Raw genomic sequence first — 140,083 nt, forward strand, 5'->3', positions numbered from 1 at the left:
TAAGGAGCTTGTACATTCTCCCTGCGTCTGCGCGGGCTTCCTCCGGGTGCTCCGGTTTCCTCCCACATTCCAATGACGTACAGGTTAGGAAGTTGTGGGCATGCTATTTTGGCGCTGAAAGCGTGGCGACACTTGTGGGCTGCCCCCAGAACACACCATGCAAAAGATGCATTTCACTATGTGTTTCGATGTACAAAGATATCATATCTAAATCCGACTTGACTTGACTTCAACAATAAAGGTTCAGGCTCTTCAGCCCATGATGTCTGTGCCAAACATCATGCCAATTTAAACAGCACATCTGCCTGGACGTGGTCCATATCCCTCCACTCTCTGCCTGTTCATGTGTCTGTCTAAATGCCTCCTAAATATTGCTATTGTGTCCACCTCCACCACCACCCCTGGCAGCCCATTCCAGGCACCCACCACTCTCTGTGTAAAAAACATGCCTTGTAAATCTCCTTTAAACTTTCCCCCTCTCACCTTAAAGCTATACCCTCCAGTATTTGATCTTTCATGCTGGGAAAAATATTCTGACTATACCCTACACCTTTCATAATTTTATGAACCCCTCAGCCTCCGATGCTCCAGAGAAAACAATCAAAATTAGTGCAAACTTTCCTTATAGCTAATATCCTATGCTCCAGGCAGCATCTTGGTGAACCTCTTCTGCACCGTCTCCAAAGCCTTCACGTCCCTCCTAAGATAAGATATCTTTATTAGTCACATGTACATCGAAACACACAGTGAAATGCATCTTTTGTGTAGGGTGTTCTGGGGGCAGCCCGCAAGTGTCGCCACGCTTCCGTCCCAACAGAGCATGCCCACAACTCCCTAACCCGTACGTCTTTGGAACGTGGGAGGAAACCGGAGCACCCGGAGGAAACCCACGCAGACACAGGGAGAACGTACAAACTCCTTACAGACAGCGGCCAGAATTGAACCCGGGTCGCTGGCGCTGTAATAGCGTTACACTAAATGCTACACTACCGTGTCTGACCTGAGGGGCAACTTCTTCACACAGAGGGTGGTCTGTATATGGAACGAGCTGCCAGAGCAAACAGTTCAGGCAGGTACATTAACAACATTTAAAGTCAGGGGTCACAGTCTCAATCAACACAATCTGTCATCCATTCAAGATGGATGGGAGAAATTGTTTCACCGAATCTTTGGAATTCGCCATCCTGGAGGACTGGGAGGTTTGAATCACTTGGTAAGCAGGTCCTTCCCACGTTACTGGGGGGGTTCTGTTCCTGTCAACTGTTTGTAACCCGGACAGTCCTCAAGTCAGAAGTGTGGCCAGATTAATGTTCCCACATGGCAGAAGATGCCTGCAGCCCCGTTGCAGCCAGCAGATCCATCCCACTGGTCTCCCAGACGTTTGTTCGGATGTACAGGCTGGACGTAACTCGGGTGTTTGTAAGCTGGGGAGGACCTGTATTCAAGATAAGATAAGATATCTTTATTAGTCACACGTACATCGAAACACACAGTGAAATGCATCTTTTGCGTAGAGTGTTCTGGGGGCAGCCCACAAGTGTTGCCACGCTTCCAGTGCCAACGTAGCGTGCCCACAACTTCCTAATCTGTACGTTTTTGGAATGTGGGAGGAAACCGGAGCACCCGGAGGAAACCCACGCAGACACGGGGAGAATGTACAGATTCCTTACAGACAGCGGTGGGAATTGAACCCGGGTCACTGGCGCTGACAGGAACTGACAGATTTTTTTATATATTAAGGGGGAAGATGGAGGTACATAGGAGATATAGAGGGATACGGGGATGCAGGAAAGTGGTGCTGAGGTAAATATCATATTGGAATTGGAATTGGTTTATTATTGTCACTTGTACCCAGGTACAGTGAAAGAGAGATACAGATTGAAAATAGGACCTTCAGGTCTGTGTTGACCATCAATCACCCATTTACACTAATCCCAGTTTATTCTCCTCACAGTCCCATCAACTCCCCCCAGAGGGGTGACTTTATGGAAATGAGAGGCATAGATAAAGGTGGATGGTGAAAAACACGACGATGCTGGAGGAACTCAGCAGGCCGGGCAGCATCTGTGGAGAAAAGCAGACAGTCAACGTTTCGGGTCAGGACCCTTCTTCAGGACTGCGAGGTGGACGGTAACAGTCTCTTCCCCAGGGTAGGGGAGTCCAAAACTAGGGGGCATAGGTTTAGGGTGAGAGGGGATAGATTTAAAAGGGACCTGAGGGGCAACTTTTTCATGCGGAGGGTGGTGAGTATATGGAACGAGCTGCCAGAGGAAGTGGTTGAGGCAGGTACAATGGTATCATTTAAGAAGCACTTGGATAGGTAGATGGAGGGGAGGGGCTTGGAGGGATATGGGCCGAATGCAGGAAATTGGGACTAGCTGGTTGGGCACTGTGGTCAGCATGGACTGGTTGGGCCAAAGGGCCTGTATCTGTGCTGGATTGCTCTATGACTCTGCCATTCACCTACACATTTAGAGTAATTGACAATGGCTAATTAGCCTACAAACACACACATCTTTGGGATGTTGGAGGAAACTGGAGCACTCAGGGGAAACCCACACAGTCACAGGGAGAATGTGCAAACTCCACGCAGACAGCACCAGAGGTCAGGATTGAACTGGGGTCACTGGAGCTGTGAGGCAGCAGCTCTGCCAACCGCGCCACTGTGTTGCCCTGATCACCTTATTGACCGGGGAGAAGGGATGGGTGTGGGGAAGCTGTATGGCCCACTTCTTGTATATTCTGTATTCTGTTATTGCTTTTCCCTTGTACTACCTCGATGTACTGATGTTTTGAAATGATCTGTATGGATGACATGCAAAACAAAGTTTACCGGTACATGTGAGAATAATAAACCAATTACCAATTAGTAGGCTACCATTTCCCTTCCCCTTTATAAGCTTTCATCTCCATTCAAGTCAAGGGACCTGAGGTCTATTGGCCACCATAGCTCCTCACCACACTTTAAAAAAAATAAACTCAAGACCAACTGTGGGTGATACTTCAATTGGATTCTGAAGCTTATGGACATTGGGAAGAAGGGCAGTGAGAGATTTCGTTGCTGTGATCATTGGGTTAAAGGGGTCTGAGGAAGACTGATAGAGGATTAATCTTGAATCAATGCAGTGCCTCAATGCCATGGGTCATTCCAAAGGAGCTGACTGTGAAACCTTTCATTTGAAGTGGTGTACTTTGTCTTCATGTCGGTTCTGTCACATGAGCCCCCTGTGTGTTGCCCGTCTCCCCAAGTGACCATCTCCCATGTACCAGTCCAGGCAATAATTGAGTGGAATGGAGATTAAAGTAGATAAAGGGCTTTGTAATGATCGGTCTACCCTGCCCATCACATCACATGCCCAAAATTGAAATAAACCCAATGAAGACTCAGCTCTATTGCATTTAGTATCAGAATCAGGTTTACTATCACTGATATATGTTGTGAAATTTGTTGTTCTGCGGCAGCAGTACAGTGCAGGACATAAGGACATAAAAATTACCATAAGTTACAAAAACAATTAAATAGTACAAAAGAGGAATAACGAGGTAGTGTTCATGGGTTCATGGACCGTTCAGAAATCTGATGGTGGAGGGGAAGAAGCTGTTCCTGAAACACTGAGTGTGGGTCTTCAGGTTCCTGTACCTCCTCCCCAATGGCAGTAACGAGAGGGGGGCATGTCCCAGGTGGTGAGGGTCCTTAATGATGGATGCTGCCTTCTTGAGGTACCGCCTCTTGAAGATGTCCTGGATGGTGGGGAGGGTTGTGCCCATGATGGAGCTGGCTGAGTCTACAACCCTCTGCAGCCTCTTGCGATCCTGCACATTGGAGCCTCCAAACCAGGCTGTGATGCAACCAGTCAGAACGCTCTCCACTGTACAGCTGTAGAAATTTGCAAGAGTCTTTGGTGACATACCAAATCTCCACAAACCCCTAATGAAGTGGAGCTGCTGGCGTGCCCTCTTCATGATTTCATCAATGTGTTGGGTCCTGCACAGAAGTTACAGGTTTTTGCTCATTCTCCCTCAAGGTTCCAACACGGATATTATTGCTGGTCCTAGATGTCTCCCCACAGCCATCACAGGAGACCAACTGACACATCAGACAACAAGGAAACAAAACCAGAACCTGTTGGAAGTCCTCAATCAATTGATAATTTGGGTGGTTAAATTGACCATTGGAACTGAAGGTTAAAATAGATCAAAAGTTTGGTTAAAAATAAAGGGAGGAGGAAATGGTCCATCTAGATTTTGTGGTCAGATCTCTGGAATGATAGGATCATAGACTAGTACAGCACAGAAAGAGGCCATTTGGCCCATTATTTCTGTGCTATCTCTTTCAAAGGGTAACTGAGGTAGTCCCACTTCCCAAATCTTTACTCATAGTCAGGCAATTTGATATCCAAAATTTGAAGGAGAGGGTAACATTATTACAGAGATGTGGTTAATGATTTGGAGACAAGGGGTTGAATTTCACCATTAGAACAGAGAACAGTACAGCACAGGAACAGGCCCTTCGGCCCATGATGTCTGTGCCGATCATGATGCCGAATTAAACTAATCCTACCTGCCTGCACATGATCCACATCCCTCCATTCCCTACATGTTCATGTGCCTGTCTAAATGCCTCTGCAAACACCACTATTGTGTCTGCTTCCACCAACACCATGGCAGTGGCATTCCAGGCATCTACCGCTCCCTGTGTAAAAAATTTACCACACGCATCACCATTAAACTCTCCCCCTCTCACCTTAAAGCTATGTCCTCTAATATTTGCCATTAAGCGTAACACTATTACAGCGCCAGAGACCCAGGTTCAATTCCGGCCGCTGTCTGTAAGGAGTTTGTACGTTCTCCCCGTGTCTGCGTGGGTTTCCTCCGGGTGCTCCGGTTTCCTCCCACATTCCAAAGGTGTACGGGTTAGGAAGTTGTGGGCATGTTATGTTGGTGCCGGAAGCGTAGCGACACTTGTGGGATATCCCCAGAACACCCTATGCAAAAGATGCATTTCACTGTGTGTTTCGATGTACATGTGACTAATAAAGATACCTTATCTTATCTTCTACCTTGAGAAAACCCTCTGACTGTCTACACTATCTTTGCCTCTTATAATTTTATAAACCTCTATCCCTCAGCCTCTGATGCTCCGGAGAAAACAGTCCAAGTCTGTCCAGCCTGTAATCAAGGCACCATCCTAATGAACCTCTTCTGCACCCTCTCCAAAGTCTCCACATCCTTCCTGTACTGGGGTGACCTAAGCTGCACACAATACTCCAGATGTGGTGTTTGAAGAGGCATTTATACAGCTGCAGTGTGACTTTCTGACCCCTATACTGAATGCCCCAACCAACACACACCATGTGCCTTCTTTATGATCTATTTATGTTGCCTTTCTCAGGGAGCTGCGGATGCACTCCAAGATCCCTTTGTGCATCAGTGCTCCTTAGGGTCCTGCTATTTACTGTTACATTTGACCTCCCAAAGTGCAACACCTCACAATTGCCCAGATTAAACTACATCTGCCATTTCTCCACCCATTGTAGATGGGAATTTAAATTCAGCTAATTGGTAAGTTAGTAAATTGATTTATTATTGTTGCAGGTACAGTGAAAAACGTTGTTTTGCATGCCATCCTTTCATTACATCAATGCATTGAGGTTGTACAAGGGAAAACAATAACAGAATGCAAAGTATTGATATTGGTATTGGTTTATTATTGTCACTTGTACTGAGGTACAGTGAAAAACTTGTCTTACGAACCGATCGTACAGGTCAATTCATTACACAGTGCAGTTACATTGAGTTAGTACAGAGTGCATTGATGTAGTACAGGTAAAAACAGTAACGGTACAAAGTAAAGTGTCACAGCTACAGAGAAAGTGCAGTGCAATAAGGTGCAAGGTCACAACAAGGTAGATCGTGAGGTCATAGTCCATCTCATTGTATAAGGGAACCGTTCAATAATCTTATCACAGTGGGGTAGAAGCTGTCCTTGTCTGGTGGTACGTGCCCTCAGGCTCCTGTATCTTCTACCTGATGGAAGAGGAGAGAAGAGAGAATGTCTCAGGTGGGTGGGGTCTTTGATTATGCTGGCTGCTACACCAAGACAACGAGAGGTAAAGACAGAGTCTAAGGAGGGGAGGCTGGTGTCCGTGATGCGCTGGGCAGTGTCCACAACTCTCTGCAGTTTCTTGAGGTCCTGGGCAGAGCAGTTGCCGTACCAAGCCATGATACATCCAGATAGGATGCTTTCTATGGTGCATCGTTAAAAGTTGGTGAGAGTCAAAGGGGACAAACCAAAGTGTTACAGTTACAGAGAAAGTACACTGCAGGCAGACAATAAGGTGCAAGGCCATAACAAGGTAGATTGTGAGGTCAAGAGTCCAACCTTATCATACTAGGGGATTGTTCAATAGTCTTATAACAGCAATAATAGTTTTATAATTGTAGAGAGCTAGTCTCAGTAATGGTGACCATGAAATTACTGGATTGTTGTCAAATCTCATTTACTTAACTAAGGTCCTTAGGGAAAAGAAATCTGCCACCTTGGCCCAGTCTGGCCTATACATAACTCCACTCCCATGGCAGTGTACTTGACTCTTAATGACCCTCTCAGCTGGCTGAGATCAATCGTACCCATTTGAATTGCGCACGGTCTGCAGCTGTCCATGAAGGAGTCTCCACCAACATTGGGTGGATGAAAACATGAGCCTTGCCCAAGAATGAATAATAAAGATTCATGAATAACAACCCCTTTTGACTACTGTAATTTGATCCGGAAACTATAAATGGATGGGACTTGAGTCCATTTTTCCTGTGACACCTCCTACCTTCACAGACAGGTCGTATCCTTTGCTTTGGAAAATTCTTAAAGTAATATCATGAATGCAATTTTCTCAGACTTCCCCCCAGCTCTGGGACACTTTTCCTCTCTATCCTTTAAGATCTTCCTTAAAACCCACCTCTTTGACTAAGCTTTTGGTCACCTGCCATAATAGAACATAGAACAGTACAGCACAGGAACAGGCCCCTCTACCCACGATATCTGTGCCAAGAATGATGCCAAATTAAACTAATCCCTTCGGCCTGCACACGATCCATGTTCCTCCATTCGCTGCATGTTCATGCACCCGTCTAAATGCCTCTTGAATACCTTTGTTATTATTTATACGGGATCTTGGCCCCATTGAAAAGGCCGGCAATTAACACCCATTCACAACTGTCAATGAGTAGGTAACAGTGAGTTCAGACGAAAAAGATCCAACTGAAATGTTGCTTTGGTTTCTCCCTCCACAGATGCTGCCTGACCCACTGAGAGTTTCCAGGATTTTTGTCAGATTTCCAGCATCTGCAGTTTTCTTTTTGAGATATCTCATTGGACCACCGTCCTGCTGGTGAAGGTGTCCTCACTGTACTAATGAGTGGACAGTGCCACGATTTGAACTCAGATGTAAGCATGTGGCTGGACAGCAACTTTATTTTTGATAATCCTCCCGTAAAACATCTTGGCGCACGTTTCCTTCATAGTGTTGTCGTTGTTCCCTGTTGAGTAAATTGTTGCTGTTATTAGAATATAAAATCATCAGATAGGAATAGGGAGAGGTTGGGCAGGCTAGGACTTTATTCCTTGGAGCATAGGAGACTGAGGTGTGGCCTTATAGAGGTGTATAAAATCTTGAGGGGCATAGATAGGGTGAATGCACTCAGTCTTTTTCCCAGTGTTCTGGAATCAAAAACTAGAGGACATAGGTTGAAGGTGAGAGGGGAAAGATTTAAAAGGGACCTGAGGGGCAACTCAGAGGGTGGTGTCAGAGCAAGTGGTTGAGGCAGGTACAATAACAACATTTAAAAGACACTTGGTCAGGTACATGGATAGGAAAGGTTTAAAGGGATATGGGCCGAATGGGACTAGATAGACATCTTGGTCGGCATGGACAAGGTGGGCCAAAGGGCCTGTTTCCATGCTGTATTATTCTATGATTCTATATTCTATAACTGAGCTGCCACAGTCCTCTGATGTAGAAAATTCCAAAGAGTCACCACCCTCTGGAACACAGAACATTACAGCACAATACAGGCCCTTCGGCCCACGGTGCTGTGCTGACATTTTATCCTGCTCCGAGATCTACCCAACCCTTCCCTCCCATATAGCTCCCCATTTCTCCATCATTTCTATTTTCTATCATTTTATCTCTTTCTCTCTGGATAGAGAAACTTCTCATTTTTGTCCAGAATGGATTTAGTTTGAGACTGTGATCCTCCAAGACAAGAGGAACATCAGCCCCATGTCTCTCTCATCAAGTCTCTTCCTCCTTTGTTAGAAGACATGATCTGTTGTGTGCAAGTTTTTCCTGCGACGATGGGTGGCAGTGTAGGGAGTGAATGCTACCGGTCTCTTAGAGACGGAGACGCCATCAATGGAATGGGCTCACCCCCACCCGTCAGCCAGCGAGGGACCCCTTTAAGTCCTCTTTAACCTGTCAATTACCATTCAATTTCGTCCAAGGAACTACCAGCCCGCCCCGTTCTTCAACAGGCGACGGCTTTGCAGAAATAAGTCCGATTCTTAAGGATTTGCCTTAATTTATTTAAATCTGTTTTAATGCCGAATTAAGTGAGCCTTTTTTAGGAGTGGCTGCAGGTGTTGCAAACTCGCTTTATTGCTCTTCTCTGCGTGAATTAATGCTCCCGGTCTGACTGAAAGGATTGGGGGGAATTTGGACGTTTGTCGTAGCGATTTGGTGAGTTTTTAATGTTTTATTTGGTCGGATGTAGGGGAATTCGACGTGTAATTGTTGAACAGAGCAATTTAACAGCGCTGTCCAATTAAGCAGCCAGCTGTAATTTGCTTATTCCGCTTTAAGAGGTTTTGCCCCACCAGATTTTGTAATTGTTACGCTGACATGTTGCATTCGGTGCTAGGATCTGGCTTAGAAATCGTGTGGAGTTTATCGATACCGTCTCATCAATGTATCTTGGAAGAACGCCGGGTTATTTCCTTTATTTCCCTTCAGCACGGTCGGCGCCTGTTGCTCGGTGTGTCGGTGCTAACCCCCACTTTGCACAGTCAAAATCTGGTCGATTCGAGTGGAAGGTTTTCTTCCACTCTGTACCTTGGCAAATATCCACACCTAAAGCAGCTTCTTGTCTGTTGTTGGTGGGATCTTGCTGTGCAGTTTCCTGCATTTGTGGTATTGACGGCATGCTGCCACTTTTAGTAAGATGTAAATTTAAAAATTAGGTTATCCTAGGTAATATATCAGGCTGGTTTATCAATTAGTCCATGTTACCATAATAAACTAGCAACAAATAATCTGCTGGAGGAACTCAGCAGGTCAGGCAGCTTCTGTGGAGGGAAATGAACGTTTGCCATTTTAGGTTGACACCCTTCATCTGGACAGGAGGCTGAGATGTTCCGTCCAGATGGAGGGTCTTGACCTGAAATGTCGACTGTCCATTTGCCTCCATAGATCCTGACTGACTGAGATGCTTCTTTCCCAAAGAGGGACGGAAGGAGTTTGTATTTTCTCCCCGTGTCTGCATGGGTTTCCTCCCACATTCCAAAGACGTACGGGTTAGGAAGTTGTGGGCGTGCTATGTTGGCGCCGGAAGTGTGGCGACACTTGCGGGCTGCCCCCAGAACACTCTACACAAAAGATGCATGTGACTAATAAAGATATCTTGTGTGGATTTGGAATTCTTGCTAGAGAACTCAATTATGTTCAGTTCAGTTATCACACAGTCGTACCAGAGATCAATAGAAATTGTACAATGAGACACAACAGTGCAAGGAGATGTTAGAAGATCAATCGTGATGGTAGCAAATAGTACAACGTGTGCAAGAGGTCATGTGGCTGATACTTAGCCAAATGATGAAGAGCCTGGACTCGACAATTCCTATTCCCCCCACAGACGCTGCTCGACCTGCTGAGTTCCTCCAGCAGGTTGTCTGTTGTTCCAGATTTCAGTGTCTGTAGTCTCTTGAGTGAGAGGAAAAGTGGATGTAGAATCTTGGTTGGGCTACAAAGTTGAATCAAGCACAGCACTCAACCAAATGGAATAACTGGTACCAAATACCAATGAGATGGTTGAGGTTCATTTACATCAGCCATTGATTATTGTCAGAGTTGAAATGGAGTAAGGGTAGCTGCCTGTATTGCACTGAGTGAAATGGGGAACTCACCAAATACACAATCTTCTGTTCTACGTTATGTCAAACTACAATAACCCATAATCAGTGGTTTCCTTGCCTTTTCAGCTGTTTGTATTAAATAGTTTGCTTCAATTACTGCTGTGTGTAGCCAAGCAATTGTCAATGTTGCCTGTAATTTATCAGCAATCAGACTGGATTATTATGGCTAACAACTGGTATTCATTTGATTATATAGTTTGCACTTTCGAAAGCCCACTTGCTTTTACTGTTGTTCAGTTTTTTTCCTAAGTGAAGAACCAGTACTTGTCTGGATTCATTTTTATTTTCAGGGGTAGTCATAGAGCAATACAGCACGGACACAAGCCCTTCGGCCCAACCAGTCCATGCTAACCACAGTGCCCACCCAGCTAGTGCCAATTTTCTGTGTTCGGCCCATATCACGCCCCTCCATGTACCTATCCAAGTGCTTCTTGGATGATACTATTGTACCTGCCTCACCCACTTCCTCTGGCAGCTTGTTCCGCATACCCACCACCCTCTGCGTGGGAAGAGTTGCCCCTCAGGTCCCTCTTTTAAATCTTTTCCCTCTCACTCTAAACCTATGCCCCCTAGTTTTGGACTCCCCTACGCTGGGGAAAAGACTGTTACCGCCCACCTTATCTATGCCTCTCATAATTTTAAACACTTCTATAAGGTCGTCCTACATTCCAAGGAATAAAGACCCAGCCTAGCCAACCTCTCCCTGTAACTCAGGCCCTCGAGCCCTGGCAATATCCTCGTAAATCTTCTCTGCGCTCTGTCCAGTTTAACCACGTCTTTCCTATAACAGGAAACCAAAACTGTACACTGCACTCCAAGTGCAGCCTCACCAATGACTCGTCATTGACTAGTATTTTATTTGAGCTTGCCTTTTTAATTGCTTTGGGGCTGAAGTATATCGCAGCCAAATAGTTGCACTGCCGCCTTATCCTTGGTGCTGACAATTGCCCCCCCCCCCCCCCCCCCAAATGCCATCCCTCCTACTCTAATGTCCTTCGCTGGTATTCCTAAGATACCAACCTCCATCTCCTTGGGCATTCCCTCTTTGTCTCCCAGCTTCCTAAACTCAACAACGTTGCTACGTGATAAATCTTCCTTTTCAGCCTTTGTTTCACAAAGATACCATTTTTGTATTGCAGTTGGTAAGGCAAATTACTTGAGTGCTGTGCAGGTGGACTGTGATTAATGTAATTGAACGTAATCCAGAGGTCTAGACCAACGATTTACAATGATGTGTTCAAATCCCACCGAAAGTTGCAGTTAGTACCAAACCTGGAATTAAACAGCCAGATTGGTACTGACTATTACACTGGATTGTTCAGTGACGTTGAGGTGAAGAAGATCTGCTGTCTTTGCCTGGTCTAAATTTGTCTGTGACTCCAGACTAGCTGTACTATGGCTGACTTCTGAATTATGTTCTAAAACTCGTCGATATAGTTTCTTGACTCTCAAGTTGTTGATAGTGAAGAGGATTATCGTAGATTACAGGGGGATCTTGATCAGTTGGGGAAGTGGGCCGAGGAGCGGCAAATGGATTTCGATACAGGTAAGTGTGAGATGATGCATTTTGGAAAGTCAAATCAGCGTAGGACTTGTACTGTGACTGGTAGGGCACTAGGGAGTGTAATGGAACAGGAACCTAGCAGTACAAGTGCATAGTTTGTTGAAAGTGGCGTCACAAGGTAGACAGGGTGGTGAAAAAGGTGTTTAGCGCACTGGCCTTCATCAGTCAGGGCACTGAGTATAGGAGTTGGGACATTATGTTGCAGTTGTACAAGTCGTTGGTGAGGCCCCACTTGGAGCATTGTGTACAGTTTTGGTCACCCTGTTATAGGAAAGATGCGGTTAAACTGGAAGGAGTGCAGAAAATATTTCTGAAGATGTTGCCAGGACTAGAGGGCCTGAGTTATAGGGAGAGGTTGGCCAGTCTAGCTTTCTCCTTGGAATGTAGGAGAATGAGGGGCGACCTTGTAGAATTGTTTAAAATTATGAGAGGCAGGGATAAGGTGGATGGTAACAGTCTCTTCCCCAGAGTAGGAAGTCCAAAACTAGGGGGCATTGGTTTGGGGTGAGAGGGGAAAGATTTAAAAGGGTCCTGAGGGGCAACATTTTCACGCAGAGGGTGGTGAGTATATGGAACAAGCTGCCAGAGGAAGTGGGTGAGGCAGGTACAATAGTGTTATTTAGAAACACCTGGATAAGTAGATGGAGGGGTGAGGCTTAGAGGGATATGGGCTGAACGCAGGAAATTAGGACTAGCTGAGTGAGCACCGTGGTTGGCATGGACTAGTTGGGCTGAAGGGCCTGTATCTGTGCTGTATTGCTCTATGACTATAACAAGCAACAACTTAACTGCTAAGCAATATGACAGCATCTTCGCCATGTGGACTTCGGTCATTCAAGAAGACAGATCACCATTGCTGCCTTGGGCACCTAGGAATGGGAAATGAATTCTGACCTTGCTGTTCCTTGCTGAGATCTTGCATACTGGGTGACCAGATTTTTCTGGTGATCTATCCAGAGTTCAAGGACTTTGCAAAGGAAAACAGATGCTCTGAGAATGAAAGTGTCTCCAAGGTGGGAATAACATCTGGAGTTCCAGCTTTGCAGAGTGTTGTTGAAAGGCCCCCTCACTTGCTCCCTATCCATTCACAACTGTGTGGCCGGATCCTACTCTAATTCCATCTGCAAGTTTGCAGATGACACCACCATTAGTGGGCAAAATCTCAAATAATGATGAGTTGGAGTACAGGAAGGAGATGGAGACTAGTGACACGGTGTCATTCACAACAGCCTTTCTCTCAATGTCAGCAAAACAAGAGCTGGTCATTTCCTTCAGGAAGGGGCACAATGCACATGTCCCTGTTTGCATCAATGGTGCTGAGGTTGAGAGTTTCAAGTTCCTAGGAGTGAACATCACCAATAGCCTGTCCTGGTCCAACCACGTAGACACTGCAGCCAAGAAAGCTCACCAGCATCTCTAATTTCTCAGGAGACTAAAGGAATTTGGCACATTCACTTTGACCTTTACCAATTTTTATCGATGCACCATAGAAAGCATCCTATCTGGATGCATCACGGCTTGGTATGGCAACTGCTCTGCCCATGACTGCAAGAAACTACAGAGAGTGTGGACACAGCTCAGCACATCACAGAAACCAGCCTCCCCTCCATGGACTCTGTCTACACTTCTCGCTGCCTCGGTAAAGCAGCCAGCATAATCAAAGACCCCACCCACCCCGGACATTCTCTCTTCTCCCCCCTCCCATTGGGCAGAAGATACAAAAACCTGAAAGCACGTAGCACCAGGCCCAAGGACAGCTTCTATCTTGCTGTTATAAGACTATTGAACAATTTCCTTGTGTGATAAGATGTACTCTTGACCTCGCAATCTATTTTGTTATGACCTTGCACCTTATTGTCTGCCTGCACTGCTCTTTCTCTGTAACTGTAACACTATATTCTGTATTCTGTTGCTTTTCCCTTGTACTACTTCAATGTGCTACTGCGATGAAATGATCTGTATGGATGGCATGCAAAACAAAGTTTTTTTTTTCAGTGTACCTCTGTACATGTGACAATAATAAACCAATTACCAATTGTTGGAGTGATGGGGATGAATCTTGAGGTGCTGGAGTGTGTAGGTAAGGAGGATCTATTTTTCCATTGCAAAGGGGTGAAATGAATGTAACTGGTAGAATATTGAAGCAGAGATAAGGATTTGGAGAAGGAGGTCTGGAACTCGCTGCCTAAAAGGGTGGTGAAGGCAGAAACCCTCATCCATTTTAAAGAGATGTAGATTGGAAGAACCATGACTACAGGGCCACAGACCCAGCACTGGAAGGTTGCATTAGGTTTGGTAACTCTCTCTGACTGCCACAAATACAATTGTGTTTTAGTCACCCTGTTATTAGGAAAGACATCATTAAGCTGGAAAGTGCAAAGAGGATTTACAAGAATGTTGCCAGCACTCGAGGGCCAGAGTGAAAGGGAGAGGTTAGGCAGGCTAAGACTTTATTCCTTGGTGTATAGGAGACTGAGGGGTGACTTTGTAGAGGTTTATAAAATTGTGAGGGGCATAGATAGTGAAAGCACAGTCTTTTTCCAAGGGAGAGATAACAAAAAAAACTGGAGGGCATAGGTTTAAGGTGAGAGGGGAAAGACTTAAAAGGGAGCTGAGGGGCAACTTCTTCACACAGAGGGTGGTGGGGATATGGAACGAGCTGGCAGAGGAAGTGGTTGAGGCAGGTTAAAACATGTTTGGACAAGCACATGGATAGAACAGGTTTAGAGGGATATGGGACTAACTTAGATGAGCATCTTTGGCATGGATGAGGTGGGCCGAAGGGCCTGTTTCCGTGCTGTATTACTGACTGTATGATAGGAAGGGTTTTGGGAAAGGGATATGGGCCAAATGAGGATACATGGGACTATCTCTGGGTGGGCACCTTGGTCAGCATGGATGAGGTGGGTCGAAGGGCCTGTTTCTGTGCCGTGTCAGTCTGACTCTAACTGGTCTCCCTTCCGAGTCGCAAATATGGTGTGTTGAGTAGGATCGCCTTTGGGTATTGAGGGGTAGCCGGAGGGAAAAGATGCTGGGTTCTGAAATATCAGCAGGGTTATTTAAGTACTGTGCTTGGAGTTCGATTTGCCTCAAATTAACATCAAAGTGATGATTTAAAAGCAAGTTTTCATTGTTCTGCAGTCACAGGGCCTTGACTGTCGACAGCTCAACATGCTGACTGAGTCTCATGATTGTGGCCTTTAGGATGGATGTGGTGAACTGCCTGACCTCGGCTGATGGTGTTTTTTTGAAATGGTGGCTACTGCAGAGCTCTGCAGTACTGAGGCAGTAATGGGCTCGTTTATCATCCCATGGCATTGAACTGCGGAGGAAAAGCTGGTTCGGGAAATGAGCCGTTCTTTCTTCCCTGCCCACAGACCCTCCACTGCACACGTTAGATTTTTGCTGTAATATTGTTGCATCAGAAGAGAAGGCCATTTGGCCCATAGCATTTGTGATTTCCCTTTTGAAAGGAAATAGAACAGCAGAGGAACACAAATGACCTTGCACCTTATTGTCTACTTGCACTGCACTTCCTCTGTAGCTGTGACACTTTACTCTGTACTGTTATTGTTTTTACCCTGTACTACATCAATGCACTCTGTGCTAACCCAATGTAACTACTGTGAATTGACCTGTATGAACAGTATGCAAGAAGTTTTTCACTGTAACTCGGTACAAGTGACAATAATAAACCACTGTCAACAGGCCCTTCGGCCTACAATGTTGTGCTGAACTAATCCCATCTGCCCATGCAGTGCCCCAATCCCTCCATTCTCTGCGCATTCATGTGCCTATCTAAGAGCCTCCATCATATCTGCCTCCACCGCCACCCCTGTCAGCACATTCCAGGCACCCGCCACTCCGTGCTTTTTATTTAAAAATAAAAACTTGCCCTGCACATCTCCTTTTAAAACATGGCTTGGAGCTGGTGAGTGTGCTGATTATGGTTTTTAAGACTTGATATTCTTTCTCTTTTGGAATGTCTCTGGCAAACCTGCCCTTACAGGCGGTGTATTCTAGATTGCAACAACCCTGCGTCTTTCCATCTTCAGCCTTTTGTCACTTCCACCTATCACCTCCCAGCTTCAGCACCATTCCTGCTCTCCCCCCCCCCACCCCCTCACCTGAATCTACCCATCACCCGCCAGCTCCTGTTCCGCCCCTTCCCCCTACCTTCTTGTACCAACTATCTCCCCCCTTCCTTTCCAGTCGTGATGAAGGGTCTCAACCTGAAACATGGACTGTCCATTTCCTTCCACAGATGCTGCCTGACCCAGAATTGGCTGTATTATCATCGTTTTGTATGATGTGAAATTTGTTTTGTGGCAGCAGTACAGTGCAAAGGTATAAAATTACTCTAAATTTCTTTTTTTTTGCATTATTTATTTTGTAATGAGGTAGTGTTCATGGACCATTCAGAATGGAGTTCTGTGTGTTGCTCCAGATTTCCAGCATCTGCAGTCTTCCTTGTGTGAGCTCTCGCGCTCTCTCTCGCGCTCTCTCTCGCGCTCTCTCTCGCGCTCTCTCTCGCGCTCTCTCTCGCGCTCTCTCTCGCGCTCTCTCTCGCGCTCTCTCTCGCGCTCTCTCTCGCGCTCTCTCTCGCGCTCTCTCTCGCGCTCTCTCTCGCGCTCTCTCTCGCGCTCTCTCTCGCGCTCTCTCTCGCGCTCTCTCTCGCGCTCTCTCTCGCGCTCTCTCTCGCGCTCTCTCTCGCGCTCTCTCTCGCGCTCTCTCTCGCGCTCTCTCTCGCGCTCTCTCTCGCGCTCTCTCTCTCGCGCTCTCTCTCTCGCGCTCTCTCTCTCGCGCTCTCTCTCTCGCGCTCTCTCTCTCGCGCTCTCTCTCTCGCGCTCTCTCTCTCGCGCTCTCTCTCTCGCGCTCTCTCTCTCGCGCTCTCTCTCTCGCGCTCTCTCTCGCGCGCTCTCTCTCGCGCGCTCTCTCTCGCGCGCTCTCTCTCGCGCTCTCTCTCGCGCTCTCTTCACCAACAATCTCTTGGGACAACATGCTACCAGTCACAGGGAAACCAGGTGTGGGTGCCTGCATTTCAGTGGGGGGGGGGGGCGCAGTGGAGAACAAAATTGCAACCATTAAGTATGTGAAAATAGGAGCAGGAATCGACCATTCAACCCTTTTGAATCTGCTCCACCATCCATCAAGATCATGGCTGATCTACCTCAACGCCATTTTACCTGCCCCATCACTGATTCCATTGAGAGCTATTCGTCAAGCCTAATAAGTGTACATCCATGCAAGGCATTTCCTTCTGAAGTTCGCGCTTACTTGAATATCTGTTGGATTTCACTGATGGAAGGGTCTTCTAGTTCTTCAGCCAAGTAACTAGAGCCTCAGTAGGCTGTGGGTGGAGAACAAGATTGGAGGCAGGGGCCAGCAAGGTGCAGTGTTCACTAGAGTTCAGAGATTCTAGTTTGAGTCTTTTGTCAGTGTGCCTCTACATTGCTCTCTTGGTGCTGGTTTCAAGGTTGCAGTGGTTTGCGGGTATTGGACAACAGAACAGAAAAGATAGCAGTTCATCTTTGGAAGGAAAAGAATTTTATCGATGCACCATAGAAAGCATCCTATCTGGATGCATCACGGCTTGGTATGGCAACTGCTCTGTCAGACTGCAAGAAACTACAGAGAATTGTGGACACAGCCCAGCACATCACTGAAACCAGCCTCCCCTCCATGGACTCTGTCTATACCTGTCGCTGTCTTGGTGTAGCAGCCAGTATAATCAAAGACCCCACCCACCTGGGACATTCTCTCTTCTCTCCTCTCCCATCAGGCAGAAGATACAGGACCCTGAGGGCACATACCACCAGGCTCAAGGACAGCTTCTATCCCATGGTGATAAGACTATTTAATGGTTCCCTTGTATGATGAGATGGGCTCTTGACCTCGCAATCCACCTTCTATTTAAGATATAAAGATATTTATTAGTCGCATGTACATCGAAACACACAGTGACATGTCTTTTGTCGTTACTGAGTGTGTGCTGGGGGCAGCCCACAAGTGTCGCCACTCTTCTGGTGCCAACGTAACACGCCCACAGCTCCTAACCTGTACATCTTTGGAATGTGGGAGGAAACCCACGCAGACACGGGGAGAATGTACAAACTCCTTACAGGCAGTGGCGGGAATTGAACCTGGGTTGCTGGCGCTGTAATGGCGTTACGCTAACTGCTACACCACCGTGCCAGCACCTTGTTGTCTACCTGCAATGCACTTTCCTGTAGCTGTGACACTCTACTCTGTTATTGATTTTACCCTGTACTACCTCAATGCACTGTGTAATGCATTGATCTGTACAAATGGTATGCAAGACATGTTTTTCACTGTACCTCAGTGCAAGTGACAATAATATACCAATACCAAACAGAGTTTGGGATTATGGCCTGATTTTTTGGGTCCATTTCTGGACAAAAGCAATCTTGAAGTGCTGATCCACTCCTGAGGTGTAGTGAAAAGACGGGATATTCTTGTTAAAATTTGCAAAGGAGCTGGAAACAAAACTGTACACGAAATCTTTCCGTTCCAAGCCTCTGCAATTGATTAAGCTGTAATAATGTTAAGAATGTGATGACTTTTTTTTAACAAGAACAACTTCCTTTTGAGGTGAGTGACAGTGTCAGTTTGATACAATGCCAGCAGACGACTATAGGTGTGGAGGTTACTGTAGCCACTGGCTACCTACCCTTGAGACTTGCTCTTACCCGGAGCCAGCTCCCAGTTGCTTGGTGAGGATCAGTTCGGGATCTTTGTGCTTGAGACTTGTAAACCCTGTCCCTCCCCTTACCCCATATCCCCACTCCTGGCCGCCACCCCCCGCCCCCACCCCAGTCTTTGAGAACTAGTTAACCCAGACTTGGTAGATGTCAATGGGAATGAAATGAAAAACATTTAAACAAAATTAAATATTCAATTAAGTTACTTTTTTTTTATTAGGAGAGTATAGGATCAGAGGGCGCAGCCTCAGATCAAAGGGAGTCCCATTTTAAGACTGAGATGAGGAGGGTGGTGAACCAGTGGAATTCATTGCCACAGAGGGCTGTGGAGGTCAAGTCATTAGGTGTATTTTGGGCAGAGATTGATAGGTTCTTGATTGGTAAGGGAGTTAAGGGTTACAGGGAGAATGAGATTGGGGGAAAAAATCTGCCATGATTGGCTGGCAGAGCAGACTTGATGGGCTGAATGGCCTAATTCTGCTCCTATATTGTTATGGTCTTGTGGTATTTTGTTTTAATTGGAAATGAGTAAATGCATGAAAACCAGCTTCATTAAATTTGGGGGTGGGAAACAAAATTAGCTCACTTTGCTGATCACCTGCTTGAAATAACCCTCTGCCTACTGAACACGAGGTGTGCAGATATTTCAAACTTTACTGCCGTGGGCACTGCCAGAATGTATTGCCCATTCCTCCCTTTCCCCTTGAAGGTGGTGTTGAGCTGCTGTCTCGACCGACTGCAGCCCTTCTGGGGAAGGTGCTCCCACGCTGCCGTTGGGGAGGTGTTCCCAGGATTTGTATTGCTGGTCCTTCACTGAATCCATTTCCAAGTTGAGATGCTTGTGGCTTGCAGTGGACGGCATTCCCATCTGCTCGTTGTCTTCCTTGATGGAGCTGTGCCCACAGGCTAGAATGTAGAACAGTACAGCAGAAGAACAGGCCCTTTGGCCCACAATGTCTGTGCCGGACACAATGCCGAATTGAACTAAACCTCCTCTGCCTGCACATGATCCATATCCCTTCATGCCTAACAGCCTCCTAAACACCACCATCATACCTGCTTCCAGCACCACCCCTGGTAGCCTGTTCTAGGCACCTACCACTCTGTGTAATTATAAAAAAAAACTTGCCTCGTACATCTCCATTCAATGTTTTCCCCCTTGCTTTAAATGTATGTCCTCCAGTATTTGACACTTCTACCCTGGGGGACAAAGGTTCTGACTGTCTACCCTATCCATGTCTCTCGTAATATTCTAAACTTCTATCAGGTCTCCCCTGAGCCTCTGCCACTCCAGAGAAAACAACCCAAGTCTGTTCAACTTCTCCTTATAGCTCATGCCCTCTAATCCAGGCAGCATCCTGGTGAACCTCTTCTGCACCCTCTCCAAAGCCTCCACATCCTTCCTGTAATGGGATGACCAGAACTGCACACAATAAGAGGCTTGTAGATGGTGGAAAGGCTGAGGTGAAACTCTCGTGGCTGGATACACTGCTTCTAACATGCTTTTGTTTGACAGGTGCATCCAGGCATGAACCCTATGAGCCAGGTTAAGCCGAGAAGCTCGTCAGTAAATTTGAGAATCTTCCTTTAATCCAGAATGTGGATCTCTGTATTTACCTGGGTGAATGGCCCAGTGAAGCCGGCTAAATGAGAGACAAATGAATAGATGGTACAGTAATAAGGTGTGTGTGGAGCACGTGCACTTTCGTGGATCAGCTGGGTTAGTGGCCTTCTACTGTTCCTATGAAAACGAGTTGCTGGAGGAACTCAGCAGGTCAGGCAGCATCTGTGGAGGGAAATGGACAGCTGATGATTTGGACTGAGACCCTTCATCTGAAGGGTATCCAGTATAAAGGGGTGGAGCAAGAGCTGGCAGGTGATAGGTGGGTCCAGGTGAGGAGGGGCGATGGGCAGATGGAGGAGGGGGGAGTGGGAGTAGCGGCAGAGGCTGGGAGGTGAGAAGTGGAGGTGACGACGAGATGGTGCAGTCTGGTAGGAGAGGAAGGTGGAGCATGGAACCAAATAAGCGAGGTGGGGAGGGCAGATGGGAGCATTGGAGGAGGGAAGGGCAAGTGGGAGGAGTGTGTGGCTGATGGGCAGATGGAGAGGATGGGGGATGAAACAGGGCGATAGGGGTCCGGGGTGGGTGTAGGAGGAACTGGGAGGAGAGAGAGGCTATACCTCTTGCTGCCTTGGTAAAGCAGCCAGCATAATCAAAGACCCCACCCACTCTAGACATTCTTCTTTTCCCGCCACCCCACCCCCCCCCCCCCCCCCCCCCCCCCCCCCCCCCCCCCCCCCCAACATTGGGCAGAAGATACAAAAGCCTGAAAGCACGTACCACCAGGCTCAAGGACAGCTTCTATCCTACTGATAGATAAGGCGATTGAATGGTTCCTAGTAGATAAGATGGACTCTTGCCCTCAGTCTACCTCATTATGACCTTGTGCCTTATTGTCTACCTGCACTGCACTTTCTCTGTAGCTGTTACACTTTATTCTGCATTCTGTTATTGTTTTCCCTTGCACTATCTCAATGCCCTGTGTAACAAATTAATCTGTATGAACGGCATGCAAGATAAAGTTTTTCACCTCAGTACATGTGACAATATTAATCCAATTCTAAAAGGACAGGAGGGGGAGAAGGTTACCTGAAACCTCTATCCATTTCCCTCCACAGATGCTGCCTGACCTGCTGAGATCCTCCAGCAGCTTGTTTTAATTGCTCCAGTATCTGCTGTCTTGTGTCTCCACTGTCTTGTACAGCTATACTGGAAGAAAGGGTCCACTGGAAATCTTGTACCAGAGAGCACATTGCTACTGGGTTGCAAAGAGCAATGACTGAGGCTTCCAACAACACAAAACTGCAGTAATAAATTGGTGGGCGTCAGGAAGCCGAGTATCTCTGAAGTCGCGACCAGCTGGGACTGACAGGGCGCTTGGGAAGAGGATAATAGAAATCATTGGGTGGGAGGGGATGGATACTGAAGCATAACCTCGGGCTCAGGGACACAGTTAAGAACAGCAGCTGAAGCCACAGAGCTGGTTTAGAATGAGAACCGGAGAATCTAATTGCATGTGAAGTCCTGGTGTTGACAGGAGGACGCAGTCGACTGAAGGGGGCTACTGACAGACGTGCATGCGAGTACATCGGAAAGAGCAGGTGTTCCCTGGCGTGGGCTGAGAAGGAAGGAGGTGAAGTTAATTGAGCAGGACTGAGGTAATTGAAAGAGGTATTATTATCTAAATGGTGAGAGATTGCAGAGGGATCTGATGTCACGTTTTAAGTCTAGTTTATTGTTATGTGCACAAGCATGGTGAGGTACAGGTATAATGAAAACCTTACAGCAGCAGCACAGGCACCTAGATGCAGACTGCACACAGAATATTAGATTATACGAGATGGTAAAGCAAAAGACGATCAGAGACAAGTCCATGATAATGCAAGAGGTGGTCCGTAGTGTTCTGTTGCTGAGGCAGGATTACAGTTGTGCAAGTTGGTTCAAGAAAGTCATTTGAGTTTATGGTCATATGCACAGGTGCAATGAAAAACTTACTTGCAGCAGCATCACAGGCATATAGCATCATTTAAGCAGCATTCAAAAGAAAAACAAACATACTTTTTTTTACAAGAGAGCACAATTGGATCAAAAATAACAAAGTCCATTTTAGTGCAGAGTGGTCAAAGTGTTGCTAAGCTGCAGTGATTAGGGTTGTACTGGTTGGTTCAAGAACTGAAGCTGTTCCTGAACCTGGTGGTGTGGAACTTTAGGCTTCTATACCTCCTGTCTGACCGTAGCAGCGAGAAGAGGGCTTGACCTGGATGGTGGGGATCCTTGATGACAGATGTTGCCTTCTTGAGGCAGCGCCTCCTGTAGATGCTGTCAACGGTGGGGATGGCTGTGGCTGTGATGGACAGGGCTGTGTCCACGACTCTCTGCAGTCTCTTACCTTCCTATGTGTTGGAATTGCCATACCAGGCTGTGGTGCAACCAGTAGGGATACTTTCAACAGTGCATCTGTGAAAGTTTGAGTATTTGGTGGCTGCTAAATCTCCTTGACTTTCTAAGAAAGGCCTGGTGCATGACTAGTGAAAGGCTAGTATGTAGGAACTGCCATTAATTAGGAAGACATTAATTAGAGAATTGAAAACTCTGGTGGGTTATATATAAGCACTGGTGAAATTATTGCATAGAGCATTCTTTTCCTTATTTAAGGAAAGATGTTAATCTGTTGTAAGCAGTTCAGAGGTTTGCTTAAACTAATGCCTGGAATCAGTGAGTTGTCTCATGAAGAAATGTTGACCAGGCTGGTCTTGTATCTGCTGAAGTATAAAGTGAAAGGGGGAGGTGTGATCTGAAATTAGAAGATGCTGAGGGGTCTGAAGGAGTTCGTGGGAGAACCTCTAACTTTGAGGAAGAGTCTTTAAATACTTCTAAAGCAGGGGTGAGAAGAATCAGATTTATTATCACTGACTTGTATGATGTGAAATTTGTTGTTTTGCGACAGCATTAGTGTGCAAAGACCTAAAAATTATAATAAATTGCAAAAGAGAGTGCAAAAATAATGAGGTTGGGTTCATGGACTGTTCGGAAAGCTGATGGTGGAGGGGAAGAAGCTGTTCCTGAATCATTGTGGGTCTTCAGGATTATCCTTGATAAGGGGGTGAAAGGTTATTGGTATCTATTATCATCACATTTACTGAGATACAGTGAAAAACTTGTGTCTGTGTGCCATCCAGACAGATTATGCCATTCATAAGTACATCGAGGTGGTAAAAAGAAAACAGAATGAAAAATAATGTTACAGCTACAGAGTGCAGTGCAGGTAGACAAACTGCAAGGGTCACAACAAGGTGGATTGGGAGATCGAGAGTTACTGCAAGTGTGCTGTGGGATATGGACTTCAGGTTGAAGTAAGATCGTGGCTATCTTTTTAAATGGGAGAACTGGCTCGGGGCTGAGTGGCCTACTTCTCATTCCTTTGTTCATAAGCTCTTTGGGGAAAGTGTTTTGGGTGTCCTGGGTACTTCACACTCTGATCCATGAAAACAACCAGGGTGTGTACACAGTTCAGTCATGGGTCTGTCTGTGTAGGGTAATACAGCATAGAAACAGGCCCTTCGATACGACTTGTCCATGCTGACTATGTTGCCCACCTGAGCTAGTCCCACTTCCCTGCATTTGACCCATATCCCTCCTATCCATGTACCTGTCCAATTTGTCTATTAAATGTTACAATTGTACCCACCTCCACCACTTCCTCTGGCAGCTCGTTCTGTATACCCATCACCCTCTGAAACCACTTGACCCTCCAATCCCCTTCTAAATTTTCCCCTTCTCACCTTAAACCAATGCCCTCTAGTTTTAGACTTCCCTACCCTGGGATAAAGACTGCCTATCTATGCCCCTCATGATTTTTATAAACCTCTATAAGGTCACCGCTCTGCCTTTTGCTCCAGGGAAAATGGTTCCAGCCTATCCTGTCTCTCCTCGTAACTCGAGCTCTCCAGTCCCGGCAACATCCTTGTGAACCTTTTCTGCACCCTCACGAGCTTAATCATATTCTTCATATGTATATGTGCCACGCCTTCCTTTCAACATAGCCTTCTACTTCTCTGCCCCCTCCCTTGTACTAAACCAATTTCCCCTAAATGCCACTTGCCTTGATTCCCACATTTACTCATTGACAGGATGTGCTGTGTCCTGTGTAGCTGGGATTTATTGCCCTTCCCTACCTTCCTCTTGAGAAGGTGGTGATTTACTTGCACCTTGAGCTGCTGTAGTTGATGTGGTCAAGGTCTGAAGTAGATGGGTCAGTATTTTGACCATGCTACATGTTTGAAGTCCCCAATCTCCTACTACACAGAAATGGACCCTTCAGCCCACTCTACCCATGCTTGCCGTCAAGTACCCATCTACACTAATCCTATTTACCAGCACTTGGTCCATAACCTTGGTGATTCAAGTGCTCATCCAGATACTTTTTGAAATGCTGTGGGAATACTTGCCTTCGCCATTTTCTTGGGCAGTGTGTTCCAGATTCCAACCACCCTCCCTGGATTCCCTTCTAAACCTCTTCCTCCTGGTATTGGTTTACTCTTTTCACTTGTACCGTGGTACAGTGAAAAACATGTCTTGCATACCAATCGTACAGGTCAATTCATTACACAGTGCAGTTACATTGAGTTAGTACAGAGTGCATTGATGTAGTACAGGTAAAAACAATAACAGTACAGAGTAACGTGTCACAGCTACAGAGAAAGTGCAGTGCAATAAGGTGCAAGGTCACAACAAGGTAGATCGTGAGGTCAGAGTCCATCTCCTTGTATAAGGGAACAATTCAATAGTCTTATCACAGTGGGATAGAAGCTGTCCTTGAGCCTGGTGGTATGTGCCCTCAGGCTTCTGCATCCTTGCCCTAAGTCTATGGCCTCAAGTTTTAGTTGCCTTTTGCTAAGGGAAATATTTCCTACCATCTACCCTATCTATACCCCTCACTTTTTCTGTATACCTTAATTGAACCCTCCTTTCAACACCTCATGCCTCCTGGCTCCCAAGGGAAACAAACCCAGCCTACCAGTCTCTCCTGAAATATTCCTACCAGCCAACATCTCCCTTCTCTCTGGGAGAAGTTGCTCCTGAATTCCTTGTCTTGCAAATGGAGGTATCTTCCCTAGGTTTGCAAGTCTTGAGGTAGTCAGGGTTTTCTTCTAAGCCCACCCCTTGATCTGTGTTGTCTCTACTAACTGGTTTTGATACTGGCCTTTACTGATTTGCTGTTGTAAGAGTGACCCTTTACCAATCTGCCATACCTATAAAGTAAAAGCATCAATAAGCCTGTAATCAAAACCAGAAATGGGGCCAAGTTGCCTTTTTATCTGTAGGGGAGAATGTCCTTGACTTTGGATCTCAGTTTAAATGTCTGATCTCTGAATCCCAGTGCTGGTAGGTAATTGGGGAGAAGGAGGTTGGTTTTAACTTGGCTACATGGAACTAAGAATTGATTAGTTGAAATTCTCTTCTACTTTCTTGCATTCCTATTTTAAACCACTTCAAACCAGGCCAACGTTTATCCCCCAAAAGCAGATTATGGTCATATTTGCTGTTTGTGGGAGCTTGCTATGCAAGTATTGGCTGCTTTATTTTCCGCTTTGCAATGGTGATGACATTTGGGAAGTGCCTCCTAGCTCAAATCACTTGGACCTCCCCAGCTTACAAGAGAAATTCTCTTTATTTACAAGTAACAAAACGTGGGTGCTGGATTGACAGTCATCTGGCTTTAATGTCTTTGATGGTGGACGCCCCAATATCATCATCTTGGCCAGTCCCTTGAGCACGGATGACTTGCATCCACCTTGGCTCTGAGGTGGCTGATGTGGGAAGTCCCCCACAGCTGGGGTAGGAGGTGGGCAATGCACCAGGAGGGCAGGTGGATAATTTGCAAGGGGGGGGGTGAACCTTCTGCTTGCAGGGCTTATGAGCACTCCTGACATAACTGCCTTGGTTCCCAGTGATGTGCTGAAAGCACCATCTCCGCTTTGGTCATGGGTCAGCAATTCCAGGAGTCGGTGAAGGTTGCTTTTCTTCAGTGAGGCTTTGAGCGCATCCTTGAACCTTTTTCCTGGCTGGTAATCTCCTTCCACAATGGAATAGTGTCTGTTCCAGGAGTCTAGTGTCACACAGGGGAATAACCTGGTCTAAGTTGCTAGTTGGTGCTGTGGATGTTCGCTGTGAGGAGAACACAGACGATGCTTCACTTGCCATTTTCAGTGAATTTGGAGGATTTTCCAGAGGGGGTGGTATCTCTGCAGTGGCTGTTCATAGGTAATCCAGGTCTTGGAAGCATAAAGGAGAATGGGGACTACTGCCCTGTAGACTGAGTTTTTACCACTGGGGTCCAACCCAGTGGTATAACTTCCAGCTGAAGACTTGTGTTTGGAGTATGATCTGGGGCTGGGAAAAGGGATTGAAGTCTGAGATTGGGCTATGGATGTCATGGAATGTTTTCATTTGTATAGCACCTTTTTCATGTTCTCTTCTGCCCCAGGGGGTCCAGCTTAGTTCTTAGTGGAGCGTAAACTTGCAATCCTTTGACGTTAGCCTCTGTGCCTTGTCTAGTTCCTAAGGTGAACCCCTTCACTAAGTCAAACTAAGGGTAGGTGGGTGGTGGGGGAGAAACTCTTCCAGACAATTAAACATGGGGCAAATACTTTAGTAGTGACGACAGGCACCTCTGACATTGGAAGGGGGTGGTAAAGAGGATTCATGTTCCAAAAGTGCACACTATATGTGGTCAGAAGTTTTAAGTTCACATTTCTGTGGCATCTTTTTGAAGCCTCAGGACATCCCAAATTGTCACAGCCAATGAAAAGCAATCACTCTTGTAGTGCAGGGGAATGCATCACACCATCTTGTGCAAAGCAAGCTCCCACAAACAGCACTGTAATAATGACCAGTTAATCTATCTGAAGGTTTGCGGAGTTCTCTGCAAGCACTGATATGTCTGAACTGATGAAATTCTACCAGGGTGCATTGTCGAATCCAGCTATTAAATTTTTTAGTTGCATGAACATCCAGAGAGACCAAGAACAAAACAAAAATGCTCTCTACCTAACTCCCCTTTTATGTTGAGGCCATCTTAATGTCATGGCTGTGGGCTCAGATATCCTTTTTAATACAGTGTGATTACCCCTACAATTATCTGGGTGTGGAGAAGGTGAGACGTTGCTGCTTTTTTGTTTTGCAGTTGACATGACATCAGTCATCTGTACTGTACATGAAATCCGTCCCATTTTTATTAATGCAGTGGCTTTGGGGATCGCATTGTGTGTCACTGTGTGACAATAACTTGTTGTGCTGGGCTAGTCCTTCGCAGGATTGCTTCTGCTAAGTCCCGAAATGAAAGCACTTCAGTATTAATAATTGACCTCCTTTCCCTTTTTTAAAAAAAAAGCTGGGAAAGTCGAGTTTATTGTCATATGCACAAGTGCAGTTCAAAAACTAACCATCTCAGGCACATAACATCATACAAGCAGCATTTACAAGAAAAATATAAACAAATGGTACACAATTTACAAGAAAGAACAATCAGAACAAACAAAAACATTCCATTTTAGTACAAAGTGGTCATAGTGTTGCTATACTATAGCGATTAGGGTTGTGCTGGTTGGTTCAAGAACTGAATGGTTGAAGGGAAGTAGCTGTTCTTGAACTTGGTGGTGTGGGACTTCAGGCTTCTATATCCCCTGCCTGATGGTAGCTGTGAGAAGATGGCATGGCCCGGATGGTGGGGATCTTTGGATGTGCTGCCTTGAGGCAGCACCTCCTGTAGATACAACTGATGGGGAGGGATGTGCCCGTGATGTATTGGGCAGAGTCCACTACTTTCTGCAGCTTCTTACATCCCTGTACATTTGAATTGCCATACCAGACCATGATGCAACCAGTCAGGATACTTTCAAGAATACACCTACAGAAGTTTGTTAGTGTTATAACATATCTTTATTAGTCACATGTACATCGAAACACACTGTGAAATGCATCTTTGCGTAGAGTGTTCTGGGGGCAGCCTGCAAGTGTCACCATGCTTCTGGCACCAACATAGCATGCCCACAACTTCCTAACCCGTACGTCTTTGGAATGTGGGAGGAAACCAGAGCACCCAGAGGAAATCAATGCAGTCAAGGGACAAACTCCTTACAGACAGTGGCTGGAATTGAACCCAGGTCACTGGTGCTGTAATATCATTACACTAACTGCTACACTACCATACCTCCCAAGAAAGTAAAGATGCCTTCCGTGTGATTGCATCTATGTGCTGGGTCCAAGACTGATCATCTGATATTGTTAACACCCAGGTTAACTGTGTCCAGTTCTACACAACACACTTTAGGAAAAATTTAAAGGCTTTGGAGAGTGTAGAGATGAGATTTGCCAAAATGATTCTGGTGTTATATGAATAGACTGCAGAAGCTTTTGAGTGACACAGTGGTACAGCTAATATACTGCTGCCTCGCCGTTCCAGGTTTGATTCTGACTTCTTCTGGGTGGAATTTGTACTTTCTCTCACTGTCTGTGGGTTTATCCTAGATGCTTCAGATTCCTTCAACATCCCAAAGGTGTGTAAATTGCCCCTAGTGTTTAGGTGAGTGGTTAAAATCTATGGGGAGCTGACAAGAATGTGGGGACAATAATTTTTTTTTAAAAAAAGGACGAGTGTAGGATTAATGTAAATAGGTGCTTGATGGTTAGTATGGACTTGGTGGGCTGAAGAGCCCATTGACATACTGTATGACTGACAAGTTGAGGTTTGTCTCCTTGGACCAGAGGTTTTGAGAAGATCTGATAGAAGTATTTAAAACTGTAAGGGGTCTGGGCAAAAACAAGGCTTCCCATTAGTGGAATGGTTAATTCTCTCTCCCCCTGCCTATCGGGCAGAAGACACAAGCTTGAAAACACACCACCAGGCTCGAGGACAACTTCTATCCCACTGTTACCTGACTCTTGAACGGGCCTCTAGTACAATAAAGATGAACTCTTGATCTCTCAATTTACCTCATCGTGGTCCTTGCACTTTGTTTACCTGCACTGCATTTTCTCTGTAGCTGTAATACTCTATTCTGCATTCTGTTTTTCTTTGTCCTTTTTGTACTACCTCTTTGTACTTGTGTATGGAATGATCTGTCTTGATGGTACGCAAACAAAAGCTTCCGTGGATGTGACAATAATAAACCAATTACCAAAGGGCAGCAAAAGAAACACGAGGGAAAAACTTTACGTAGTGCAGAATGAACGGGAGAGGGTTGGTGGAATTGGAGGCCACTTCAATTGTAGCATTGTAAAGGAAGCCAGATGAGCATAGCTTGGGTTTTTCAGGGCTATGGGGAGAGAGCAGTGAGTTGGAAAACTGGATTGCACTTGCATAGAGAGCTGGTAAGGACTTGATGGGCTGAATGGCCATCTTCTGTGCTGTCACCATTTTGTCATTGACCCACCGAAGGATGTGTTGAATTGTGCTCAATGATCCATGAAGCACCTTGGATTCTTTGCCTTGTCAAAGGAACCTTTTGTTTTATGTACTCAGAATTGGAATGTATTGGATGGCCTTCGTTGGAAAGTGGGACATAGCAACCAGTCTACACCGTATTGGGTCTGCCAAACAGCACTGCAATAAAACAATGGGCAATTTCATTTCTATTGATGTTTGAGGGATAAATATCAGCCAGGACCCAACGAGGACACTAACCTCCACCAACCCAGCATCTTTAAACTGGTAGCATGAGATCTTTTGCTTTCAGCTGAGTGGGCAGCCAGGGTCTTGGTTTAAGGTCTCGTGGGAATGGTGGGGCAGGCTTGAGGGGCCTGGTAGCCTACTGCTATTTTCTTGGCCTCCCTTCACCCCATCTCTTTTCCCCATCTCCCCCCCCCCCCTACCCTCTCCATCTGCCCATCACCCAAACCCTCCTCCCACTGGTTCCCCTCCCCACCTCCTTCCCTCTTTAAGTTATGTCCCACTGTCCTCTCCTATCAGGTTCCATCTTCTCCAGCCCTCTGTCATTTCCACCTATCACCTCCCAGCTTCTTGGCATCATTATAACTCTCTTTCTTTTCTTCATCTCTTTCCACCCCCCCCCCCACCTCCTTATACTGGCTATCTGCCCTTTCTTTCCAGTCTAGATGAAGGGTCTCGACCTGAAATGTCAACTGTCCATTTCCCTCCAAGGATGCTGCCTGATCTGCAGAATTGCCCCAGATTTCCAGCATCTGCCGTCTTTGTGTCTGCTATTTTCTTGTGTTCTTTGATCAAAACTGACAATAGATACAGATTTAAAGGAAAAAAAAGTGAGGGGAAGAAGAGAATGAAACAGCTCTGTGACAGGCTGGAAGATAGATGCCAAACAACACCAGAGGCTCTGGTTCAATCCTGACCAGCTGGAGTTTGTGTGGACTGGCATGTTCTACCTGTGACTGCATGGGTTTCCCCAGATGCTCCAGTTTCCTCCCACTTCTTAGAGACGGTATGTTGGTAGGTTAATTGGCTGTTGTGAATTACCCCTAGAGTGTAGGTAAGTGGTAAAATCTGGAGGCAGTTGAAGAGAATGTGAGAAAGCATAAATGTAGGATTGGTGTAAGTAGGTGATTGATCAGCATAGTATTGGTTTATTGTTGTCACTTGTACCGAGATACAGCGGAAAAACTTGTCATGCATACTGTTTGTACAGATTAATTCATTATGCAGTGCATTGGGTTAGTACAGAGTGCATTGAGGTAGTACATTCTTGGTGGGACAAAGAACCTGTTTCTATGCTGTATCTCCCTGACTCTAGAACATCAAGGTGATGATGCAAAATAACACGAGTCTAAAGGACATGCAAATATAGAATTGTGAAATTACCAAGGAATGCTAAAAATCATCTGGAGTGAAAAAACAATAATTGATTATTTAAAGTCATTGAACTCCATGTTGAGCCTGGAAGGCTGTAATATGCCCAATCAGAAGATGAGGGGTTAATCCTTGGGCTTTTGAGGTATTGTTTGGAATGGTGCACAAATTGTCAGTGAGACCCGAGAACTAAGGAGATGAGGAACTGAAGGCTCAGAGCTACGTGTACAAGCTGAAATCGACAGACAAATGAGACTAGAGCAGTGTGAGTGATTTGTGGGTTTCCCGATTGGAAAAAGGGAAGAGGCACTGGACTGTAAAATGAACATCCCACTCTGTAAAAAGGTCAAAAAGATCCATGCTGGCAATTATAAACCTGCTAGGGTCTGACACGAAGTCCACCAAATGAAAAATAGTCAAGTACATTGAAAGGGAATCAATTTGATTTAAAAGCTGTTATTCTAACCATTAATGCTGGCTTCTGTTTCAAAAGGGCATTAAATAATTGGCGTATAATCTGCATTAGTATCTTTTTATGAAAGCTTCTTCATAATGTGGGGGTGAAACAGTGTGTATGAACTGTACAGAAACATTTGATTCTTATATGGTTGTTAATCATTGGTGCAGATTGTAGGCAAATGATTCCAAGTTGTACACTGTGTAGTTCTATTCTGCAAAATGGGAGATACAGTGAATGGAAATTGGCAAGGGGAGATGGATTCTGTGTAAGGACTTTGAGTTCTTGGTGTTTTGATATAATTGTCCCATGGGTGCCAAAAGGTAGAGATTTTGTTGGTTCATCAGGATCTGGAAGTTGCTGTCAATGCCAGCATCTATTGTCCATCCCTGGGTACCTGTGAAATGAGTAGGCATTTAAGAGCCAACCACGTTGGTGGGTCTGGAGTTGTAAGCCAGAGATGGGGCAAGGATGGACGATTCCTTGCCTGACAGATATTAGTGAAGCACATGGTCCTTTGTGACATTTTCAGTGGCTTTATGGTTACTGTCACTGATTTCAGTCATAAAGCAATACAACACAGATGCAGGCCCTTTGGCCCAACCAGTCTGTGCCCAACCAACTAGTCCTAATTTCTTTTATTTGGTCCATTTACCTATCCAAGCGCTTCTTAAATTCTACTATTGTACCTGCCTCAACCACTTCCTCTGGTAACTTATTCCATATACTCACCTCCCTCTGGGTGAAAAAATTGCCTCCCAGGTCCCTTCTTAAAATCTTCCTCCCTCCTTTTTCCCCCAACCCTAAACCTATGCCCCCTAGTTTTGGACTCCCCTGCCCTGGGGAAAAGACTGTTACCGTCCACCTTACCTATGCCTCTCATAGTTTTAAACATTTCTGTAAGGCCATCCCTCATTCTCCTACATTCCAAGGAATAAAGACCTAGCCTGGCCACCTCTCCCAATAACTCGGGCCCTCTAGTCCTGGCAACATCCTTGTAAATCCTTTTCTGCGCTCTTTCCAGTTTAACCATGTCTTTCCTATAACAGGGTGACCAAAACTGTACACAGTACTGCAGGTGTGGGCCTCACCAACAACTTGTATAACAGCAACATAATGTCACAGCTCCTATACTCAATGCCCTGACTGATGACATTAAATTCTTGAATTTAAATTTCCCCACTGCCATGGGCGATTCACTTAGAAATCGTTAGGTTAAAAGCCTGAAAGAAAACAATGGGCTCTTTAACTGTAAGATGATGAGTCCTTCCCTATCTAATCGCCAGGTTAACAGTATCCTTGAATAGTAGACTAATGCCCTCCTTTGCTGTAACTTCTTCCATCTGAAACTTGGCAGAAAAGGAGTCGGCCTCATCCAGCCCCCTCCAGTAAATGAGTTCTAAATTTTAACAGGGCTCTGTTTACAGTCATCTTTTTATTTGGGGGAGGCAATTATCCTGACCTCTGGTGGAATCTGACGAGGCTGAGGAATGCCTCGCTTTTGAAAATGTTCCTCTCCCCCCCCCCCCCCCCCCCCCCCAACCCCAGTAAATGAGTCTACAGTGACATTTTCCACAGCACTGCCGGAGAGTCACCACCATGGATTAAATTAGTTAATTAAATGGGAAAGAAAGACTGAATAAAAGCTGCCCTTATGTTTCAAAAGCAGTGTCGGCCACATCAAAATTCCAGTCATGAATACAGTCTGTGTCCAGGGACCTTCTGCTCCTGTGGACACAGTGGGGAAAATAATTGCTTTTTGTGAATCTCCAGTTTATTTTGGGGGAGAAAAGGGACTTTGTTTCCACTTGTTCACTGTTGATCTGTAGCGTCAAGGTTTTGCTTCGCATCTGTGAACGGAACTGGTGTTCAAATTCTCCTGTCAGCCTTGATACCTCCAAACTGTTTAGAGCCAATATTACACTTTTGGAAGTACAGTCACTGCTGTGAAATATGACAAACTGCAACATGATGACAGAAAATTTCAAGTTCATTATCATAGGCATACATACCTAAATGCAATGTATCAGCTTTTTTGCAGCACAGTATATTACAAACGTGACCAATTAAATTAACATGCACGGCACAGTAAACAAAAATAACATCATGATATTAGTGCAAGTTGAGGGAAATATAGTTGGAGGTAGTGTTGGTGTTTTTCAGGTGGGTTCAAGAACTGGTGGCAGTGGGGAAGAAGCTGTTGAACCTTGAGGTGTGGGTCTTCAAGCTCCTGTCCAATTGGCAGCATTGAGGAGGTATGACCCAGGTGGTCTGTTAGACTTTTTTTTATTTGATCAATATTTTTGGCCAGGACACTGGAAGAGCAAAACCACTCCCCACCCCAAACTTAAAAAGATACAAAGGAAACATTTTTATGCAACCCCCTTCTCTATCCTGTATCCCGAGAAGAGTGATGTGTTTTGTTTTCAACAGTGCACCTGTCATGGTGGCCTGCCTTCAATACTCCATTGAAGTCTCCTTCCAAATCCTTGTGCTCGAGGCTCCTGAGTGGGACTTGAACTCACAACCTGAGGCGAGAGTGTAACCCCCTGAGGTGTAGCAGATGAGGCCTTGATTTAACATCCCATCCAATAGGCAGCACTTCCCGAGTGTGGAGTTGCGAAGGATATAGAATTACTGTCTTCTCTGTTTGAAGACCCATTTGCTTCCCACTTCCCATTATGATGAGTAATGTCTACACTTTTGTATAAGAGGATGAAACCAGCTGTCGACACTCTATTTAACTTTCCTCTTTCCCTTCCCAGGTTTACATGGTGGATGGCTGCTGCTGGGATTTGAGGAGCGATGGTGATCCTTCAACAGGTGAGGGTTCTCTTTGGCCAAAAACAAGAATGAGGTTAGGGAGCATTTATGAGAAGTGCCCAGCATTATCCATAGAGACCTGGAGTATAAAGCAAGGAAGCAGTGTTTATAAGTCATCCTGATGCAGGATCTTGACCCAAAATGTCAACATTTCCTTTGCTCGAACAGATGCTGCTTGACCTGCTGAGTTCCTCCAGCCTGAACACAAGCTGCTGGAGGAACTTGATGGGTCAGGCTGCATCTGTGGAGGAAAACGGACAGTCAACATTTTTGGTTGAGACCCTTCATCTGGACTGGTATGACCTCAGCTGGAGCATGACATGGTGACCAGAACTGAATGCAATGAAGGAGATGTGAAGGCACTAGGGAGGGTCCGGAAGAGATGTATGAGATTGATTCTTGGGGTGAGGGAGCACTGTTACACGATTGATTGGGGAGACTGGCGCTGGTTTTGGAGAAAAGTCTGCAGGAAGCTTTTGGTGCGTGTATATAAAATGAGGGATCTGAACAGTAGATAATGGGAGATCCCTCCCTTGGTGGAGGGTTAGAGATCACAGGCATGCAATAAAGGGGAAGAGGATTAAAAGTGACATGATTTTTTTTTATGTAGCATGTGTTTGGAACCATATGGTAAACTGGAGGTGGGTCCCATTGTGGCATTTAAGAGGGGATTGGGTAAATCGTATGGTGGAGAACATCTCCGCAAGGCTTCGGAGAAAGGGATGGTGGGTGGGACTGGTGAGTAGCTTTGGGAGAGAGCTAACACGGATGTGAATTGCCTCCTCCTGTGCTGTAACCACTCTGATTTGCACAAGGCAGTGAAGATCTGGATTAAACTCAAGACAAGAGGGGTCAATTGGGGGGGTGGAGAATAACCAATCTGAGATCGGTAGGTTTTTTGGTCAAGTATATTGAGATATAAAGGTCTCAAAGTTGAGATGGTGAGTGGTGGGGATAGCAGGAGAGTTGGGGTTGAGAGTTGATGGGAGGATTGGAAGGGGCTGACAGGGAAATGGGGAAGGGAAGATTGAGGCTGACACAGGGATGAGGGAGACGATCGAGGGTGGGGAGTTGCTGAGGAAAAGGGTGTAGGCAAGATGTCTCCATGTATGCAGGTGTGCTTGGTTAGTGCAGCCAAGCATGGTCTCCAGTTATCTAGAGTCTTTCCTTATGGGCCAAGACCTTGCTCTGTTAAGACCATGGGGTAGCTGGTGTGAACAGCCACCATGTTTAAAGAATTTGTGCACAGGAGACCTCTGTACCTTGGAACCAGAGTGATGGGAGAGACTTGAGCCTGAGGACGGGTGGTTTCCTCACAACATAATGTTGGATCAAGGCACCTTTACACTAAAGTGAAAATCTCTGGAATTCTTTGCCCCTGAGGGTGGTGGAGGCCAGGTCATTAGATATATTTAAGGTGGAGATAGATATTTGGAAGATTTGAGGAATTGAAGTTTATGGGGAACCAGTATAGAGGAATTGAGGCCAACATAGAACAAGCCCTTTGGCCCACGATGTTGTGCCAAACTAATTAAATGTCTAATAATCTAGTCCCGTCTGCCCTCAATGTCCATGTCCCTATATTCCCGGCACATTCATGTGCCTATCTAAGAGCCTTTTAAATGCTTCTATTGTATTTGCTTCCCCTACCACCCCTGGCAGTGTATTCCAGGCACTCACCACTCCATTCATGTTTAAAAATAAAACTTGCCCTGCATGTCTCCTTTTGAACTTCTCCCCTCTCGTCTTAAGTACATTCCCTCTAGTTCAAGGCATTTTGACCCTAAGGGAGAAGGGTACTGGCTGTCTATCTATGCCCCTCATATAATCTTTTATATACATAGATCAGCCAAGATCATCTTGAATGGTGGGGCAGGTTTCATGGTCTGAGAGGCCTGCTCCTATTTTCTTGTGAAAATGAACTGGATTATGTGGAATTGATGCCTTTGAGTTGGGAGATTACATCAAGTCATCTTTGACCCTGATCTGAAACAAGTGCTCATGGGATTAAAATCATTGATTGGCAGTTAAGAAGCTAAGTGATTCTTTCAGATGAGGTTATTACCTAATCTGTTTATCTGAGAATGAGGATTCATTTGCACACCAGTCACCTCTTCAGTTTCTTGAGTCATTTACTAATTTATTTCTAAAATGTAAATATTCCCAGTCCATCCGCTCTATTAAACGTCTGACAAATTGACAATATAGCTCTTAAGAACTTCAGTCACTATTTTAGCTAATGCAAAGGTTTTGAATTGCACCATCAAAAGACTTCAGAATTGAGAGATTATTACCTGAAATTAATAGAAACAAAGTGCTGGAAACACTAAGTGGGTCAGGCAGCATCTGTGGTGAGAAGCAGAGCTAATGTTCACATCAAAGACCCTTCAGAACTAAGGGCCACCCTCGGTACAACCTAAAACTAACTTGGAGTCATACAGCATGGAAATAGGCCCTTTGGCCCAACTGGTCCATGCTGACCAGGGTTCCCACTAAACAAGTCCATTTGGCCCTTATCCCTCTAAATCTTTCCTTTCCATGTGTTGGTTTATTATTGTCACTTGCACCAAGGTACAGTGGAAAAACTTGTCTTGCGTACCGATCATACAGGTCAATTCATTACACTGTGCAGTTACATTGAGTTAGTACAGAGTGCATTGATGTAGTACAGGTAAAAACAATAACAGTACAGAGTAAAGTGTCACAGCTACAGAGAAAGTGCAGTGCAATAAGGTGCAAGGTCACAACAAGGTAGATCGTGAGGTCAAAGTCCATTTCATTGTATAAAGGAACCGTTCAATAGTCTTATCACAGTGGGGTAGAAGCTGTCCTTAAGTCTGTTGGTACGTGCCCCCAGGCTCTTGTATCTTCTACCTGATGGAAGAAGAGAGAATGACCCGGGTGGGTGGGGTCTTCAACTATACCTGTCCAAGTACCTTTTTTAAATGTTAAGGTACCTGCCTGAACCTCTTCCTCTGGCATCTCGCCTTATACTGGCCACCCTCTGGGTGAAAGGTTGCCCCTTGGGTTCCTGTTAAATCTCCTCTTCTCTCTCGCCTTAAACCTATTGTTCGCTCTTTCTCCCAAGATGAAATGTTGTCTCTGCCTCCCCAGAGGCTGCCTGGAGTGTTTCCAGCAATTTCTGTTTTTGTTTCCAGTTTCTGCAGTGTTTTTTGATTTTCCAACAAAAGTCTGCTTAAAATGATGACTTCCTTAAGAAGGGAGGTTTCCCTTTGAGCAATCCTGGAATACAATTATTGTGATCCCAATAGAATTGGGCAGTTCCCTTTCCGTAGGCGCTGCCCCAGCCCATTGAATGTCCAGAATTTTGTGTCTTGCTAGATGTTGCCTTGCAGGGTGCTGACACTGGAGGGAGCAAGCAGCTGTGGAGGTCTGTGGGGACAGTAAAAATCCATCCCAACTTCCGTCCCTGCTCCATGTCAGTGCTACACTTCATCGCTCTTGTTAAAGTAAAAAAAAATGTTAGTATGTTAGAATTCAAAAATGTTAAACCTTGAACGTTAACCCCAAAACTAAACTCGTTGTGTGTGTGTGTGTGACAAAGTCCCAAACTCCAAGTTCCGGAATGGTTCTTAAAGTTCAGTTCCGCAAGCCATAAGGTGAAACATGAGCAAGGGCTTCAACAACCACCGTTGTCTGAAGATAAGACGTAGACGTAGAGAAACATAGAGAGAGTACATACGAAATCCAAATGTTCCACGATGGAACCCAAACGACATTCCAGTGTTTACTCGGTAGTGACTTCCTCACCCCGAAAGCATCCGAACCGTGGTCGTCCACACACAAATACCTGTTTCCTTCTACAGGTCAGCAACAAAGTGAACTCCACCGGATTACTTCCAACTTCCATACATGGATTTCAGTGGCAAACACAGTTATTGTTTCTCATCCATCAATAGAGAAAACAAGCAGGCTGGTCGCTCTCGCTCTCGCTCTCTCCTGACTTCAACAACGTCATTACGTCCTTTATCTTCTATTGACGTAAGCACGCCCCACACACACATACACACACACTCTCTATCTTAAAGGGACTTTCACTGAGTCCGTAACACTCTGTAAACTTTGCACAAACCTTTTGTGGGTCAGTAACAAAGGACACACTTTTTTCCTTTTCTCCTCTCTGATTCGGTTACTATTCAAATGGGACTTCTGGATTCCTTGGCGTAAGATGTACTTTCCTTTTAGAGCATAGAACACTACAGCACAGTACAGGCCCTTTGGCCCCCAATGTTGTGCCAACATTTTATCTATCTAAACCTTCTCTCCCACATAGCCCCCTATTCTTCTATCATTCATGTGTCTAAGAGTCTCTTAAATGTCCCTAATGTATCTGCCCCCATAACCTCTGCAGGCAGTGCATTCCACACGCCCACCACGGTTTCTTTTTTTAAAAAAAAAATTTACCCCTGACATCCCCTTTATACCTTCCTCCAATCACCTTAAAATGATGTCCCCTCGTGTTAGCCATTGTTGCCCTGGGAAAACTGACTGACAGTGTTACAGAGAATTGTCGGTAAGGTCAGCTCTCCTCTGACATCTGCATATTGAAATGTAGAAGTTTGATTTGAACTGCTGTATTTGATCTCCCACTCCATCTCCGGTCTTGGGACTGAATCCAGGTCAGGATGATGTGCTGGAGAGAGGGCCAAGTGTATTCATTAGAATGTTGTGTGATCCAAAGTCGAGTTTATTGTCATATGCACAGGTGCAATGAAAAACTTGCAGCAGCATCACAGGCACATAGCATCAGATAAGCAGCATTCACAAGAAAAAACATAAATTTAACACTTAAGAGTATAACACAATTAGAACAAACTACAAAGTCCACTGTAGAGCAAAGTGATGTTGCTATACTGAGGTAGTGATTAGGGTTGTGCCGGTCAGTTCAAGAACCGAATGGTTGAAGGGAAGTAGCTGTTCCTGAACCTGGTGGTGTGGAACTTCAGGCTTCTGTACCTCCTGCCTGATGGTAGCTGCGAGAAGATGGCATGGCCCAGATGATGGGGATCTGTGATAGATGCTGCCTCATTAAGGCAGCACCTCCTATAGATACCACCGATGGTGGGGAGGGATGTGCCTGTGCTGTATTGGGCTTAGTCCACTACTCTCTGCAGCTTCTTGCATTCCTGCACATTCAGATTGCTGTACCAGACCATGATGCAGCCAGTCGGCCTTTGCCACCTGATTTGTGAGAAGTAATTTATTTTATTTGATCATGTTTTTGTCAATTAAATGTATTAGAACATAGAACAGTACAGTACAGGAACAGGCCCTTCAGCCCACAATGTTGTGGCGAACCAATTACATTAGTAATAAAATTCCCAACTGAACTAATCCCTTCTGCCTACACAATGTCGAAATTCTACCATTTCCCTTGCATTCATGTGCCTAAGAGCTTCTTGGACACCCCTATCGTATTTGCCTGCAGCACCATTCCAGGCACCCACCACTTTGTTTTTTAAAAAAAACTTGCCCCGCACATCTCCTTTGAACTTTCCCCCTCTCACCTTAAATGCATGCCCTCTGGTATTAGACATTTCAACCCTGGGGGAAAAGATACTGGCCGTCTATCTATCCGTCTCACAATCTTAAACCTCTATCAGATCTCCCCTCAGCCTCTGCCGCTCTAGAGAAAACAGCCCAAGTTTGTCCAACCCCTCCTCATAGCACATGCCCTCTAATCCAGGCAGCTTCTTGTTAAACCTCTTCTTCACCCTCTGTAAAGCCTCCACATCCTTCCTATAATGGGTCGACCAGAGTTAATCAGATGCGGCCTAACTAAAGTTTTTATAAAGCTTCGGCATAACTGCCTGACTCTTGAACTCAATGCCCCGACCAATGAAGGCAAGCAGGCCATATGCCCTTTTTACTGCCCTATCAACCTGTGTAGCCACTTCCAGGGAGCTATGAACTTTGACCCCAAGATTCCTCTGCTCATCAACACCGTTAAGGGTCTTGCCATTAACAGTGTGCTGTCTCTTTACATTTGATCTCCCAAGGTGCAACACTTCACATTTGGCCGGGTTGAACTCCATCTGCCATTTCTCTGCCCATATCTGCAACTGATCTATATCTAGGATCGAGTTTAAGAGCCGCAAGGTAATGATGCAGCTCTGTAAAACTGTGGTTAGACCACACTTGGAGCACTGTGTCCAGTTCTGGTCGCCTCATTGTAGGAAGGATGTGGAAGCATTGGAAAGGGTGCAGAGGAGACTTACCAGGATGCTGCCTGGATTGGAGAGCATGCATTATGAGGAGAGACTAAGGGAGCTAGGGCTTCTCTCTTCAGAGAGGAGGAGGATGAGAGGAGACATGATAGAGGTGTACAAAATATTGAGAGGAATAGATAGTGGACAGCCAGCGCCTCTTTCCCAGGGCACCAATGCTCAATACAAGAGGACATAGCTATAAAGTAATGGGTGGGAAGTTCAAGGGAGATATCAGAGGAAGATTTTTTTTACCCAGAGAGTGGTTGGGGCATGGAATGTGCTGCCTGGGGTGGTGGTGGAGGCAGGTACAGTGGTCAAATTCAAGAGATTACTAGATAAGCATATGGAGGAATTTAAAATAGAGGGATATGTGGGAGGAAGGGGTTAGATAGTCTTAGGTGAGGTTTAAAGGTCAGCACAACATTGGGCCGAAGGGCCTGTATTGTGCTGTACTGTTCTATGTTCTACCCCACTGTATCCTTTGCCAGTGTTCTACACTATCCACAACACCAATCTTTGTATCATCTGCAAACTTACTAACCCACCCATTTCATCCAGGTCATTTCTATACCTCACAAACAGCAGAGGTCCCAGTACGGATCCCTGAGGAACACCACTAGTCACAGACCTCCAGCTAAAATAAGTCCTGTCGACCAATACCCTCTGTCTTCTACGGGCAAGTCAGTTCTGAATCCAAACTGCCAATTCACTGTGGATCCCATTTATTGTTTGACTTGTTTTGATTTTGACTTTGATTTTTTTAAAAAACTACCTCTGATTGTAGAGCAGGTTTGAGTCCAGGAGTAATGCTATTGTTGAAGCTGCAGGTAAGGTACCAGATAACTGGAGGGCAGCTAATGTATGCCTCTTATTTAAAGTGAGCCTTGCATCAGTGGTGGGAAGGTTATTGGAAAGGATTCTGAGGGACAGGATTTATTTGTATTTGGAAAGGCAATGATTGATTAGGGATAATCAGCATGGCTTTGTGCACAGGAAATAGTGTCCCTTGAATTTGATTGAGTTTTTAAAGAAGTGAATCAGAGGATTGAGGCCAGAGCCATAGATGTAGTACACATGGACTTTAGCATGGCCTTTGACAAGGCCCTGCCTGGTAGGCTAGTCCAGAAGGTTAGAATGCATTGGATCCAGGGTGATCTAGCAAATGGGATACAAAATTGACTAGTTGGTTAGAGGTAGTGGAGGGTGTTTTTCTGATTGGAGGCCAGCGACCAGTGGTTTGCTGCAGGGATCGGTGCTGGGTCCTCTGTTCCTTATGTATGTTAACGATTTGGATGGGATTGTGGGTGGTGTGGTTAGTAAATTTGCAGATGACATCAAAGTTGATGGCATAGTGGACAATGAATGTTGTCTGAGGTTACAGCAGGATCTGGATCAACTGGGGAAAGTGCGCAAGGAATGGCAGATGGAACTTAACTCTGACAAGTGTGAAGTGATTCATTTTGGGAAGTTAAACCAGGCCTGGGCACGGTGAATGGGTGGGCCTTGGGGATTTCTGTTGAACAGAGAGACTTTGAGGGACAAGATTTGTCTTCACTTAGAAAGGCTGGCACTGAGTAGGAGGAGTCGGAAAAGGTTTTTGTGCAGGAGAAATTGTCTCAAGTCTATTTGAGTTTTTTTGAGGTGGTATTTAAGAAAATTGAAGGTAGGGCTGTAGATATGGTCTACGTGGGCTTCATTAAGGCTTTCGACAAGGTTCCATGTGATACGCTGGTCTAAAAGGTTAAGATGTGAGGAATCTGAGGCATGTTGACAAACTGGGGAGTGGGGAAGATTTAAAGCGGACTTCAGGGGTAACTTTTTCACACGAAGGGTGGTGAGTATATGGAACGAGCTGCCAGAGGAAGTGGTTGAAGCAGCTACAATAGCATCACTTAAGAAACACTGGGCCGAATGCAGGAAATTGGGACTTGATGGGTGGGCACCATGGTTAGCATGGGCTCGTTGGGCCAAAGGGCCTGTATCTCTGCTGTCTGGATCCAAAACTGACTTGATGGGTCACAAGAGGGTAGAAGTAGGTGGGTGTTTTACTAACTGGAAATCTGTGACCAATGGTGTACTGCAGGGATCTGTGCTGGGACCTTCCATTTGTTGTGTGTGTGTATATATGGATGAGAATATAAACTGCTCTGATTAGTAAGCTTGCAGATGATGTAAAAATTGGAGATAAGGTAGCGAAGAAGGTTGTCCAAGGATACAGTGGGACACAGATCAGCTGGAAAGTTGGTTGGAGCAGTTGCAGATCCGACTTAATCCAGATAAGTGTGAGGTAATGCATATTGATAAGATGTTTATTAGTGACATGTACATCGAAACAGTGAAATGTCTTTTTGCGTTGCTAAGAATGTGCTGGGGGCAGCCCGCAAGTGTCGCCACTCTTCCAGCGCCGACATAGCGTGCCCAGAGCTCCTAACCCGTACGTCTTTGGAACATGGGAGGAAACCGGAGCACCAGGAGGAAATCCACACAGACACCAGGAGAACGTACAAACTCTTTAGACAGCGGCCGGAATTGAACCCTGTTCACTTGCGCTGTAATAGCATTGTGCTAACTGCTACATTACATAGAAGTCTAACTCTGGTAGGATATTCTAAAGTAAATGGCAGAAACGTTGGAAGTGTTGTACAGAGAGATCTTACAGTGCAAGTCCATAGCTCCCTAACTCTGGTGACACAGGTTGATAGGGTAGTAAAGAGGGTATTTAGTTTGCTTGCCTTCACAGGCTGGATACTGAGTATAATTGGGATGTCATGTTGCAGCTGTACAAAACATTGGTTAGACTGCACTTGGAATCTTGTGAGCAGTTCTGGTCACCACATTGCAGGAAGAGTGTGGAAGAGCCTTTGACAAAATCCCACATGGAGACTGGTCCAGAAGATTAAGTCGCTTGGTATTAAGGATAGAGTAGCCAATTGGATTCAGTGTAGGGAGAAGCCAGAGAGTGGTAGTAGATGGTTGTCTCTCTGACTGGAGGCCTGTCACTAGTGGTGTGCCACAGGGATCGGTGCTGGGCCAGTTGGTTATCACCTATGTTTATGATTTGGATGATAATGTGGTAAACTGAATCTGAAAATTTGCAGATGACCAGATTGGGGACATAGTAGACAGCGAGGAAGGCTGTCGAAGCTTGCAGTGTGATCTTGACCAGCTAGGAAAATGGGCTGAAAAATGGCAGGTGGAATTTAATGCAGACAAGTGTGAGGTGATGCACTTTGGGAGGACAAACCGGGGTAAGACTTGCACAGTGAACGGTAGGGCACTGAGGTGCGCGGTAGAACAAAGGGACCTGGGATTACAGGTCCACAGTTCCTTAAAACCGACGTCACAGGTAGATAGGTTTGTAAAGGGAGTTTTTGGCACTTTGACCTTCATAAATCAGGGCATTGAGTACAGGAGTTGGGATGTGATGTTGAAGTTGTACAAGACGTCGGTGAGGCTGAATTTAGTGTACTGCGTGCAGTTCTGGTCACCTACCTATAGGAAAGATATCAATAAGCTTGAAAAGGTGCAGAGAAAATTTACAAGGATGTTGTCGGGATCTGAGGACCTGAGTTATAGGGAAAAGTTGAATAGGTTAGGACTTTATTCCCTGGAGCATAGGAGAATGAGGGGAGATCTTGTATAGGTATCCAAAATTGAGGGGTATAGATAGGGGGGGAAAGCCTGCATGCATTCACCTTAAGGTTGCATGAGATTAGAACTAGAGGACATAGGTTTAGGGTGGAAGGTGAAATATATAAGGGGAATCTGAGGGGAAACTTCTTCACTCAGAGGGTGGTGCAAGTGTGGAATGAGCTGCCAGCAGAAGTGGTGGATGTGGGTTCAATTGTAACATTTAAGGGAAGTTTGAATAGGTACATGGATGGGAGGGGTTTGGAGGGATATGGTCTGGGTGCAGGTATATGGTACTAGGCAGAAGATCAGGTTGGCATGGACTAGATGGGCTGAAGGGCCTGTTTCTGTACTGTAGTGCTATGACTCTGAGTTACCAGGATGTCTGGAATGGAGGCTGTAGTTGTAAGGAGCAATTGGATAGGTTGGGTTTATCCTTGCTGAAAGAGGGTTTAGATTAAAGGTGGTGGGGGGGGAGATTTAATAAGAACTTGGGCAACTTTCCTTTTACTGAGGGTGGTCAGTATATGGAATAAGCTGCCAGAGGAAGTGGTTGAGACAGGTACAATAACACTTGAAAGACACTTGGACAGGTACATGGATAGGAAAGGCTTAGAAGGATATGGGCCATACGTGGGCAAATGGGACTAGGTTGGATGGGCAGCTTGGTTGGCATGGACCAGTTGGACAGAAGGGCCTGTTTCTGTGCTATATGTCTCTAAGTAGAACACTGGCCATGATATCTTGATGGCAGAGCAACCTTGAAGTTGGATGACCTACTCCTGTTCTTGTATCCAGGAACAGTTCGAAAGCACCAGCCTTGTATGTAGACATCTGTTTCCGATTGATATTGGTTCTAAACCAGTCTCTGCACAATCTATATCCTGTGGCTAAACCTCATTGCACTTTTCAGTAAATCAAATGGTAAATTACAGCTCTAATCAGTTTTGGAGGGGAGGGGGAAAGAGTCACTTGAACTGACTGATTTGTCACAATGTGCCTGGATTGGAAATGTCAGGAAGCCGGTGAGTGACAATTTGAGCCAATATCTGGAACAGCGGGAGATGCTCTCCACTGGCCCCAGTAGAACAGAAGCAGCCGTGAGTTTGATTTGTAGCTTGTAGTGAATGGAACTCTGGAGAACCTTGTAGATGGGAATGGGAGACCATTCTGGCCCTTGATGTTCTGCTGGCCCATGACCATAGCTGCTCTGTCTCAGCCCTATCTTCGTCCCATGTCCTTTTGATAACCCTCTCCCAATAAAAAAAAATCCAATCAGTCTCCATCTTGACACCTCTAATTAACCCTGGGAATCCATGGCTTGTGTGTGAGAGAGCTCTGGAATTCCATTACCCTTGTGGTTAGAAGCCCCACCTGACATTTCTGTGCAGAGATTTTCCACACTTATTGATTTTTTTAAAGAAATTATTATTATCCCCCCTCCCACCATGACAAACACCCCCAAAGAAATGTTGGGGGTTTGCTTGGAATTTCACTGAACGGTGGAACTACACAGTTGGTCTAGATTGTAATCCTATCTTTTAGAGTTAATTTGAGGGAGGAGTGCTAAAGTCCTACTGGACTCTGACCAGGCTGCACCCTGAGTGTGTTTGCTTCTCTCTGAGAAGGTGCAGAGCTATGTAGCTGGTGCCTTACTTAAGGAATCTTTTAAGGGAGCGAAATGTATCTCAGTGCTACACTGGAGTACTGTTGAGAAGTGTGACCATGCCTCCTGAGAAGATCTTAAGGCAGATGACCAAAGGCTTGGTCAGGGTGCAATTGCAACTTTTAAAGGTCCCACAGGGGATCCCCCAAGCTCAGTGCATTGACGGCCAAAGTGTATCTGTCAATCACGGGGCGATTAAAATCTGAGCACATCACAGAAAGTTCCAGGGTTGGACGAGATTAGCAGGAGGGTGGTGCTTGACCTTTGATTTGATAACATTGGCTGCCAATGTAGGTCAGCGGGATGTGAGCAGCAGTCATTCAAAACTCTGCATGGTTAGAAGGTAGAATAAGTGTCCAGCAGGATAACTGGATTTTCCTGACTGACTTGGAGAGTGACCAGCCCAACCACTGTGACCATGATGTATTTCAACCAGGTGAGAGATTCCACCTCCAGCCAGTATAACGGTTGCCTGCTTTGTCTAATTAAGAATTTCATTGGATTTCCACAGGAGAATTTAGTTTTGTGCTGGGAGTACCATTTGCAAGGTCTGGAGGAAGAAACAGACATCTCAAGGAAGTCGGGAGCCTATCTCACCACCCCCACACCTCCTCTCTTTATACTGGCCATCTCCCCTCTCCACTCTCAATCATGATGCAGGGTTTCGAACCGAAACATTGACACTTCCTTTCCTCCTACAGATGCTGCCTGACCCACTGAGTTCCTCCAGCAGATTGTGTGTTGCTCCAGATTCCAGCATCTCGTGTCTCCCAAGAAAGGAAACTTAGTGATAAAGTTCAACCAGTGTTCTGCTCTCTGGATATCCATATTTCAATTAGTTCACTCCCCTCAACTTTCAGCATTGGACTTTGAAGTTCCACTCTGAGTTTCCCATGAATTCACTGGTCTGGCATGGGAAAACATCAGGGATAAATCTGGATACCAACTTGGCATTTCCACCACTGCTTTAGTTTTGGCAACTCCTCCAATACACATCTGGCACTGAGTTTCAAGGTGATACTGGGACAGATGTCCAAAACTGTTTGCATGCATGGGTTTTGAAGAGTGTCTTAATGGAGGCACAGCCTCTGGAGGGAATGCTGGAGTTGGGTGTAGAACACAATGGGGGAGGGAATGAACATGTGTCAGAGACCGGATCTGGAGGAGCACAGTGATCTGAGGGTTGGAGGAGATTTGAAGAGGGAGGGCAAGTAGATCGTGGAAGCTCAACTAAGGCATTTGGAAGGATTAAATTTGAGGTGAATGTTGCTCATCCATGTGTTTGAAGCAGTCTGACAACCAGATGTCTTTGTCTAATGACGAGAGCTGTTGTTCACTGCATTTAGTTCTGAATTTTCTTCCAACTTGTCGTAGAGCAAAGAAACGGGCCCTTCAGTCCAGGTCATCCCTGCTGGTGTCTATGAGCTAATCTTGCCTCCGTTTGGCCCATATCATATGATGAGAGGCATTGATCGTGTGGATAGTCCCAGGGCTGAAATGGTTGCCACAAGAGGACACAGGTTTAAGGTGCTGGGGACTAGGTACAGAGGAAATATCAGGGGTAAGTTTTTTTACTCAGAGTGGTGAGTGAGTGGAAGGGGCTGCCGGCAATGGTGGTGGAGGCGGATACGATAGGGCCTTTTAAGAGACTTTTGGATAGGTACATGGAGCTGAGTAAAATAGAGGGCTATGGGTAAGCCTAGTAATCTCTAAGGTAGGGACATGTTCTGCACAACTTTGTGGGCTGAAGGGCTTGTATGTGCTGTAGGTTTTCTGTTTCTATATCATTCTAGTAATTGTACCTGGCTCTACCACTTCCTCTGATAGTGGATGGCCACAATCTATATCCCGCACCCCCCCCCCCCCCCAATGATTTTATAAACCTCTGTAAGGTCACCCATCTGCCTCCCATGCTCCAGGGAAAAAGTCCCAGCCTCTCCTTGTAACTCAAGCCCTCCAATCCTTGTGAATCTTTTCCACACTCTTTCTAGACTGACATCCTTCCAATAGTTGGGTGACCAGAAATGAACACAATACTCCAACTGTGGTCTCACGAGTGACTTGCCCATATCTAAGAGGGGATGCACTTACCATAGAGGGTCCTGCAGAGCTTCACTCGCCTGTCATACGAGGAGGGATCTGTGTCAACTGGGGCCCATTTTCACCAGAGTTGAGATGAATGAGTGAAGTTGTACAGAATTCCAGCAAACAGGATATGGGGAGGAGGTTTCCTCTGGATACAGGGTCTAGAATTGGGGATGAGAGTCTGGGATATGGGGCAAGACTTTTTTGGGACTGAAATGAGGATATGAGAAGAGAATTGGGGAGGAAGAGAGAGGGTGTGGCATAGTGATTAATGCTACTGCCTTGCAGCTCCAGAGATCCAAGTTCAATACTGACATCCAGTGCTGCCAGCATGGAGTTTGCACATACTCCCTGTGACGGTGTGAGTTTTGCCCTGGTTCCTCCCAAGACTTGTTGGTTGGTAAGTTAAGTGGCCACTGTGAATTGCCGCAAGTGTAGGTGGGTGGTTGATAGGGATGGGGTTGGTGTCGATTGACATTTGATAGCATGGACATGATGGGCTGAAGGGCCTGTATCTGTACTCTGACTTTAACATCTTCACTCAGAGGATGGTTAACCTGTGGCATTCTCTGCTACAGGAGGCAAAGTCACTAAATATTTAACATTGAGATAGGAAAGGCATAAAGGGGAGTGTGTAGGCAGCAGAAATATAGCAAGATGGAGGCATAGGCATGTTCATACTGAGTAGGTTCCAAGGGCTGAATACTTCTCCCATTTTGCTATCCATTTCTAATTGGATCTGTGGGAAAATAAAATCCCAACGTATTGAATTGTGTGCTAGTTTTAACTGAGCTGTTTTATCTCCTGCAGTTCAGTGTAGACTTCTGTTCTCTAATCCTTGGAGCCCCTGTTTCACTCCTGAGACTTACTCAGAGAGAGCTCGACTGTCAGGGTTGGGTTTTATCAGCACCTCTGGTTTATAATTGGCTTTGGCAGGTGCTTTGTGTACCGTCCACCAGGAGGAGTTCTCCGATGAGCTAGACTCTGGGGAAAACTTCAGTCACTCCAGATAGGTTTCCTTTGTCTTGGCAGCTCAATGCTTCAGGGTTTTGGACCCTTTATAAATCAAACGTAGAACGGTACAGGAACAGGCCCTTCAGCCCACAATGTCTGTGCTGAACATGATGCCAAATTAATCTATATCTCCCCTGCCTGCACATGATCCGTATCCCTCCATTTCCTGTATATTCATGTGTCTAAAAGCTGCTTAAACAGCACCATCATATCTGCTTCCATAAACCTTCCAATTCCTGGGCAAGGGTTTCAGATTATCTGTATCCTGTTTGTACCCCTGGCAGCTTGTTCCAGGCACCTACCACTCTGGCATTTTGTTTAAAAAAAAATTGCCTGCACACCACCTTTAAATTTTCTTCTCCTTAAAGCTATGTCCTCTAGTATTTGACACTTCTGCCTTGGGGGATAAGCTTCTGACTGTCTACCCTATCTATGCCTCTCATAATTTCATAAACTTCTATCAGGTCTCCCCTCGGCCTCTGACACTCCAGAAAAAAACAGCCCAAGTTTGTTCAAGCTCTCTTTTTTCTTTCCCTCTCTTTTTGCAGTCTGCGGTGTCAGCATGCAGATCTCATCAGCAAGTCTTTTTTCTGGTTCCAAGTGGTCCTGACTTGGGACAAAGCGTTCACGTAATGACAGTCAGTGGCCTGTGTGAGGCGATGGCTGGTTCTGTGCCTGTTGTGGGGAACTTGGCATGGTGAATCAACTCTGAGTCACTGTGCAAGAGATCTGACCTGGGTGGGGGGAGAATGAGGTGAGGTCAATGAAAGCTGGCGGGCCATTATCAGTGAGCATTGTCTCTGTAAGGGGTTGCTGGGACGGCTGTTATGAAATACTGTTTCTCTCCACAAATGATCCTGTGTTCAGGGTGTAATTGCTTCTGTTGAAGGTAGAGTACTGAGGATGATGAATCATCCCCTTCGCCTGTCCTGACATATAACTGATAGCTGATTCATCCACTTGCCCTGGTTGCTTTCAATAGCCCTGTCAAACAACAATCTGTTGGTGGCAGTTCTAAACTTTCCAATTCCCGGGCAAGAGTTTCAGATTATCTGTATCCTGTTAGTACGAGTACGATGAAGCAGTCAGACTCTGCCTCCTTACAGTCTGGCTCTCATTCTTTAGTGTCTGGCACCCACTGATGTTAAATCTCAAGGAATGTACTCCCTGCTGACATGAGAATCCAAAGTTTAAACAAACCCTTTATGTTGGAGGATGCGATTTGTCTTTTGGTTAACAATGCAATTCTGTGTTTAATGTAAGACATTGGTCAGGCTGCACTTGGAGTATTGTGTGCAATTCTAGTTGCCCCATTACAGGAGGGATGTGGGGGCTTTGGAGAGTGTACAGAAGAGGTTCACCAGGATGCTGCCTGGATTAGAGGGCATGAGCTATAAGGAGAGGTTGGACAAACTTGGGTTGTTTTCTCTGGATTGTCAGAGGCTGAGGGGAGACCTGATAGAGGTTTATGAAATTGAGAGGCAGAGATAGGGTAGACGGTCAGAATCTTTTTCAAGGTAGAAATGTCAAACAATAAGATAAGACATCTCTATTAGTGACATGTACATGGAAACACAGTGAAATGCATCTTTTGCATAGTTTTTTGGGGGCAGCCCACAAGTGTCACCACGCTTCCGGTGCCAACATAGCATGCCCACAACTTCCTAACCCATATGTCTTTGGAATGTGGGAGGAAACCGGAGGAAACCCACGCAGACACGGAGAAATTACAACCTCTTTACAGACAGCGGCTGGAATTGAACCCGGGTCACTTGCGCTGTAATAGCGTTATGCTAACCGCTACAGCATTTAAGGTGAGAAGGGGAAAAGTTTAAAGGGAAATTAAATTGGTTGATTGTTGTCACATGTACTGAGGTACAGTGGAAAAAATTGTCTCATATCATCCATACAGATCAATTCATTACAACAACAATGCCTTGAGGTAGGAGATGTGTGGGGCAAGTTTTTTTTTGTAAAGAGTGTAAGGTGCCTGGAATGGGCTGGCAGGGGTAGTGGTGGAAGCAGATATGATCCACCATCTCCCTGCTGACCAGTGAACACCCATCCATAATTATCCCATCACCCATCAGTAGGCCCATAGCCGAGGTGCTTCAAGTGCTCCGCTAGACACTTAAACGCTGTCAGCGACCCAGCTTCAACCACTCTCTCCAGGAGTGTATTCCAGGTACCAGTCCCTGGGCAAAAAGGACCCCCTCTAAATCTCTTGCCCCAAGTCTATGTCCTTTAGTTTTATTCACCTGCTGTTCACCCTTCTGTACCCCTCAATTTTATATACCTCAATCATGTCCTCCCTTAATCTCCTCTGCTCCAGGGAAAACAGACCCAGTTTCTCACGAGTGAAATGCTCCATCCCGGCAACACTAACCTCGAGTAGTCGTAGAGTCCTACAGCTCAGAAGCAGGCCCTTCTGCCCATGGTGCCCATCTAAACTGGTCCCATTTTGTTTGCACGTCCCATATCCCTCTAAACCTTTCCTGTCCATGTACTTGTCCAAATGTCTTTTAAATGTGGTAATTTGGGGTTTCCTTTATGGCTTTTGATTTCTATCATTTCTGTTTTATGTAAATATTTAATTATTTCAGAAATAAAGTTAAACTGTTTTGGAGCTCTCTATCACACGAGCAGTTTCAGAAGCCCTTTTACTGCAGTGGCCCAAGACAGTCTCTGGATCTGCCACATGAGGCCTAGTCTGCTCACGGACCAGTTGGCCAATGTAACAGCAAGGCCTGGATCTTGATTAGATCCCTGGAGCCTCGGCGTGAGCACAACTACAGGGAGGGCTGGGTAGAGCACGGCCTAAGCCGGTTATCTCTGTGGTGACTTGGGCCAGTGACGTGGTTGTAGCATTGCCTGATGTCGGACTGTGGGAATGGGAGGTGTGGTAGGCAGCACTGGGGTAAAGTAGGTCGTAGTCGTGGAGATGCATCATGGAAAGGTGTCCTTCAGTTCACACCAATCGCCCATTTACAACAATCTTGCATTAATCCCGCTTTATTCTCCCCACATTCCCATCAACTGCCCCCTCAGATTCTACCACTCAGCTACGCACTAGGGGCAGTTAACAGTGGCCAATTAACCTATCAACCCACATGCCTTTGGGATTTGGGAGAAAAGTGGATCACCCAGAAGAAACCCAAGTTGTCACAACACGTAAACTCCACACAGACAGCACCTGAGGTCAGGATTGAACCGAAGTCACTGGAGCTGTGAGGCAGAAGTTGTACCACTATGCTGCCCAACTTCACCTCGTTGGCAAAACCATTATCCATTGCTGTACCTGCATTCCTCTTGAACTGTCTGGCTACTGGGCTCTGTAGGTTAGGAATAGTGTATAACCACCTCTAGCGTAGCATGTACCCTGAAAGGCTTTAGTGAAACTGTTGGGGTTTATTAACAACAATTCCATTACTTCATGGTCACCATCACTAGTACCAGCTCTATTCCAGATTTAATTCTAATGAAGCTAAGTTTGTTTTTCAGCATCCGGGTTGGGAATTGAACTGGCTTATTTAGGCTTGGCCTTTTGGATTCCTTATCCAGTAATTTTAACCAGCAGGCAACTAGGGAAAAGGATCTGAGGACTTAACCACCCAGATGGATAAGATCTTTAGAAGCTGAGAGTGCTGTTTACTTAGCAAGTGTAGAATATAAACCTTCGAATGTAATGGTGAACTTAAATTAGTCAGAGTACTGTGAACAGTTTTGAGATGCAGGTGGCAGAAGAGGCTTGCATTTCTATAGCACCTTTTACAACCTCTGGATATCCCAAACCACACTATGGCAAATAAAGTAGTTTTAGATTGGACTCCCTTTTGTATGAAGTGCCTTGTGCAATTGGCACATTGTAACCTTCACAAACAGCAAACTCCTAATGAGTGGAGAATCTGACTTCTGCAGGTGATGTTGGGCAGGATCCTGGAATAACTCTCCAACTCTTCCAAATAGCATAGAGGAGCTGGGAGCAACAAATAATCTGCTGGAAGAATGCAACAGGTCAGGCAACATCCATGGGAGGAAAGGAATTGAAGTTTCAACCCGAAATGTTGACAAGTCCTTCCACAGATGCTGCTTGACCCACTGAGTTCCTCCAGCAGATTTTGTTGCTCCAGATTCCAGCATCTGCAGTCTCTTGCGTCTCCAGTGTTGGGGAGCTTTCTGCGGTCACCTGAGAAAGTACAGAGTTTGTCCAAAGCCTCTGAAAGGAGGCATCTTTGACACTGCAGCACTGCTCTTGAGTCTCTGGGGTGGGACATAACAGAATGTTACAGAAAGGAGGCAACCCATACAGCTTCATTCGGCATACCTGGCGTGTATGCGGACTAAAAGATGGGTGTTATTTTCCCACAAGGTTCAATCCTGACTTCTGTGTTGTCTGTGTGGAGTTTGCATGTTCTCCTTGTGACCACATAAATTTTTTGTGGGTGCTCTGATTTCCTCCCACACTGCAAAGATGTGAAGGTTGGCAGGTTAACTGTCCCGAATGTGTTGGGGAGTTTGAGAATGCAGGAAGAATAGAAAATGGGATGAATGTAAAGGGGTGGTTGATGGCTGGCATGGACTTGATGGGCCGAAGGGCCTGTTTCTGTGCTGTATCACTGATTCTGTCAGATAAAGCTTTACTAGGCAGCAATGTGGCTAAGCTGGTAGTAAAAACATAGAAAATGGAAGCAGGAGTAGACCATTTGGCCCTTCAACTTGTTCCTCCATTCATTATGGCCATGGCTGATCGTCCAACTTTGACGCAAGAGACTGCGGATGCTGGCATCTGGAGCAAAAAGCAAACTGCTGGAGAAACTCAGCAGGTCGAGCAGCATCTCTGGGGTGGTCAACGTTTCTGGTTGAGACCCTTAATCGGGACTGCAAATTCCAGCTTTCTCCTCATGTCATCTAGTCCCAGGAACAATATCTGTGCTGCTGCTGCTTGGCTCCTGTTTCAGTCCTGACCTCTGGTGCTGTCTGCGTGGAGTTTGCATGTTCTCCCTGTGACCACGTGGGCTCCCCCGAGGAATTCTAGTTTCCTCCCACGTCTCAAAGACATGGATTGGTAGGTTAATAGACTGCTGTAGATGACCCTTTAGTGTAGGGAAATATGAAAAGAACCAAAGGCGTATATGTGAGAGTAAAGTTGCAGCGGTACAGAGGAAATGGGACTAATGGGCTTGCTTTGCTGGGAAGTGGGATGAACCCGATTGCCTCCTGTGTCGGAGAAAGTAAATCTATGTAAGGGAGAAATGTAGTAATTGGGATCCAGGAGAATATTGATTGAAGGATTGAACTGCAGGAGTTGGGTACACTGCAGGGAAGCTTGCTTGCAGCCTGAGATGGTGACTGAGGCAGCTGTGGAACGAAGGGGTATAGGCACAACACAAGATCTGAGGAGATGGTTAGTGCAGGTGGCGGTCTCCTGAGCTCCTGCGTTACCAGCAGCCCTTCAGCCAAGTACACCTTCTGTGGCAGGGTAGTCAGAAGTAAGAAAATGTGTTGTCTTGGGACTTTCCTTCCTCAGTGCAAAGTTACACCTCCCAGAGTGATTAGAACAACCCACATAATCGATGAAACCAGGACGTGGGAGGAACTATTTGTTAAGGCATGGCAATTTTTTGTTTGGGGAAGTCTTTCTCTGCCAGTAGCCAGTTTACTCTGCCTGGGTGGTGTTGATTTGTCACAGCACTTGCTCAGTTTCCATGGCCATCCCCTGGCTGAGTCAACAGTAACCTATTAAAACAAATACTATTGAAGCAGCCAAATTAGCTGGAAGGTCAAGGTGCTGTGGTGACAGGCATTCTTTAGAATTCTAGTCTAACTTCTTTCCTCTATCTTGCAACCACCCACACCTCACCATCACATACAAACCTGACTACTTCCAAGGATGGAACTCTCAACATTAACTCTGTACCAATTGTGGATCAGTTGCTGAGATTGACTGTCTGCAATTGCTACACCAAGATGATGCCCACAAAACATGCTTCCATTGTCTGTAAAAAGCACTTTCTTTAATGTCCTTTTCACTAGTGAAAACTATTTTGTTATGATATACTGGTAAATTGGTTTATTATTGTCACATGTACTGAGATACAGCGGAAAAACTTTGTTTTGCATGCTGTCCATCCAGATCATTTCATTACACACTGCATTGAGGTAGTACAAGGGAAAACAATAACAGAATGCAGAATAAAGTGTTACAGTTAAAGGCAGTGCAGGCAGACAATAAGGTACAAGGCAATGATGAGGTAGATTTGTGAGGTCAAGAATCCATCTTATCATACTAGGGGACTGTTCAATAGTTTTATAATGGCAGGATAGAAGCTGTCCTTGAGCCTGGTGGTACGTGCTTTCAAGCCTTTGTATCTTCTGCCCGATGGGAGGGGGGAAGAAGAGAGAATGTCCAGGGTGGGAGGGGTCTTTGTCTATACTTCTCACTGCCTCAGTAAAGCAGCCAACATAATCAGAGTCCTTGGAGGGGAGGCTGGTTTCTGTAATGTGCTGGGCTGTGTCCACAACTCTCTGCAGTTTCTTGCAGTCACAGGCAGAGCAGTTGCCATTACCAAGCTGTGATGCATCCAAATAGGATGCTTTCTATAGTGCATCAATAAAAAATTTGTAAGGGTCGATGGGGACATGCCAAATTTCTTTAGCCTCTTGAAGCAGAGGCACTGGTGAGTTTTCTTGGCTGTGGTGTCTACGTGGTTGAACCAGGATGGGCTACTCCTAGGACCTTGAAGCTCAATCCCAGCACCACTGATGTAGACAGGTGCATATACCCCACCCTTCTTCCTGAAGTCATTGACCAGCTCTTTTGTGTTGCTGACATTGAGGTTGTTATCATGAAACCATGTCACTAAGCTCTCTATCTCCTTCCTGTACTCCGACTCATCGTTATTTGAGATACGGCCCACTATGGTGATATCATCTGCTAAATTGTAGATGGAGTTAGAGCAGGATCTGACCATGCAGTCATGAGTGTACAAGGAGTAGAGTAGAGGGCTGAGGAAGCAGCCTTGTGGGGCACCAGTGTTGAGAATATTAGTGGTGGAGGTGCTGCTGCCTATCTCACTGATTTGCACTCTGTTGGTCAGAAAGTCAAGGATCCAGTTGCAGAGGGAGGTATTGAGTCCCAGGTCTTGGAGTTTGGTGATGAGTTTGCTTGGAATTATAGTTTTGAAGGCAGAGCTGTAGCCAATAAACAAGTCTAATGTAGGTACTGTCCAGATGCTCCAGAGATGAGAGTAGAGCCAGGGACTGGTTTCCATGCTGTATCTCTGACTTGGCAGAACAATATAGAAACTGGATTAGGCCTTTCAGCCCCTGTTGCCTGCTCTGCTATTCAGTGTTTTACCTTGGCAGCACTTTCCCACACTGACTCCATATCCCTTGATTCCCTTAATATCCAATAATCTATTCGGTCTTGAAAATACAGCAGCTGAACCTCCACAGTCCCCTTAGGTAGAGAATTCCACAGATCCAACATCCTCTGGGTCAAGAAATTTCTTCAGATCTCAGTCCTGAATGGCCAATCCCTTTTTAAGAGACTGGATCCTCTGGTTCAAGACATCCCAGCCTGCAGAAGCATCAACTCATGAAAGTTCTCTTCAACCACGTAAGAATTTTTGACTGCTTTGAGGTCAACTCTCAATCTTCTAAACTCTAATAGGCCCAGCACAGACAACACCGTAGGAGCTCAGCCGGTCAGGCAGCATCTGTGGAGGGAAATGGACAGTCGACATTTTGGGTTGAGACCCTACTTTTTAGTCCAGATGAAGGGTCTTGACTTGAAACATCAACTCTCCATTTCCCTCCACAGATGCTGCCTGACCCGCCGAGTTCCTCCAGTGTTTTGTCTTGCTCCAGGTTCCAGCATCTGCAGTCTCCTGTCTCCAATGAGCCCAGACTGCTCGATCTCTTCTGGTGGAACAATGCCCACACCTTTTTTTTTCCCCAACCCCTCCCTGTTAGATTCCTGAAATCATTAAGGTAGTCCACGTGCTGAGTGATGTACTATGGAAGTGGGGAGAGAGTGGTTCTAGGGGTCTGTATTTGGGTTGGACAGTCGTGGAGGTCAGAACATGTGATATCCTATCTTAAATGGCCATGCATTCCCTCCCCCCACCAAATCAAAATACCCTTTCCGCACCACCATTGCCAATATTCTAACTAATAAACAAGTGTTTTAAAGAACGCAGTGGGGAGGGAGGGGAGTGATTTAGTGATGTGGACTCTTGTCAGGTCTTTGACAGTTTTAAATTAATTCTTGTACAACCCAGCACATAGCTACCCAAGACTAATATGGAGAAATCTGTTTCAGTTCCTGACCTGTAACATCGAATACAAGTGTTATGGTTTAATGTGTACTATATTTTTGCAGTGAAGCATCAAAATGAGTCCTGACATCAATAAACAACTTCTGTTTGGGCCAGTGAGAATCTCGGAGGGTTAAGCTAATACGTTCCTGGGTGCAATGCACTTCTAATATGTGACGGGTCAGGCTCAGACCTTTGCTGCTAACCAGGGCTTATTAGCATATAGATTGAAAGATGGAATGGGATGTCCTCTGACCCCTGGTGGACTGCTTCATTCCCAAAATAATGGGAATCATGGGACTTGCCATTTACAATGAGCTGCAGCCTGCCAGAGGAGTTGTTTATTATCTATAACTGTCCAGGCCTGAAGGCAATTAAACAGGACTGCTGAATTAACGTGGCTGGGCAGATTATTAATGAAGGTCTGAGAATTCGATCTTGGATCGTGTGTGAGTCTACAGCTGTGTCATTAGTGAGGTGGCTATCAGTGAGTCACATAAACACTTCAATTGATGGTTTTAATTTCCATTTGATGGTGTTTGTGGAAGCAGCTTTTTTTTTAAGGTAATATGGGCTGTCCTTGACATGTTGCTTCTGTTCTGAGCTTTATTCTCTTGCTATTTTATTGAAAGCCATTCATCAAAACATAGAGAACACAAGACAAAGGAGCAGAAGTAGGCCATTCAGCCCATTGAGTCTGCTCCATGAGCTAAACTAAAACTATTCCTATCTAGCCCCAATTCCTGGCCTTTTCCCCATATCCCTTGATACCCTGACTAAATAGATACCTGTCAATCTCCTCCTTAAACACCTCCAATGATCAGGCCTCCACATTGTATGTGGCAACAAATTCCATAGATCCACGACCCTCTGGCTAAAGAAATTTCTCCTCATTTCTGTTTTAAACCAGTACCCTTTAATTCTAAGACTGCCTTCTAGTCCTGGACTCACCCACCAAGGGAAACAGCTTAGTCACATCTACTCTGTCCAGTCCTTTCAACATTTGAAATGTTTCTGAGGTTCCCTCTCATTCTTCTGTACTCCAGTGAGTACAGTCCAAGAGCTGACAAACGCTCATCATATGTAAGCCCTTTCATTCCAGGAATCATCCCCATAAATCTTCTCTGAACCCTCTCCAACATCCGTACATCTGTAACTGGATCCTTGACTTTCTGATAAATAGACCGCAACCAGTGAAGATAGGCAGCAATACCTCTGGCATGATTATTCTCAACACTGGTGCCCCACAAGGCTGCGTCCTCAGCCCTCTACTCCCTATACACTATGACTGTGTGGCCAGATTCTGCTCTAACTCCATCTACAAGTTTGCAGATGATACCACCGTTGTAGGCTGTATCTTAAACAGCGATGAGTCAGAGTACAGGAAGGAGATAGAGAGCTTAGTGGAATGGTGTCATGACAACAACCTTTCCCTCAATGTCAATAAAACAAAAGAGCTGGTCATTGACTTCAGGAAAGGGGGTGGTGTACATGCACCTGTCTACATCAATGGCGCTGAGGTCGAGAGGGTTGAGAGCTTCAAGTTCCTGGGAGTGAACATCAACAGTCTGTCCTGGTCAAATCACATAGATGCCATGGCTGAGAAAGCTCACCAGCACCTCTACTTCCTCAGGAGGCTAAAGAAGTTTGGTTTATCCCCTTTGACTCTCACCAACTTTTACCAATGCACCATAGAAAGCATCCTATCTGGATGTATCACAGCTTGGTACGGCAACTGCTCTGCCCAAGACTGCAAGAAGCTGCAGAGAGTTGTGGACACAGCCCAGTGCATCACGGACACCAGCCTCCCTTCCTTGGACTCTGGCTTTACCCCTCGCTGTCTTAGTGAAGCAGCCAGCATAATGAAAGACCCCACCCACCCGGGACATTCTCTCTTCTCTCCTCTTCCATCGAGTAGAAAATACAGGAGCCTGAAGGCACATACCACCAGACTTAAGGACAGCTTCTACCCCAATGTGATAAGACTATTAAATGGTTCCCTTATACAATGAGATGGACTCTGACGTCACTATCTACCTTGTTATGACCTTGCACCTTATTGTCTACCTGCACTTTCTCTGTAACTGTGACAGTTTACTCTACTGTTATTGTTTTTACCTGTACTACATCAATGCACTCTGTACTAACTCAACGTAACTGCACTGTGTAATGAATTGACCTGTATGATCGGTTTGTAAGACAAGCTTTTCACTGTACCTCGGTACAAGTGACAATAATAAACCAATACTAATTAAACTAATCCCTTTATTCTCTGTACATTCATGTGCTTATCTAAGAGCCTCTTAAATGCCTCCACCACCACCCCAGACACCCACCACCTGTGCTTTCAAAAACAAAATCTCCTTTGAATTTTCCCACTCTCGACTTAAAGGTATGCCCTCTAGTATTAGACATTTCAAACTGGGGGAAAAGGTACTGTCTACCCTATCTATGCCACTCATAATTTTATAAACCTCTGTCAGTCTCCCTGTCTGCTGCTCCAGAGAAAACAACTTAAGTTGTTCCCCCATGTCCAATCAATCAATATTGTCTCTGATTCAACACGAGGTTAATGAGAGTACCTTCTAAAGGGCAAGTAGCACTTTATTTTAAAAAGGAACTGTTTTTCTCTCTGCTGTAACATTGGCAAGACTTCAAAGTGGTTTCATCAAGCTATGGAGCACTTAGGGATATACTGAAAGGTGCTATAGAGATGCAATTAATTTCCTTTGGGAATAGGAAGATTAGAATATACACTGTGCTTAAAATATTATCTTATTCCCACATACTATAAAATATTAATGTGCTGGCAAAGACTGAGGGTAATTCAATATGAACATCGAGCTCTCCTGTTGTAAGAGAGCTGGGGACTCTACAGCAGAGATGAAATGTAAACAAAAGAATTCAATAATTAACCAGGTGGAGCATACTCTGTGATAGCAGGGAGCCAGGAATGTCAGGAGTGCTATACTGAGCTGCTGGTATGTCCCCTCCTGCTCTGCTGGGACACTCTTACAATCCCAGCAGTCCCACATTTACTGACTGTGACCTGCAATATACTAGCACTTGTGCTATGGAATGTCAAAGTCGAGTTTATTGTCATATGCATGAGTACATGTGTGCACAGGTGCAATGATAAGCTTACTTGCAGCAACATCACAGGCACATAGCGTCAGATACACAACACAAGAGTCACAAGAAAAATTGAAATTAAACATTGTGCGCAAACTTTACAAGGAAGAGCACAATTGGAACAAAAACAATTCACTTGTCGTGCAAAGTGGTCATAGCATGGCTATACTGAGGTAGTGATGGAGGTTATGCAGGTTGGTTCAAGAACTGAATGATTGAAGGGAAGTAGCTGTTCTTGAACCTGGTGGTGTGGGACTTCAGGCTTCTGTACCTCCTGCCCAATGGTAGCTGTGAGAAGATGGCACAGCCCAGATGGTGGCTATCTATGATGATGGATGTTGCCACCTTGAGGCAGTGCCTCCTGTAGATACTTATGGTGGGGAGGGAGGTGCCCATGACGTATTGGGCCGAGTCCACTACTCTGCAACTTCTTGTGTTCCTGCTAATTCATGTGCCTGCTAATTCATGTGCCCACTAATTCAGTGCCAGGTTTGACCTGGAGCCTGGACTGGGTGTTGGCCTGGATGAGGACAATGATGTTGGTTCACCCTTTCTTTCAGTGAAATTTGGAGGTCCACGTTGATGGCATTTTTTTCCCTTGCTTTTGAGCTGCTGTAGGTAGTCCAGGACTCAGAAACATGTAGACATATAGGGGGGCAGGGATCAGAACACCAAGGACTTGATTTTCCTCAACTCTTCTCCTTCAGTGGCCCAAGTATAGAACACATGTCTTCTTTAGCCTGTTGTACCATTTGCTAGTGTCATGGCTGATCTTCTAACTTAACGCCTTATACTGTTGTGTGTTTTTTTTGTACAAGTTCTATTGATCTCTGTTGTGACTATGTGATAACTGAATTCTCAGTAGAGAATTCCAAATCTCCATCCCTCTTGGAAAGAAACATGTCAGTCTATTTGGTCTCTCTTCTTTGCATTCAATTAAAGTGGGTTGTGGTGTACTGCTCTGTGAATGAGGCATAGTCATACAGCATGGAAACAGGTCCTTTGGCCCAACTAGTCTGTGCCATCCAAGATGCACATCCAAGCTAGTCCCTTTTGGCCCATATTCCTCTAGACCTTTCCTATGCATGTACCTGTCCAAGTGTCTTTTAAATGTTGTTAATGTCCCTGGCTCAACCACTTCCTCTGGCAGCTCTTTCCATACATTGACCACCCTCTGGGTGGAAAAAGTTGCCCCTCAGGCCCCTATTAAATCTCTTCCCCTCTCGCCTTAAACCCATGCCCTCTAATTCTTGATTTTCCCCAATGTTAAAATATCTAGTGTTTAAAATATCTAAAAGCTTAATGCTGGGGAGTAAATTCTATGAATTGAACTCTATTGCCAACGGAGCCTTTCAATCATACTTGCAGTATTAATCGTTGGACCATAGCCATTGCTCAAAGGTCCAATCAAAGAGAAAGTTGTCCTTTGCCATTTCCATGACCAGCTGCTCTGAAATTCTTTCTCGGATTAAGAGAAGCACCAAATACCAGACACCATAAATGATTCACAAACCTCTTATCATTAGGTAAGGATCAATCCCTTGTATTTTAATGCCTCGCTCATCTTCCTTCGGCTCCTACTCCAGATGGCAAGAGTTGTTTCAAGGGTCACTTACAATTGGGTTCTTACATTAACGCATGAGTGTTTGCTGTGTGGTATTGTTCAGTGGATTAATGAATGCCTGTTGCAAGTTGATGGAGTTTAGTTTATAAGTCACCAAGCTGCTTCAGTCACCTGACGGGTTTGGTATTTATTCAACAAACCTTCGATTTCTCCCCAAACCCAAGGATAACCGGAAGAAGATATCGTGCAAAGAAGAAGTGACGGGGAGAAATGTGGGTCACTTTGGAGTTTGGCTCGACAGCGTTAAATGCTCCAGGACTTGAGACTTTTGAAGGACAAAGATGAGTTTCCTGGATTTAAACCAGGAATTGTGTAAAGCGAAATCGGGTTCCATTTCTCTTATGTCCCATTTGGGAATGAGTTTCTTGAGGTTCCAGCAGCCAATTGTCCATTTCTGGAATAAGATTCCTTAGGCTGAAGGTTGCTGGTGTGTGGCACCTACTTTCAGCTGCTGTTGATGCTGGGGTCACCATGAAACAGTCGTGTGTTGTAGAAGGTCTCTTGTGCATTGACTAAGTGTTGGGACTGCAGTTTGGATCAACCAGAGGTTGAAAAGGAGTCTTTCTGAAAATGTACGCATGCAGAGGGGTGGATGGTGACGTGTACCAGAAAGATGAGGGGAAATGGGCACTACTACGTAACGTCAACCAAGTGTTCAAATACCAGCACGCCTTGCTTCCGGTAAGCATGTCCGTGGTGTCCTTGGGGATGAGAATTCACCACTAATGTCTGTTGTGTTTGAAAGATTTGTCTTGTTTCTCATTGCTCCCTTGTGTAGTGTTACAAGAGCATGAGAAGGATTGTAAGTTTAGAACACAGAACGGTCCAGCACAGGAACTGGCCCTTCGGCCCACAATGTCTGTGCTGTACGTGATGTAGAATTAAACTAAATCTCTTTCCTCTATGTGATCCATATCCCTCCAGCCATGAATATTCATGCATCTGTCTAACTGCCTCTTAAACACCCTCATTGTATCTGCTTCAACCATCACCCCTGGCAGCCTGTTCCAGGCACCTACCACTCTGTGTATTTTAAATTTAAAAAAACTTGCCCAGCTCATCTCATAGAACATAGAATATTACAGCACAGCACAGGCCCTTTGGCTCACAATGTTGTGCCGACACTTTATCCTGCTCTAAGGTCTATCTAACCCCTCCCTCCCCCTATTTTTCTATCATTCATGTGTCTGTCTAAGAGTCTCTTAAATGTCCCGAGTGTATCTGCCCCCACAACCTCTGCCGGCAGTGCGTTCCATACACCCACCACTCTCTGTGTAAAACTAAAAAAGATGACCCCTGGCTGTAGCCTCCTGCCCCTGGTTTACCCTTTCCAGCTGCTAGACTGGAAATAGGACAACTCATCTGCAGCCTTTGAGACCCAGGTTCAAATCTAACCTCAGCTGCTGCCTGTGTGAAGTTTGCATGCTCTCCCCGTGACTGTGTGGGTTTCCTCGCACATCCCAAAGACTTGCTAGTTGGAAGGTTAATCAGCCATTGTAGATTGGCAGGCACGGTAGTGTAGCGGTTAGCGTAACGCTATTACAGCGCCAGTGACCCGGTTCAATTCCGGCCGCTGTCCGTGAGGAGTTTGTACATTCTCCATGTCTGCATGGGTTTCCTCTCACATTCTAAAGACGTACGGGTTAGGAAGTTGTGGGAGCTTGGTGGGCCAGACTGTGAACAGAAGCTGCCTTGGGTGATCAAGGAAATGTCACCTATCACTGCTGCAATCACATCTGGTGTTAAATTGGGCTCCTGCTTAATCTCTCTTGACAGGGCTTTAATATCCCCTGACGACCCCTGGACTATACTTTGGGGTGGTATCCTGTATTTAGACCTAATCCTCTTCCTATCCACTTGGGCAGGTGGAGAAGGAAGAGGAGGGGTAATATTTCAAAACTTTGGAAGGTTCCTTGAGATTTCTATTTTGAGGGACAATTTTAAAAAAATGAAAAACACAATGACGCTGGAGGAACTCAACAGGCCAGGCAGCATCCGTGGAGAAAAGCAGGCGGTCAACGTTTTGGGCCAGGACCCTTCTTCAGGACTGAAGATGGGAGAAGGGGAAGCCCAATATATAGGAGGGAAAAGCAGCGAAGTAAGAGGTGGGCAAAAGAAGGGAGGTGAGGTGGGCACAGGGTGGTGATAGGTAGATGCAGGTAAGAGATGGTGATGGGCAGGTGTGGGGGAGGAGGGGAGAGCAGATCCACCAGGGGATGGGTCAAAGGTAAGAAGAGAGAGGAAATTTAAAAGTAGAAAAAGAGGCCGGGAAAGGGAAGAAGAGAAGAAGTGTGGTGGGGGGGGGGTTGTGGGGAAGGGGGGTGGGGGGTTACTTAAAATGGGAGAATTCAATGTTCATGCCGTTAGGCTGCAAGGTTCCAAGATGGAAAATTTTAATCTCACATTTTAAAAAAAAAACAACTTCATTTATACAGCACGGTAACAGGCCCTTCCGGCCCAACGAGCCCGCGCTGCCCAATTACACCCATGTTAACCTACTAACCCGTAGGTCTTTAGAATGTGGGAGGAAACCAGAGCACCCGGAGGAAACCCATGCAGGCACGGGGAGACCATACAAACTCCTTACAGACAGCGGCGGGAATTGAACCCTGATCGCTGGTGCTGTAATAGTGTTATGCTAACTGCTATTGCTACCGTGCCACCCCGGATTACTGCTTCTATTAGATGATGTATTTTCTTGCGACATAGTATGAGGCCATTTCAGCTCATCGAGCCGAAACTGGTTTATGCAACAATCCTATTCTCCCACTAACTTTCCCTGTAATCTATTTTCCCCACATTCCCAATTCTCTCCTCCCCGCACCCCCCACCCCCCACCCATCACCACACCCCCCCCCCTGCAGAAACACATGGGGCTCCCAGTGCTGGATTCAAAGGAGGTGATAATGGGAACCATTAGGGGAAAGGTGAAGGACAGACTGATCCAGAGCCAGATGAGTGGGGAGGGGTGAAATATGTGGGTAGTAGGTTAATGGTACTGGGAAGGGGGGGACAAAAATGGGTGATGGGGGACTTGAGGAAGATATGGGGAAAGCGACAAATATTTGGGGCTAGCGGTGGATTGGAAGGGAGGGGGGCAGACACCTGAGGTGAGGGTTACCTAAAATTGTTGGATCTGCTATCAACAGCCACATCTGGCACTTAGCCAGAATGTCCCCACAATGAACAACTTTTGTCTACAAATTCGCAAGTCATTCTTTTTTTTTAAAAGCATAAACCTTAATCGTATGAGAGGGAACCCTACACATGAGAAAAGATTATCTTACATGTCCTACTGCACTCTGTTTAACTACTTGTTCGTATTTGTCATAAGCTTAAGGGTTGGTGTAGACATTGTTTGAAAAATTGGACTAAATAGAAGCGAATATCAGACGAAGAGTTCATTTCACATAACTTACTCATTGTATGTCTGGTACAAGTAGCAGAGGATTGATTTCACCCTCCACTGTTTTGAAACTGAAGACAATTAATTTAATTACGACTGTTTCTACTCTACAGTGTTCTGTTTTGTATCTTCCTCAGCTGTATCGGGTAACACTACCCGGGGTGTGTAGAGTTTCCTTTAACATGAGATTTATACTTAAAATTCTATACCTGGATTATTGCATTCAATTCTGGTTTCCCCCATTAGAGGAAGTTTGTGGAGGCTATGGAGAGGGTTTGGAGGTTTGCCTGTATTCGAGGGCATGAGCTATAAGAAGAGGTTGGACAAGCTGGGGTTGTTTTCTCATTGGAGACTGAGGGGAGACTTGATAGGAGTCTATAAAATTATGAGAAATGTAGATAGGGCAGACAGCCGGTATCTTTTCCCAGATTTGAAATGTGTAATACCAGAGGGCATGCATTTAAGGTGAGAGGGGCAAAGTTCAAAGGAGATGTGCGGGGCAAGTTTTTTTTTTACACTCATTGGTGGGTGCTTGGAATGTTTTGCCAGGGTTGGTGGTGGAAGCAGACACTGCAGTGACATTAAGAGGCTGTTAGATAGACACAAATAAGCGGGGAATGGAGTTGTACGGACGATGTACAGAACGAAGGGATTTAGTTGAATTCAGCATCACGTTCAGTGCAGACATTGTGGACGGAAGAGATGTTTGAGGCTCTTAGACACATGAATACGCAGGAGATCATGTGCAGGCAAAAGGGATTAGTTTAATTAGGTGTCATTAGTTTGGCATAACATCGTGGTCCGAAGGGCCTGTTCCTGTGCTTTCTTTTCTATGTATATCGGACCACGTCTTGGAATGAAACCAGAAAACTCGGCGGGTCAGGCAGCATCTGTGGAGGGGGAAGCAGTGTTAACATTATCAGGTCAATAACCTTCCGTCAGAACCGGAGGAGGTGCAAGTATCTCCTGGCATTACTGAGTTCTTTCACTGTCTCCCCTGGACACTTTTTCTTCACTTGCCTTTTACTTCCCTCTCGGCAGTTCCGGTCACCCAGGAAGGATGTCCTTGAGCTGGAAAGGGTGCAGAAAAGATTCACAAGGATGTTGCTGGAACTGGAGGGTTTGCATTTATAAAGAGAGGCTTGATAGGTTGGGGCTCCCCTGCTCCCCCCTCCCAGGAGTGTAGGAGACTGAGGCATGACCTTGTAGAGGTTTATAAGATCATGAGCAAGGTAGATGATCACAGCCCTTTTCCTGAGGCAGGGGAGTCCAAAACCATAGGGCATTGATTTCAGGTGAGAGGGGAAAGATCTGAAGGGGACCTTGGCGCATGTTTCTCACACAAAGGGTGGCAGGTATATGGAATGAGCTGCCAGAGGAAGTGGTTGAGGTGGGTACAGTTACAATGTTTACAAGACACTTGGACAGGTACATGGGTAGGAAAGTTTAGAGGGATATGGGTCAAATGCAGGCAAATGGTACTATCTCACGTTGGGAACTTGGTCAGCATGGATGAGTTGGGCCGAAGGGCCTGTTTCCCTGCTGTATAAATCTAACTCAGCCAGCACCACCACCCTTTAGTCTCTCATTGCCTCTTTCCTATTTGTTCTCTTGTCCCACCTGCTTTTCCCTGCAGCTTGATGTTTCATTTCTCTCGGGTCTGATGATGGGTCGTTGACCTGAAATGTTAACTCTGTTTCTCCTCCCCTCAGATGCTGCCTGACCTGCTGAGTGTTTCCAGCATGATCTGTGTTTGTTTCAGATTTCCAGCATCTGCGGTATTTAGTTGGCCAGTCTTTGGGAGATGCCTTCTGACTCTGATCCCTGTGTATCCTCAGGGGGATTACGTCTGGCTGGATCTAAAGACCGGCCGTGAGTTTGAAGTTCCTATTGGAGCAGTGGTGAAGTTGTGTGACTCCGGACAGATTCAGGTTGTGGATGATGAAGGGGATGTAAGTATTCTTCTATCTCCCGTCCTCCTTTAGAAAACAAATCGGAGAAACTATATCGTGTTTTGTCTTTCTGTGGGGTGGGGGAGGGAGAAATGGTGACTGGAGGCAAATTTGCAATTGATTTGGGAATATTTTAATATCAACTATCTGAGGTGCTTCAAGATGGCCAACTGGAGTGGACAACTATCAACTTGTATTGGGGGCTGTCTGGGACAAGACCATTGGGAGCAAAATTAAGCCATTTGGCCCATCGAGTCTACTCCCCCATTCAATCATGGCTAATTTTTTTTTCTCTTTTACTCGACCCATTTTCCCACCTTCTCCCTGTAACCCAGAACCCCTCACCAATCAAAAACCTATCATTCTCTGTCTTAAATACACCCAATGACTTGGCCTCCACAGCCGTCTGTGGCAACAAATTCCACGGATTCACCACCCTCTGGCTGAAGCAATTACACCTTATCTAAGCTGTAAAGGGATGTCCCTATATTCTGAGGCTGTGCCCTCAGATCCTAGACTCTCTCCTACTGATGGAAACATCCTCTCCACGTCCACTCTATCCAGGCCTTTCAATATCCAATAGGTTTTGATGAGATTTCACCACCCCCCCCCTGCCATTTTTCTGAACTCTGTGGAGTACAGGCCCAGAGATGACCTTAAAAACTGAGCTGGGCCAGGGTTCCATGAGGAAGTACGTCTGTCTTGTTCTAAGGGGTGCAGGGCTTTGCCTCCACCCTGACAGATGGTGAGATCCAGATCCTAACTACACTTTGGGTGTGAGTTTACCTTTCTGACTATACTGCATTGTACCCATCACTTTAAATCTACAGTTATAAAGGTCATATAGTGATACAGCACAGAAACAGGCCCTTTGGCCCAACTTGTCCATGCCAACCAAGATACTCATCTAATGTAGTCCCTTTTGCCTGCATTTGGCCCAAACCTTTTCTATCCAATTGTCTTTTAAGTTCTTGAATGATCTGCTAATGGAAGCACCTTTCCTCTGATTGTCCTGCCGACTCCCAATGTCACAGAGTCATAGAGATGTCTAGCAGAGAAATGGGCCCTTCGGCCCATCAACACCTCACTGGCCATCAACCACCCATTTAGACTAATTCTACAAAAATTCCTCTGTTTATTCTCCTCACAATCTCATTGACTCCCCACAGATTGTAGCACTTGCCTGTGCACCGGGGATGATTAAACACATCTTTGGGATGTGGTAGGGAGGAAACCCATACAGTTACACTGAGAACGTGCAAAATCCAGAGATGAGATTGTAGGTGTTGGAATCTGGAGTGACAAACAACGTGCTGGAGAAACTCAGTGGGTTGAGCAGCATCGGTGGGGGAGGAATTGTCAACGTTTCAGGTCGAGACCCTGCATCGGGACATTACACAAAACTCATACAGACACTGCGAAAGGAGGTGTCAGAGACCTGCTGTTAAATCCCCTCTCAACTTTCTTTTCTCTAAGGACAACAACCCCAATGTTCCTTGCCTGCACAGAGTTCTGTGCTTTATTGGAAGCTGTAGTGTTAGACAGTTTTTTGCTTTTTATTACAAGAGGGTTCCATTTTAGGAATGTGTATAGTTTTTGTTCCTTCACCCACCTCTCCAGGAGCACTGGATCTCCCCTCAGAATGCCACCAATATTAAGCCCATGCATCCAACATCCATCCATGGAGTGGAAGACATGATCCGACTGGGAGACTTGAATGAAGCGGGAATTCTGCGTAACCTACTCATCCGTTACAGAGACCGCTTAATTTATGTGAGTATCATCCATTATGGGTGGAGTCTGTGGCTGATGTACTTGAGAAATTGGTTTATTATTGTCACATAAGACATGGGAGCAGATTTAGGCCATTTGGCCCATCGAGTCTTCTCCGCCATTCAATCCTGGCTGATATATCTTTCCCCCTCAACCCACGTGTACGGAGATACAGTGAAAAAACTTGTCTTGCATACCATTCATACAGATCAACTCTTTACAACAGTGCATTGAGGTAGTACAAGGGAAAATGATAACAGAATGCAGAATAAAGTGTTACAGTTACAGAGAAAGTGCAGTGCAGGCAGACAATAAGGTGCAAGGCCATAATGAGGTAAATTGTGAGGTCAAGAGTTCACCTTATCATACTAGGGGACTGTTCAATAATCTTATAACAGCAGGATAGAAGCTGTCCTTGAGCCTGGTGGTATGTGCTTTCAGGCTTTTGTATCTTCTGCCCGACGGGAGGGGGGAGAAGAGAGAATGCAGTGCTCCTGCTTCTAAAATACAAACAAATGCTGGAAACACTCAGCTGGTCTTTGACATGACACGTTAACTCTTTCTCTTTCCACAGATGCTGCCTGACCTGCTGGGTGTTTCCACCATTTTTTGTTTTTATCTCGGGTTTTCAGCATCTGCTTTTTTAAAAAGAAATATATTTTCATGCTCCTGATTTGAAATGCAGGAGCACTGTGTGTGTTTCTCTCCTATGGTGAGGTGACCAATCTTATCTCAAGAGCTGGTGGGCTGCTTTAATACTTCTCTGGCCGACAGCTCAGTGATTGAACCTTCTTCCGATTGAGAGACCTTTTTAGAAGTTTATGCTGATGGTTAGATTCTGTGCTGACTAATTTAATAAGTTGACATGTGGGCCCAGTAGAGAATTGGGAAGGGAAATGCAATGTTTGCCTTGATTACAAGAAGAGTCAGGTATAGTCAGACTTGCGTTCGGTTCCTGAGATCTAAGTTGATAATGTTTGCTTTCTGTAGCTCCCCATGTCAAATTACTGTACATACACTTGCTATAATTTCACTGGATATTCACCCTAACACGACCCATACATAATGGAAATATGTACTGATCTAGTCATTAACGAATAACAAATATTATTTTTAATTGCTTTAAAAAAAAATGTATGGGAGAATTTGCATTAAGTCAGATTTCCATGAAGTCGGGTCACTCATAAACTGGACCATCCAACCTTCTGCGTCCACTCAGTCCTTCAATAAGATTGTAACTGATGTTTTACCTCGACTGCAGTTACCACATGTCCCTTAATATTCCCTTAATACTGTTGATCTCTGGATAAGTACATGGGCAAGAATTGTACCGGACCCTGCTAAGTCTGGGATATTGTTCAGGTCTGACATTTTCCCTCCCCCCACTCAATGATAATTCCTCTTTTCCAAGTGTATTTACAACAAAGATTTACTGGGTTGGTTCCTGGTATTGCAGGGGGCAAAGGGGTCTCCAATAAGACAAGATTAAGCAAACAGGGCTGACGTTGTCCAGTGTTTACAACAAGAGGTGATATCATTTGAAATGGGAGGTGGTATCCTTTGAAACAGCTCTACAAAACTCTGGTCAGACCACACTTGAGTATTGTGTTCAGTTCTGGTTGCCTCATTATAGGAAGGATATGGAAGCTTTAGAGGGTGCAGAGGAGATTTACCAGGATGCTGTCTGGATTGGAGAGCATGTCCTATGAGGAAAGGTTGAGCGAGCTAGGGCTTTTCTCTTTGGAGCGACACAGGATGAGAGGTAATTTGATAGAGCTGTACGAGATTATGAGGGGCATAGATAAAGTGGACAGCCAGCACCTTTTCCCCAGGGCGGCAACGGCCAATACCAGAGGACATCCATTTAAGGTCTGAGGAGGAATGTTCAGGGGAGATGTCAGGGGTAGGTTCTTAACAGAGTGGTGGGTGTCTGGATCACACTGCCAGGGGTGGTGGTGGAGGCTGATACAATAGGGCCCTGTAAAAGGCTCTTGGATAGGCACAGGGAAGTAAGAAAAAATGGAGGGTTACGGGCTGTGCAGGAGGGAAGGGTTAGATTGATCATGGAGGAGGTGTTCATATCGTTCCGTACGATATCACATGCCAAAAGGCCCGTACTGTGCTGTACTGTTCTATGAAACGTACAGAATTCTTTGGGGCAAATGCAAGCTCGAGGAACTGCATCTTGTATTCCCTGAGTAGTCTACAGCCTGACGGCATGAACACTGATTTTATCCATTTTCAGGTAACCTACTCCCACTCTGTCCCTTTTCCTCTCCCCTCCTGTTTGACCCAATCCCTCCTACACCCACCACCCTGTTTCTTATCCCTTCTCCATCCACCCCATCTGCCCACCCGTACTCCATCTTTCTTTCCCATCAGATTTCACCATCTGCAGCCCTGTCACCTCCACCTATCACCTCCCAGCCTCTGTCACTATCTCCACTCTCCCCTCCGCCTCTCACCCCTCCTCACCTAGTTCCACCTATTTCTTGCGAGTTCTTGCCCCACCCCTCCCCTTCCAGATGAAGGGTCTCGACCCAAAACGTCGACTGTCCATTTCCCTCCACAGATGCTGCCTGGCCCGCTGAGTTCCTCCAGCAGTTTTTTTTTCGCTCCAGATTCCAGCGTCTCTTGTCTCCAAACTGCTCCTTGCGGTTTGACAGAGTAAATTCAAGGGTGATTTTGTTTTCTCACCCGCCCACCCCCGCACACCTCACTGGCTCAGGTGTCTGGAAGCTGGGGTCACGGTCACAAAGTAAAGATCAGTTATTCAGGAATGAAAAGAAACTTCTTCACTCAGGGTGGTCAGTCTTTTGGGAATTCTCGATCCTAGAAGGTCAGTTACTAAATGCATTCAAGACCAGGATCAATAGTACATTTGGATATTGAGGGAAATAATTATTGCAGAAAAGTGGAGCTGAGGTAAAAGATCAGTTGGGATCTGTTTGAATAGCAGAGGGAAGACAAGGGAATGAATGGCCTTCTATTTCTTGTGTTTGTATTGTCATGGATATTTCGTGTCATGAGAAGTGGTCAGGCCAACTGTAGAAAAACTCTCCGGCCTCATCCCATTTTCCCAGCTCTATGCTCAAGTGACCATTCTCAAATAGTTTAAATATGGAGAAAGTTCCCTCCTACACCCACCTCTTTACAGATGGAGTTCCAGACCCCACCAACCTCCGAGTGAGACAACTTTTTCTCTACCTTCTAACCTACCTCCAATCATTCCACTTTGGTCCAGATTTATCTGAGCATCATTAAAATCCCCCTCCCCTTCTACCGCCTAAAGAATGTTATCCTTTTTAAGTTTCTGGCACCGAGCCAATTATTTTCTTTCAACTTATTAAGTGTTTAACAGGTGGATTATTCTGATTCTCAGATGCTTCAAAGGGAGGTAATAAAACTATTCCCTTCACCAGGACTCCTGTTGTTTTAATTGTTCCCAAGTCAGTTTCAAAGAAAATAATGGTGGCCCAGCCAATTTATGTTCATGGCTAAAATTCTCCAAATCCATCTCTGTTGTGTCTAGATATAAATTGTATGAATACAGTAAACCCCTCTGAATGTGTCTAAAAGAAAATGTTTCAACTGCTTCCTATCTCTAAACTCAACAACAAAAGTCATTATGGTGAAACATGAACTTTTTATCTTCACAGATGCTGCCTGACCTGCTGAGTATTTCCAGCATTTTTCGGTTTTCTTGCAGAGTTCTAGTACTTGCTGTGTTTTGCACTTTTGGATCTCTACAACGTGTTTGTTGTTTTAAATTAATTTGGGAGTTTACATTTACTTTGCACAGTTCTTGCAGCTTTCAAAATGCATCTCCCAAGCTGCTTAATGTACTGGTGTGCATGTACACAGTTAGATTCCAAAAATGATTCAAATGCAGACTGAATTTCGCAGTTCTGGGCTTCATGGGCCTCCCATTCTCCTGGTCTCAATGCCTTTGGCTACGAGGGTAGTTGTAAGAAGCTGGGGTTTGGAAAACAAGCTGATCTCCATTTAATGTGCTGTTTTATTGGTGCTTAAATTCAAGATGTGATCTCTTGTAGTGCTTCCTACTGTGAGTGATCTCTTGTATTTTTAATATTTTTCTTTCTGAACTTCATGAGGTATGGACATTGCTGACCATGTCAGCATTTGTCGTCTATCCCTTATTGCCTCCAAGCAGTTAGTGGGTCTGAAGTCACTAAAGGACCAGACTGTGTAAGTGAGGCTGGTTTATCCTTTGCTGCAGATGCAGTTTTACACAGTAGTCTCATTATTACCATTACTATCTTTTTCAAATTTAAGATATTTAATTATTTGAATTTTTTTTAAACGTTCACCAGCTGCAATAGTGGGATTCGAATTTGTGTCGGTGGTTAGAATCGCAGCTGCAAGTCCAGTGACTTGCCCCCACACCACTGTACGTTCTGTTACACAAATGGCTGTGCATCAATAATTGGAGTTGGTTTATTATTATCACTTGTACCGAGGTACAGTGAAAAACTTATCTCGCATACTGTTCACACAGATCAATTCATTGCACAGTGCATTGAGGTAGTACAGGGTGAAACAATAACAGACTGCAGAGTAAAGTGTCACAGCTACAGAGAAAGTGCAGTGCAGGTAGACAATAAGGTACAAGGTCATAATGAGGTAGATTGTGAGGTCAAGAGTCCATCTTATCGTACTAGGGAACTGTTCAATAGTCTCATAACAGCGGGATAGAAGCTGTCCTTGAGCCTGGTGGTACGTGCTTTCAGGCTTTTATATCTACTGCCCAATGGGAGGGGGGAGAAGAGAGAATGTCCAGGGTGGGTGGGGTCTTTGATTACGCTGGCTGCTTTACCGAGGCAGCGAGAAGCAATGTAATTTTGGGCACCCTGAAATAATGAAGGGTGCTACAGAAATGCAAGAATGCTTATTTTTAAACTGTGTCTTTTAACGATAATTTTCCCCTCCTCCTGGCTTTTTAATGTATTGCCTGCTCTCCCCCCCCCAACAGACAAACTGTGGCAGTAGGGTAAGTACAATGCATGACCATCCATCACCTAACATTCTGAAGCCAGCACTGGTTAGAGTCATAGCCTTCTCCACCATTAACTTCACACGTCCATTTTCAAAGGCTGCACTCTGCATGGCTAACCATTGGTATTGGGTTTCCGAACTCATTAAGGGTATCTTTTTTAAGTTATCATCCATGTATTGTATAACCACTTGCATTCTCCAAGTTACCACTTCATGGTTCTACGTAGCTGGATTCAGTCGGTGATGGGTATCCTATTTCTCCACCTGCCATACTGATGGGGTTTGAAGAGTTTAAGCAGAAACTTAATAAATTATTAGGATCATTTAACATTTCTCCATGGCCCTTCTGTTTTTGGGAGGGGTGGGGTTTGTATGCTCCGTGTGTTAAAGGATATTAATCGACTGAAAATTGTGCAAAAGTGTATGGATGATGCCAGATTGGATTCCTTCCCTCGAGGAAAGGGAATGTATGGACATGAATTGGGAACGGGAGTAGGCCACTCAGTCGCTTGGGCCTGCTCTGTCACCTAAGGTTGTGATTGAGGAAGCTGAGGCGTCTTTGATTGGAGTGAATGGCTTTTATGGGAGTACGTGAAGGTCTGCTCAGATGGAAAATTAAAACTGAAACCAATCTGCAGACCAACCAGAGCCTTGAGTTGTAGGATGGAAACGGGCCCCTCTGCCCACCCAGTCCACACTGATCATTAACTATTTATTTAACACTAATCCTAAATCTTTTATCCTCCCTACATTCTCTTCCACTCCCCCAAGATTTTAACACTCACTGATGCACTAGAGACAATTTACAGTGGCCAATTAACCTACCAACCCACAAGCCTTTGGGATGTGGGAGGAATCCGGAGCACCCGGTGGGGGGGGGGGGGGGAGGGGAAGAACCCATGCAGTCAAGGTTCAAGTTCATTGTCATGGGCATTCATACCCAGGGCATAAATGCCATGAAAGCTAGCTTTTTTGCAGATGCAGCAGCAGTACATTACAGACACGTTAAACTTAAATTAACATAAGTTATACTGAGTCAAAGTCAAGTTTATTGTCATATGCCAAGCCCATGTGTGCACAGGTGCAATGAAAAACATACTTGCAGCAGCATCACAGGCACACAGCATCAGATAGGCAGCATTCACAAGAAAAACAAACTAAGCATAAATTATACACAAATTTTACAAAGAACACAATTAGAACAAAAAAGTATACAGAGTCCATTTTAGTGCAAAGTGGTCATAGTGTTGCTAAACTGTAGTGATTAGGGTTGTGCCGGTTAGTTATACATAACTTGCACAAGAAAATAAATACAACGAGATTAATGCAAGTAAAGGGAAGTGTAGTCCGAGGTAGAATTTGGGTTCAAGAACCTGACGGCAGTGGGGAAGAAGCTGTTGTTGAACCTCGAGGTATGGGTCTTCAGGCCCCTGTACCTCCTGCCTGCTGGCAGCATCGAGGAGAGGGTATGTCCTGGATGGTGGGGTCCCTGATGATGGACGCCACCTTCCTGAGACATCACCTCTTGTAGATGTCCTTGATAGTGGAAAGAGATGTACCTGTGATGGAACTGGCTGAGTCCACCACTCTGTAGCCTCCTGCATTCCTGTGCATTGGAGTTTCCATACCAGGCGGTGATGCAGCCAGTGAGACTGCTCTCCATCGTACATCTGTGGAAGTTTGTCAAAGTCCTTGACGTGCCGAATCTCTTTAAGCTTCTAAGAAAGTAGAGACACTGGCGCGCTTCTTTGTGGTTGTATCTATGTGCCGGTGCAAACTCCATGCAGACAGCACGCAAGTTCAGGATCGAACAAGGTCTCTGGCGCTGTGTGAGGGCAGCTCTACTGGCTGTACCGTTTAAGAGGAACGTACGAGCTTCCCTGCTGTTGTAACATCTGGAGTTTGCAGCCTGAAATGTTTTGGGTGCAGGGAAGCTCTGTGCAGGAGGAGTGAGAGGTGCAGGGTTCGGAGGTCTGCTTATAATTGGCATGACGTGACTGTTTCAGACCTACACCGGCTCGATCCTGGTGGCGGTTAATCCCTATCAGCTGCTACCCATCTACACGGCCGAACAAATTCGGTACTACACCAACAGGAAGATCGGGGAGATGCCGCCTCACATCTTCGCTATTGCCGATAACTGCTACTTCAACATGCAGCGTAACAACAAGGATCAGTGCTGTATTATAAGGTGAGTCTGTGGCCTCGTGATGCTTTTCACTTAAGTCCTTCTAACACCAACGTTATCCATCACAAGTTGATCAGCAGGTTCTTGAGTCGGCCTGCACAACCCTAACCCTCAGCAACGGAACACTACGGACCACCTCTTGCACTACCATGGACTTTTATCTGATTGTGTCTTTGGCTTTTGCACAAGTGTCTTGTTTTTGCACCGTCTTCTCTCTGGCTCTCACTAATTTATGCTCTCTGTGTTGCCTGTACCTACGTGCCTGTGACGCTGCTGCAAGCAAGGTTTTCATTGCACCTGTACCTCACTACTTGTGCAGGTGACAATAAACTTGATGACTTAGAGCTGAAGAATCACACAGGCCCTTCAGCCCACCATATCCGTACTAATACCATTTACCATCCCTTAACCTTCTATGCCTTGGCTATTCAAGTGCTCACCTAGATACTCCAATGTTGCTTGAGTACTGGCCTCCAACCTCCTTGGGCAGCACGTTCCAGATTCCAACCACGCTTTGACTCGGGGGTGGGGGAGGGGGGAATATTCTTCCTCAGATCCCCTCTTATCACTTACCCTAAACCTAAGCCCTCTAGTTTTGGACACCTCTGCTATGGAGGGAATAAGCTTCCTTCTTTCTACCCTGTTCTACTCATATAGATACTACTCAAACGTTGAGAGTGCCTTCCTCTTCTATCTCCTTGCGGTGTGTTTTAGATTACGACCACCCTAGAGGTGAAAAAATCCTTTCTCTGATTCCCCTCTAAATTTCCTGCCCCTTAAATTTATGACCTGGTTTTACATTCCTCTGTTGTGGGGGAGGAAAGTTTCCTACTACCTGCCCTATCTATGCCCCTTATAATTTTTTTACGTCTCTATCATATGCCCCCACCACCTCCTCCTACTCCAATGAATACAAACCCAGTGTCTCCTCCTGACTGACACAATCCATCCCAGGCAGAATCCTGGTGAATCCTCTCCTCTGCACTCTCTCTAGTGCAACCACGTCCTTCCTATTAACATGGCAACTAGAATTGCATCTGGTACTTGAGCAGTGGACCAATCAATGTTAATTCATGCTATAGCCTCTCGTATTCAAAGCCCTGGATAATGAAGGCAAGTATTCTGTTAAAGCAACGTGCATTTCTATAGCACCTTTTGCATGCATTTAAAGTCATCCCAAAATGCTTTCCAGTGAAGTGTAGGAAATGCAGTGACTAATTAAGAACATCAGAGGCCCACAAACAACAGTAATTTGTTTGCCACCAAATACTCTGTAAGTACACTAGCAAGGACACCAGAGATGCCTTCCCTCCTCGTACTTTCTTATGACTTGATGGGGGCCCAAATGGACTCCTTAAGTCCCAGTGCAATCCAGTCACCCCATTTACTTTTCTGTAACCTAATAACTCTGCCATGGCATCTTAACTCCACTCTGATGCTCCAACCACCTACCCATATGAAGGGTATCTTTTTGGAGCTCTGCATATACTACTTCAACCATGTTTTCTTCATTGACCCTCTATTACTTGTTTTCAAAAAAAACTGCATCTAGTTAGACATATCCTTGCTGTTTTTTTTAAAACATAATCAATTTGCACTTGTCTACAGTGGCATGCAAAAGTTTGGGCACCCCTGGTCAAAATTTCTGTTACTGTGAATAGCTAAGCAAGTAAAAGATGACCTGATTTCCAAAAGGCATAAAGTTAAAGATGACACATTTCTTTAATATTTTAAGGAAGATTGCTTTTTTTATTTCCATCTTTTACAGTTTCAAAATAACAAAAAAGGAAAAGGGCCCAAAGCAAAAGTTTGGGCACCCTGCATGGTCAGTATTTAATAACACCCCCTTTGCCAAGTATCACAGCTTGTAAACAGTTTCTGTAGCCAGCTAAGAGTCTTTCAATTCTTGTTTGTGGGATTTTCACCCATTCTTTCTTGTAAAAGTCTTCTAATTCTGTGAGATTCTTGGACTGTCTTGCATGCACTGCTTTTTTGAGGTCTATCCACAGATTTTCGATGATGTTTAGGTTGGGGGACTGTGAGGACCATGGCAAAACCTTCAGCTTGTGCCTCTTGAGGTAGTCCATTGTGGATTTTGAGGTCTGTTTAGGATCATTATCCTGTTGTAGAAGCCATCCTCTTTTCATCTTCAGCTTTTTACGGGCGGTGTGATGTTTGCTTTCCAGAGTGAAATGTTCCCCGTGCCACTGGCTGCAACACAAGCCCAAAGCATGATCGATCCACCCCCGTGCTTAACAGTTGGAGAGGTGTTCTTTTCATGAAATTCTGCACCCTTTTTTCTCCAAACATTACCTTTGCTCATAGCGGCCAAAAAGTTTTAACTTCATCAATCCACAGGACTTGTTTCCAAACTGCATCGGGCTTGTTTAGATGTTTCTTTGCAAACTTCTGACGCTGAATTTTGTGGCGAGGATGTAGGAAAGTTTGGAGAAAAAAGGGTGCAGAATTTCATGAAAAGAACTCCTCTCCAACTGTTAAACACAGCGGTGGATTGATCATGCTTTGGGCTTGTGTTGCAACCAGTGGAGTGGGGAACATTTCACTGGTAGAGGGAAGAATGAATTCAATTAAACACCAGCAAATTCTGGAAGCAAACATCATACAGTCCAGAAAAAAAAAAAGCTGAAGATGAAAAGAGGATGGTTTCTACAACAGGATAACGATCCTAAACACACCTCAAAACCCACAATGGACTACCTCAAGAGGCACAAGCTGAAGGTTTTGCCATGGCCCTCACAGTCCCCCGACCTAAACGTCATTGAAAATCTGTGGATAGACCTCAAAAGAGCGGTGCATGCAAGACGGCCCAAGAATCTCTCAGAACTAGAAGCCTTTTGCATGGAAGAATGGTCGAAAATCCCCCAAAAAAGAATTGTAAGACTCTTAGCTGGCTACAGAAAGCATTTACAAGCTGTGATACTTGCCAAAGGGTATGTTACTAAGTACTGACCATGCAGGGTGCCCAAACTTTTGCTTCGGGCCTTTTTCCTTTTTTGTTATTTTTAAAACTGTAAAAGATGGAAATAAAAAAAGTAATATTTTAAGCAAGATTAAAGAAATGTGTCATCTTTAACTTTTTGCCTCTTGGAAATCAGGTCATCTTTTACTCGCTTAGCTATTCACAGTAACAGAAATTTTGACCAGGGGTGCCCAAACATTTGCATGCCACTGTATGTGTTTTCATATGGTGACAATTTCCAAGGATAGAAATTTAAATTAATGCAAAAAAAAATCTTTACTAATGTTGGTTGAAGGTGTTTGAACAGTGCCACGTGATGGGGTTGTTGTCGAACCTAAAACAAATGGGCTAAATCCTGAGATTATTGTACTATTTTGGATATAGGATTATTGTATTGTTTAACTGTTAACATGGGTTGAAATGGCTTGTTATCCTGCACTTCCCCAAAGCACTTCAAAATTTGCAGCTTTCCAGTCTTCAGACACTGTGTCCCCAAATCCTGTGTAAATATTTGGAAGATTGTGGTTAAGACTTCCACAACCTCCACCCTCTTTGTCCCCTCATGCCCAGTGTACAGAACTTTGTCACTGAACGCAGATAAATGACCACATTCTGGAACATGGAAGGTGGGTTTAATGTTCCTCAATTGAGGCTTCACTACCCATTTGGTAAATTGGTTTGTTATTGCCGCATGTACTGGGATACGTTGGAAAACTTTTGTTCCATGCAGATCATTTCATCACATCAGTACGTCGAGGTAGTACAAGGGAAAACACTTTGTTAGTACTTTCTTGTATGTTAGTACTTTCTTGTACGTTTAAGGTGGACTTTTGACCTCTCACAACCTACCTCGTCATGGCCTTGCATCTTATTATCTGCCTGCACTGCACTTTCTCTGATTTATTCTGCATTCTGTTGTTGCTTTTCGCTTGTACTACCTCAATACACTGATGTGATGAAATTATCTGTATGGACGGCACGCAAAACAGTTTTTCACTGTACCTCGGTACATGTGACAATAATAAACCAATTTGCCAGTAACTTAGCAAATGATGTAAACTTTGGTTATTGGCTTCCTAATCTTTGCTAAATGATAAAGGTTTGAATGCGACTGTAGTGGATTAACTTAACATTTTTTGGGATTTCTAGTGGAGAGTCTGGTGCTGGAAAAACTGAGAGCACCAAGCTGATACTACAGTTCCTGGCAGCAATCAGTGGTCAGCATTCATGGATTGAACAGCAAGTCCTTGAGGCAAATCCCATCCTAGAAGGTGTGTTGGTGTAATCTTGATATTGAGATCCTGCAAATTAGGGGCCAGAGGTACCAACTCAGAGCTGGGCATAGAAAGAATAAATCAAGAATAAACATAACATTTGTAGTTTGAGATTGCTCTCAAAGTAACTGCCTTAATGGTCCACATGTTCTTGAACCTCTATTTGTGTTCTTTAATTCGTTTTTCAGGATCTGGGTATTGGTGGCAAGGCCAGCATTTATTGTCCATCCCTGAATATAGAGCATTACAGCACTGGACAGGCCATTCGGCCCACGATGTTGTGCCGATCTTGATGCCAATTTACACTAAATGTCCTCCTCCTGTGTATCATCCACATCCCTCCATTCCCTTCATATTCATGTGTCTATCTAAAAGTCTCTTAAACTCACCGAACTGCCTGCTTCCACTACTACCCCTGGTAACCCCTACTACCACTCTGTGTGTATATTTAAAAGAAAAACTTGCCCCTCAAATTTGTAGGTATGGGCTGTTGAGCTATTCAGTAACCCATGCTTACAAATGACTATAGAGAAATGGATCCAAGGACCCAAGTGAGGGCCATGTAGCCAATGAGTTGAAGAACTCCAGCTGCTTGCACACACCATTTAAGTGACGACCACGTTGGTGTGTATTGGAGTCACGTATCGGGCAGACTGGGTAGAGATGGCAAATCTCCTGCCCCTTGGGAAATTAGTGAACCGCAAGGCTTTTTACGACAATCTAACAGTTTCGTGGTCACCATTAGCAAGTCATTTTTTAATTCAGGATTATTAATTTGAATTGATATTCCCGATTTTTGGGTGATGGTCAGAGTTGTAGAACACAGAAACAGGCCCTTCGGCCCATCACATCCATGCTGACCTTTTTGCCTATCATCACAAATCCCACTTACCTGCATTAGGACTGTATCCTTCTATGCCTTGCTTAGTTAAGTGTCTGTCTAAATGCCTCTTAAATGAGGTGATCGTATCTGATTTCCCCCTCCTCGTCCCGGCAGTGCATTCCAGATACCAACCACTCTCCGTGTCTTAATAAAAAACTGGCCCCCTCAATCCCCTTTTAAAACTCCTTCCTCTCGCCTTAAAATCATGCACTTTTGTTTCTGATACCCCTACAGTGGGCAAAAAGACTATCCTATCTGTGCCTCTCATAATCTTGTATCAGGTCAACCCTCAGCCTCCTTCACTCCAGGGAAAACAAGCCCAGCCTATGCAATCTCTCCCTATAACTAAAGCCCTCTGATCCAGACAGCATTCTGGTGAATCTCCTCTGCACCCTCTTCTACTTGAGCTCTGGATTCTAGATGGTTAGTTCAGACCTCTGACCAACTAGCTCGGTAACTTGAGCACTGCACTACCACCATAATCACTTGAATGCAGATTTAGACTCTGTAGTTTGGAGGAGACCTATATCTGTGGGCATCTGTCTATACATATTTCCTCATGACATGGTATGAGGCCAATCAGCCCATCAATTCTATGCTGGTTCACAGAACAATCCCATTCACCAATTTTATTCCCCCCCCCCCCCCCAATACCTATTCTTTTTGGTTTGCCATCAATTCTCCCCAGATCTGCCATACAATTCACAGCAGCTAATTAATCTACCAACCTGCATATCTTTAGGATGTGGGAGGAAACCCGAGCACTCAGGGGAAACCCACGCCGTCACAGAGATAACGTGCAAGTTCCATACAGATAGCACCTGAGGTTGGGATTGAACCTGGGTCTCTGGTGCTGCGAGGCAGCGGCTTTACTGGTTGTGCCACTGTTGCCCATACATCTGCCCTTGCAGTTTAGCCCAAATTATTGTATCGCAATCTGACCGCTCTGCACTTTTCCTTTGCCACAGCATTTGGGAATGCTAAAACTATAAGGAATGATAATTCCAGTCGTTTTGGGAAATATATCGACATCCATTTTAACAAGCGAGGGGCCATCGAAGGAGCCAAGATAGAACAATATCTACTGGAGAAATCCCGTGTTTGTCGGCAGGTAATGGTGTGTGAGGAATCAGATGGGTTATTGGGGAGAAGGTGAGCTTGGGTGTGGAAGAATTGCGACAAGTTCAACGCCACCTCCCCTTCTGTAAAGTTGCAGGGGGGAGTAAAAGACTGGTGTTACCCATCTGATGATCATTGGCAGGACTAGGGGCTAAATAAAGTTCATGGCGTAACCAGTATTTGCCAGTTGGTTAAGGTAAATTCTATGATTATAGCATTGTGCTCAGCTACTAACAGAGGTTAGAAAGGGTTTGCACATTACACTTCAGCAAGCCTAGACAATAGTGATCTGCCTGAGGTTTGCTAGCTATGGAAAGAATAGATTGTGCTTGTTTCAACTGTACAGATCAAGGGGTGGTGGGTGGAGGGGAGAAGAGGTGCAGGGCTGCAGTGTTGGGACGTACAAGAGCAAACCTGGGTCAAATTTGGTCGACTGGTGGAGATCCTCCCTTCAAAGGGGAATGGGCTGCCATCCCGCAAGGTCGATGCAGCTTGCTGAGTTCTTTTGGGTGAGAGGTTTCTAGTGTTGCTGGCAAGACCAGCATTTATTACCCATCTTTGATTGCCCTTGAAGGTGGTGGTGAGCCATTAAATTGGTTTATTATTGTGACATGTACTGAGATACAGTGAAAAACTTGCATACTGTTTATACAGTTCAATTCATTACAGCAGTGCATTGAGGTAGTACAAGGGAAAAGCAATAATAGAATGCAGAATAAAGTATAATAGCTACAGAGTAAGTGCAGGTAGACAATAAGGTGCAAGGTCATAACGAGGTAGATTGTGAGGTCGAGTCCATCTTATCGTACTAGGGGACCGTTCAATAGTTTTATAACAGCGGGATAGAAGCTGTCCTTGAGCCTGGTGGTACACGCTTTCAGGCTTTTGTATCTTCTGCCCAATGTCCAGGGTGGGAGGGGTCTTTGATTATGCTGGCTGCTTTACCGAGGCAGTGAAAAGTATGGACAGAGTCCATGGAGGGGAGGCTGTTTTCCGTGATGTGCTGAGCTGTGTCCACAACTCTCTGCAGTTTCTTGCGGAGAAAATTTCTCACTACCCTGAACTCCTGCCGTTCTTGTGAAGGGAGCAGTTGTGAGGTGAGTATTGAGCCAGTTGATTGCCAGATTTGGTTGACTTTTGATGTTGTTTTGCCCTTCCACAGGCTGATGGGGAGAGGAACTACCACATTTTCTACTGCATGTTGACGGGGATGAGCCCTGACCAGAAGAAGAAGCTCGGCCTGGGGAAGCCGACAGATTATACCTACTTGACCATGGTGAGACGTGTGGGCTGATTGGAAGGAGGGTTGGGTGGGGTGCTGACCAACTGTGTACCATGGAACATTGTGTTCTTGATAGAGTACCAGAGCAAGGAATGGAAGGGATTAATGGATATCTAGGGATTAATACCATGGGGTAAGAAGTCCAAGGAGAACTTGATTCAGAAAAGGAAACTTGCAATGGAAGAATAGAAATTTAACGGTTATTAAAGTAATTAATCATAGTAAGTTGCACTCTGTGATAAAGACTACAAATAGCAGGGGACCAAATACACAAATCTAGTATAATAAGTCAAAGTCGATATTTAAGCATCACTCAAGGTCATCCCATTTAATACAATGGTTCCAACTGAATAAAGGAATGTCTGGCCGAAATAAGGAGGAATTTCTTCAGCCAGACGGTGGTGAATCTGTGGAATTTGTTGCCACAGAGGGCTGTGGAGGCCAAGTCATTGGGGGTGTTTAAGGTAGAGATTGATAGATTCTTGATTGTTTAAGGGTTGTAGGGAGAATAGGATTGAAAGGAAAAATAAAATCAGCCATGATTGAATGGCAGAGCAGACTCGATGGCCCGAATGGCCTAATTCTGCTCCTATATCTTATGGTCTTACGAACCTTCCATAAGTATAATAAATTTGGTGCAATGTTGTTCTGCTATTGGATGCATTAATGCATGGAACGAAAATGCATCACGCAATTCAGCTCTGTATTTTTTTATTGGATGGCTGATCAATGGATGGGATGGGTTAATGCTGGGATCTTGCCTTCCTTCCGCAAGCGGGGAGAAGTGACCACTCACTTTGCGTTGTCTGAGCAACAAAAGTAATTTTTCATTCTGCCATCAGTCAGTTGAAATTAAATCCCCTGGTGCCATTGTGTTCCTGCCCAATCCTTGTCCTGAAGACGTGACACAAATTGGGGACTTCCTTGTCCAGAGACTGAAGGTGGTAAATCCTTCTTGATGGCTGGCTATAAGAAGCCCAAGGCTCCAAGCTGCCTGAGATGCGGTTTCCCAGTTGCTTGTTACAATGAGCAGCAAATACTGTTAATCCTATTGACTTGAAAGTGTTTTTTTTTTCTCTGCTCTTTTAATCCGGCAGGTCTGTACAAAAAATTGGTGTGTGCTTTAAGTTCAACACATCTACTAAGCAGCTTGTGCTGTTAGTGATTGGATATGTTCCTCTATCAAAAAGTCAGTGAGCTCCAGCAGATGCAGGGGTTTGGGAACCAGTAATGTCAATGGGGGGGGGAAAAATGTTTGCCATTTGTTAGTCAGGCAAATAACAGGAAGTTTGGGATTTTCATAATGCAGAAATCTTGAAGTTACTCTGATGTAGTTCATCTCCAGGGGAGCTCTCTTTATATCATTTGCTGATTGCCATAATTAAGCTGTAATTTGTTAACAAGCCATTAGGGCTTTGGTGGGGGGGGGCGGGGGTGGGTGGTTGGTACGGTTGGATGGTGAACTAATTATATGGCTGTGTATTCTATTTCATTCTGATTATTTCAAGATTCAAGAATAGGGAAAAAAAATAAATTTTATCTATTGTATCTCATTACCTTTTTAAATCTTGTGTCCATTTTCTAATCTTCTTTGAAGCTCTACGTAATGTTTAAAAGTGTAGTCAAGTCTATTGTCATGTGCGTAAGTACAGTGAGGTACAGGTACAATGAAAAACTTGTAGCATCACAAGCACGTATGTACAGACAACACACAGAACACAAGTTGTACATAAATTATACAAGATTTGGGGGGGGGGGGGGGGAGACTGGATAAATATCTTCTTTTTCACAAAAAGAAACCACAATCAGAGACAAGTCCATGGTAGCGCAAGAGGTGGTCTGTAGTGTTCAGTTGCTGAGGTAGGGTTAGGTCGGTTCAAGAACCTAGCGGTTGTAGGAAAGTAGCTGTTCCTGAACTTGTACTTCTGCAAAAAACCCCAATAATCTGTTCTCCCATTGTTTGGAAATCCCAGTGGTTTGGCATTAGACAAGTGAAGTAAGTATGGTGGAGTATTATGGGAATGGAAAACCTGACACCTGGATTGAGGGTTTTCCTGTCAGAGCATTTTTTAAGTGTAAAATAAAAACAAATTCTCAGCAGGCCAGGCAGCACTGGTGAAGAGAGAAACTTAACTTTCAAGTTGACCACCAGAAGTTCATCAGAACCCTGCTTCTCTCACCACAGATGCCTGCTGAGGTAGCTCCAGCATTTTGTTGTTGTTTTGGATTTCCAGCATCTACAGTTTTTGCTTTTTAATTCTTTTGACTTCTCAGTCAGTTTAATAGCTTTGGGGGTGGTGTTGGGAAGCTGTTTGAACTGACAGCTGGTAGTAATGGCGAAAGGAAAGGTCTCAGCAGTGAGATCACTGGAATTCTCAAACGGATCGTGTACATCATGTGAGAGAGCAGATGATTTGAGGAATTTAACGTCTTGTTCTTTTCTCTTAATGCTTTTTTTTTCTCATCCTAACTCTACCTTGGATTAGCCCCCTCAGTGATAATGTTGTTATATAATTTTGTCTTGTAAGTTATGTAAGGCAGGCACAGTAACCTAACGGTTATCGTAACACTATTACAGCGCCAGCAACCCGGGTTCAATTCCGGCCGTTGTCTGTAAGGAGTTTGTGCGTTCTCCCCGTGTCTGTGTGGGTTTCCTCTGGGTTCTCCGGTTTCCTCCCACGTTCCAAAGACGTACGGGTTAGGAAGTTGTGGACATGCTATATTGGCGCCGGAAGCGTGGCGACACTTGCGGACTGCACCCAGAACACTCTATGCAAAAGGTGCATTTCACTGTGTGTTTCGATGTACATGTGACTAATAAAGAAATCTTGTCGTTTGTTAACTTGTGTTGAGAATGTACTGTGCCGCTGTTATGAAAAGCTAATTTTCATGGCATTTATACCCTGGGTATATGTGCCCATGACAATAAACTTGAAGTTGAAACTTCTAGTGATACCACCTAAGATAAGATATCTTTATTAGTCACTGTACATCGAAGCGCACAGTGAAATGCATCTTTGTGCAGAGTGTTCTGGGGGCAGCCCGCGAGTGTCGCCACGCTTCCGGTGTCAACATAGCACACCCACAACTTCCTAACCATACGTCTTTGGAATGTAAACCTCAGAGTGAAGTGGTGCCTCATTACAGCATTGTGTTCAGCTTGGACTATGTGACCTGTTCAGTCACTGGTCGGATCATTCACGCAAGACATATTCTTCTGCAGGTCATGAATGTCACAGTAAAGGCACATTTATTGTCCATCACAAATGCCCCTGAGCTGTAGTACTCCATTTCCATGCTGGTAATCTTAGCAGTTTTCTTGAAAGCTACATTTTGATCACCTTGAATCCAGCAGGTCTGTACAAAAATTGATGTGTGCTTTCAGTTCAACGCATCTACTAAGCAGCTTTTCGATTCAATTATATTCCTCTATGAAAAGCCAGTGAGATCTAGCAAATGTAGGGGTTTGAGATTTGCAGTAGTAAAGGTAATGAAAATATCAGTGTTTGTTATCACTATTTGGGAAATTTGGGATTCTTGGATCCAAATTTGGGATTGGGTAAGGATGGCATATTTTCCTACAAGGACACAAGATGGATTTTTGCTGCAATCCAGAAGTTTTGTGGTCACTTACATCCCCTTTGATGTTATGATTAGAATTTTAACTCGCCTCCACCCCCCCCCCCCCCCCCAGATGCTGTGGTGGGATTTGAATTCAGGGTTCTAGATAAGAGTACAATACCATATCCATCTCTGCATCTATCCAGCTGGTTCTTAACCCATTACTACCTTGTCAATGCTCAGGTCCAACCGATGTATGGGTCCAGGTTTTATACAGACCTGATTTGATGCACTTGTGCTTATTAACCTGGACTCCCTCACCACTCCATTTCCCACGTAGCTGATGTGACATCTGAGGTGGTTTGTTCTAGGGAAAATGCACCTTCTGTGACGGCCGAGATGACAACAAGGAGTACTCCCAATATTCGCTCCGCCATGAAGGTCCTCATGTTCACTGACACTGAGAACTGGGAGATCAGCAAACTGATGGCTGCCATCCTACACATGGGCAACCTGGCCTACGAACGTAAGTCTTCAGATAAACCTACCTTGTGTTAGAACGAGCTAGGAATGGACGCGGAGGTGATCTTGGACACAGCTGTTTGAATCACCCAGTCATAGAAGGCTATGGACCAAGTGCTGGGAGATGGGATTAATGTGGATAGTGCCTGCTGGTTGGTATGGAGGTTGTGGGCCGAATGGCCCTGTTTCTGTGGTGAATGACTTTACAAATAGGTTCGGAGAACGGTTGAGAGGTTGCTTCCTAGATGCCTAGGAATAGTACAGTAGTCCATAAAAGGGGTATTGTCACTTGGCACTGAGAGGAGGAAAAATCTTTTTGCTTGGAAGTAGTAGCCTTCCAGCACCTGTTATATGAATGCGCTGGAGGTGGTTCAGTTGGAAATGTGGGCAGCAGAAATGGCAGATGGATTTCAATCCGGACAAGTGGAGGTGTTGCACTTTGGGAGGTCAAACGTAAGGGGACGGTGTACAGTTAATGTTTCCTCTGGGTGCTCTGGTTTCCTCCCACATTCCAAAGACGTACGGGTTAGGAAGTTGTGGGAATGCTATGTTGGCGCCGGAAGCACGGCGACACTTGAGGGCTGCCCCCAGAACACTCTACGCAAACGATGCATTTCACTGTGTGTTTTGATGTAGCATGTGACTAATAAAAAGATCTTATCTAATGGCAGGACCCTTAGGAACATTTTGTACAGGGGGATCTTGTGGTGCAAGTCCATAACCCTGCAAGTGGCAACACGAGTGGATGGGGTGGTAGAGTCCGTACGGCACACTTGCCTTCATCAGTCGGGGTGTTAGGTCAGGAAGTCGTGTTGCAGGCTTTGGTCAGGCCACAATTGGAGTGTTGTGTGCGGTTCTGGTTGCTGTATTACAGGAAGGATGTGGGAAGGCCTTGGAGAGGGTGCTGAAGAGGTTCACCAGGATGCTGCCTGGATTAGAGAGTACAAACTGTAAGGAGAGGTTGGACAGACTTGGATCGTTTTCTCTGGAGCGTTGGAGGCTGAGGGGGAACCTGGTAGCAGTATGTATAGTATATAGGGGCAAAGATGGGGGTAGGTAGTCAGAATCTATTTTCCCCCAAGGTAGAAATGTCAGATAGAAGGCATAGATTTAAAAAGGGGGGGTGGAGGTTTAAAGGAAATTTACAAGGGCAAGTTTAATATTTTTTTTAAGTAGTAGGTGCCTGGAATGTGCTGTCAGGTAGGCAGGTAGAAGCAGATGAGATAGCATCACTTAAGAGGGCATTTTAAGACAGGCACTGAATGGGCAGGGAATGGAGGGATTTGGAACCATGTGCAAGCACTTGGGATTAATTAGATTGGAATCATGGTCAGCACATGGTGGGCCGAAGGGCCTGTTCCTGTGCTGTACTGTTACCTGTTCTAAGATTCACCGGGCAGCCTGTTCAACTTAGAGATCGACCTAAAGAGGAAAGGTTGGGCCTATACTTGGTAGAGGTTAGATAAATGAGAGATGATATTGAAACCTGTAAGATTCTGAGGGGGAATTGGGAATTAGAGGGCATGGTTTTGGAATAAAGGGTCACCTGTTTAAGGGATAAGGAGATTTTTATTTCTCTCTGAAAGCTGTGACTTTGGAATTCTTGTGGAACTGAACCATTCAATCCTTTGAGGATTAACATAGATGTGGTTTATATTCCAGGGTTCTGGGGGATTGGCAGGGAAGTGAAGCTGGCGGCCAAGGTCAGGTCAGACATAAACAATCTGCTGGAGGGACTCAGCTGGTCGAGTAGCATCTTTTGGGAGGAAAGGAATTGTCAGCGTTCCTGGTCAAAACCCTGCATCTGGACTCAAACATGGATAATTCCTTTCTTCCCACAGATGCTGCTTGACCCACTGAGTTTTCCCAGCAGATTGTTTATTGCACCGGGTTCCGGCATCTGCAGTCTCTTGTGTCTCTACAAGATGACCTATGGCCTTACTGACTGATGAAGTAGCCTGGATGAGCCATATGGCCAATTCCCATTTCTTATTTCTTTGCCTTAAGGAATTTTGGATTGGGTCTCAAGAGGTGCGTATCCGAAGGAAAGTGACTGAGGCACAGGATTGGCCATGATTTTGAATGGCAGGGTTGGCCTCCTGGAGCTTTGACCTCCATTTTCCCAAAATATTTGTGACGGGACATCTTGGACCCCAAAACCATTTTGATACACATGACGTTCCAGATGTAATCCTTGGCAATTTCAGCACCAGGGATAAAAAGGGCATGGATCTCTGGGCATCTGTGACTGACCGAGATCTATGGAAAGCTGTTGGCCGGTGTCCTCTTTCCAGGACACCTGCAGAAGGGAAGCACAATCCTGGCCCACTTGGGATATAAATGCTCCCAGTATTGTGTCCTCTGTACAACAAGCAAAGGAATTTAGTTGTTTGATTGCAATTGAAATGATTTTTGCTTTTGATTATCCTTCAGCTCGAATGTACGACAACTTGGATTCGTGTGAGGTGGTCTACTCCGCCCAACTGTTGACAGCTGCAGCTCTCCTTGAGGTGAATATCCACTCTGTGTGTGTGTGTTCTCATTAAAGCTGCCTAGCTAACAACATGTATTAAGTTTAGTATGCAAGAGAAGTTTCTGTTGTAATTATTATTGTCACATGTACCATGATACAGTGAAAAGCTTTTGTTTGCGTGCCATCCAGACAGATCATTCCGTACATAAGTACATCGAGGTAATACAAAAGGGAAACAATAACAGAATTCAAAAACTGTTCGAGTTACAGAGAAAGTGCAGGTAGACAAATAAGGGTGCCAGGGACATACGACGAGGTAGATTGAGAGATCAAGAATTCCACTTTATCTTACAAGAGGTCTGTTCAAGAATCTGATGTTCAAGAAACATTGGGATAGAAGCTGTCCCTGAGCCTGGTGGTATGTGTTCTCAAGCTTTTGTATCTTCTACCCAATAGAAGTGGGGAGAAGAGAGAATGACTGGGGTAGAAGGGGTCCTAGATCATGTTGGCTACTTTCCTGAGGCAGCAAGAAGTGTAGACAGAGTCAATGGAGGGGAGGCTGGTTTGCGTGATGGACTGAGCTGAGTTCACAACTCTATAATTTCTTGTGGTTTGGGTCAGAAACAGTTGCCGTACCAAGCTGTGATGCATCTGAATAGGATGCTTGCTATGGTACATCTGTAAAAATTGAGGGTCATTGGAGACGAGCCGAATTTCCTTAGCCTTCTGAGGAAGTAGAGGCACTGGTGTGCTTTCTCTGCTTTGTGGCAATGTCAACGTCAGCTCTATCTGTTGGAATTAATTAGCGCTAGCAATTTTTTCTGCACCACTTCAAGAATCAATTTCCCACTTAAGCATCTTAATATGAGAAATTGGGGGAAATGGGTGCAGGAGTAGGCTAATCTGGCCCTTGGTGGCAGCTCCACCATTCATCATGAATTTTGAATCATCCTTGGAGGAAAAACAATGGCACATTATGCTCTGCATGATCCACCCAATGCTCTGGTTTACAGATGCTGGAGAGCAAGAAGCATACAGCTCATTCTGCTACTTTTGGTGACCACAGGTTCTCTGTGTATCTGAGAACTTGGTGCGGTGCCAGAGGAGTGCACCAGTCTCATTTGTGCTGTCTTTAGATGACCATTTGAACCAATCCAGTTTATATACTCTGGACTGAGATTTCAATGTACAATCTTCTGATTTTTGCTTCTGAGGATGTGGGTTCAGCATTTATTGCTGTTGATGAGTTGCCTTCCTGAGCAGCTGTCCATGTCTTTTGGTGAAGGGGCTACCACAATGTGGTTGGCAGGGACTTCCAGGATTTAGACCTAATGGCCATGAAGAGATGGCAATTTATTTCCAAGCCTGGAGGGTGTGTGACTTGGAGGGGAACCTGCATTGTGATGGTACTCCCCAGTGCCTGCTGCCTTTGTATTCCTTGGTTGTACAGGTTGTCAGCTTAGAATGTGCTGTCAGAGTTTGTGGAAGTAACTGCAGAGAGTTACACTTGGTCTCTCCCAAATTGGAGTAAAACTCCAATACTCCAGCATTATTGGGGTGCTGGATTAGCAGATTTTCCAGACAATTGGAGGTGAACTTCTATTAATACTCCAACACACTTTCAATTCACTTTTAGTATAGATGTTGTACAGGGTAACAGATGTTGTACAGGGTAACAAATGTTTTGGTAAAATCATGAGGGGCATAGACAGGGTGAATGCACTCAGTCTTTTTCCCAGGGTTTGGGGAATCAAGGACTAGAGGGCATAGATTTAAGGTGAGAGGGGAGAGATTTAATGGGAACCTGAGGGGCAACTTTTTCACACAGAGGGTGGTCTGTATGTGGAATGAGCTGCCAGAGGAAGTGGTTGAGGCAGGTACCTCAACAACATTTAAAAGACATTTGGACAGGTTCGTGGATGGGAAAGGTTTAGAGGGATATGGGCCAAACGCAAGCAAACTGGACTGGTTTAGATGGGAATCTTGCTTAGCATGGACCAGTTGGGCTGAAGGGCCTGCTTCTGTGCTCTGTCTCTATGAACCTGGTGAATTTAAAGAGTGCATGGAGAAATGAGGCCTAGGTGAGTTTAAAGGGAGTGCAGGAAACAAAATTCAATGAGCCAGATGCCAAGCCATTGGAACTTCTGCACATTTGGATATTGGATTATCAGAGCTCTAGAGTACTTCTGAGTGCAATGGCTGGAGATGCTTTAGGAATTATCCTTTGCCATTCCTCCTGTCCCACTTAAATGGTTTGCCAGTTCATTTCTTCAAGCAATTTGTTTCTTATTTATTACAATGCAGCAGTTTGATATAAAACAACGGACCCAGGCTCCAATAAAGCCGTACTTTAATCTTGGACGATTTTATTGTTCCTTCAGGTCGATTGTTTAGACTTCCAGAACTGCCTCACCAGCCGCACCATTATAACAAGAGGCGAGACTGTCTCCACTCCCCTGAACGTGGACCAAGCTCTCGACGTCCGCGATGCTTTCGTGAAGGTGAGGGATTTGTGCTGTGAAAAATCATTGCAAAGCCTTGTCTTGGGGGAAAAAAATAACACGTGGCTTGGAATTGGAGGTGCTGTTTAATCTGGGGAAGAGAATGAGTTACTAAAGCTTCCTGGGACTTGCTGGCTGGGCGAAGTCATGCAAAAGGTTGGTGGGAAATTGAATGGAAGTTCACGGAGCAACAAACATACTGCTGGAGGAACTCAGTGGGTCGAGAGCATCTGTGGGAGGGGAAAGGAATCATCAACATTTTGTGTCGAAAGCCTGCATCAGGACTGAGAGTGGAGGGGAGAAATGGCCAATATCTGTACATCTTCAGCAGATTGCTTGTCGCTCCAGATTCCAGCATCTGCAGTCTCTTGTGTCTATGTACGAATTCATCCCTGGCCACACTAACTACATGCCCAAATAGGAATGCATGTGTGTTATAGTTTGCATCTAGAATTGGTCTCGTTTGAAGTTGATGGTTAGATCACAACTGAAATATTGGGTCCAGTTCTGGTCCCCACTTAAAGAAGAAAGTGATGGTCCTGGGGAGAGTCCAGGAGGGATTGAGTGGAATGATTCTATTGATCAGAGGCTTTGGTTACAAGGTTGGATTGGAGAAGCTAGGATTGTTCTCCTAGGGGGAGAGGTCTGGGGGTGGGGGGTGGTGGGTGGGGAAAGGAGGTTGAGAGAAGTTGGCCTTCATTGGTAGGGATGTTGAGTGTAAGAATAGGCAAGTCATAATGCAGCGATTATAGAACTTTAGTCAGACCACACTCGGAGTATTGTGTGCAGTTCTGGTCGCCCCATTGTAGGAAGGATATGGAGACTGTGTAGAGGGTGCAGAGGAGGTTTACCAGGTTGCTGCCTGGATTAGAGAGTATGAGCTATAAAGAAAGGTTGGACAAACTTGAGTTTTTCTCCCTGGAGTGTTGGAGGCTGAGGGGAGACCTGATAGAAGTTTTTAAAATTGTGACAGGCATAGATAGGGCTGACTGTCGGAATCTTTTCCCTAGGGTAGAAATGTCAAATACATGTTTTTAAAAGAGAGCGGAAGTTTAAAGGCGACGTGAGGGGCAAGTTTTTTTTATGCAGAGAGTGGCGGGTGCCTGGAATGGGTTACCAGGGGTAGTCATGGAAGCAGGCAGTTCGGTGGAGTTTAAGAGGCTTTTAGATAGACACATGAATATGAGGGGAATGGAGGGATGTGGATGATACACAGGAGGACATTTAGTATAAATTGGCATCAAGGTTGGCACAACATCATGGGCCAAATGGCCTGTCCAGTGCTGTACTGTTCTACGTATGAGATTTGGAGGAGAAGAAGACCCTGATTGGTTTAGATATGCAAATAGATTCTCTCTATGACCCATAGTGGATGGTTGGTGGACCAGGGACACTGAGTCAAATTTCTAGACAAAAAATGCGAGAGAGATGTCCCTCTCCGCAGAAGTTGGCTGACCTGAGTATTTTCAGCATTTCAGTGTCAGATTTCCAGCATCTGCAACAAGTTTGCTTTTAGTCATACCACTCTCAAAACAAACAGGCCCTTCGGCCCAACTGGTCCATGACGACCAAGATTCCCATCTAAGCTCGTCCCATTTGCCCGTATTTGGCCCATATCCCTCCCAAACTTTTCCTATCTGTGTACCTGTCCAAGTGTCTTTTAAATGTTGTCAATGTACCTGCCTCAACCGCTTCCTCTGGCAGCTCGTTCCATATACTGACCACCTCTGCGTGGAAAAAATTGCCCCTCGGGTTCCTATTAAATCTCTCCCCTCACCTTAAACCTACGCACTCTAGTTCTTGATTCCACAACCTGGGAAAAAGACTCTGCCTTGGCCCTGTCTATGCCCCTCATGATTTTATACACCTCTATAAGATCACCCCTCAGTCTCCTGCACTCCAATGGGAAAAGTTCTAACCTGCTCAACCTCTTTTGGTTTCTTTTTGGAGTAATTATAATCTGGAGCTCCCTTCCTGAAGGAGTGCTAGGGACACAGCACATCTTTACCTTGAACAGAATTGGGAAGGGAGGTGAGCAAATCACTTTCAGGGCTGCAGGGAAAAGGGCAAGGGAATGGGACCGATGGGATTATTCTGCCAAGAGCATGCATAAACCAGATGGGCTGAATGGCTAATTCTGTGCCTTGACAGTCAAAAGCAGTGGGTTTTGATTAACAATCTCTATCAAAGACCAGATTTCCAGATGGATGCTCAGAACCCCAGGTTTTTGGAGTGAAATCATCACACTTGTGATGTGATCAAAGAACTTAAAGCCAATGGGAAGCAGATCTCCACACCACCCAATGATGGTCCCACACACACCAACCAAGGGATCAAAGTATTGAGCCCATATTAAAATGATTTAAGAGCTAACTTCATGGAATGACAACGTATAAATTCACTTTTTGTTGTTGCAGGCACTAAGTCCCTGTGTGCCTGTATTAACATTTTTTTTAATTGTAAGAGACTTTGTTTACTTAATTTCAAGTTCATTGTCATGGGCATACAAACTCAGCGTATAAATGCCATTTTTTTAAAAATAGCTTTTTACAGCACTTTACATTACAAACATGAACATAAATTACACAAATTCAAATGAACAAATTGTACATTACTTGCATGACACGGTAAACAAAAATAACATGGCTATATTAGTGCAAGTTGAGGGAGATGTATTCCGAGGCAGTATTTAGAATGTAGAACAGTATGGGCCATTCGGCCCACAATATTGTGCTGACCTGTATAAACCTACTCCACGATCAATCTAACCCTTTCCTCCTACAGAGCCCATAACCCTCCATTTTTCATACATCTATGTGCCTATCTAAGAGTCTCTTAAATGTCCTTACTGTATCAGCCTCTACCCCCCACTCATGGCAGTGCGTTCCAGGCACCCACTACTCTCTGTGTAAAAGACCTACCTCTCGCATCTCCCCTAAACTTTCCTCCACTCGCCTTTAAACTGATGTCCTCTGGTATTGGCCATTGCAGCTCTGGGGAAAAGGTGCTGGCTGTCCACTCTGTCTATGCCTCTCATCATCTTGTACCCTATCAAGCTGCCTCTCATCCTGTGTCACTCCAAAGAAAAAAGCCATAGCTTTTTCAACCTTTCCTCATAAGACATGTTCTCTAATTCAGGCAGCATCCTGGTAAATCTCCTCTGCACCCTCTCTAAAGCTTCCACATCCTTCCTATAATGAGGTAACCGGAACTGAATACAATACTCCATGTGTGGTCTAAGCAGAATTTTATAGAGCTGCAACATTGCCTCACAGTTCTTGAACTCAATCCCCTGGCTAATGAAGGCCAGCACACCAGACGCCTTCTTAACCACCCTATCAACCTGCACGGCAATCTTGAAGGACCCCACGTCTATGGATGTGGACCTCAAGATCTCTCTGTTCCTCCACACTGCTAAGGATCCTGCTATTAACCTCATATTCTGCCTTCAAATTCAATCTCCCAAAGTGTATCACTTCGCACTTATCCGGATTGAACTCCATCTGCCACTTCTCCACCAAGCTCCGCATCCTGTCTATATCCCGTAGTAACCTACGACAAAATTCTACACTATCCACAACACCACCAATCTTCATGTCATCTGCAAACTTACTAACCCACCCTTCCACTTCCTCATCCAAGCCATTTTATAAAAATCACAAGGACCAGGGGTCCCAGAACAGATCCGTGCAGAACACCACTAGTCACCAACCTCCAGGCGGAATACTTTGGGACTACTACCGCCCTCTGCCTTCTGTGAGCAAGCCACTTCCGAATTCACACAGCCAACCTACCATGGATCCCATGCCTCATGACTTTCTGGATAAGCCTACCATGGGGAACCTTGTCAAATGCCTCACTAAAGTCCATACACACCACATCCACCTCTCTACCTTCATCGATTTGTTTTGTCACCTCCTTGAAAAACTCAGTGAGGTTCATGACGCACGACCTGCCCCTCACGAAGCCATGCTGACTATCCCTAATAAGACTCTGCTTTCTCAAATGCTCATAAATCCTGTCCCTAAGAATCCTCTCCAGTAGTTTGCCCACCACTGACATAAGACTCACTGGTCTATAATCCCCAAGATTATCCCTTTTACCTTCTTCGAACAATGGAACAAAATTTGTCATCCTTCAATCCTCTGGTACCACTCCTGCAGCCAGGGAGGACGTAAAGATCATTGTCAATGCCCCAGCAATCTCTTCCCTCACTTCCCAAAGTAACCTGGGGTATATCCTGTCCGGCCCCGGGGTCTTGTCTGTCCTCGTTTTTCGGAAGTTCCAACACTACCTCTTTCTTGATCTCGACCTGCTCCATCACATTTGCCTGTTCTACACTGACCTCACATTCGTCTTAAGTCCCTCTCGCTGGTGAACACTGAAGTAAAGTATTCATTTAAGACCTCCCCTTATCTCCTCTGCCTCCAGGCACATTTTCCTCCTTTATCCCTGAGCAATCCTACCCTCGTCCTAGTCATCCTCCTATTCCTCACGTACGTGTAAAATGCTTTGGGGTTTTCCTTAATCCTACTCTCTAAGGCCTTCTCATGCTTCCTTCAAGCTCTCCTAGGTCCCTTCTTAAGCTCCTTCCTGACTACCTTATAACTCCAGCCCTGTCTGATTTTTTTTTTGCTTCCTAAACCTTAAGTATGCTTCCTTCTTCCTCTTGACTAAACTGCTCTTGTTAACCATGGTTCCTTCAACCTACCATCCTTTCCCTGTCTCAGTAGGACAAACCTCCCCAAAACCCCATGGAAGTGGTCCCTAGACAACCTCCACATTTCTACTGTGCTAGTGTGAGGGTTTCCCAGGTCGGTTCGAGAACCTTATGGCAGATGCTGTTGTCTATACTACCAGCTACTTCAGTAAAGCGACCAACATGATCAAAGCCACGTCCCACCCATTCATCGGCATGCAAAACAGTTTTTCACTGTATCTCAATACATGTGACAATAATATACCAATACCAAAGATAATCTACCTTGCCACTAAACACTGCCACCTTCAGGTCAAAGATGTTGGTTGCATTATTGAAAGAATGCACTGATCCTTAAATCCGATGGCAGCGATTCAGGCATTCTTGCCTTTCGAAAGAACTATCCAATTGATCTTGCCCCTTGTCCATAATCCTGACACACTATGCAGACTAGATTGCTGGTTTTCTCAAGTCCTTGCAACTCATGGTTTTGTAGTGCGCAGGCAAGTGTCCTGCTTGGAGCTCTCACCATCCCCATTCACGTGTGGGGCAACGGTGAACAGAATAAGAAAGGAGCGTTGCTTGGTCAGACCACGTTCATTGCATTCCCGAGTTGTTTGAGGAAGTGGAAACAGGAGTCGGCTATTATTTTTATATATTCAAGGGATGTGGGCTTTGCAGGCTGAGCCAGTGTTTAATTGCCCATCCCTAGCTGCCCTTGAGAAGGTGGTGATGAGCTGCCTTGAACCACTGCAGTCCTTGAGGTGTGGGTGTACCCACAGTGCTGTTGGGGAGGGAGTTCCAGAATTTTGACCCAATGACAGTGAAGGAACGGCGATATATTTCCAAGTGGGGATGGTGCGTGGTTGGGAGGGCAACTTCTGGATGGCGGTGTTCCCCTGTGCCCACTGACCTTGTCCTTCCTGGTGGTAGAGGTGGTGGTTTGGAAGGCACTGTCTAAGGAGTCTTGGTGAGTTGCAGCAGTGAATCCTGTAGATGGTACAAACTGCTGCTACTGTGTGTCAGTGGTTGGAGTAAGTGGGTGGTTGTTGATGGGGTACCTATCAAAGGGGCTACTATGTCCTCTCATTTGAACATAGGTCACCTTGACATTGTTCGCATATAGACAACCAAATACAAAAGCGCAATGACCATAATTCGGAAGTGGTTATCCTAACTTTCTTTTTCATGCTTCTCATTAGTAGATCCACAGATATGCAGGAGGGGTAATGTATCTTGGGGAATTTTCCTGTCTAGTTCCTGCAGACAAATGGGTAAATTTGTTTATTATTGTCACATTTACTGAGGTACAGTGAAGATCGTTGTTTTGCATGCCGTCCGTACAGATCATTTCATCACTTCAGTGCATTGAGGTAGTACAAGGGGAAACAATAACAGAATGCAGAATAAAGTGTTACAGTTACAGAGGAAGTGCTGTGCAGGCAGACAATATGGTGCAAGGCCATGACGAGGTAGATTGTGAGGTCAAGAGTCCATCTTATCGTTCAATTGTCTTATAACAGCAGGATAGAAGCTGTCCTTGAGCCTGATGGTTCAGGCTTCTGAATCTTCTGCCCAACGGTGGGGGGGGGGGGGGGGAGGAAGAAGAGAGAATGTCCGGGGTAGGTGGAGTCTTTGATCATGTTGGCTGCTTTTCTGTGGCAGTGAGAACTGAAGACAGAGTCCATGGAGGGGAGGCTGGTTTCTGTGATGTGCTGAGCTGTGTCTATAACTCTGCAGTTTCTTGTGGTCTTGGGCAGAGCAGATGCCATACCAAGCCAAGTGGAGTTGTTGAGGGGACACTCCATATCTTGCCACTCTGGTGTCCATGTGATCTGGTTTCCAAACCTACCGGTTGTCTTACACTAAGCTTTCACTGAAGCAGATCCCCTTGGAGGTGCCTGTGGAAGTGAGTATTTAGTGGGTATAAATGAGATGTGAAGATCCAACACTTGGGGAGTGCCCTGGGGTCAGACTCTTGCTGCACTTCCAATCCCAAGATGTGAAGGGATCAGTCTGCTTCTCAGCAATATAGCTAGACTATTGTGGTTATTTGTGGAATTGTCAGGAAAATTTGGGGAAGGAGGGAGAGAAGCGACAGTAAAAATTTCAGTGGGAGGGGAGTCAAAGTAGAATGAGTGCAAGTTCACAGCTCTTTAATCTGATCTAGACACATGTTCTACCTCTCTCCAACTCCCCCCCCCCCCCATGCCCATTGTCAAGGGTATCTATGGACGACTCTTTGTCTGGATAGTGGAGAAGATCAATGCCGCAATTTACAAGCCTCCGTCCAGGGAGCCCAAGGTCATACGCCGGTCGATCGGTTTACTGGATATCTTTGGTTTTGAAAACTTCCATGCTAACAGGTGAGACGTGGCTCCGTACATTTGCAAGTACCTTAACCTGACCTTGGGCAGCTGGTCCTTTCAACGCACTGTGCTAAATGTTCATGGTTTGGCTAGTGGCAAGTGGGCAGCTGGCCTTTAGCAACGTGGCAACAGTAGGAACAGGACTAGATGATTCGGTCCCTAGTGTTCCAACATTCAATGGGAGGATATCTAATTGGTGTCCGAGTGACACTTTCCCACCTTTTTTGCTCTGATGTTCTCTTTGTAGCAAAAATTCCAGCTGCCTTGCTCTGGAAAGCAAGGCAACTGGGAGTTCTTAACACGGATATGGCCTATATCCCCATGTCCATCAACTTGCTGGTTGATTGACATGGGCATATAGGCCACCCCCATGTTAAGAACCCCAGTATATGGACACCCTTGCATACAGACAACTCCCATAATATTATTAAATTCAGAAGTCCAACATACTTGCATACATTCATTCTTACGAATGGCAGAACTAGTTTTAGTAATTGTTCTTATCAGTCTTGTGTGCTTTTGATGCCATTCATTACAATACTGTGGCGGTATAGTTACCACTGCATTAATTTTTTCTTCATATTTTCGAACTTGCGGACAAAATCGACTCATGGACATCTGTTTTTAAAAAAAAAAGAAACCATTCGTTACCCTGGGATGACTTGTATTAAATGTCACCAGTATTGTCACTGAGGTACGTTGTTGCCCTGAGCACTGGAAGAACAAAGAGGTGGAAGCAGATTATCCCCAGAAACTGCTTAGCCTTTCAAGGAACTTGTGACTGTTCTTTAACACAACTTCCCACCTTTGCTTCAAGTCCCTGCCATGCCTTTAAGTAATACATCAGAGTGATCCAGTCCTAGCATGTGCATAGAGTACATAGAACACTACAGCACAGTACAGGCCCTTCGGGCCACAATGTTGTGTCAACATTTTATCCTGCTCTAAGATCTATCTAACCCTTCCCTCCCACATAGCCCTCCATTTCTCTTATCGTTCATGTGCCTATCTAAGAGTCTCTTAAATGTCCCTAATGTATCTACCCCACAACCTCTGCCAGCAGTGTGTTCCATGCACCCACCACTCTGCTTTTTTTAAACAAAAACCTTACCCCTAACATCCCCCTTATACCTTCCTCCAATCACCTTAAAATTATGTCCCCTCGTGTTAGCCATTGTCACCCTGGGAAAGAGTCTCTGACTGTCCACTCGATCTATGCCTCATCATCTTGTACACCTCTATCAAGTCACCTCTCATCCTCCTCCTCTCCAAAGAGAAAAGCCCTAGCTCCCTCAACCTATCCTCAGAAGACATGCTCTCCAATCCAGGCAACAGCATAGAGATGTGACCTTGCTAGTATCCAGCCCAGTTTAAACCCGCAGCCTTGTGACTTAGTAGTAGGTAACACTGAGCCAAAGTTGGGGAAGAACAGCAGCACAAGTGTTGATGGTAAATGGCTGCTTCTGCTACACCAGAATACAGATCTCAGGAGAACCAGGGATTGGGAAGTAGAAGTACTGTAGTTGCATCCCTTTGATGTGCAGCACAGGAGCAGTTGGACTGGGCTTTCAGAATTTGGTTCCATCGATGTGGATGTTTGGAACAGGATGGGAAGGAGCTTGAAAAGAGGAAGCAAAGTCAAGGTTCTCTCCTTGTCAGCTGTAGACCCAATGTGGCAGGGCCTTTATCGACAAGCTGCCTACCAGCTACCTCATTAAGCACCCTACCCAAAGACCATTACCATCCTCATGGATGTCCTTTAAGGAGGGCATTGAGTTTTGGGTTAGGGTTATGACGGAGGGTGGTAATGGGTCAGGGGTTTGAGCAATGAGACAGAGCTGTTAATTTATGCGACCAGACTTCGGAAACCTAGACTATTGATCTGGAGACCAAGAGTTTGACTTTCTCCTTGGCAGCTGTGGAACTTAAATTCAATGAACCTGGACTCTTTGTTCTATGTTCTAACTTGAAAACAAAATTAGTTTTAGTAACGGTGATCATGAACTTGAGGGATTACAGCAAAGAAATTGCCTAATTTAGCTTCTGTTCTTGTGGACAGGAAACCGGTTCTTGCCCTGTGTGGCCATTAGGAGACTTCAGACTCACCAATGTGTTGACTTCCACTTTGGGAACAATTAAGGGGGTTGGGCAATAACTCACAGCCATGTCAGTGTAGTGAATTAGTAATTTCATAAAACTCCAGTGACTACCATGAGGTTAGTGCTCGGTACAGTAAAGCTCTGTTAATCCAGCAAGCTCAGTACTTTGGTAGTGCAGTGGATTTTTCATTCTATTGGATGACATTCCTATCAATACACCAACACTTTTAATTCACTTTTTTTTAAGTAAGGATGTTACAGTGATATAATAAACTTTCCAGTGAGTTTCAAGAGAGTATGCAAAATGGGGCTTTGGTGAGGTTCAAGGAAACATTACCCAAGGATCTACATGCAGAGCTGTTGGGATTTCTGACCAATCATATGGATCAGAAAAACAGGCCCTTTGGCCCAACAGGTCCATGCTGACCTAGATGCCCATCTAAGCTAGTTCCATTTGCCTGCATTTGACCCATATCCCTCCAAACCTTTCTGATCCATTTATCTATCCAAGTGCCTTTTAAATGTTGTTATCATAGCTGCCTCAACCACTTCCTCTGGCAGCTCATCCCATATACCCATCAGCCTCTGTGTGGGGAGGAAAAGCTGCTCCTCAGATTCCTATTTAAATCTCTCCCCTCTCACTTAAACCTATGCCCTCTAGCTCTGGGTTTCCCAAACCCTGGGGGGAAGGACTATATGCATTCACCCTATCTATGCCCGTCATGATTTTGTACACACTCAGATAGAGGATTGTCAGACTTTTACTGTAGTTCTCTGCATTGGCCTTGCAAGGTGCTCAGTCACATGAAGAGCCAAGACGACCTTCACAAGTGATAACCAGAAGCAATAAATCCCTGGAAATCTCAGCGACGCCAATTCCAAGAGAATGATTTCACGTCGAGGTGAATGAAATGTGCTGTGTTCCTCCCCCAGCTGTTCTAATTGTGTCATCTGCTCCTCCCCTGCAGCTTCGAGCAGCTCTGTATAAACTTTGCCAATGAAAACCTGCAACAGTTTTTTGTCCGCCATGTCTTCAAGTTGGAGCAGGAGGAGTACAACCTGGAGAACATCAACTGGCAGCACATCGAATTTACTGACAACCAGGATGCTCTTGACATGATTGCACTCAAGCCCATGAACATCATTTCCCTCATTGACGAGGAGAGCAAATTCCCCAAGGTAGGGGGTGCAGAATTGTTGGTGCACCGGATGGTGGCTTACTAATGTCCTAGTGAGGCTGCTGTACCAGGAGCTGACTCTCCAGATCCCTGTCGGCTCGTCTGATCTCTCCCCTGCTCATTCCCCATAACCCTGCAAGTAGTTCTCTTTTGCCCTATCCATCCTTCTTTGCAACCAAAAGTAACTTGTTTCTGTCTTTCCAGCTCTGCCGGTGAGACTTTGAGCTGAAACATTAATTGTTACTTCTCCCACAGATGCTGCCTGACCAGCTGGTCATCTTCTGATCTTTATCTCAGATTTCCTGCATCTGCAGTTTTTTATTTTGATTTTCCTTTACCTCGGCTCTTCCTGCTCTGCATAGTTGTATACGCAACCCTGAGTGAGATTTGCACATGAGAAGCTCCTATTAAAGTTGCCTTAATGTCACCTAAATTTAAACTACTGAGGAATGAAGCCGCATTTGATGGTTGCTCCAAGATTATTTCATTGCCAGCTTCTGTTGATGAGAATGTCTCCTCACAGGGTACAGACACGACGATGCTGAATAAGCTGAACTCTCAGCACAAGCTGAATGCCTTCTACATCCCTCCGAAAAACAACCATGAGACCCAGTTTGGCATCAGCCATTTTGCTGGAATTGTCTACTACGAGACAAAAGGTGGGCTGTTGTTCTCGTGTGGTGAGTTAATAATAAAACTGCAGCAGTGACCACCATGGGTTAGTACAGGAAAGCTCTGTTAATCCAGCATGCTTAGGGCTTTGGTAGTACAGAACTAGTGGATCTTCCATGGGCAGGCACAGTAGTGTAGCGGTTAGCATAACGCTATTACAGCGCCAGCGACCCGGGTTCAATTCCGGCCACTGTCTGTAAGGAGTTTGTACGTTCCCCCTGTGTCTGCGTGGGTTTCCTCCGGGTGCTCAGGTTTCCTCCCACATTCCAAAGACCTACGGGTTAGGAAGTTGTGGACATGCTATGTTGGCGCCAGAAGCGTGGTGACACTTGCGGGCTGCCCCCAGAACACACTACGCAAAAGGTGCATTTCACTGTGTGTTTCGATGTACATATGACTAAAAGATATCTTATCGATTGAATGTTGTTCCTATTAACACACCAACATTCTTTTAATTTGCTCTTTTTAAAAGATGTTACAGTGATCTAATTAATTTTCCAGCGAGTTTCAAGGGAGTGCAGGAAATGGGGCTCGGGTGAATTTCAAGAAAACATTACCTGAGGATCTAGATGTAGAGCTGTTGGGATTGCCAACCAATCAGAGTCATGCAGCCTGGAAACAGGCCCTTTGGCCCAACTCGTCCATGCCGACCAAGATGTCCATGTAAGCTGGTCCCATTTCCCCTCATTTGGCCCATATCCCTCTAAACCTTTCCTATCCATGTACCTGTTTAAATGTTAATGTGCCTGCCTCAACCACTTCCTTTGGCAGCTCGTTCCATATACAGATCACCCCCTGGGTGAAGAACTTGCCCCTCTGATTCCTGTTAAATCTCTTCCCTCTCACCCTAAACCTGTACCTCTAGTCCTTGATTTCCCAACCCTCTATGTATGTTCATGTTCCCATGGTGGTTGCTGAAAACGCGAATCCCTGAACCAAACGAGTGAAAGATGCTCTGTGTAGTTCAATCCCAAACCCATGGTGTCGTATACACAACCTTGTTCACCCCCCACTTCTCAGGAATTATGTGAATTTTGTAACATTGAGGGAAAAATCAATAGTGTAGTAGATGAAGCAGCTGGTAGAGCAGATACCTCAAGGCTCCAGTGACCCAGGTTCAATCCTGACCGCAGGTGCTGTCTGTGCAGAGTCTGCATGTTCTTTCTGTGACTGCATGTGTTTCCTCCGGTCCTCTGGTTTCCTCCACATCTCAAAGGTTGGTTGGCTGCTGTGAATTTCTTCTGGTGTAGGTGGATAGTAGGGAGCATTAGGGGACTGGATAAGCACATTGGGAAGTATAGCCTACAGGGAAATGGGATTGCACTGAGTGCCGGCATAGGCTGGATGGGCCAAATGACCACCACCTACATTGTAAGGAGAGATGAGGATATTTATGACCCCCCCCCCCCCCCCCAAGGCCATTCAAATGGATCATGGCTGATTTGAGGCCTTGCTGAATATCCATCAATACTTCCAGCAGAAATCTCTCACTTGAAGCTTTAGAACTACCTGATCTGGTACCAGGATCAATCTGTGGAAATGTCCAAACTTCCACGACTCCCTCATATGAAAATGTTTCCCAATATTGCTCCTGAACTTTTTTATAAGATACCTTTTATTAGTCACATGTACATCGAAACACACAGTGAAATACATCTTTTTGCATGGTGTTCTGGGGGCAGCCCGCAAGTGTCGCCACACTTCCGGCGCCAACATAGCACGCCCACGACTTCCTAACCCGTACGTCTTTGGAATGTGGGAGGAAACCGGAGCACCCGGAGGAAACCCACGCAGTCACGGGGAGAATGTACAAACTCCTTACAGACAGCAGCCGGAATTGAACCCGGGTCACTGGCGCTGTAAAGCGTTACGCTAACCGCTGCACTACCGTGCCTGGAAATGGACCCTTCGGCCCAACTGGTCCGTGCTGACCATGTCTGCATCCCAAAGGCGTGCTGGAAGGTTAATTGGCAACTGTAAGTTATCCCTCGATGGAAGTGAGTGACAAAAGCATCAAAGCGGAGTTGGACACGTGTGAACATGAACGACGCACAAGATGCTGGAGGAACTCGGCGGGTCAGGCAGCATCTGTGGAGGGAAATGGACAGTTGACGTTTTGGGTCGAGACCCTTCGTCTGGACAGAAGGATAGAGGGGAGATCGCCGGTGTAAAAAGACCCTCTTTCACTGCTGTGTGGTTTCTATTGCTCTTTGACCACACTCTTGCCCAGACTCACTACTCCAGCAACGTGTCCTAATCCACCTCTCACCTGCCAGCTCTTGCTCCACCCCTTCCCTCAACGTCTTTATACTGGCTACCTCCCCTCTATCTTTTCAGCCCAGATGAAGGGTCTCGACACAAAGCGTCTACTGTCCATTTCCCTCCACAGATGCTGCCTGACCCGCTGAGTTCCTCCAGCATCTTGTGTGTTGCTCCAGATTCCAGCCTCTGCAGTCTCCCTTGTGTCCATGTTGGTTGGGAGTTGGTTGTGTGTCTGGTTATCAGACGGCAAGGCAGACTCGAAGAGCCTGATGCCCTGTTCCTGCTCCTGTTCCCTTGTGTACAGGGAAATAAGGAGACCAGGAATGGGATAGATGGGTTTGCTCTGCTGGCATAGACCTGATGGGCTGAATGGCCTATGTTGTACTGGGACAGTAAGCTGAAGAGAGCCTCTCAGATGGTGAATTCGCACTCGCCACAGCTGGATCTACCGATTACCCACAGCCCCTTCCTCCTCACTTCTATCCATGGGCTATTTCCCCTCTCCACTCTCAGTCCTGATGCATCAACCATCCCTTCTCCTCCATAGATGCTGCTCGACCTGCTGAATTGCACATGCCATTTGATTTTATTTTGTTCTAGATATCAGCAGTCTCTTGTGTCTTCAAGGTTGGTTCAGGCCATTGGGGTCTGGGGGAGGAGGATAGCATCTGAATTGTTGTGGCTTTGTTGTCGGGGTTTATGGAGGCCTGAACTTTGGGTTTTGGAAGAAGGGAATCGTGGAACGAGGTGCTCTGTGGCCGACATAGCCATGTCCTTGATTTACCGTGGCTCCCTAACGAATATCCAAAGGGAATGAAGTGAAATCCAGAGGAGGTTTTCTAACCGTCCCTATAAAATCAACAGCCTGCAAATGTCAGCCTTGCCATAACCTTGGACTGTTGCTTCTCTGTTCCTCTTGACAGGTTTCCTGGAGAAAAATCGTGACACCCTTCACGGAGACATCATCCAACTGGTCCACTCCTCCAAAAATAAGTTCATCAAGCAGATCTTCCAGGCTGATGTAGCCATGGTAACTACCAGTGTTTTAATGGTTCACATTTCCCATTCCATAGAAGGAGGCCATTCGGCCCATTTGAAGCCTGTTCTAGATCATTCCCATCCCATTCCCCCCACCCAACATTTCCTTGGAACTTGTTCCCTCTTATGTCCCCTGATTCTCTTGCCCCCCCCCCTTACACTAAGGGGTAATTTACAGTAGCCAGTTAAGCTTTGGGATGTGGGAGGAAACTGGAGTATCCGGGGGGGGGGCAACCCACATGGTCACGGGAAGAACATGCAAACTACACACTGACAGCACCGGAGGTCAGGATCGAACCCAGGTTAGAACATAGAACAGTACAGCACCAATACAGGCCCTTCGGCCCACAATGTTGTGCCGACCTTTAAACCTCGCCTAAGACTATCTAACCCCTTCCTCCCACATATCCCTCTATTTTAAATTCCTCCATATACTTATCTAGTAATCTCTTGAATTTGACCAATGTACCTGCCTCCACCACCACCCCAGGCAGCGCATTCCATGCCCCAACCACTCTCTGGGTGAAAAACCTCCCTCTGCTATCTCCCTTGAACTTCCCACCCATTACTTTACTTTAAAGCCATGCCCTCTTGTATTGAGCATTGGTGCCCTGGGAAAGAGGTGCTGGCTGTCCACTATATTCCTCTTAACATTGTGGGAGTTGAGGAGCAGCATGAACTGCTTGGCAACTTTGCCACCCCTGACAGCAGTGGTGCTGCAAGAGGTTTTGCATGCACAGTGGCGCAGCCACTAGAGCTGCTGCCTCACAGCACCACAGATCCCGGTTCAATCCTGCCCTCTGGTGCTGTCTATGTGGAGTTTGCATGTTCTCCCTGTGATTGTGAGGGGTTCCTTCAGGTTCATTTATACTAATCCTACCTAATCCCATTTTTATCTTCTGACATTCTTCCTCCTCCTGGCAGTGGGAGGCATGCATCAAAGTCCTCCCCCACCCCCGACTCCTGGGGGGGCCCACTCTAGGTCCTCAAACAGACCCAACTATTCACTCAACAACGATAAGCCTTGACGCCTGGTTGCCACAGTGGCGCAGCTAGTAGAGGCACTGCCTCGCAGAGCCAGAAACCCCAGTTCAATCCTGACCTCGGGTGCTGTCTGTGCGGAGTTTGCACGGTCTCCCTGTTATCATGTGGGTTTCCTTTGGGTGCTCCGGTTTCCTCCCACATCCCAAAAACTTGCAGGTTAGTTGGCCCCTGTAAATTGCCCCTCAGTGTGTAGGTGGGTGGTAGAATCTGGGGCAAGTTGACGGCAAGCACGGTAGTGTAGCGGTTAGCGTGATGCTATTACAGCGCCAGTGACCCGGGTTCAATTCCAGCCGCTGTCTGTAAGGAGTCTGTACGTTCTCCCAATTGTCTGCATGGATTTCCTCCGGGTGCTCCGGTATCCTCCCACATTCCAAAGATGGACAGGTTAGGAAGTTGTGGGCATGCTATGTTGGCGCCGGAAGCGTGGCGATACTTGCGGGCTGCCCCCAGAACACCGCGCAAAAGATGCATTTCACTGTGTGTTTCAATGTACATGTGACTAATAAAGAAATCTCTCTCTATCTATCTAGAATGTGGGGTTAATTTAAAAAAAATACATTAATTTAGGATTAGTATAAATGGGTGATTGATAGTTGGCATGGAATCAATGGGCTGAAGGGCCTGTTTCCATGCTACATTACTCTGACTCCAAGTTTCAATGGTCCCCACCCCTGATGGTTGAACGCTGGGCGGCAGTTTCGGAGTTAAAAAGCAATGAGCAGCAGCGGTCACCCCAGCCTACGTTGCATAAGGAAAGTGTCTCCTGTTGTTTCACTGCTTCCTGTAGCTCTGAAATTCCAATGTCCTTCCTCTTTTTTTATTATTTCCCTCCAGGGAGCGGAGACCAGGAAACGCTCACCAACACTAAGCAGCCAGTTTAAGCGCTCGCTGGAACTGCTGATGAGAACTCTCGGTGTCTGCCAGCCCTTCTTCGTACGTTGTATCAAGCCCAATGAGTACAAGAAATCCATGGTAGGAACCGCCAACGAGCTTTGGTCGTGACAAATTGTTAGTTTTAAACTGCATGAGATTTTGGGGGAGATGGTAAATTGGAAAGTTGTGAGAGTGTGGAGAGAGCTGTGCCTCTGAGTAAACAGATAGTAAATATTTGAGTAAAAGGCTGAGAACTGTTGAAATTATTATCAATAACAGAGCAGTGAATGTTAGGAGATGGTACAAGGAGAGTTTCACCATTTTACAAAGAAAAAGGCTGGTTACCAATGCAAAACAACATTTTGTTCCGAAAGTTACAGGAAAGGTTCTTCTGTGGGGATCAGTTGAAGGAGAGGAGACAGCACACACTGGAATCTGGATCGACCAGCAATCTGCCGGAGGAACTCAGCGGGTCAAGCAGTATCTGCGTCAACGTTTGGGTCAAAGTCTTGATGTGGGGTTGAGAGGGGGAGGTGGCTGGTATAAAGGATAGAGGGGTGTGATGAGACAGGGAGTCTGAGGTGATTGGCAGGACCGCAGAGGGGTGAAGGATGACGGGCAGGTTGCAAATTGCCTCTCCACTTTCAGTCCTGATGCAGGATCTCGACCCAAAACGTCGATAATTCCTCCCCGCCCCCACGGATGCTGCTCAGCCTGCTGAGTTCCTCCAGCAGATCATTTGTTGGTATCTGAAGGTTTTTTTTGCAGTTATAAAGATTTTTTTTTAAAACTATGAACATTTAAAAACTTGAAGATGGCAGAGATGTGAAACGGAAAATGCTGGAAACACTCAGCAGGTTGGGCAGCATCTGTAGAGTGAAAAACAGCGTTTCATCATGGTGGAAAGGTCATTGACCTGAGACAGTAACTGTTTCTCCCTCCACAGATGCTGCCTGATTTGCTGAGGGTTTCCAGCATTTTGTGTTTATTTCAGGATTTCGCTATCTGCCTGGTTCTTTTTTAATTCGGTGTGAAATTGAAACAGCAAATGGGATCTTGTGCTCTGATCCCCTCTGGGATAGGATAGGAGAGCCCCTCCAATGGGGAGGAACACTAGCTATTGTCTATTGTCATGTGCACAAGTACATGTATAACGCAGCAGTGTCACAGGCACATAGCATTCACGCGAAAAACATAAGCGTGTACAAGAGAACATAATTAGAACAAAAAGTCCATTGTAGTGCAAAGTGGTCATTGTGTTGCTATACTGTAGAGATTAGGGTTGTGCAGGTTGGTTCAAGAACTGAATGGTTGAAGGGAAGTAGCTGAATTTACCTACAGTACCCCACCACCACTCCCCCCTCTCCTTTTATACTGGCCACCTCGCCCCTCTCCTCTCAGATCTGAGGCAGGGTTTCGACCCGCAACGTTTGTAGTTCCTTTCCCCCAACAGATGCTGCTCGACCCGCTGAGTTCCTCCAGCAGATTGTTGCTCCAGATTCTGGCGTCTGCAGTCTCTTGTGTCTCCTTCAACAGACGCACACGGAAGGACTTTCCTGTCTCTGGATCAAAACTGTTTTCAGTTTTACATTCCTTTCCTTTTTTAAAAAGATGAAACTCTCCTTGCACCATCTCCAAATATTCCTTGCTCTGTTACCGATAATAACTTCTGAGAGTTCTCAGCCTTTCACTCAAATATTTACTATCTGTTTACTCAGAGGCACAGGTCTCCAACTGCTGTAGATACTAGGAGTAGATGAATTTCAGCCTCTGAAATTGCTGAGGTATTGACATCAGTGAGAGATTGTGACCGGGTTGGGGTATTTAGTATTTACCAACCTGGGGGCATGCACAGTAACTTTATTGGCTGTAAAGTAATTCAGAGCATTTGAGGTCTGGGAGCATTTCATAGAAATGGCAAATCTTTCTATGCATCTGCTGCAGGTGTCCATTTGTGTTGGGTTTCCGTGGCTGCTGATGTAACCGATTTATTATTGTCACATGTACTGAGAAGCAGTGAAGAGTTTTAGTTTTCATGCTATCCAGACAGATCATTCCATACACGTGAGGGGTACAAAAGTTTAAAAAAAAATGCAGAATACAGTTACGGAGAGTGCAATGTGGATAGACAAGGTGCAAGGGGCCATGATGAAGTAGATTGAAAGATCAAATCGTACAAGACATTCATTCAAGAGTCTTATAACAGTGGGATAGAAGTTGTCCTTGAGCCTGGTGGTACATTGTCTCAAGATTTTGTATCTTCTGCCCAATAGAAGGCGGGAGATTGACCTGGATGGGCATTCCAGACCAATATGGATCCAAATGGTTAAATGTTTCTGGGCTATTTGACTGTAAAGCTCTTCAAACCTTGGCCTGAAATCCCACATATACATGTCTTCCACCCAGGACCCGCAAGGTAGCCATCATTAGATAGGAAAGGACAAGGTTGGTTCCTGGGTGGATTTCAGTCATTTCCCTCTTCCAAGCATTCGACCAATAACACGGCTACATTTGGCCAGCAGTGCAGGAGTCATCCTGATCCATGTGACTTGGCTGCAGTACTTCAACTTATTCTCTGGTGTCCATGACATGTTACTCTTTGGTGTGCCAACAGCTGTTTGACCGGGAGTTGTGTGTTCGCCAGCTGAGGTACTCTGGAATGATGGAGACCATTCGGATCCGGCGAGCGGGTTATCCCATCCGCTACACCTTCGTGGAGTTTGTGGATCGATACAGAGTCCTGATGCCTGGGGTCAAACCAGCATACAAACAGGTGAACACTGGAGCATTACTCTTGGCTAAATAGAATGATAGAGACTTGCTGCACAGAAACATGGCCTTTGGACTACTGAGTCCACCCCCGACCATCAACCACTTATTTACACTAATCCTACCTTAATCCCACTTTTTATTCTTCCAACATTTCTTCAGCGAGGAAGAGCTTGATGGCTGTCCTTTGTATTTAGATGCACATGTCACTGCCCATGTCAGCATGTAAATTGGTTTATTATTATCACATGTACTGAGGTACAGTGAAAAACTTGTTTTGCATGTCGTTCATGCAGATCACTTCATTGAGATAGTACAAGGGAAAAACAATAACAGAGTGCAGATATCAGAACCAGGTTTATTATCACTGACGTATGTTGGGAAATCTGTTGTTTTGCGGCAGCAGTACACTGCAGGACATTTTTATGTCTTCACTATAAGTTACAAAAATAATGCAAAAGAGGAATAACGAGGTAGTGTTCATGGACTGTTCAGAAATCTGATGGTGGTGGGGAAGAAGCTGTTCCTGAATCGTTGAATGTGGGTCTTCAGGCTCCTGTACCTCCTCCCTGATGGTAGTAATGACAAGAGGGCATGTCCCGGATGATTAGGGTCCTTAGTGATGGATGCTGCCTTGAGGCGCCGCCTGTTGAAGATGTCCTCTGGTGGGGACGGTTGTGCCTGTGGAGCTGGCTGAGTGTACAACACTCTGCAGCCTCCATACCAGGCAGTGAAGCAACCAGTCAGAATGCTCCACTGTACATCTGTAGAAATTTGTAAACGTCTTTGGTGAAATATAGTATTACAGTTACAGAGAAAGTGCAGGCAGACAATAAGGTGCAAGGCCATAACAAAGTAGATTGTGAGATCAAGAGTCCTTGTCATACTAGGGGACTGTTCAATAGTCTTATAACAGTGGGATAGAAGCTGTCCTTGAGCCTGGTGGTACGTGCTTTCAGGCTTTTGTATCTTCTGCCTGATGGGAGGGGGGAGAAGAGAGAATGTCCAGGATGGGTGGGGTCTTTGATTACGTTGGCTGCTTTACCGAGGCATCGAGTAGTATAGACAGAGTCCATGGAGGGGAGGCTGGTATCTATGATGTGCTGAGCTGTGTCCACAATTCTCTGCAGTTTCTAACAGTCACGGGCAGAGCAGTTGCCATACCAAGCTGTGATGTATCCTGATAAGATGCTTTCTATGGCGCATCGATTTTTTTTATTATTATATAATTTGGTGAGGATCGACGGGGACATGCCAAATTTCTTTAGCCTCCTGAGGAAGCAGAAGCGCTGGTGAGCTTTCTTGGCTCTGGCGTCTACGTGGTTGGACCAAGGCACGGTATTGGTGATGTTCATTCCCAGGAACTTGAAGCTCTCAACCCTTTCAACCTCAGCACCATTGATGTAGACAGGTATATGGACACTGCCCCCCTTCCTGAAGTCAATGACCAGCTCTTTTGTTTTGTTGACACTGAGGGAAAGGTTGTTGTCACGACACCACGTCACTAGGCTCTCTATCTCCGACTCATTGTTATTTGATGTTCAGCCCACTACGGTGGTATCATCTGCAAACTTGTACATGGAGTTTAGAGCAGAATCTGAGCTATAGGGAGCAGAGTGGGGCACCAGTGTTGAGAATAATCATGCTGGAGGTGATGCTGTCTATCCTTGCTGATTGTGGTCTGTCAGTCAGGAAGTCAAGGATCCAGTTGCAAAGGGAGGTGTCTAATCCTAGGTCTAGGAGTTTGGACCTGTGTTTGCTTGTAATTGTAGTATCAAAGGCATGTATTGCCTGGCCCTCTCTGCCCTAAGGGGATGGTGAGCCACCTTGATCCACTGTGGTCCATGTGGTGAGGGTGCTCTTCCTGGTTTTAGACCACTTGCAATGAATGATATGGTCCTAATTTAAGGATGGAATGTGATTGATGTGGACTGAGGCAGTCCCCTCGCTTGCCTGTCTTTAAGGTATTTCTCACTCCTTGGTGTCCAGTTGGCTTTGTCCTTTGTGCATTCTTTTCCATGCTCAGATGCTCCTGGGGTCTTGCCATATACTGTAAACTCTCCTCTCCCATTTGACCTCACACTTGGTAGGATTAAACTCCATTGGGCCTTACTCCGCCCAAATTTCCAACTGACCTGTGTCCTGCCGCATCCTTTGACAATCTTCCTCACTGTTCTTCTGTACTTACTGCATGGGAGTTTTCATCCACCATTAACACTGAGCCAGGCCATTTGGAATGATTTGGTCCCTTGAGCTATTATGTGCAAAGATCTTCAAAGTGTGGGCACTTGTTGATGGTGCACTTGGCATTGCTCCAAGGGCAAAAACAGCAAGGGTTAGAAACAGAATATAGCTCCCTCTACTTGCACCATCCCAAAGCATGAGCCAGATGGAGCATGGCTCCCTCTATTCTATGCCATCACACACTGCCAGAGCAAGGATTGTATTGGATGGGCACAGTAAAGTTCCCTTGACATAACCCGTCAAACACTTTCACAGCAATGACAGATTAGATGTGGGTTCACGCTCCCTCTACGCTCCCACCGTGCACTCCCAAGGTAGGTTCAGCACAGCTTGCAACTACTAAGTACGGTGTTCTAACTTTTAATGCAGAGTTTCAAACCTTTGTTGATTTTCGACTGCCTTTAAAGTGGATCCATTAGAATCGTCATCACAGTTGTGGAATCAGAAATGCTCAGAGTCTTGCTACAGTGTACCAGATTTCCTTAAGGTTGTTTGTTTTGTTTTTTAATTGCATCCAAAAAGAACCTCTTTTATAAAGAAGAAAGTAAATGATTTTCAAGTATTTGTATGAACTCTGTTCACAATCTCTGTATTATAATAGTACATTGGAATTGGTGTTAGACGCCATTGGTCACCTAACTATAGGAAGGATATCAGTAAGATTGAAAGAGTGCAGAGGAGTTTTATTAGAATGTTGCTGGGTCTTCAGGAGTTGAGCTACAGGGAAAGATTGAACAGGTCAGGACTTTATTGCTTGGAGCATAGAAGAATGAGGGGAGATTTGATAGAGGTTTACAAAATTATGAGGGGTATAGACAGAGTAAGTGCGAGTAGGCTCTTTCCACCTAGATTAGGAGAGATAAGTACGAGAGGACATGGCTTTAGGGTGAAAGGGGAAAGGTTTAGAGAGAACATTAGGGGGAACTTCTTCACTCAGAGAGTGGTGGGAGTGTGGAATGAGCTGCCATCTGACGTGGTAAATGTGGGCTCACTCTTAAGTTTTAAGAATAAATTGGATAGATGCATGGATGGGAGAGGTCTGGAGGGTTATGGACTGGGTGCAGGTCAATGGGACTAGCAGAATAAAGTTTCAGCACAGACTAGAAGGGCCGAATGGCCTGTTTTCTGTGCTGTAGTGTTCTATGGTTCTAAAAAGGATATTTATGAGCTCTGGGACTATTAGAGTCATAAAGTTGTACAGCACAAAAACGGACCCTTTTCGCCCAACTCATCCATGCCGACCAAGATGTCCATCTAAGCTACTTGCAGTTACCCACGTTTGGCCCATATCCTTCTAAACCTCTCCTGTCCAGGTACCTGTCCAAATGTCTTTTAAATGTTGTTATTTTAACTGTCTCGACCACTTTGTCTGGGAGCTCGTTCCTTATACACCCCAGCTTCTGTATGAAGAAGTGGCCCCTCGGGTCCCTTTTTTTTTAAATCTTTCCCCTATCACTTTAAATCTATACCCTCTAGTTTTTGATTCCGTTTTTTGCTGGGAAAAAAAACTGTGTGCATTCACCCTATCTATGTCCTTCATGATTTTATACACCTCTATAAGGTCACCCCTCAGGCTCCTACACTTCAAAGAATAAAGTCCTAGTCTTCCCAACCTCTCCCTGTAATCGGACCTTCAATTAAATAAAATTAATTATCAGGCAGGCACTGTAGTGTAGTGGTTAGCATAACGCTATTACAGTGCTAGTGACCAAGGTTCAATTCCGGACACTGTCTGTAAGGAGTTTGTACGTTCTCCCAGTGTCTGTGTGGGTTTCCTCTGGGTGCTCCAGTTTCCTCCCACATTCCAAAGACGTACAAGTTAGGAAGTTGTGGGCATGCTATGTTGGTGCTGGAAGCGTGGTGACACTTGTGGGCTGCCCCCAGAACACACTATTGCAAAAGATGCATTTCACTGTGTGTTTCAAAGTATATGTGACTAATAAGGTATCTTCTCTAATTGTTGAGAATAGAAACTAACTCGTTAATTTTTACTGTGGATTAATTTTTTTTAAAAGAGCAAACAAGAATTTGAAGAAGTTTTCAATGTCGTAACTTTACAAATTAAGCTTTTTGAACTGTTGCTTTTCAGGTTATTTCTGTACAGAAAATAAGTTCAGGAAAATAAAACCATTACACATTAATGTGTCTGGTTTTGTTACAGATTTTCAAAATAAATGTGTTTTCATTTTAAAAGGATTAGATATGGAGTACAACTCCCTCTGCTCTATCCCATCACACACTCCCAGAATGGGTTTGACATCATTAAATAAGTTTTTAGGGCTCTGTTGCCATTGCACACAAATTAGTTAAATTTATGTTTAAAACCCCATGAGCCATTTACTTTCATTTTGTAAATGAATGATGACTGACATGTTAATGTTAAGTAGTGAAATCATGTTATGAAAATGTATTCCTAAATGCTGTTAATGTTTTATGATCTTAAGTACATGTTGAACTAATAAAAGACAATGGGACAGAATAAAGCTCCCTTTACCCAGTCCACTCTCATACCTCCCAGAGTGGCAAAAGAGTGCATTGCTCCTTAAAGTGAAATTTGCCAAGATAAGAGGAGCTTGGAGAGAATGGACAGGAAGTTCACATTTCCCTTGGCAAAGTCAGTAAACAAGGGAATGTAAATGTAAGTCTTTTGAAATGAATTGTCTTTCTATTCAACCTAATGGTGGTGTCTCAAACAGTTGCATCATAAGATGGTGAAGGCAAAACCTTATTATTGTCTTTAAAATGTACCTGGATGGACACCTTGTGCTGTGACCTACAGGGTTGTGGACTAAGTGTTGGGAAGCAGGCCAACACCACCCCTTCGCCTCCCCTACTTGGCTCCATCTGTCCATCATCTCCCTGGATCTACCTATCACCTGCCAACCCCCACTCCCGTCGCCTCTTTACACTGGATATCTCCCCTCTACGGTCTCGTCCTGATGCAGGATCTCAAGACAAAATGTCGACCCTCCCTCTGCCTCCACAGATGCTGCCTGACCTGCTGAGTTCCTCCAGCAGTTGTTTTATGCTCTTGAGTAGCCCCAAACCAGCTTGAACACAGCAGGCTCAAGAGCCTTCAAGCAAATTGTAAATTTTCACATTCCATTTCACCCCCCAGCCTTTTCCTTCATGAAGAAAAGTGTTTGGTGCTTGGAACAGCACAGGAACAGACCCTTCATCCCGCTATGTCTGTGCTGAGCATGAGGCCAAATTAAACTAATCCCTTCTGCCTTCATGTGATCCACATCCTGCCAATCCCTGCATATTCGTGCCAATATAAGACAAGATATCTTTATTAGTCACATGTAGATCGAAACACACGGCGAAATGCATCTTTTGTGTGGAGTGTTCTGGGGGCAGCCCGCAAGTGTCGCCACGCTTCCGGCGCCAACATAGCACGCCCACAACTTCCTAACCCGTACGTCTGGAATGTGGGAGGAAACCGGAGCACCCGGAGGAAACCCACGCAGACACGGGGAGAACGTACAAACTCCTTACGGACAGTGGCGGGAATTGAACCCGGGTCGCTGGTGCTGTAATAGCGTTACGCTAACTGCTACACTACCATGCCTGCCTCACGTGCACAAACATTGCACGTGAGGCTTTTAATGAGGGGCAGTTGTGGGGACAATGGTGGGGAATAGAATTCGGCTTGGAGGGTACCAGTGCTGCACTTCTCCCGTGCATGTGCAGGACTTTAAATGAGCCAAAAGTTGGTACTTCTCATGCACTGAAGGGTCAACCTAGGCTTCAATCTCTGGAGTAGTATTGCGTGGTTCAAGGGACTAGAGAGCCTTCAACTCTCAGGGTAAAGATTCTAACCATCTTATCCTCCTTTCGCAGCAGTACTTTCTGTTGCCCCACTGTTCAAGGGAACCCCTTGAAGTATGATTTGTGAATTCCGGAGTTGAGTGCTGAGCCTTTTGAAAATCATCTTTTCTTTCCCCAGGGTGACCTGCGTGGGACATGCCAGCGAATAGCAGAGGCCTTTCTGGGACAGGATGGTGACTGGCAGATTGGAAAGACTAAGATCTTCCTGAAGGTGCGAGCGTTTCCGGGAGGGGCAGTGGGTAGTTGTGGGGACAATGGTGGGGATGGAGTTGGCCTTGGGGAATACCCATACTCCCCTTCTGATCTTGCGTTCATGTGCAGGACTTTAAAATGGCCAGTTTTTGGAGGACCGTGCATAATGTTATGTGCATAACCTCAAACACACAGAACGGTACAGGAACAGGCCCTTTGGCCCACAAGGTCAGCACTGAACACAATGCCAAATTATACTGCATCTCTACTGCCTGTACATGATCCATATCCCTCCATCCCCTGCATATTTGTGTATCTAACAGCCTCTTAAACGCCACTATCATATCTGCTTCCACCACTTCCCCATTCCAGGCACCTGCAACTCTCTTTTTTGTTTTGTATATTTAAAAAAAAACTTGCCCCGTTTATCTTTAAACCTACCCCTTCTCATCTTAAATGCACCTTATTTGACATTTCTACCCCGGGGGGGAAAAATGATTCTGACGGTCTACCCTATCTGTGCCTCTCATAATTCTATAAACTTCTCTCAGGTCTCCCCAACACTCCAGAGAAAGCAACCCAAGTTTGGCCAACTTCTCCTTTTAAAGCTCATACCCTCTAATCCACGATGGATGACGCTTATGGGTCAGAGTATCTGCCTGCACCACTACCGACTGAGTCTCCAGATGTGTGGATGCTAAGCTCTGGAATTCTCTACATGTGTCACAAGTTCTCCCTAAGGCCAGGAGAATTCCAAGCGCAAACTGGAGGAACAGCGCCTCATTTTCCGTCTTCGAAGTTTGCAGCCGAACGGCATGAACATTGAATTGTCCCACTTTATGTAATCACCACCCCCCTTCCCCACAACACCACCCCCCCACCACCACCGTGCTGCTTCTCTTCTTCCCTTTCCTGGCCCCTTTTTCTCCCTTTCTCTCCTTACCTTTGACCCACCCCCCAATGGATCTGCTCTCCCCTCCTCCCCCACACCTGCCTATCACTATCTCTTACCTGCATCTACCCATCACCACCTTGTGCCCACCCCGCCTCCCCTGTTTTGTCCACCTATCACTGCTCTGCTTTTCCCTCCTATATATCGGGCTTCCCCTTTTCCCATCTTCAGTCTTGAAGAAAGGTCCTGACCCAAAACATTGACCGCCTGCTTTTCTCCACGGATGCTGCCTGGCCTGCTGAGTTCCTCCAGCATCATATTGGTATTGGTTTATTATTGTCACTTGTACTGAGGTACAGTGAAAAACTTGTCTTATAAACCGATCATGCAGGTCAGTTCATTACACAGTGCAGTTACGTTGAGTTAGTACAGAGTGCATTGATGTAGTACAGGTGAAAACAATAACAGTACAGAGTAAAGTGTCACAGCTACAGAGAAAGTGCAGTGCAATAAGGTGCAAGGTCACAACAAGGTAGATTGTGAGGTCAGAGTCCATCTCATTGTATAAGGGAACCGTTCAATAGTCTTATCACAGTGGGGTAGAAGCTGTCCTTAAGCCTGGTGGTACGTGCCCTCAGGCTCCTGTATCTTCTACCCGATGGAAGAGGAGAGAATGATCTGGGTGGGTGGGGTCTTTGATTATGCTGGCTGCTTCACCAAGACAGCAAGAGGTAAAGACAGAGTCCAAGGAGGGGAGGCTGGTGTCCGTGATGTGCTGGTGTCCGGGCTGTGTCCACAACTCTCTGCAGTTTCTTGCGGTCCTGGTCAGAGCAGTTGCTGTACCAAGCCGTGATACGTAATGTTTTTCTATCTAGACTCCAGCATCTGCAGTCCTTTGTTTCTCCCTAAGGCAGTGTCCTTGATCACCTTGTTTTACAATTGCTGCTGTGATTGTGCTTACTTCAGCAACTGGAAGGTGCTTGGTGTGACAGTGAGATTGGACGCAGGCTGTGGGAGAGGAACCCTCTCCCCTACTATCTACCCACGGCCGGGTTTATCTCTGATCCTCAGCTGTCACTGCATCAGGAAACTGCCCTGCCTGCTCGTGTTTGGAGTGGAGGACAACAGAAGATCTCTGCTTCCTGTCAGGAAGCTTCCAGATTCTCCTGTGGATTCATGGAAGGCCATCGTCATGGAAACTTGTGGGTGTGCACTGAAAGGTTTTGTTTTTAATGTAACCATGGATCTAAAATTGGAAAAAATGGGGCAGGATTGAAATAAAATAGAAAAATAAAATGATTCTGACTGCATTTTGTTATTAGAGGAAATTGCAGTTGGTTCCTGAGGGGTTGGTGGTTTACATTGGTCTAATGTGCATACAAACTCTGCTCTCTCTCTGGCCCGTCCCACCTCCAAAGATTGCTCTGTCTGAACTAGAACTGGCTAGATAAAGATCCAAGCAGAAGTAAGATGGTGTTTAACCCAGGATGCATCTCTCCACGTGTGGCAGAGGAGCAGACAAGGCTGACTGCTTGACTTTAACCTGGCGCAGTATGAAAGGTAGAATAGTCTCTGGATCACTGGTTGTAGAGCCTCGGGGAGTGTGAAGGTCCTTGAGGCACCTTGTTACCCTTCAAGATACACGAGCCATTTCAATCCCTCAAATCTTAACTGTTTTATGGCTGATCTGTGCCTTTTCTTTTTACAATATTTTTATTAATTCCGCAAAGAAAATGAATCGAAAAGAAGGTTAAAATACTACTAAATATATTATGTTAAATCATACTTGAAATCACAATACTCTATATTAATAATCACACATGATAATTAATTAATAGTGAATAAATTGGAATAATTTTATTATAAAAAAATCTAAACCCACTACCAAGACCGAAGCTGTTTAATAAAGAAAAAGGACAAGGGAAAACCCTTGACACATGGTGATATCAGCCAATACCTGTATTTTAGCCACCAAATCAAAGGTTTTGAAAATTATTCAAAAAAAGGTCCCCACAGCGTTTGAAAGTCTTAGTTAGATTCAGAAATTGAACAGCAGATCTTCTCTAAAGATCTGTATCTTAACTCTGTCACTTAAGCCCCATCTTGAGTATCGGTTGGCATGACTACAACAACTTTGGTGGATGCGTGATGCCAGGTTTTTTATGTCATTTCTTACCTTGTGGAGATGCGGTTATTATATCGAGTGATTTTATTTTTCCCTCTATTCCTGACTGACTATTTGAGCAGCAGCAGAGAATATTTCCTTCTACATGTTCCAGTTTGTTTCTCTTACCCCCCCCCCAGGATCACCATGACATGATTCTGGAGATAGAAAGAGACAAGGCAATCACAGACAAGGTTATCCTGATTCAGAAAGTGGTTCGAGGATTTAAAGACAGGTGGGTTCAAGGCTGGGATACGTTACTGGGGAATGCAGGTTGTGGGAATGGGCAAAAGGTAGTTGAAGCCAATGAATGGATCTTGAATTGATGGAACCGGCTTGGAATCCCACAAGGCCTATTCTGCTCCTAGTTGGGATTTATCCCACATTGGAGCTACCTAGCTCTCTTCAAATTTGTGCATACGCTTTGTGTTTTAACTGTTGCCATGCCAGTAACTGAAGAGAAAATTGCTGCATTTCATCACAAAAGATGTCATTTTTTTAAAAATTTTTTTAAATTTTATTTACAGCGTGGTAACAGGCCCTTTCGGCCCAACGAGTCCGCGCCGCCCATTTTAAACCCAAATTAACCTACCCGTACGTCTTTGGAATGTGGGAGGAAACCGGAGCACCCGGAGGAAACCCACGCGGACACGGGAGAACGTACAAACTCCTTACAGACAGCGACGGGAATCGAACCCCGATCGCTGGCGCTGTAATAGCGTCGCGCTAACCGCTACGCTACCATGCTGCCCCCAAAAATATGGAACACTTCACAAATTTTTAGTCTGTGCTATTCCCTTGCTACTGTCTGTGGAAAAACAGGAAGTGGCGAAGGTTGTCTGGCCCTTCAAGCCTACCCAACCGTTCAATGGAGTCATGGCGATCTGTGTTTTCCCATATTGTTGCCTAGATGTTCTAGATTATCCAGAGTGGGATTTGAACCCACGACATTCTGAGCTACCATCTTGCAGGGAGCTCGCTCCACAAGTAGTCCTTGCTATTACTGTGTGATATTGTGCGCCAGTTTTGCATCCTAGATTTTTTACAGATTTCCAAATCTTCCGCAGGTCAAATTTTGTTAAAATAAGGAACGCGGTGATGTCAATTCAGAGATATTGGCGAGGGTATCAATGTCGGAAGAGCTTCAGTGCGGTATGTTCACCATTTGGTAATTGGTTTATTATTGTCACATGTACCGAGATACAGTGGAAAAACTTAGTTTTACGTGCTAAACATAAGTGCATCGCGGTAAAACAGAGGGAGAAGCAATAACAGGATGCAAAATATAGTGTTAGAGTGCGGTGCAGGTGGACAAATAAAGTGCAAGGGCCACGATGTGGTAGTCTGGGAGAATAAGAGTTCATCTTTATCCTTCTCCCGGTCTTTATAGATAACTTGCTGTTTTAGAACATAGAACAGTACAGCACAATACAGGCCCTCTGGCCCACAATGTTGTGCCGACCTTTAAACCTCGCCTAAGACTATCCAACCCCTTCCTCCCACATATCCCCCTATTTTAAATTCCTCCATATGCTTATCTAGTAATATCTTGAATTTGACCAATGTACCTGCCTCCACCACCACCCCAGGCAGCGCATTCCACGCCCCAACCACTCTCTGGGTAAAAAAAACCTCCCTCTGATATCTCCCTTGAACTTCCCACCCATTACTTTAAAGCCATGCCCTCTTGTATTGAGCATTGGTGCCCCGGGAAAGAGGTGCTGGCCGTCCAAAGATTTTTCCTGATGGACAACTTTATTCATGCCAGCTTTGTTAGTTGGGTGGGTTCTTGCAGGCAGATTCACATGAAATACATGAAAGTGGTTTGGAATTATTTAAAGTATCAGGATTAAGGAGAGAGAACCAAACCACTGTTGCGGCCTCCTCTGCACCAGTGAGACCCGACGCACCTTCGCTCTGTCTGTCGTAACAGCCGGGATCTCCCGGAGGTCAGCCATTTTAATTCCTCTTCCCATTCCCACACCCACGTGACTGTCCTCTGCCTCGGCCTCCTCCACTGCCAGGTCGAGACTAAATGCAAACTGGAGGAACAGCACCTCGTATTCCGCCGGGGTAGTCTACAACCCGACAGCATGAACATTGAATTCTCAAACTTCTGGTAACTGCTCCCCTGGGTCCCCTTTTCCCTTTCCTCTCTCCTCCTGGTACAGCCGGCCCCATCACCCTGTCTCTTTCAACATCTGACCACCAGCACGTGTGATTTCCACACCCCCCCCCCCCCCCCCCCCAATTCTGAATGGCAATGTGCGGAAGTCTGGTACACACTGAGCTGTGTGTTGCAGTCAGCCAAGGGCTCTCCGGGACACGGACAGGAGACTGAGCTTGGTCCAGACCAAAGAGTTCAGGGGTAGCTGTGAGGTTAAACAGAGTGCTGTGCACCCTTTGAGAAACCATTGTATTGGTTGCAAAGTTGACATTTTAAAAGTCCCCCAAGTGTGTATACACTTCTGGGAAAACTTCATCAGGCAAAGATGGTAAGAAATTAGTCATGGAGTCATACAGCACAGAAACACTCCCTTTGGCCCAACTGGTTCATGCTGACCAAGATACCCCAGCTAAGCCTAGGCCCATTTGCCAGCGTTTGGCCCATTAACCTTCTAAACCTGTCCTACTGTCTTTTTAAAAATTGTTATTGTACCTGCCTCAACCACTTCCCCCTGGCAGCTCATTCCACATTTGTGGCACCACCCCTTTGTCTTTTTAAGGAAAAAGTTGCCCTTCAAGTTCCTATTAAATCTTGGGATGTTTGGATGTTAATGGCCAAAATAGATGATAATAGCCTTTGTGGATTCAAGTCTTCAACATAATGGCTGTCGATCTAGGTAGTGAGGTAACATGGGGATTTGATGAGGGAGTAAAGTTGGTGTAATTGGTGGGAAATAGTAGTGGTTGTGTTGCTGGCAATCCAAGGGCCTGGACTATCTATCTGGAGACCTGTTCAAATCCCACCACGGTGGATGAGTAGAAACCCAGTATCATCGACAATTGGAGTATGATTAGATAAACATCTGACTTGCAGAGAAACATCTGGCCCATAGAGAAACCAGCTGTCCTTGCTGCATGACTGCAGCTCCACACCAATGTGGTTGACTCGTGACTGCCTTTCTGAATTATGCCAAAAAGCCACAGTTCAAGGGATGATTGGGGATGCACAATAAATGCAGACCTTCCCAGTGATGTCCACATCCCGTGGAAAGAAAGATCAGCCCTGAACTTATTGCGTGGAGGAGGTCAGGTGACCCATCCTTGCTTCATTCTCTTGGTATGATGAGGGTGAGTGAGGTCTCACCATGCACTTTGTTTCGATTCTCGTTCAGATGCGAGTCGGATTCTCCAGGCTGCAGGCTCTGTATCGATCCCGTAAACTCTTCACGCAGTACCACTTCGCCCGCAAGAGGATCATCCTGTTCCAGGCCCGTTGCCGGGGCTACCTGGTGCGGAGGGCGTTCCGACATCGCTTCTGGGCCGTCATCACCATCCAGGCCAGCGTCCGCGGCATGATCGCACGGAGACTGTACAAACGGCTGAAAGGGGAAGTAAGTTTAAGGCACTTTAACAGCAATGGTCAGTCGTTGCCTGGTGATTAACTTGTGGTGTTCTGTTTGTTGGTCGTGGGGTGGTGGGAAATAAAGCAGAGGAGTGGGGCTGTTGAGATTTCTCTACTAGAAACTGTCAAAGACTTGATGAGCTGAATGGCTACTTTCTGTGCTCCTCAACTGACTCTCTACAATTCCCTCGGAGAAAGCAGCCAATGTAATCAAAGACCCCTCCCGTCCTTGTTATGCTCTCCTCTCCCCTCCCACCCACCACCTCCTCCACCCCCCCCCCCCACCCAACCCACCACCTCCAACCCCCCCCCCCCCCCTTGGGCAGAAGATGCAAAAGCCTGAGAACACGTACCACCAGGCTTGAGGACAGCTTCTATCCCACTGTTATCATACTCTTGTACGGACCTCTTGTACACTAAAAGGTGAACTCTTGACCTCAAGATCTACCTCACCATGGCCCTTGCACTTTGTCTACCTGCGCTGCACTTGCTCTGTAACTGCAACACTATATTCTGCATTCTAGTTTCTTTCTACTATCTTGACGTACTTGCGTACAGAATGATCTGTCCCCAAACAAAAGCTGTCGCTGTATCTCAGTACATGTGACACTAATAAACCAATAATGTGGTTCTGTTGTGCCAGAAAGGGCAGCTAATTTGGAAGCTGTGTTGAGCATTCTGGGAAGGGCCTGGTTAGGTTGGGAGGGCAACTGAAGATGTGGTTACCAAGGCTGGATAACAATAGCTATGAAGCAATATTGGCTGAGTTTGGGAATATCCAGTTGGATCACCACACTATACAAGGATGTGATTGCGCTGGTGCGGAGGAGACTGACCAGGATGCTGCCTGGATTAAAGCATTTCAGTTGCAAGGAGAGACTGGATAGGCTGGGTCTGTTTACCTGGGAGCAGAGGAGGCAGAGGGGTGACCTGATGGTAGGATACAAAGTTGGGGGGGGATAGGATATCTTTTTCCCATGGTGGGGGTGTCCAAGGTGAGAGGACATGGGTTTAAGGTGAGATGTAGAAGCTTTAGAGGGGATCTGAGGGGGAATAATTTCACCCTGAGGGTGGGTGGATTCTGGGACGAGCAGCCTGAAGAGGTGGTGAGGCAGATACACAATGTTTAAGAAGCATCCAGGTAAGCTTTATATTCTTTGATCTTACCTGCTGCCAATTGCCGAGCTTTATTTATACAGCACGGTAACAGGCCCTTCCAGCCAACAAGCCCACGCCGCCCAATTACACCCATGGGTAGGCACGGTGGTGTAGCAGTTAGCGTAACACTATTACAGCGCCAGCGACCTGGGTTCAATTTCAGCTGCTGTCTGTAAGGAATTTGTACGTTCTCCCGTGTCTGTGTGGGTTTCCTCTGAGTGCTCCGGTTTCCTCCCACATTCCAAAGGCGTACGGGTTAGGAAGTTGTGGGCACGCTATGTTGACGCTAGAAGCATGGCGACACTTGCGGGCTGCCCCCCAGAACACGCAATGCAAAAAGACACATTTCACTGTGTGTTTCGATGTACGTGTGACTAATGAAGATATCTTATCTCAACCCGTACGTCTTTGGAATGTGGGAGGAAACTGGAGCACCCGGAGAAAACCCACACAGACACGGAGAGAACGTACAAACTCCTTACAGACAGCCGCGGGAATTAAACCCTGATCACTGGTGCTGTAATAGCGTTACGCTACCATGCTGTACAAAGTGTCTCATTTTAGGGGGACCAAGTGCTGGGAAATGGGTTTAATGAAGATGCCTACATGTTAGCTGACATGGACGTGGTGGGCTGAAGGGCCTCTTTCTGTGTTGTGCAAATCTGACTTCAGTGCACCTCTTCCCTGCTAGTGGATGGTGAGAGGAGGAAAGTTTAAAGGGGATGTGCGGGGCAGGTTTGGTTTTGTACTGAAGGTGGTGGGTGCCTGGAACGGGCTGCCAGGGGTAGTGGTGGAAGCAGATACAATAGTGGGGTTTAAGAGGCTGTTAGACACATGGATATGGAGGGATATGGATCATGTGCAGGCAGAAGAGATTTAGTTTAATTTGGTATCTGGTTCAGCCCAGACATTGTGGGCCGAAGGGCCTGTTCCTGTGTTGTACTGGTCTTACGAATACTTGAATTACCAAAGCATAGAAGGCCGTGGACCTAATGCAGGTAGGTGGGATTAGTGTAGGTGGGTGTAATGGATGAGATGGGTCAAAGGCTCTGTTTGTGTGATACATCTGAGTCTATTAACTTTGGATCAGAGGAGGCTGAGTGAAACTTTGCCAGAGGAAGCAGATCCTGCTCACCTTGTGAGGTCAATAAAAAAAAAATAGATTAAAGGTAATGGGCAGGAGGAATGGAGGCGAATTGTGGAAAATCTTGTCCACCCAAAGAGTACTGGGAGTCTTGAGCTAGGTGCCTGGAAAAAGCAATGGAAGCTGAAACACTTGCTACAATTTGCAAAGTAGCTGAATATGAAGTGAGATGAATTTTCCAGAGCTCCCTTCTGCCCAGCATGGTGACGGTGGGCTGAATGGCCTGCTTTCACTTTGTCCATTTCTTTGATAATTGGTTTATTATTGTCACATGTACAGAGGTGCAGTGAAAAGCTTTGTTTTTGCATGCCATCCACACAGATCATTTCATCACTTCATACATCGAGGTAGTACAAGGGAAAACAATAACAGAATGCAGAATAGAGTGCTACAGTTTGCAGAGAGAGTGCAGTGCAGATAGGCAATAAGGTGCAAGGCCGTGACGAGGTAGATTGTGAGGTCAAGAATTCATCTCTTATCGTCCAAAAGGTCTGTTCAAGAGTCTAATAACAGCGGGATAGAAGCTGTCCTTGAGCCTGACGGTATGTGTTTTTAGGCTTTTGTATCTTCTGCCTGGTGGAAGGGGGGCGGGGGAGGGAAGAGAGAATGACCGGGGTGGGTGGGGTCCTTGATTATGTTGGCTGCTTTACCGAGGCAGTGGGAAGTGTAGACGGGAGGCTGGTGTCTGTGATGTGCTGAGCTGTGTCCACAACTCTCTGCAGTTTCTTGCAGTCCCGGGCACAGCAGGTCCCGCATCAAGCCATGATGCATCCAGATAGGATGCTTTCTATGGTGCATCAATTTTTAAAAATTGAGTGTCAAAGGGGACATGCCAAATTTCTTCAGCCTCCTGAGGAAGTAGAGCCACTAGTGAGCTTTCTTGGCTGTGGCATCTGCATGGTTGGACCAGGACAGGCTATTGGTGATGTTTACACCAGGGAACCTGAAGTTCTCAGCCATCTCCACTTCAGCACCACTGATACAGACTCCACCCTGCTTCCTGAAGTCAATGGCCCAGCTCCTTTGTTTTGCTGACATTGAGGGAAAGGTGGTTGTTGTTGACACCGTGTCACTAAGCTCTCTCTCCTTCCTGTACTCCGACTCATCGTTATTTGAGTTTTGGCCCACTGCGGTGGTGTCATCTGTGAACTTGTAGGTGGAGTTAGAGCAGAAGTTGGGGGGGGGGGGGGGGGTTGAGGGACAACAGCCTTGTGGGGCACCAGTATTGAGGATAATCATGGCGGAGGTGGTGATTTGAATGTTAAGGAATTTGCATTTGCATCAAACATAAATGCAAATTGCGTCCTGGAACAGCTGCTTGAAAGGATGACTAGAAAAATCAATAGGAATATTAGAGAGGGGTGTGGTGATAGTTTGCATTTGGCAGGGAATTGTGGTTGCATTTGGAAGGGGAGCCTTTGCAGATTCATTGTGACAGAGCAAGGAAGTGGGGAAAGATTGTAAACATCTTTCAAAATATCAGGACAGACTTAATGGGTTGAAAAGCCTCCTTTTAGTTCATGTATCACTTTGGGTGTTCCCCAGGGCTGCCAGCCCAGGATTTTGCTGGAGTCTTTTAGAACCATTTACATCAATGGTGCTGAGGTCGAGATGGTTGAGAGCTTCAAGTTCCTCTGTGTAATAGTCTGTCCTGGTCCAACCACATAGATGCCATTGCCAAGAAAGCGCATCAGTGCCTCTTCCACAGGAGGTTAAAGAAATTCAGTATGTCCCCGTTGACCATCACCAATTCTTATAGATACACCATAGAAAGCATCCTATCCAGATGCATCACGGCTTGGTATAGCAACTGCTCTGTCCAAGACTGCAAGAAACTGCAGAGAGTTGTGGACACAGCTCAGCACATCACAGAAACCAGCCTCCCCTCCATGGACTCCACACTGAGGCAGTGGCAAGTCTACACTTCCCACTGTCTCAGAAAAGCAGCCAACAAAATCAGAGCCCCTCCCACCCTAGACATTTTCTCTCCTCCCCCTCCCATCAGCAGAAGCTACAAAAGCCTGAAAGCACTTACCACCAGGCTCAAGGACAGTTTCTATCCCACCGTTATAAGACTATTAAACGGGCCTCTTGAATGATAAGATAGACTCTTAACCTCCCAATCTACTTCATTTATGGCCTTGCATCTTATTGTCTGCCTGCACTGCACTTTCTCTGTAACTATATTCTGCATTCTGTTATTGCTTTTCCCTTGTACTACCTCAATGTACTGATGTGGTGAAATAATCTGTATGGATGGCAAGCAAAACAAAATTTTTCACTGTACCTCGGTACGTGTGACAATAATAAACTAATTACCGATTAATCTCCTAATACCACTATGCACAACTGCTAATCAGGAGAATGGAGAACAGAGGGGAAAAGCAAATGCTAGGACTAATTTGGTAGCTTTCAAAGAGTTGACAGGAAGGCAGTGGGCCATTTGCCACCACCGATGCACGAGTTACCTTATGCCATTTCTCATTTCTCAATTAAACTCCATCTACCCCCTGTTTGCCCACTCCACTAACCAACCCTCTACAGCAAAAAAAAAACCTGCAGATGTTGCAAATCTGAAATAAAAACAGGAAATGCTGATCAGGCAGCATCTGCTGAGACAGAAAAAGCCTTTTGGCTTGTCCATACCCCCTTGAAACTATTCGGTAAACTGACCAACCCTATCTTCCTGTGGTCTCGTGTGACATTGGTCTGGTAGTTGCTCCCTGATGTGTAGCAGTCTGGTTTATTTTCCTTCACAGTGCTCTGTTAGGACCCAGGCCAGTCATTTTAAACTGTTCATAGAGTCATACAGTGCAGAAACAGGCCCTTTGGCCCATCACATCCATGCTGACCTGCCCATCCACACTCATCCCATTTGCCTGCATTAGAACAGCATCCTTCTCTGCCTTCCCTGTCTAAATGTCTCTTGAACATAATGATTGTATCAGATTTCGCCACCTCTGGCTGTGTGCTCCAGATGTCAACCACATCTGTAGAAAGAAGGCAAATGTTACATTGAAGACTCAAGAGAGACTGCAGATGCTGGAAATCTGGAGCAACACACAGTCTGCTGGAGGAACTCAGCGGGTCGGGCAGCATCTGTGGAGGGAAATGGGCAGTTGACGTTTTGGGTCGAGACTCTTCATCAGGACTGGAGAGGAAGAGGGGAGATGGCCAGTATAAAAAGGTGGGGGGAAGGGGTGGAGCAAGAGCTGGCGGGTGATGTGTGGATCCAGGTGAGGTGGTGGGGGTGGGTCACAGGCAGGTGAGGGAGGGGGGAGAGTGGGGATGATGTCAGAAGCTGGGAGGTGATAGGGGGAAGTGACCGGGCTGAAGAAGATGGAATCTGATAGAGGGCAGTGGACCATACAATGATACATTGACCTTTTTATTGCTTGAGGATTTAAGTAAGGATCTATTGGTAGAATTATACAAGGTCTTGGTTAGACCACACTTGGTGTATTGTGCGCAAGTTTAGTCTCCCTTTGTTATTGAAAATAAAATTTATTTGCCTTGGAGAGAGTGCAACGAAGACTGGTTCACAGCATGACAGGTCGGTTATATGAAGAGAGATCGAGTAGACTCTGCCTCTAGTTCTTTAGAGCTTAGACAAATGAGGTGACCCCGCTGAAACCTAGAAAGTCGTTAGAGGGCTTGACGGGGTCAATGCAAGGAGAAGGTTGCCCTTGGCAGAGGAGTCCTAGAACTAAGGATGTTGCCGGGATTGAATGGAGAGACTGGATAAGCAGGGGCTGTTTTTTTCCTTGAGCAAAGGAGGCTGAAGAGCGACCTTGTAGAGGTACACAAAATCATAAGGGGTATAGATAAGGTGGGTGGTCACAAGATAGGGGAGCCTAAAACTACAGGACATAGGTTTAAGGTGAGAAGGGAAAAATTTAAAGTTGACCTGAGGGGCAAGTTTTTCACACAGTGGTGGGTATCTGGAACGAGCTGCCAAAGGAAGTAGTAGAGGTGGGTACAATTACGAAGTTTAAAAGACATTTGGACAGGAATACAGTTTATTATCACTGACTTGTATGTCGTGAAATTTGTTGTTTTGCGGCAGCAGTACAGTGCAAGACATAAAATTACTATAAATTACAAAATAGTGCAAAAAAACATAACAAGTTAGTGTTTATGGACTATTCAGAAATCTGATGGTGGAGGGGAAGAAGCGGTTCCTGAATCGTTGAGTGTGGGTCTTCAGGCTCCTGTACCTCCTCCCCAATGGTAGTAATGAGAAGAGGGCATGTCCCGGATGGTGAGGGTCCTTAATGATGGATGCTGCCTTCTTGAGGCACCGCCTCTTGAAGATGTCCTCAATGTCGGGGAGGGTTGCTCCCGTGACGGAGCTGGCTGAGTCTACAACCCTCTGCAGCCTCTTGCGATCCTATGCATTGAAGCCTCCGTACCAGGCGTGATGCAACCAGTCAGAATGCTCTCCACTGTATATCTGTAGAAATTTGCAAGAGTCTTTGACTTGCCCAATCTCCTCAACTCGTAACAAAATAGAACTGCTGACGTGCCGCCTTAGTGATTGCATCAAGTACGTGGATTGGAAAGGATTAGAGGAATATGGGCCAAATGCAGGCAAATGGGACTAGCTCAAGTAGGCACTTTGGTCAGCATGGACGAGTTGGGCTGAAAGGCCTTTTCCTGTACGACCCTGACTCTTAGGGTCACAGTGTCACAATATTGGGTGTTTGAGACTGAGGGGAGGAGACATTTCTTCTCCCCAGAAGTGGGTGAATACTTGGAATTCTTTACTCTGGAGGGCTGTGGCGGTTCAATCATTGATTGCATTCTGAGACTGCCGGATTTCTGGATACTGGGGAAATCGAGGGACGTGGGAACAGTGCAGAAAAGTAATCCGGTATAAGGTCAGCCTTGATCGCAATAGGGAGCAGACACGAGGGGCTGAATGGCCTACTCATTCTATCCCTTATATTCATCACTTTGCCCTTCCAGTACCGGCGGCGGCTGGAAGCTGAGAAGTTGCGCCTCGCTGAGGAACTGCGGCTCAGCAAGGAGATGAGCAGCAAGAAGGCCAAGGAGGAGGCGGAACGGAAGCACCAGGTGGTGGTTGTAATGAAGCAGTCCTGGTTCTCCAAGTCTGGAGCAGATCTCAGACGGCATCGGGGGACACTGAGCACTTTGTTTTCATCGGAGACACAAGAGACTGCAGATACCGGAAATCTGGTGCAAAGCACTGGGACCCACTGAGTTCCTCCAGAGTTTTGTGTGTTACTTTATCTTCATTACAGGTTTTCAGTGATTAGAAGTGTTCCAATCTGCGTTTGAACATAAGAAATAGGAGCAGGAGTCGGCCCTCTGGCCCATCGAGCCTGCTCTGCCATTCAATAAGATCGTGGCTGATCTGTCTGTGGGATTCATTATCTGTTGGTACCAAGTTACCTGAGCTCACCTCGTTCCTCTACTGAATTAACAAGGGTCTAGACCTCTGCTGGTAGATGAGTGATCCTCTGGTCAGAACTAGTTTGATCCCTTTTCCAACCTCCTACCCATGTCCTGCAGAGACTCTCTCCAAGGCTTTGTTAGCCAACAGATAATCCAAACCTCGCCTGCACCCCTCCCCAATCCCGTTCCACCTATTGTAAAGGTTGGTTACCTGAAATTCTGCCACTCAACTCCAAACAGAGTCCTGTTCACATGTTATCCGTGCTATGTGGCTTCTGTAATACATATATCCCTTTTAAGCATTGTAATCAATCATCATCTGCTTGATGGAACAGTACAGAGCACAGGAACAGGCCCTTCGGCCCACAGTGTCTGTGCTGAACACGATGCCAAATTAAACTAAATCTCTTCTGCCTGCACATGATCTTCTGCCTCCATTCCCTGCATATTCATGTGTCTGTCTAAAAGCCTCTTAAACACCACTATCGTATCTGCTTCCACCACCACCCCTGGCAGCCCATTCCAGGCACCTACCACGTACGTGTGTGTGTATGTACACACACACAGATATAAGAAGTTGCCCCACATATTTCCTTTAAACTACCCCTCCCCCACCTTACCCTCTAGTACTTACCCTGGGGACAAAGATTCTCACCATCTACCCTATCTATGCCTCTCATAATTTCATAAACCTCTATCAGGTCTCCCCTCAGCCTCTGACGTTGCAGAGAAAACAACCCAAGTTTGTCAACCCTCTCCTTTTACAGCACATGCCCTCTAATCCAGCAGCATCCCGGTAAACTCTACACCCTTGCTAAAGCCTCCACATCCTTCCTGTAATGGGGTGACCAGAACTGCACACAATACTCCAGTGTGCCATCCTTACGAATTTGATCAGCTGTTGCAGCTGAAGTGTTCAACACTAATTGTCGTCTTGTACGTGTGTGCATCTTGTCGATTGTGAATGGTGGTCTCTGGGGATGGCGAGTAGATAAACGTGGTTATTAAAATGTTATACCAGTATTTTTGGAAGAATCCTTGTGGTTGCGCAACCACTATTGGCTGAGCTGTTGGAGCCAATGACTGTGGGGGGGTTTGGTTGGTGGGAGTCGCGTACAAAGTGCATTTGGGTGAAATTATCTGCCTCCTCCTGGTAGGAACGCCTTGCTCAGCTGGCTCAGGAAGACGCAGCAAGAGAGATAGAGGAGAGGAGGGAAGCCCGACGGAAGAAGGAAATGCTGGAGCAGATGGAGAAGGCTCGGAACGAGCCCGTGAACGACTCAGAGATGGTGGACAAGATGTTCGGGTTCCTGGGCACTCCCTCCGTGGTGCCCGGACAGGAAGGTCAAGCGCCAACTGGGTTTGAGGTACAGACACGGAATCCAAATCCGAGGCGCGCAGCCCTAACGGGGGCAGTCACGTGAGCAGCCAGCCTCCTGGGAGCAGGAATTCCCAGCCTCCGGTGTAATCCCTTCAGGGGGAAAGAATGGGGTCAGGAGATTTGGGATTTGGATTTTTGCACCATTTATTTCCGAGCCAAGCCCACGAGGAGGTTAAAAACTCCCTGCAATGTTTCCGCACTTGGATTTTTTTGAATTCGCTTTGCTTTCCTGCTTGGATGTTGTCCCATTCAGTTGATGTCTGTATCCTTAATTTTCTGAGAAAACAGATAAGATATCCTTATTACTCAGATGTACATGGAAACACAGTGAAATGCATCTTTTGCGTAGAGTGTTCTGGGGGCAGCCCGCAAGTGTTGCCGCGCTTCCGGCGCCAACATAACATGCCCACAGCTTCCTAACCCCTACGTCTTTGGAATGTGGGAGGAAACCGGAGCACCCGGAGGAAACCCACGCAGACACGGGGAGAACGTACAAACTCCTTACAGGCAAAACAGGAAGTGAATCGTCACTCAATCATGTTTTCCCAGGTAGAAGTTGTCCAGTTTATCTAATTGCTCCCAACAATCCGTTCCTGCTGGCTCATCAGTTGTGTACAGATCACCACAGTGTTGCTTCAATAAGCAGAGATGTGTTAATGACGGAAGTCTACAGAGCAACTGGACCTGGGTTGTGTCATTCCACTTTCCACAGTAACTTCCCAGATTTCGTTGCCCGAGTCAGTTTTCCAAGTGGTAAGTCATGCAGCACGGAAACAGGCCCTTCTGCCCTTTGAGTCCATGCTGACTATCAATCATACTATTCATTTTGATCTCCCCACATTCTCATCAACTCCCCCCACAAAATTCCACCGCTCATTCACCAGGGACAATTTACAGCAGCCAATTAATCTCCCATCTTTGGGATGTGGGTGGAAAACCAGAGCACCCAGGGGGAAACCCATATGCTCGCAGGGAGAACGTGCAAACTCCACACAGACAGCACCCGAGGTCGGGATTGAACCCGGATCTCTGGCGCCGTGAGGCAGCAGCTCTACCAGCTGTGGGCCACTTGTGCTGCCCGGGGGGTTGTGTCTTATGGTTGTTGACTGGGCCGTTGGATCTGTTTCAGGACCTGGAGCGGGCCCCGCGGGAGCTGGAGGAAGAGGATTTGGATGCCTGCCTCCCACTGCCAGAGGAGGAAGAGGAAGATCTCTCGGAGTACAAGTTTGCCAAATTTGCTGCCACGTATTTTCAGGGCACCACCACTCACACCTACATCCGGAGACCCCTCAAGTTGCCCTTGCTTTTCCATGATGATGAAGGGGATCAGCTGGTAAGGGGGTCCCGGGTGGGAATCTGTTAGAACGTAGAACAGTACAGCACAGGAACAGGCCCTTGGCCCACAAAGTCTGCACCGAGCACCATGCTGAATTAAACTAAATCTCTTCTGCCTGCACATGATCCATATCCCTCCATTTCCTGAATATTCATGTGCCTGTCTAAAAGCCTCATGAATGCCACTATCATATCTGCTTCCACCACTATCCCTGGGCTTCTGGGAACTTGGCACACTCCACCCAAAATGTTGACTGTCCCATTTCCCTCCATAGATGCTGCCTGACCCACTGAGTTCCTCCCTCACTTCGTGTGTTGCTCCAGATTCCAGCATCTGCGGTCTCTTGTGTCTCCAGAAAAAAAACTTGCCCTGCACATCCCCTTTAAACTTCCCCCTCTCACCTTAAAGCTACACCCTCTAGTATTTGACATTTCTACCCTGGGGGAGAGATTCCACCTGTCTCCTCTATCTGTGCCTCTCATAATTTTATAAACTTCTATCAGGTCTCCCCTCAGCCTCCAACACTCCGGAGAACATCTGACTGTGGAGGTTCCTGATGTCGCCTCGAGGAGCAAGACGTGAGAAGCGGGAGCAGGAATGGGCCATGTGGCTCCTTGAGCCCGCTCCACCATTCAATGAGATGATGGCCGATCACATGAAGTCACGGAGTAACACAGCATGCAAACAAGGCCCCTTGGCCCAATTTGTCCGTGACACCTTGACCACTACTCCCCTTTTCCTCTTTCCCACCGCAAGCCATGACTTCCCTCTACTCCATCTTGAATATGGGCCACGACTGTCCCTCCACAGATCTTTTGGCTAAAGTATTCCAAAGGTACATAACCCTCAGAATCCTTAACCCCATTTAAGCAGGCAGCCTGTTCTTCTGAAACTATGCCCCTTGTTTTGAGATCCTCTCCATGAGGGGAATGTCCTCTTGGATTTTATGCTGCTGAGTCCCCTCAGAAATTTGTTTCAATAAGGTGTTTCATTCTTCTAAACTCAATGAGTATAGACCCAATCCATTCAATCTCTCATCCGAAGAAGCTCCTTTCATGAACTCGACCTAGTGAACCTTCTCTAAATTCTCTCCAATGCAACTTTTTTAGCTCTGCTTAAATAAGCAGATGGGAAGTGTACACAGTGATCCAGATGTAGGCTCACCAACACTGTGCAGTTGTCTCAAAAGGTTGGCACTATCCCTTTGCATTAGTCGGAACAAGTAGAGGTACTGATCTCAGATATATAAAGGCAGGATGATATGAACTCGGTTTCCCTCTCCTCAAATGCTTTGCAAAAGCCAGAGGACATTTAGTGCATGTTCACCTTGTTAAAACCCCCATAAAGGATCCTCTTTCGCCCCCCACTGCTTGAATTCTGCTTCAGACTTATGCACAGGAGAGGATGGACAATCTTGGGTTGTTTTCTCTGGAGCAGCAGAGGCTGAGGGGAGACCTGCTAGAGGTTTATAAAATTGAGAAGCATAAATAGACAGCTAGTACCTTTTTTCCCCCAGGGTAGAAATGTCAAGTACTAGAGGACATGCATTTAAGGTGAGATGGGAAAAGTTTAAAGGATGAGAAACACTATGATGCTGGAGGAAATCAGCAGGCCAGGCAGCATCCGTGGAGAAAAGCAGGTGGTCAACGTTTCGGGTCAGGACCCTTCTTCAGGACACTGACCCGAGACCCTGACCACCTGCTTTTCTCCACGGATGCTGCCTGGCCTGCTGAGTTCCTCCAGCATCATCGTGTTTTTCATCTAGATTCTAGTATCTGCAGTCCTGTGTTTCAAAAGTTTAAAGGAGGAAAGGTTGGGTGAGCTAGGGCTTTTCTCTTTGGAGAGGAGGAGGATGAGAGGTGACTTGATAGAGGTGCACAAGATGATAAGAGGCATAGATCGAATGGGCAGTCAGAGACTTTTCCCCAGAGCGACAATGGCTAACACGAGGGGACATAATTTTAAGGTGATTGGAGGAAGGTATAAGGGGGATGTCAGGGGTAAATTTTTTTTATGCAGTGGTGGGTGCGTGGAACGCACTGCCGGCAGAGGTTGTGGGGGCAGATACATTAGGGACGTTTAAGAGACTCTTAGGTAGACACATGAATGATAGAAAAATAAGGGGCTATGTGGGAGGGAAGGGTTAGATAGATCTTAGTGCAGGATAAAATGTCGGCACAACATTGTGGGCTGAAGGGCCTATACTGTGCTGTAGTGTTCTATGTGTGGGTCAAGTTTTTTTACGCAGAGTGGTGGGTGCTTGGAATGTGCTGTCAGGGGTAGTAGTGGAAGCAGGTACAATAGTGGCATTTAAGAGGCTGTTAGATAGACACGTGAATGCAAGGAATGGAGTGATATGGACCATGTATAGGCAGGAGAGATTTAGTTTGATTTGACACTGTGTTTGGTGCAGACATCATGGACTGAAGGGCCAGTTACTGTGTTGTGTTCATGTGTGATTTTTGGCCTTTTCTGGAACTCTACAGATCTCCAGGCAGGTGTGGAGTGCATCAGCTGTAGGTCTCTCGATGTTCCAAACCCCAGTAATTTTCCGTAGGATTTGATAAACCCTTTTCACTTCTGAGAGTGAGTCCTATTACTGAGCTCCACCCTGAGATGTACGCTCTTGGTGGATTTGATCCATTTGCTTCTGGATCTGGATCATTTAAACACTTAACAGTTTGTAAACTCCTGAGTCCCAGCATCTTATTGAACCCAATAGGAAAATCAAGTTGTTGAGTTTATTGTCGTGGGCGCAAGTACGGAGAGGTATGTCAGAATTCATTGGTTAACCTGTGGACAGTTGCAGCACTTTCCTCCTCCTGTCCAGAAATAGGGTCTCGACCAAAAAGCATCAACCATCCCCCACTGAGTTCTTCCAGCAGACTGTTCTTTGCTCTCCCTTCCTGCGCTCAGTTCTGAGCGGAGGTTCGAATCCACAACTTTCCGACTGAGTCCAGGCCAACATCCAATAAGAACCAAGGGAAGGCAGCTAGGTCAGAAGCCCCTTCCTCTCCAAGTAAACGTAGAAGGTCCTATTCCACAATGGAAAGGAGGAGGAAAGCTCTTGGGTGTTGGAAATACTCAAGAGGTCAGGCAACATCTGTGGAGAGTGAAACTAATGTTCCGAATTGGTGATGATCTGTTCTGACAAAATGTGATCGATCTGAAATACTGACTTCTGTTTCCCTCTGAGAGGAAGTGTTCAGCAGATTGGTCATTCTGTTTTACTGGTTGCTGGAAATCCTGAAATATTTCACTTTTGAACTTGGGGTGTTCTAACCAGTCGTGTTCTCTCAAATGAAACACAGATTATGTTGTCATTATTGAATGAATGTTTGCCAGAGCTTGCTGTGTTTGACGTATGACCCAGGTTACTTGGAAGGGAAAGCCACTCTGTATTGGCTGCCAGGTGTGATGGGGTTTCGGTTCCAAATTCAAGCCTGACTTCTCACCTCTGGTTGCAGGCATCTCTGGCAGTTTGGATCACCATCTTGCGGTTCATGGGTGACTTGCCGGAACCCAAGTACCACACTGCCATAAGTGACGGCAGTGAGAAAATCCCGGTCATGACCAAGATCTACGAAACCCTTGGGAAGAAGACATATAAACGGGAACTACAGGCCCTGCAGGGCGATGGTGAGGTAAGATATCTTTATTAGTCACATGTACATCAAAACACAGTGAAATGCACCTTTTGCGTGGCATGTTCTGGGGCAGCCTGCAAGTGTCGCCACGCTTCCGGCACCAACATAGCACGCCCCACAACTTCCTAACCCGTATGTCTTTGGAATGTGGGAGGAAACCAGAGCACCTGAAGGAAACCCCTGCAGACAGTGGCGAGAATTGAACCTGGGTCACTAGTGCTGTAGTAGCGTTATGCTGACCGCTACACTATTGTGTGGTTGGTAGAGATGCACAAGCAGCAGGCGCTTCCTCCATTAAGTGAAAGAAACTGGGCTCATTCTCCTTGAGGAAAGGTTCAAGGATGTTAACAAACCATCTGTTGGAAGAGCTCAGCAGGTCGAGCATCATCTATGGGGAAGGGGGAAAGAAACATTGTCGACGTTTTGGGTGGAAACCCTGCCTCAGGCTCCATCAGATTGTTTGTTGCTCCAGAGTCCAGCATCTTCAGTCCCTTGCCTTTCACCAGGAAATTGGAATGGGATGGAGCTTCACAGTAATGAGAAGAGACGGGATAAGCTGGGTTTGTTTTCCACAGAGCAAAGGCAGCAAACTGGCAGAAGTGTACAAAGTATAGTTGAGGTCGATAGAAAACCTTTCCCCAAAGCAGAGGTTTAACAGTAGGTTAAGAAGTTTGGAGGGGATGTGAACAGGAACCGTTTTCACCCAGAAGATGGTCGGAATCTGGAATGCACTGCCTGAGGGGGATGGTGCAGGCAGGAATTCTCACAACAATTGAAGAAGCATCTGGACAAAACGATAGGATCACCAAGGTGTCGAAGGACTATGGACCAAGTGCTGGTCAATGGGATTGATGTAGATGGGTATTTGAAGGTCACCAAGGGCTTGTTTCCATAACAAAAACAGAAATGCTGGAAGAAGTCTGTGAAGCAGCCTCTGGAATGAGAAACCAATCAATGTTTTGGTCAGGAACCCTTCCACAAAACTTGGGGGAGAGTGGAGGGAGTGTTCAGTCTACAAAGCAGAGCTAGGGGGAGCAGGGAGATGCAAGATAAAGAACTATATGGAGATTGATAAGATGAAATGGGTGATAAGGAGCATGGGCCCTGTATCTAAGGAAGGATGTGCTGGCCCTGGAGAGGGTCCAGAGGAGATTCACAAGAATGATCCCGGGAATGAAAGGCTTAACCTATGAGGAGCGTTTGATGGCTCTGAGCCTGTACTCGCTGGAGTTCAGAAGAAAGAGGGGGGGATCTTATTGAAACCTACCGGATACTGAAAGGCCTGGATAGAGTGGATGTGGACAGGATGTTTCCATTAATAGGAGAGTCTAGGATCCAAGG

At 45.7% G+C, this 140,083-nt stretch overlaps 1 protein-coding gene across 1 annotated transcript; it reads left to right on the forward strand.

Annotated features, from left to right (window-relative positions):
* The first annotated feature begins 8,537 nt into the window (after nucleotides 1-8,537).
* On the forward strand, nucleotides 8,538-120,183 carry LOC127575730 (unconventional myosin-VIIa-like). The gene is given in 20 exon segments (XM_052025727.1): nucleotides 8,538-8,735; nucleotides 34,078-34,135; nucleotides 67,079-67,192; nucleotides 68,813-68,965; nucleotides 75,988-76,172; nucleotides 80,299-80,420; nucleotides 82,275-82,417; nucleotides 83,588-83,701; nucleotides 87,640-87,687; nucleotides 87,689-87,794; nucleotides 90,224-90,300; nucleotides 92,645-92,764; nucleotides 99,687-99,829; nucleotides 102,900-103,110; nucleotides 103,633-103,768; nucleotides 106,967-107,073; nucleotides 108,960-109,097; nucleotides 111,613-111,771; nucleotides 117,961-118,053; nucleotides 119,893-120,183. Coding segments are annotated over 19 exon segments (2,454 nt in total). The 5' UTR covers nucleotides 8,538-8,735; nucleotides 34,078-34,117; the 3' UTR covers nucleotides 120,160-120,183.
* The last annotated feature ends 19,900 nt before the right edge of the window (nucleotides 120,184-140,083 follow it).

The sequence above is a fragment of the Pristis pectinata genome, chromosome 11, assembly GCF_009764475.1.
Source record: "Pristis pectinata isolate sPriPec2 chromosome 11, sPriPec2.1.pri, whole genome shotgun sequence".
NCBI classification, from domain to species: Eukaryota; Metazoa; Chordata; class Chondrichthyes; order Rhinopristiformes; family Pristidae; genus Pristis; species Pristis pectinata.